Source organism: Rattus rattus, chromosome 1 (assembly GCF_011064425.1).
Source record: "Rattus rattus isolate New Zealand chromosome 1, Rrattus_CSIRO_v1, whole genome shotgun sequence".
Lineage (NCBI taxonomy): Eukaryota > Metazoa > Chordata > Mammalia > Rodentia > Muridae > Rattus > Rattus rattus.
Window position 1 is genome coordinate 2,540,554 of NC_046154.1, and position 144,179 is coordinate 2,684,732.

At 46.8% G+C, this 144,179-nt stretch overlaps 5 protein-coding genes across 5 annotated transcripts in view; 1 reads left to right on the forward strand and 4 right to left on the reverse strand.

Annotated features, from left to right (window-relative positions):
* Nucleotides 1-1,838, reverse strand: part of Ccin (calicin) — a 1,911-nt gene extending 73 nt beyond the window's left edge. The window contains exon 1 of the mRNA XM_032887087.1: nt 1-1,838. This exon is cut by the window's left edge and continues 73 nt beyond it. Coding sequence (XP_032742978.1) covers nt 1-1,755 — 1,755 coding nt within the window. The 5' untranslated portion in view covers nt 1,756-1,838.
* Nucleotides 1,839-7,173: 5,335 nt separating this feature from the next.
* Nucleotides 7,174-26,247, reverse strand: Glipr2 (GLI pathogenesis related 2). The gene is made up of 5 exons (XM_032887098.1): nt 25,905-26,247; nt 15,626-15,734; nt 15,161-15,264; nt 13,496-13,573; nt 7,174-7,506 (listed from the first exon to the last, which is right to left on the reverse strand). The coding sequence occupies exons 1-5, from the start codon at nt 25,915-25,917 to the stop codon at nt 7,346-7,348; spliced, it is 465 nt and encodes a 154-aa protein (XP_032742989.1). The 5' UTR covers nt 25,918-26,247; the 3' UTR covers nt 7,174-7,345.
* An 11,931-nt stretch (nt 26,248-38,178) lies between these two features.
* Nucleotides 38,179-103,694, reverse strand: Reck (reversion inducing cysteine rich protein with kazal motifs). The gene is made up of 21 exons (XM_032891579.1): nt 103,536-103,694; nt 89,758-89,816; nt 85,233-85,307; nt 84,277-84,313; nt 82,171-82,256; nt 80,153-80,200; nt 69,277-69,310; nt 66,776-66,973; nt 64,863-65,130; nt 60,065-60,244; nt 57,945-58,157; nt 55,643-55,779; nt 53,531-53,671; nt 50,753-50,941; nt 48,949-49,071; nt 47,951-48,122; nt 44,734-44,926; nt 43,458-43,668; nt 41,940-42,013; nt 40,471-40,626; nt 38,179-39,722 (listed from the first exon to the last, which is right to left on the reverse strand). The coding sequence occupies exons 1-21, from the start codon at nt 103,633-103,635 to the stop codon at nt 39,498-39,500; spliced, it is 2,919 nt and encodes a 972-aa protein (XP_032747470.1). The 5' UTR covers nt 103,636-103,694; the 3' UTR covers nt 38,179-39,497.
* A 20,741-nt stretch (nt 103,695-124,435) lies between these two features.
* On the reverse strand, nt 124,436-125,395 carry LOC116885780 (olfactory receptor 13C7-like). Its single transcript, XM_032887112.1, has one exon. The coding sequence runs from the start codon at nt 125,393-125,395 to the stop codon at nt 124,436-124,438; it is 960 nt and encodes a 319-aa protein (XP_032743003.1).
* A 13,817-nt stretch (nt 125,396-139,212) lies between these two features.
* On the forward strand, nt 139,213-140,169 carry LOC116885789 (olfactory receptor 13C7-like). The gene has a single exon (XM_032887125.1). It carries the CDS (start codon nt 139,213-139,215, stop codon nt 140,167-140,169), a length of 957 nt encoding a protein of 318 aa, XP_032743016.1.
* Nucleotides 140,170-144,179: the final 4,010 nt, after the last annotated feature.

A 144,179-nucleotide genomic window follows, 5' to 3' on the forward strand; every position in this document is an offset into this window, starting at 1 on the left:
AAGAATCTTGCAAGGCAGCTTGGCTAGACAGCAGGCAGGGCAGTCCAGTGCCTCGGGTGGGCAGGCAAGGGTCTTCCATTCACCTATCTTTTGGTCCAGCAAGTAAGCATTAGGGTTGATGGTGTAGTCCTTTGTCTGAACATCGCTGGCTGTGGTGACACCCCCACATACAAACACCTTGCTGTCTCCGATGGAGCAGATAGCGTGGGATACATCCAAGGGACAACTGTTGGGCAACAGAGGCACTGAGGTGGTTGACTTGTTGGCCTTTATCTTCTGTAAGTTGATTTCCACGCTCTGCCGGTGGCTGTGTACACGGAGGATGTTGTCCTGGTGGAAGGAGAGCAGGGGCCGGTGGTTGAATTCGATGGGGAAAGTGATACACTGGACCACTTCCCCTGTACAGGTGTCGAAGCAGTCCACCACACCAACCCGGGAGATGTAGCCCTTCACCAGGCACCGCCCGGTGACAATGTACAGGTTCCGGTCACCCTTAGTGATCACTGCTGTCCCGTCCATAGGGATGCTCATCTTGCCTGCCAAGCACCAGGCTTCCTTGCGTTCATCGTAGCGATAGATGTTAGAGACGTACCGGCGTGGGGCAATGCTCCCACCCACTGAGTAAACTGTTCCCCCACAGGTCACCATGGTGTGGAAGACAAGCCCAATGGGCAGGTCAGGCAGCTTGGTCCAGGAGTTGTCATCCATATCATACCGCCATGCTGTCTTCAGTCCTGAAATCTGCTCAGTGGTGCCACCGGATATGTAGATGTAACGGCCAGCAGCAGTGGCACTGAGCGCGGCTGCTCGGTATGGCATCTCTGAGAGCTTCAGCCACAGGTTCTCCTGGATGATATACGCAAACACTCCATCGTTGAACTTGCCATGGGCCTTCTGGCCACCCAGGATGACCACTGAATCAAGCAGGGCCCCTTTCCGCTGGTAGCTCAGCAGGCTGCACGGGCGCTCCTGCTTGCGGTCCATCAGGACACTTTCGATTAAGGTCGCGTGGGCCGAGTTGTTCTCCAAGCCAGTCAGCTTGTTGCTGGCAAACATCAGCGTCTTGTTGGAGACAGCATTGAGGTTGATGTAATTGAAGAACTTCTTGAAGTATTTTTCCCGCTCCTCCTTCCGGAAGTACACCCAATTGATGAGTGCGCTGAGAGCCTGGTCCTCGTTGAGCACGTGAAGGTTTTCATCACGGAGCAGGCGGCCGAAGATGACAGGGGGGCAGCGCATGAAGTGCATAGAGCCCTCGGGACTGGCCCAGAAGTGGAAGTTGTCGCGAATGCCAGAGTAGGCCAAGTCTGATACTTCTTTAAGCTCGAACAGCTCAGCCAAGAAGAGGTAGCGCAAGCAGTTGACGCGTCGAATGGACTTAATCAGGAAGTCATTGCAGTGAATCCGAAGGCGTGGGGTATTGAAATACTGAGCGCCACGGAGCAGCTCCTCCACATTCTGTTCTGAGATCACCACTTTGCCGCTGTAGAAGTAGTCCAGGAGCTGGTCCACCGTGGCTGGACTCAGGTAGTTGGGGTCAATGGTGATGTAGAGTTCATCGGTGGTCTTCATGTCGTTGCTGGAGACAAGACTTTTCACCAGTGGAGAGACGGCAGCCAGCACGTTGCGATGTGCGAAGAAGACATGGTGGTCCACAGTCAGGGCCATGTCCCAGTACTCTTTGCGCTTCCTCTGTTTATTCAGGTTTTGCAGCACAAAGCTGTTGTAGTTTTTCTCTGTGAATTCCAGTTTCATGGTGCTTCTTGTTGGCTGAGACAGAAGATCGGTAGCAGGTACTGGAGGGCAGACTTTTTCAGGCCTTTGGGGTTTGTACTGATGGTTGTTTGTAGAGCAGCTGATCAGAGAGGAGTGGGCGTGGGAGAGAGGCTGATGTCATAGAATGGATGAGGTCATCATAATGCAACCCCCTCCCCTCCCCCAGGCGTTTGTCAGAGACCTGGGGGCCTTTCTCTCCTCGGAGCTCTGGAGGAAGCTAAGGAACGGGGCCACGGTGTCCAGAATGTCAGAATGGGTTTGGGTGGGGCAGAGGGCAGCCGCGGGAGAGTGAAAATACTGGGATAGGAGGAGAGGTTACTATTAGAAGCCTCCCTTTTAGCCAGGAGGCTGAAGTCCTGCTGAGAAAGGACTCCCCTGTGTCACCGAGGCAGTTAGAGGCAGAGCAAACATGGAACTCCAGCTGTGTGTATATTACCCGGTTTCCCCTCTAGGAAGCGGAGGAAGTGGGAACCACCCAGTTTTCCATGGTCCTAAGGGCCCTTTTTCTACCAAGATTCATGGACATCTGTGAAGACAAACCCTTTGGCTTCTGACCTCTGTGGTCAGAATACCATTTTTATTAAGAATGGAGAAGTGAGTGACACTGGAGCAGAAATGGAGGGGCCAGCCAGCCCTAGGAAGATGGGAGGACTTGGAAACGCCCCGCTGCAGATTTCCAAGTATCTAGTAAAATGCCAGGGAAAGTGCCTGTTCCCATCTCTCCACTCCGTTACTTAGACCAGTTCACCAAGGCCTCAGATTCCTCTTCCGTGAGATGAGAATAACACTCGCTTCAAAGCGCAGAAGGCACAGTGCTTAGCTTGTAACAAACGTTCAAATAAATGCCAGCTCTTGTTTCTTAGTTAATAGAACCACAGTTTATGGGCGCTGATGGGGGCGCTGATGGGGGGCGCTGGGCATCCCCAAGCTCTTGACGGGTTGTAGAAGCCTGCTTCGGCCGCACGGTGGCGCTACAGGGTCACCGCCGGACCAGGAGCGTGTCCCCTCGCCCCAAGGGCTTAGAGAGGAAACGCGAGAGACGGGGGTGGGGGTTGGGGGGTGTTAGGGGAGTTGGGGGCTTTCTGCCTGCTTTGTCCCGCCTAGGACTCCCTTGTGTAGGAGCGACTCAGAAACGCACACGTCTGGACTCGGGGCTCACAATGTGGCAGCCCCGTGGGCAGACCTGTTCTTATTTTACAGATGTAGACAAGCAATGGTGTGTGACCGGTCGAGAAGAGCCATCCCAGGAACTCTTAAGAAGAGCCGTGCCATGTGGGCCCTTGTACTGGTCAGGAGGACCCGACTCAGCCCCTGCTGTCCACTCTGGGCTCCAAGGCTAACACCAGACCTTCTAGTCGTCTGAATGCCCCTCCCAGAGAGACTGCCAGCTCCATTCTCTCCACTCTCCAGTCACTCCCGAGCCCTCTCGCTGGCTTTGATTCTCATTCATTTTTATTACACACCTAGCCTTTTCCTTATCTGGGAGTTTGTTTGTTTGTTTTCGATACAGGGTTTCTCTGTCCTGGAACCACTCTGTAGACTAGGCTAGCCTTGAACTCAGAGATCTACCTGTCTACCCTCCCAAGTGCTGGGATTCATTGAAGTTTATTTTTAAAACGATTACACTTTAATACTGAAGTTACACATCTTGATACCTGATTCCTGTGACTCATAGTCTCTTCCGATGTGATTGATGCCTGGGAAGGGCTTAGGACTTCTGTCCCCCCATTTGGAGTACTTAGGTTCCAGCCCCATTCAGAGAACTCCCTATGTGACTCAACTCAGTTCTCCACTGCCCAATCTCCCCTCCCCCCTTCCATCACCAGAGAAACAGGAGCCACTTGGCTACAGGAAGCCTCATGAAGCTGATAAGGACGTTTGAATCCAGGGGCCTCCTGACTGTCAGACCCCACTTCCTGGGACATTTACAGGAAGCAGAAGGTCATCAGATCCCAGAGCGCCAGGACAGAAATGAGCTCAGCATCACGTGCTTCCAGCTGGAGATCATGGAGGCCTGATGCGACAGGTCTGACTAAGGCCTGGAGAGAAGAGTCTTGTTCAACTGGAGGTCAGCTGTCACGTTCTCCGGTCTCAACTGCAGAGCTCGCCATCCTCAACAAACCCAAGACTGAAAGCTCCGAATCCCTTACTCAGCAGGCAGAAGCAGGAAGAACTTTGAGCTCAAAAGCTTAAGGTCAGCCTGGGCAACACAGGCCTTAAAACAAAACAAAAAGTGGGGTGCGGTGGTCCACACGTGTAGACATCAAAATTAAACGAAACGTGCGGTGTGGTCGTTCATATGTGTCTGAGCCCTTGGAGACTGAGTTGAGGCCAGCCTGAGCGACACAAAATTAAACAAGGTAAGAGCTCATTAAACTGGGCTGGGGAGAAAGCTCAGTGGGTAGAAGATTTGCCTATCATACACAGAGTGGATCCCTAGAACCACACAAACTTGGAATAGTGGCATGCACCTGTAATCCAGGCACCCGAGAGATAGAAGCAGGAGGATTGGGACTTCACCGTTAGTTATACAGTCTTGAGTTCTAAGCCAGTCTGTACCACTTGAGAGTTAAAATAGCAACAGCAACAACAACAGCAACAACCAGAAGGAGTTTGGACAAAATGCCTGCCCAGCAAGCCTGACCACCCAAATTCAACTCCTGGAACCCACATAAAGGCAAAAGGACACAGTGAGTCCACAAAATTGTCCTCTTACCGGCACATATCATATACGGTTTTGTTTTGGTTGACCTGGATGCATCTGGAAGGGGGGAGCCTTGGTTGAGAAGATACCTCATTCTATTGGCCTGCATGCAAGTCTGGGAGGTACTGCTTGGTTCACGGTCCATGCGGGAGGACCCAGCTCACTGTGGGCTGGTGCTGTCCTTGGGCAAGTGGTCCAGAGAACAGTAAATGGCACTCCTCCATGGACTCTGTTTTAGTTCCTGCCTCTAAATTCCTGCCCTGATCTCCTCAGTGAGGGACTGTGACTGGAAGTGTAAGATTGGTTAACCCTTTTCTTCCCCAAGCTGCTTTCGGTCATGGTGTTTTACCACAGTAATAAAACACCTAAGACACAGGGTCCCTCTATGTAGCTCTGCCTGTCCTAGAACCTGTTAGGTAGCCCAGGTTGGCTTGGATCTCATGGAGAACTGTCTGTGTCTGCCTCTGCCTTGGATGGAACGAAAGGTGTGCACCCCCATGCCTGGTTAATAAAATGTTCTTGACAGTTAAAGAATGAGATGGGGCAGGCTTAGTCTGCATAGTGTGGTCAGGAAAGGGTCTCTCTATTCCACTCACTCTCCTCCTGCCCTGTTCAGCATTTTCCATTTATGGGAATATTAGGGAAGGAGCCCCTAATATTCTAATTTTTATAGATTGGCATCACTGTATTGCAAACCCTTAAAGATAATTGGGGCATTTTCTTTTTACTTCATTTTATTTATTATATGTAAGTGCACTGTAACTGCCTTAAAACACACCAGAGGGCATCAGCTCTCACTACAGATGGTTGTGAGCCACCATGTGGTTGCTGGGATTTGAACTCAGGACCTCTCTGGAAGAGCAGCTAATGCTCTTAACCCCTGAGCCATCTCTCCAGCCCCGGGCAATTTCAGAGACATACAGAATTACAAGCAGGAAGCTCAGGATAGCCTCTTGGTCCTCGGAGCATAAAGCATGGTACTTGCCCCTAGAGCCTCAGGCATGCAATGGACAGTCCTACCTGCAGGGTCTCAGTAAGCTCTTCAGCCTGGCCTTGAACTTCCTATCGGCTTGCCTCAGTTTTCCAAGTAGCTAGGATTCTAGGCTTGTGCCTCCAGAGCAGGCTCACCTGTCTTGACCATTAATAACCGGGCTGCATACACACAGCTTATGTTTGCTGGGCCTCTATTTTAAACTTGCACCATCCCTGTTTTCAGTTCCACCAGTAAATTCTCTCCGTGTGTCTGAGGTCAAATTCCTTGTTCCTGGTCTGGGGATCAGGAAGTTTATTCATCTGTGCTTTCAAAAGCGGCTCCTTAGGCAGTGCGGTTCCCCAGGGGAGGAGGAGTGGCTCAAGATGGATTCAGCGTTCTGAATTACCTCAGCCATAAACTGAGCATGAGTCGCAGTAGAGGAAGAAATTACACAAAAAGGAAAGGATTTTTTTATTGTCTCGTTAGTCGCTATCCCTGGATGAACCAAGTGGCGCAGTGCGGGACTGTTCACAGTGTAACAAAGACCAGCCAGCCTTGCTGTCATTTAGGCCAACCACCCCTTTATCGCCTTGCAGAAGGAGATACCACCAGTTCGGGGATCTGCAGTTGGTCTCTCCCCGGTGGACCTGGTTAATCAGCTCTTCTGAGGGAACTGTGTCTAGTTTGAGGCAAAACACAGGATCAAATTAGCGTTCCTAATCTTGTTTGGGCCTCCTCCCGGGGGCATTTGGGCTTGTAACACATTCCGGGAAGAAGCCAAGGCGCCGCTGCAACAACCACAGCTGCCGCGGGACGGGCCTGGGTGGTCACCGCCTGCAGGGTTGGGGAAGGATACAGGCCATGGGGCTTCCTCCAGGGCCCCCAACTGAAGCTTCTGCTCTACTGACTTCGTGGTCTAAGGCTTTGGCCAAGAGCCCGGGCAGCGGGACGGCCGCCTCGCTGAGAGTGGGGGATGGGCTGCATTCCAGACCCAGCCCCGCCCCCCAGAGGCCAAAGTGGAGCTGTGAGCACTGAAACTTAGAAACAAAAACAAAAACAAAAAACAACAAAACAAAACAAAATAGTGACTGTAGTATTTGCTCTTCAAAGGTTGAAAATTTTCAAGGCTCTAAGGCTCCTTTTTCCTTCATTTGCTTTTTGGCAATTCCATTAGGGAATCCCGGAGGATGCAGGGTGATATCATGTCTTCCGACTGAGAATGAGAAATCTCACTGATCCTGTAAAATGCAGCTGGCCACATATTTCTAATGCAAGCTGCATTATGTCACATCCAAAGGACGTTTTGATAGCTTCAATATCTACCAAAAAGATTACAACACAGGAAGAGCGCATGAAAGGACCTCACTTCTCAGGACGGCAAATATTCAGCACACACAAAGTCCAGGGATGGACATTAGAAGCAAGAACGTTCCAGATGAAGTCTGCTTTAAAAATAACAGAAAAAAAGAATAAGAAAAAAAAAACAAAACCCAAAAAAAAAAAAAAAAAAAAAAAAAAGGCACAGGCAGTTCTCTGAGTTCGAGGCCAGCCTGGTCTGCAGAGCAAATTCCAGGACAGCCAAGGCTACACTGAGAAACTTTGCCTTGAAAAAAAACAAAAAAAAACTAAACTAAACTAAAAACAAACAAAACCAGAAAAAAGATATCAGAATTAATCTTACGTAGTCTGAGTAATGTCTAGCTAACCTTCTGGATAAATGTTTCGGATGCCCCTCCTTTAATCAGAATGAGCTCAAGTGCAGCTGTCACAGGAGATGCTCACAGGTAAACACAGAAGTACATACACCCCAGGGACAGACACTTCCTGGCTTTTTGTGGTTCAACAGGCACTTCGTAAATGCGTCTCCATCTCATTATGTTTGGTGGTGTTAGTTACTTCTTTGGAGGGGGGACATTCTCTTCAAAGAAGCCCTGGTTGACAATATTCCCCGCTGGAAAGTATCTGGCCACCACAAAGGAGGACCCGTCACTCGCAGACGCCTTCCCCACGCCTATCTTCTTGGTATTCTTCCACACCATGGCTGTGAAGTGTCCTGTGGGAAACAAGGGAGGAGCAAGAGCATCAATCAAACCCTGGGAAGATGCTTAAAGGATCCTCAAAGCCCTGTGAGCACCGACGGGCTTAGGCTATTTGGTATTTGCAGATGCCAAACATGAAGAAGATAGAGCAGCACGTTGGATTTGTAAAGCACAGTCTGCCAATCAGCCACACAGACTTCAGCCAACTCAACGCCCGTCTTCCTGAGACCATGATAAAACACAGGGGTCCCGGCCACTGTGACCCGAGCTCACCAGGCACCCACCCCCAACAATGCCCCCAAATGAAACTCACTATCTTTTAGATTTGTAAATTTTAAGCTATGTGTTACAATGTTTTGCCTGAATGTTTATGGTTCCCTAGGTCGTCAGAAGAAGGTGTCAACACCCCCTGGAATTGGAGTTCTGAATGATTGTGAACCACCACATGGGGGCTGGGAATTGAACCTATGTCCTCTGCAACAGCAGCGAATGTTTTTATCTGCCGAACTGTCTCTCTAGACCCCCCCAAAGCTGAACTTCTTAAACATCCCTCTGTTATTTTCTGCTCTTTTTTCTTTAAACCTGTGTCTTGTTTAATCTCTCAGGAACATTGCATCAGTCAATGTCCCTTCCTGTCTAAGCATTCTCTCTCGCTGAGTTCCAGGACACTGGTCTGTTAGCTTTCCCCAGTCTCCGTGTTCGAATCCCCCAGACTCCCTCTTGGCTTTACTCTCTTTGCATCCTTCCCAATCCAAGGCTGCTCTTTTCTCTACACTCTGTTCTTCAGGCAATCTCATCTTTTCCTGGCTCTCGGGTGGATTTCTCCAGCTCAACTCTGTAGTCTCTGTTCCCAAAACAAACACCTCACATTTCCACATTACATCTGTGACTCACAGATGTAATCTATCCGAACCTCACTTTCACTTTTGGTCCCCCAGACCTGCTCCTCTGCTGACCCATCTGTATCAACAGCATCGCTCCTGGGATGAGCCTGCGTTCTCTCCCCTTAGATGTTCCTTCTGACAACCTACCCATAGTTCCCGAGGAATTCAGTCTAAAAGCTAACTCCAACCCATGTCCTTCCAAAACCTTGGCTCCATTCGGCTTCTCTCTGGGAACACTGCAACATCTCCTGACTATTCTTGGAATCCACTTCTGTGCTCTCTAATTCATTGCCACTGGGAAACAAGTGAATCGTCAAGATAATGAATTAGAGAGATCATTCCAAGGCTTAAGTCCTATCTATTTAATTCCCTCAAGTAAAAATTGTGCAGTCATTTCTAGCTGCACCTGAAAGCTGATAATCCTCCAGCCTGGCATTTCCATTCCCTGAGCGGAGCAAGCTGCTTCTCCCCGAAGACCCTGTTGGGAACAATTAGCCCATGTGTGGATACTTTTGTTTATTTGTTTTTCAGTACTGGGAATTGATCCCAAGACTAAGTGTCCCAACTCTGCAGACTTCCCAACCTTGGGAGCTCTTCTATTGACCAACAGATTCTTGTCCCTTAGGTTTCTGACTAAATGTCATTTGTTTAAATAAGTCTTACACAATCACCCTTTTGTTTACCAAACATCTCCCTCTCTATGCTGACCGCACCCCCTCCGAGTTCCTACTGTCCCTTTCACCTATGACGCCCTATACACGCACACACAGACACACACACACATACACGGCAAAGAACAAGTTTCCTTTTTCTTTTCTTTCACAGAGTTGGAGTTTAATAAAGATATTTTAAGTTAGGCTAATGCTTGAATGTTAATCAGAAAAGGGAGGAGCCAAGAAGAAACCAAGGCATCCTCAAGAGCATTCGCTTCTAAAGAGAAAGTCATAGGGAGGAAGACACATATACAGAGCCAAGGTCTCTGTTTGTCAGGGCAACCTCATATTCAATATATAGGGGAGAATGCCCTTAAATCAGCCCACCTCTGCCGCCACAGGTACACCAGCTTTAATGCCATGCTAGGGATTAAACTGAGGACCTCGAGTGCGTGAGTGTGTGAGTGTGTGAGTGTGTGTGTGTGTGTGTGTGTGTGTGTGTGTGTGTGTGTGTGTGTGTGTGTGTTAAACGGGCACCCCTTCCACCATGCCCAGCTCCCATGGTGCTGGGGATAGAACTCGGGACCTCACACATGTTAGGTTTGTACTCTACGAGCTGAGCTGTATCCCTACCCACTGATTTCTGTTCTTACTCTTTGGACCCCACTGGCTTTGAACTCAAAGACTGAGGCTATCTTCCTGCCTGAGTCTCCCAAATACTGGTATTACAGTCCCAAGCCACCATGCCTGGTGCATGCTTAAATGATTTTAAATTTAAAATTACATTTGTTGTTGGGCTTGGTGGCACAAACCTTTAGTTCCAGCACTTGGGAGGCAGAGGCCGGCAGATCTCTGAGTTTGAGGCTAGCCTGGTCTACAGAGCAAGTTACAGGTCAGCCAGGGCTACACAGAGAAAACCCTGTCTTGAAAAACAACAGCAAAAACAAACAAAACAAAAATTACATCTGTCTATGAGCTTGTGTGTGTGTATGCACACGTGGGGGCACATTTGTGCCTTGGCACCCCTGTGAAGGTCAGAGAACAACTTCTGACGTCGTCATTCTCCTACTTAAACTCAGGTTGTCATCTTTGTCACACATGACCTTGAGCCAGCTCACAGGCCCATAATTTTTAAATCTTGAAACTGTAGCTCTAAGGAGGCAGAGGCAAAAAGATCAGGAGCTTCAGGGTAACCTGGGGTACACAGCAACTTCAAACTTCCTTAAGCTACACAAAGAAATCCTATCTCAAAGATTCTTCTTTTTTAACCAAAAGAAAGACTTCTTGGGCTGGAGAGAGGCTCAGTGGTTCAGAGCACTGACTGCTCTTCCAGAGGCCCTGAGTTCAAATCCCAGCAACCACATGGTGGCTCGCAACCACCTGTAATGAGATCTGATGTCCTCTTCTGGTGTCTGAAGACAGCGTCAGTGGGCTCGTACACATAAAATAAGTAAATCAGGAAGGACTGCCTAGGTACAGCTCTACATTTTTACTTTAAACTTGTACTGACCTCGGCTCTGTAAATTGGTTTTCAATCCTGAACGGAGAGGCCCCTCTGGCCTGGTCACTCTTGGTTAGTCTGTTGTGGATCACAGCTCCAGGCACTGGGCAGCCTTGCCAGGCACTCCTGCGTCCCTGCCTGTCTCTTGGCCAGGGCTCAAGCTCCCACAGGCTTCCCTAAAGTGACCATGACCACAGGCTTTGGCCATTAACCATCTTTCTCTTTCCCAGAAGAGAAAGCAGCCGTCATCCACTGGTTGCCAAGCAACTGACTGGACAGAAAGTGCTCACAGTGATGATGTGTACGAAACCTTACTCCGTAGGGGGGGTCATTGAGCAGTCTCTGAGGAGGTTCCCATTTGCACAGGGCAATCCCCTTATGGTAGTTAGAGATGAATTAAGGGACGCAACTTCCTTAGCAACATCAGATACATATTGGTTTCTAACACTAACTTCCAACAACAGTTCCGTTTTCTTTGCTTCTTTATCCGAACCCCTTAAAGGGATCACATCCTCTTTCTGGCTGTGGACCGAACTTCCTAGAAGAGGCCTTTGAAAAGCACACTGAACCAATTACACTACATCCTTGCAAAGAAATAGTGGGCAGAGAGAAGAAAGAACGAGGCAACTTTCTGTACTGATACAGACAATCTCTGACAGTGCCAAAGAGGACAAACAGGCACACACACAAGCACATATACACATGTGCTCACACACATGCACACACATACACATACAAACACAACACACATACACATACAAACACACCACACACATACACAGACACACACACACACACACACACACACATATGAGTGCGCGCACACACAAAACTCAGGATAACTTTAGGATGATACCCAAGAAACCCTGAGTTTACATCACTTTCAGACAGCCTGTCATGTCAGATTGGTCCTCATTTAGAATAAATAAACAAATTTACTCATAGGACAGAACAAAACGAGTGTAAAGAATTGTAGGGGCAGGTCGCTAACTGCAAGGGCTGAGGGAGGGGCTGTCAGTCCAAGTAGATTGTAAGGTATCTCAAAGGCCCTTCACCTACATAAGCTCAAGTTGGGGAACCCCAGGAAGCCAGGAATTGAGAGACTCGTGCAGGATGGGCTTGTCAGTCCTCAAGGTTTGACAGCTCCACAACAGCAAACAAGGCTCTATTCCTGTCTCAAGAGTCGAGCGCCATTTGTGCCCAGCAATGTGCAGGCACCATCCCTTAGCGCAGAGGCCATGGAAGAGACACTGGGTAAGAACAGAAGATTTGACAACAGCCTTTCTCTTTGTAGGTCTCAGTCTTCTCCTTTGCTAAATGGGCAGAATAAAGCCCTGCTTTTGGCTCCATTGGAGGCTGGTGTGGCTGTGAATACAGTCAACTGACAAGCATCGAGCGGTACAGCTCCACAATCCAGCGTGTGTCCAGCTGGTCAAGAACCTCCCTCATGGGGAGAGCAAGCTATGAAGTGAAAGTCTGTCAACACTTGTGTTGAAAGGAGACAAGGCTCTGCCTACACATCCTTAATCAGTGCTGTCTCCTCCTCATTCAGTGGCAAGGTCATGGTCATCTGAAGCTCAGGCAGCTGCTCGCTGCTCCCCAGCCTGGCAACCTGGGGGCGGGGGCGGGGGTGGGGTGCTAACTGGACAAGATCTGCACCCAAGGTTGCAAGAACCCTTCCTGGACAGGGTGAGCAGTAAGCCACAGGAAATAGTGAGAACATGTCATTTCCTGCTTCTGAGGAAACTCCCCAGGGGATGGCTGGCCCCAGATGGCTCTACCTTAGATGGGATGATGGGGATGTGGAGGGGAGTGGGGAGGGAACTCCTCCTTTCAGTTTCACTGGTGTTTTGAGTCAGACACACATTCCTTCCTAGCCTGGGCTCAGGAGGGGTCTGAGTCACTTCTGAAGAAAGACAAGGGGTGGGGGTGGGGTAGCAAACGGGGCAGAAGGACCTCAGAGCCCAGAAAAGCTGCCCAGGCTTTAATAAGATAAATGTTTGCTGCTCAGGGCTGGAGAGAGGGCTCGAAAAACCCTTGCCCAGAAGCACTGTAACCTTCCTAGTCCCATCAAGGGTGGAGTGGGAGTGGGAGTGGGGTGCGGGGCTCACTGGCTGGCCAGTCTAGTTAAATTGTTGAGCACTAGATACAGTGAGAAACCCCGTCTCAAAAAATAAGGTGGGAAGAAACTGAGGAGGACATTAGACATCTACCTCTGATCTCCTTAGGCACATTCATGTACCTACACACGATTGCACACACGTGTATACACATGCACACACATACACACAGATGCACACACAGATACACGTGTATCTGTATGAGAATACACATGTATCTGCATGCACAAAGTCATGTATCTGCATGTGCGTGCGCGTGTGCATGCACACACACACACACACACACACACACACACACACAGAGCCTAGAAGAAAGGTGATCTTCCCTGCTTCTGAATCACCAACTCCCAGAAGCACCAGAGAGGCCACCACCATGTCCTAGAGTTCCCTCGACAAACGGCAGAGCCACGAAGAGCCTGAGTTTCTCTGAATCTTAGACTCACCTGAGCCTACAATGTAAGGGAAACCCCAGTCCTGTGAAACGAGGAGAAGCTCTCTCTGTGTGTGTGTGTGTGTGTGTGTGTGTGTGTGTGTGTGTGTGTGTGTGTGTGTAGGTGAAGACAAGATCAGAGAGGGTCATAGGCGCTCAGATGTCAGTTCAAGAAACACTGCAGGAACACGTCCAGCGTTGAGCTGGCTGAAGGTATGGTGTCGGGGGTCAGGATCAGCATCCTTGGTGCCCTCAGATGAGGAAAGGGTAGAGGTCTGGGATGGTGGTGGGAAAGGAAAGCTTTGTGTTCTGGGCAAAGTTAAAGTGGAGAAGTGTAGCTGGACCAAAGCAGAGGGTAAGAGCGGACTTTTGAAGACCATGTACGCCGACACTCAGCCCAGGCCCCTCCACTCACCGGTCCCTGAGGTGAAACCGGGCTGCTGGAAGTTGTAGCTCTTGATTTCACTGTACCACCTGTCAGCCACTTCCTTTCCTGCACAGAAAAGACACTTCTTGAGAGTTCAGCAATAAAATCTATACACCCTCTCCATCTTCTTCCCCAAACCCCAAATCCCCAATTCCACACTGGATATCTGACAAAGCATGGTCATTGAGGTAAAACATCAGGGTTACTCCCTGCGGACTCCTGGGGGCTCAGGAAGAAGACGGTGCCTTCGATGGGTGAGTTGAGTACTGGGGTCGAGGGTCCCCAGATAAGGTAGCCTACATCCTGCCACTGAACCACCATAGCATTGTGGACAAGGTGTCCCCTGCTCTGGACCTCTGCAATGGGAAGGTCACACGGTGCATCCCAAAGGTCTTCTAGCAATGTTTTGAATTTCTGGGAGCCTGTCCCCATGCCACCCGGGGTCTGTTTCTCAAATACCCAAAGGAATAAAGGGAGCTGAGCCAGCAGGCCAAGGGTCCTCACTGCCAATAGAAGGATCTTGAGCATCCACTGTCAGAGTGGTGGAAGGAAGCATTTCCTACGATCTGTTGATCTCAGAGCCACAGCTCCAACCAGGACACAGACGTCAGGATGAGTCACTTTGGGGACCCTTTATAAAAAGCCGAGGCCCAGGTCCTTTTTGAGATCAGCTGTATTGGTGTTTCTAGAGGACAGACCCAGGGGTTGGAAAGTATTTTAAGTTTTCCAAAGTCTGTAACTAGGATACGTCAACCCAAACATCCCTGCGTAGGAACGGAAAAGCCAGAGAGAGTACTGGCTTGATCGTGGTGCCCTGGGATCCAGCATAAGGTCGGGCAGAAGAGAGCAGCATCCCTATCAAGTCTGCATCCACACTTCTCCCTTCTCCCGGTCAGGAGAGGCCAGAACCTGGCCCAGAGTCTGCAGCCTGAGGAAGAGACTCAGAGGCCCCACCATCTGCTGCTTTCCAGGCCCATAGCTTTTGGGGTGGGGACAACTGGTGTGGGGGTGGGGGTGGAGTGGGGAGATGATGCTAGGGAAACCAGGCACTCGGGGAATGCCTTTGGGAGCTCCCAGGAATGTGAGGCCCGGGAAGGAGAGGAGTCATTCACTTGTGGGACTTAAAGCTCCAGAGATAGTGACATCTCTCACTATTTTGCTAAAAAGCTACCTCAGGGCTGTAGGAGTTAGAGACTCAAGAACATTTGCTCAGTGAGGGTGGGGTCATTCCCTTCCAAGCCCTGGGTGGGAAAATCATCTTTTTCATTTCCTTTTTTTCCCAAAGAAAAGAAAAATGCTCAATTCTTTTTTTTTTCCCTTTCTGACGGTGAAAGCAAGACAGCTACAGTGTGAAAATTAATAATTTAAGAAAGCACAGGAAGCCCCAGTGTCTGCGTGAAATGCCCATGCCTCGGACTTGGGCTTCTGCACCGGAGCTGTCTGACTCATCTCTATTTAGGCTCCCAGCCTATTGGCTGTGGGCCAGCTACTGAGGTCAGTCCAGGAGCAGATGCAGAGAATTCCTGGGTTTTCTTTCCCTTCCTGGGCCTGTGGCTCCACCATCACTAAACCATGAAGGGCAGTGTCAGGAGGAGTGCCCAGAGGCCTCATCCTGAAGTCTGAGCAGAGATGAGATACCTGAGAGTGTCCTACCTGTCTGATCGTAGGATGCCCATGCAAGGTTCTCCCCACACTGGCCACGACTGGACTCTGGGCTGTGTTTGAGAATTCTTGTGCTGGCCAGGGCTTCCGAATACCTGCAAAAATGTGTTTCCTTAGAGCAGGCCCAACCCCGGGACACCTTCACCTCCACCCCTGACACACTCACACCCCATCCAACGTCTGAGGTTTGTATGGCTGAGCTTCCTTCCCTGTCTGGGCTCAGAGGATAGCAGAAAGACTGGTGCTGTCCAGCTGGGGCCTCCCCACAACCCCATTTTCAGAAGACTGAACTGACTCTCAGGAACTAAGGGACTTTGCCTGGGCCAGCCAGAGAGTGGGTCTTTAAGCCTGGCTCTATCTGGACCCCAATTACATCCCTTCAGCCACCCAAGGCCCTCCATGGCTGCAGAAGCATCTCCATGAACAGCCAGGGCCCAATGGCTGCTGGGGACTCACTGCTGAGCTTCCTGGTTGAGCTTCTTACAGAGCTTCAGTGGCGGGACACCGTGCTGAGCTCGGTACTCGTTGTGGGCCTTCAGGACCTCGTTATTAAACTGTTTGGAAGCTGGAATGATAGAAGAACAGACAGAGCTCAGTGCAGAGGGGAGACCCACCAAAGGCACATTGGCACCCTTCGGCCATGGAGACTGCCGGCCCCTTCCTTGTCATCCGCTCACACCAGCCCTGTTCCACACCAGCGTCCATTCTGCCTCTGTCACCACCATCGCCCTCTGCAGATCAGAACTCTGTAGATTAGACATGGGCCATGTTGGGGACTTGAATCTTTATCTGAGGCAATGGGAGACTGCTGGGCCAAAGCAGGGGACTACATGGATTCAGAAAGCTGCTGCTGGCTGCTGTTGGGTACTGAGGGAGGTACTGAGCTGGTCAGACATTGCTAGAAGAAAATGTCTGAAGGTGACTGGATACCTCAGACTAGACTAATGGAGTCTGGGAAGAGCTGGGGTTGGGAGCTGGGGAGAAGTAGCTAAGCTAGGGTGGGTGGTACCATATTGGACCAGTGAATATAAGAGGCACGGTGGATGGAGAAAGGGAGGAGGGAGACACACACACACACACACACAGAGGATTGAGAGAGATAGAGATAGAAATAGATAGATAGATAGATAGATAGATAGATAGATAGATGATAGATAAATGACAGATGATAAATGAGAGATAGATAGATAGATGATATATAGATGATAGATGATATATGGATGATAGATGACAGAGAGATGATAGATAGGTGATAGATGACAGATGATAGATGAGAGATAGATAGATAGATGATAGATGATAGATAAATGATTGATTGATTGATAGACAGACAGACAGGTAGATGAATAGATAGAATCAGATGGGGCCAAGTAAAGAAAGAAAATCAATGGCAGCAGCTTGAGGGATGGACTGAGAGCATAGAGGAGAGGGAAGACGACACCATGGTGATGGGAAGGGAGGAAAGGACCAGCTGGGTGGGCCTGTGGTGAGGGAAGAGCCTGTCGCACCTGAATTATGAATTCAGCAAAGTTAGGATCAAGAGGCCTGGGGTTAGGGGATGGAGGACAGGAAGGCAAGAATGCTTCCCATCTGAGACAACCCCATCTTTCTCGCCTCTTTCCCCTCTTCAGTGCTTGTCCCAAAGCCTCCAACTTTCCCTCTGACATTCCACCACGCACCAAGCATCCCTCTGCTTCCTGGCTATCCAGAACAGCATCTGTGCAGTCCTCCACTGCCAGCACCGACCCGTCCGCTAACTCCTCACAGCCATGCAACCCACTCGGGTACGGACCACCCATCCTGTCCGATGCTAATCTGCTCACCTGCTCCCTGAGCACAGTCCCACATGATGAGGACAGAGCGGGGATGGCCTTGTAAAGCAGACTAACAATGGCGTGAGAGGAGCCTAAAGCCAGTGGCCAGGATAAGATCTCACACCATGAACAGGGAATCTAGGAGTCCATCCCCCTCTGGAGACAGGGCAGGTCTACGAGTGAACACCAGACTGGCCCGTCCGCTAGGAACCTGCCTCGGTCAGGGTAGGAAGCGTGTAGCTACAGTCATGAAGGAAGTGTTTAGGGCTAGCTGCAGGCAGGAGGAAGAAACAGAGGTCGTGGTTGGTGATCACAGTGTCCTAGGACTTTCTGACAAATTACAGAGGAGGCAGGATCGCCCTGGGGGGCTGTAAGGCCCAGCAAGGCTGTGTAGGAGATCCAATCTCAGGGACATGTGGTGGGGGAAGGTTGAAAGGGGCTACAAATCTATTTCTGAGGTTTGGGGTAACAGGTGGGGACATGAACAGAAGGCAACATGGTAACACTGCAGACGGTGGAGCCATGACCAGAAATCCTCAGGTCCTGGTGGCCAGAGAAGGTCCACGCCCTTGTGAGACAAAGGACAGGGGTCAGGTATCCTGAGGTGGGAGGAAACAGGCGGTGTTTAATAAGTATAGAGTTTGCAAAGTGAAAAGATCCCGGGGATGCCTCACGGGCAGCTCGACGCCATCTGACATGAGGCAGGTACACGTAGAGCATCTGAGCGTGGGTTTCCGGTCTGGCATGCTGATGTGGACGGGGAACATCAAATCACGGTCTTTGAAAAACCATGGGGAGCAGGGGGCAATGGGAACAAGGGCCACTCCTGCACGCAAGTCGCAAGTCTGGGTCGCTCAGAGTGAGCTAAGGAGCCAGCAGGATGATGTGGTAACCAGAGCCGCAGGCCCCTAGGCCAAGGGTGCTCCACCCTGCCTTGCACAAGAGGCAGAGAGGAGAGAGTCAGAGTGCTGCAGGAAGTTAGACGTGGGGTCCTGTGAGAGAGCGCACGCACTCGGCTCTTTATCCTGGAGATGAGACTGGGGGACACACTCGGGTGGGGGTGCTCTGGTGAATGCTGGGATCCTACAGGACAAAGCTGCAGCCAGCGGGTGGAAAGGGTCCAGTGACAGTTTAGTTACTGGAGCCCTGAGGGAACAGGCTGGGGCCGTGGCAGCCCTGAGAAGTGAGGGTCCACCCCATCTTCAGGACTCCATGATGGCCATCCCTGTCCCCAGAACACCAAGACGATAATGGGAGAGCAGAGAAAGGTGACAGCGTGGCCACACTGAGGTCTGGGTTTAAATGACAGGCAAGGTGTGTATCAGGAAGCGGTTCTGCCCAAGGTTGGCCCACATGTCAGCTTTTTTCAAGTTGTCAGGACTATGAAGCCTCTTCCTGGAAGGCAAGTCACTCCCCCTGGCTGGCACGGGGCCTGCAACCCGTTCTTTCCCCCAGCATGAGACCCCTGGAACGTTCTAGTTCCGTGGGTCCACTGTCCCAGTAGTCTGATGTCTGAAGTCTGTGTCTCTCTTTAAGAAATAACATGCTTTGGCCACCGGGGCCTGCAAGGAAGGGGGTCTCCATCCCTTGTAAAGAACCTAACACTTCCAGGGGTTTCCCCACCCTTCAGTAAATAGGCAGGGTAATAAAACAAGGGCTCGAGTGAGCCACAGGGTCACAATGAGGAAGGCACCCTGTCTCAGTGATAATCACAGTCAGGGTCATCCAGAACTTTCACTTGCCATGTCTCAGGCAGACCAGGGAAGGTCTGATGGGACACTGTGAGAGACACGGTGACATGCACATTGTCATGAGATCTTCCTGGATCAGAGGCAAGGGGAGGAGACGGCCAGGGGTGCAGAAAGGGCCAAGCTATTAGGGACCCAGGAGAAAGGGAGCCACTTTAAAGTGGCTCGGGTGTTGGGGTCAGTCTGTACTGGACCAGTCGTGCTGTGGGTCCTGCAGGCTCTTCCGCAGAGACATATAAGGTCTTTAAAAACTAGGGCAGTGTACTCCCAGATTGGGGGGTGTTCCAAGGGACAAAAGTGAAAGTTCCTGAACTAACACAAGATCAGTGCCAAGAGTTCCCTCATCTAGGGCCTCTTCGGGGCATCATGAAGTCTCTCCAGAGAGGAGGGCTCTCTTGAGTCCCTTAGCTGAAAGCCAGAGGCTCCTCCAGCCACTGAGGGTTCTCTGAGGAGTCCCCTCCCAGTCTGAGCAGGAGAAGAGCCGTAAGAGACAAATTATCACTGGTGACCACACCCAGCCAGGGGCACACCCTGCTTCAATAGAAAAACCCAAGAACACAGATAGAGTCAAAGTAAAACCTCCCGCCCACAGGCAGAGAGGGCCCTCAGCTGTCCCACAGTGGGGGAAGGGCAGGGATCCACATTTAATTTTGCTGAGGAGCCCAAAGGAAGGAGAGGCAAACCCATCCTCCCCGGGGTTTATGCTTTCTCCGGCTTGTCTCCCACTGAGCCTTGGAGATCTCACCAAGAGCTCACCACCTCTTGGAGCATCCTTCCACTGCCCACCTCCATGACTAGACTAGAAAGAATGTGTTTTGCGAGGGAGGGAACCTGCCCGGATTTCCACGGCTGGTCCATGGGTACCATCAGGAGGGATCTGAAGCAAGGCCCTGTTCTGCAGTTCGGCCATAGCCCATGGGTCACCAAATGGAGTGGTGGGGATGTTACCTAGGTAACACTCAGGCTTCAGGGGGACAACTGAAGCCATCAATAGGAGAAAGGATGGCACACTGACAACTGTCTCCAGTCTCTCACAGGGGAGACGAGGAAGGAAGGGGAGAAACAAATACATTTCTCAAGAGTCCCCTGCTTGAGAGGCCTCCACCATCCTGGGGTGGCAGGAGACTGTGGAGGCTGCATAGAACCAAGGGAGACGACAGGACAGCTGCAAAACCAGATATTCTGGGTGGGGCCACTCCGGGTCCCGTAAGATCTTTTAGGGGCCAGAGGAAAGTGAAGGAATTCTGAGGTCTGTCCTCAGCCCCCACACCCACGCTTTTAGCAAACACATCTTCCCTCAGCAACTCCTCCCAAAAGATGTGAACACGTCCCTCTATCCTCTGGACAAGAGGCTGAAAAGCAAATTGCTCTGGAAAGAACTGGTTTTGCATCTTCATGAAGAGTAGGAAGCGGATAACTGGAGGGAAAACAATTTTTTAAGGTACCTTTGAGTTCTTCCAAGCCTGGAAATTCACTAAGTGAGTGAATGGGCAAATAAGTTCTTCACACCAGGTACAGAGACAGTACCAGGAGTAGATCCTTGTCCTTGTTTCCCATGGAGAAGTCGCATCTGGGGCAGCGTATGAATTGCGTCAGGTCGCTCAGACCCAGCGGGCTGGGTTAAAGCCAGAGGCAAGCACATCCCTCCCCTCCCCGTCTCTTGCCCTCACTCTGTCCCCTTGCTACTTCACATCCAACATCCTGATGTGGAGAACAAGCAACCACGAATTTCTTAGTGGCCTGTGGGCCAGGAATCCATTTCTCAGAGTGATGGCCTTCTCCAAGCAGACCAGTTTGAAAGGTGACGGCATTCACACAGTCCTTGAATGACTGAAGCTGCCATACAGCAGTGCCTGTTCAGGTGCCAGTCCTGCCCATGGCATAAAGACAGTCTACAGTCATGGCTCGCAACCTTCCTAATGCCGTGATCTTTAATCCAGTTCCTCATGCTGCGGTGACCCCCAACCATAAAACTATTCTCGTTGTTACTCCGTAACTGTAATTTTGCTACTGTTATGAACTGCAATGTACTGTGCTTTCCAATAATCTCAGACACCCCTGTGAAAAGACTGCTCCACCCCAAAGGGGTTGAGACCCACAGGTTGATAAGCACTGGTCTAGAGACAAGTCTCTGCCCCTGTGGGCCCCAGATGCTCCTCTGTGCTCATGACAGCTGCAGTCTCAAGATGGCCTCAAAGCAGGGAAACCCTTCGAATGGTGGGAGGGTGGGGGGAAGAAAAACAACGAATGTTTGAACTGGAGTTGCTGGGGTTGCCCTGGTCTATGTGGCCTCCCCCTGCATAGGTCCCAAGCGCCCACCTGGTAGAATATTCCTGGCCATCTGCTCTCATAGTCTCTGGTATTAAGAGTCCAGTGTCTGGAACACCAAGATTCTTAGAGACGATTAGAGGTAGGGGTGTGTGTGTGTGTGTGTGTGTGTGTGTGTGTGTGTGTGTGTGTGTGTGTGTGTGTGTGTATCCCCACCAGCCAGAGTCCATTTGGGAAGGAGACTGGGGTGAGGGCATGTGGTTAGTGTGCTGTGGAAGCATAGGGTTTGGAAGTAAAAAAGCTAGGCTCTGTGCACGCGCGCGTGCGCGCACACACACACACACACACACACACTTACTGGTCCAGACATTATATAATGACCTGACAGTAATGGCCTTGTGTGCTATTAAAAAAGGTTAGTAATGCAAGATACCTCACTCTCTGCCTTTCATACAGCAGGAGGCTACATATTTGAGGCAAAAAGCTACCTCATTCTTAGGTCCCAGCACACCTGCTGCACTGAAGCCCAGGGCTGTGAGCAGGACCTTGAGATCTTCCAACACTGGCCCAAGTTCTCTGTTTGAGCCTCGGCAATTGTATGAGGGCATCACGGGGTCACTCATGGCCACCATGAAGGTCTAGGAGTATAACTGAGGTTAGGATGTAAAAACTTAGTGACATCTGTTCTGTGAGGCTAAACTCCTAGGGACTGATTCCCTAGGTTTGTCTTTAGGGGGCCACATAGAACTCCTGTGTCAATGAGTCTATCTCTGACATCCACCTCCCTGAAGCTTCCATTGGTTGCCTGGGTTTTCAGGGTTGGGTTTGTATACAAGGTTTACTGGGTCTGAGTTATCCAGCAAAGTCACTTTCTCTTTTGAGAACTTAGAAGAGGCAGGCATGTGTGGCTGTACTAGCAAGTGAGTGTGGGGGTCGTTAGGGGTGACACTGGACTCTGCCAGCTAGAACCTGCTTCTTGCCATCAGCTCCCTCTTTCCTTCCCAGGAACCCGCATCAGCACCATTTGCAGCAGATTCACGCCTCTGACCTCCCCTTTCATTTCTTGCAAATTGTCACCATGTGCAAATCCATCCCTCTTCCCCGATGGTCCCATCCTTGTCCTAGAGCCCAGCTTCCTAAACTGAGGGGAAAGACCCTCTGTGGACACATCACTGAATAAGGAGGTGGTGAAAATTTTGCCAACATTAAAAGATTTCTGAGTGCACAACTCCCAGAACTTGATCTGCAAGCAAGCGTGAGCACGGAGCTGAGGTACTTCTGAGAGCGCGAGGCCAGGCTGTGTGGGCGTCTCTCTGCAGCCTTAGCTCTGAATGAGGTTCAGATGAGGGCTGCCCACCGCACGGTCTTCACACCAGACACCCTCTCGAAGTAGCTCGTTTGTTATGCATGTCCATGTTTTACTGCACACATGAAGGGCTACGCTCTTATCGAAACACAATGGTTTAACACTGTGAAAACACTGAAAACACTTTTGTCATTTTACAGTCAAATTAGTGTAGCTTTGGATTCTGTCTTATTAGAACGCTGTTTCTTCTCCTTTCTCTTCCTCCTCCTCTTCTCCCTCCTCCTCCTCCTCTTCTCCCTCCTCCTCCTCTTCTTCTTCCTCTTCTTCCTCCTCCTCTTCCCCCTCCTCATCTTCCTCTCCCCTCCTCCTCTTCCTCTCCCTCCTCCTCCTCTTCTCCCTCCTCCTCCTCTTCTCCCTCCTCCTCTTCCTCCTCCTCTTCCTCTTTCTCATCTTCCTCCTTCTCTTCCTCCTCCTCTTCTTCTTTACATTTTTTTCAGGATGTATATGAGCACCCTGATCTATGTTCAGAGGTCAGAGGACAGCTTGTGGGAGTTGATTCTCTCCCTCTACCAAGCAGGTCAATTTCAAGCCTTCAGTCTTGGCCGCAAGCACCTTTACCCACTGACCCATCTTGCTGGCCCTAGAATGCTTGATTTTAAAAATTGCTGTTGAGTTACTCACTGGAGAGCAATAAAAGGCCACCGAAGACCTAGGGATGTAGGTCAGTGGCAGAACACTTCCTTGTTCAATCCACAGCACCACAGACAAACAGTGACTGGCTTTTGGCTCGAGTTAGGACAGAAATTCCAACGAGAGCCTCCCTATGGTAGCACACGCCTTTAATACCAGCACGTGGGAGGCTGAGGCAGATGGATCTCTGTGAGTTTGTTGAGACCAGCCTAGCCTATACAGCCAAGGCTACATAGTAAGAGTCTCAAATGTGTGTGTGTGTGTGTGTGTGTGTGTCTGTCTGTCTGTCTGTCTGTCTTTTAAAATAAATTTCTTAGAGAAGGGGAAATGCCTTTTGATAAATACTTGACATACAAGCATAAAGATTTACATTTGGATCCCTGCATTCCTATTTAAGAACAACATCCGAAAAACCCAAAACCAAACTCTAAAACTGGGCACAGCCACCATGCCTGTAATCCCAGAGCTAGGAAGGCAGAGAGGAAGATCCTGGGCCTCGGGGGGCTGGATGTCCAGTCAGTCCACCTGAATCAGCCAGCCCCAGGTTCAGAGAGTCCCTGTCTGAGAAGATAAGGAGCGTTTGAGGAAGACACCCAGCGTCTGCCTCTGGCCTTCACTCCCAGGAGCACACAGAACACAATAAAGAAACGAATTCCCGTATGAATTGTTATCAGTCAATATTTGATTTGTAGGCCTGTGTGAAGCCCGCACACCTGGAGTTGTATAACGATCCGTTGGGCGGGGCTACTACAAACGGACAAGGTTAAGAAGCAAGGCCCTAGGTATTTGCAGTGCAGTCATCTGTGGGGAGGCAGTCTCTCCACTCTCTCGCTCTAGTCTCTCCCTGCTGATCTCCTCTCTGCCACACACTGGTCCTACCGTGTTCCGCGGCACCCTCTGTCTCAGGACTTCCCCAAACCCTCTAGACCTGATCAGGCTCCTTTGATGAGCCTCAGATGAGGCCTCTCCTGTGCTTCCTGCTTCCTGCGCCCTCCTTCACTTGCTCACCTTGGGTCATTTCCTACCTCCTCCTGGGTCTCTTCCCCCATTCAGTTTCATTTACTCATTTCACAACTCAAATGAACATTCCTAAAGGTCAGGCTGTCCCTCCACCTCACCAGGTCCACAGCTTGGAAGAGAGGACAGACGGCAAGAGGGAGGGGACAGAGAGATGGGGGAGAGCAGCAGCAGGAAGACAGCCCATGTGCGGTTCTAGCAAATTGTGTCTTAGAGCAGGAGCTGTGAACAATCAATGGAAACGATCAATATGTATCTTTAGAGTGGGGCGGGGCAGGGAGGGGCCTGCTTTTAATCCTAGCACCAGAGAGGCAGAGACAAGTGATTCCTTCTGTGAGTTTGAGACGGGTTTGTTCTGTCTAGGGAGTTTCAGGGTAGACAGAGGTATATAGTGAGAACATGTCTTAAAGTGATAACAGTAACAATAAATATTAATCAAATGAAAAGCAGCTCTAGAGAAAACCTGTGCTGACTCATGGGTCTGGAGACAAAGGAGTTAAGTTTCAAGTAGAAAAAAAAAAGTTTCAAATAGAGATCGCATGGGACACTATCTTTGTACAGGTGGGTAAACTGAGGCATGAAGGAAGAAAAAAAATACTTAGTATCACATAGCAAATGATCAATAGGTCCAGGCAGGCATGTCACTAAAGTTGGAAGAAAAACAGTTTAGGACCAGGTCGGGGAAGACCACATTTGCCGTGCATCTAGGGCAGGACAGCGGACAGCCCATTGACTCCCTAATGTGGTTGTCAACTTGTGGGCCGCTTGGGTTGCACACCACATACATTTATATTATGATTCGTAACTATTGAAATTACAGTTATGAAGTAGCGACTATGTGACTTTATGGTGGGGGCGGGGGGTCACCAGAACATGAGGAACTGAATTAAAGGGTTGCAGCATTAGCAGAGTTGAGAACCACTGCTTTAGAGACTCCCACGAGGCAGGAATGATGTCCTAATAAATAGGAAACCTTGATGCCCACAAGGGAGAGGTCTGAAATATGAAGATCTATTGCCCAACTGTCCCTAGTCTATGCAGGAGTGACAACAAATGTTACAGGGTGTGGGCTGTCCCTCAGAAGGAGGAGGGAGAGATTGGGGATGGAATCCCCTTCACAGGAGTTGTGCACAGAAGGATGGGGACGGTTTTAGGCTGGATGGTGGGAGTGGTGAAGACTGGCCCGGGACACTGAGGGGAAGGGACCTGAGTGCCTGCCAGCCAGCGCAGCTGTGTGGCAGAAGGGGGTGCTGCCAGTAGCCAGAGGGACTCACAGTGGGGTGGAAGGTGGCAAGCAGGGAGCGACAGGAAAACTGCTCTTCAGAAACTTAAACTTTACAGTCACAGTAGTGAGGACGGGCGGCAGCAGGGCAGAGATCACAGCGGGAGCGGATTTGCACAGCACCCAACCTGGCACAGAGGGGACTCAGGAGCCAGAAGGATTCTCAGAGCTGCCTGTAGTTGGGTAGAACCAGACTAGTCACGGTTTGGTGACTTTTTCCCACTGTAACTTTGTCCTCCTCTGGAACAAAGCATAGCCACGCCTTGGCAGACTCAGCCATCCCCACCAGCCCTTGAAAACCCTCACTGACGCAATCCCTGGCTCGCAGCCAGCGGGACCCCCCATTTCATCCCCTACTTTCTTTCTCTCCTAGCTGGTGTTCTTACCGCTACCTCCACCCCCAGGCTGAGCCAGCAACAGCCCGGCTGCTCCTTGGAGCGCTTTGCAAAGCACGCGGAGTCTCCATCCCGCACCAAGGGGTCCCGCATTGCAGCGAGAGTGACAAGGACCTTCCAGGGGCTCCCAGGGGCTCATGCCCCAGGTGGGGCAGGGTGACGGCGAGGGTCCAGGCGCCATCCCCGCACCCCGGCGGGCCGTACCGGTGGTTTACCTGATTTGCCCATGGCCTGCTGTGTGCGCTCCTCCGCTCCGCTGTGGCTCCGCTGCGCTGCGCTGGGTAGCGGGTCTCAGCAGCTGGCCGGGGCCAGGAGGGGCAGGGGCAGCCACAGCCACTCCCCTGGCGCCGCCCGGCCCCGCCTTATAAGGCAAAGGCTGCTGCAGGCGGAGGCGCGCGGAGTCACCCCTAGAATTCATTTGGCCCGGTGGGATTCCGCCTCTGGCTAGGGAGGTCCAGATGTGAACACGAACTCTGGTTCTGAGCCGCTTCTCCCAGAGCTGAAAGTGCGCGCGCAAGACCTAGGGAAGTCCGCGCCTTCCCCGTAGTTCCCCACGGTTCCTGCGCGACAGACGGGTCAACAAGACCGCTGTGCTCACTTGGCCTGGTGAGGTACGGTTCCCTCTGGCGCCACCAGGGGTCGGTACCCTCCCAGACTCAGTCTTCGGCAACCCCCCCCCACACACACACAACCCCCCACCCCGTTTCACAGCTCCCCAGTGTTCTGTTTCCCTTTCCGAGTGACACCACACTCCAAACGCAGCTTCTTTTGGACCCCCTCCCGCTATGCGCCCCCAGGTTGTAATTGAACACTCCCCAGCCCTCCAGCTCCAGCCGTCCCAGGGTGGTGCCCACTGCCCAACTTGGATCTATCCTCTTGACCCCCACTGCCTTTGAGACCAACCCAAATTCCCCACCCGAGTTTGGATTCAGCACCCCTACACGTTGGCATCGTCTAAACCGAGTCCCCCTGGCTAATTCAAAACACATTTTTCTCACCATAAAAAGTTTAATGGGGGGCTGGAGAGATGGCTCAGTGGTTAAGAGCACCGACTGCTCTTCCAGAGGTCCTGAGTTCAAGTCCCAGCAACCACATGGTGGCTCACAACCATCTGTAAAGAGATCCGATGCCCTCTTCTGGTGTGTCTGAAGACAGCAACAGTGTACTTATATATAATAAATGAATACATCTTTAAAAAAAAAGTTTAATGGATCACAGGTTACGAGGACACTTTGCCCCCCTCACCCCGAGTATTATAAATATATTAAAAATACATTTACTTGGGCCAGACATGGTGGCACATGCCTTTATTCTTAGCGCTTGGGAAACAGAAGCAAACAGATTTTTGTGAGCTAAGATTAGCGTGGTCTACATAGTGAGGTTTATCTTTACACTTGGGGGGGTGTGTGTGTGTGTGTGTGTGTGTGTGTGTGTGTGTGTGTGTTCTCAGTGTGGGGTGTGTGTGGGCATGTCTGGGTGTTTGATTACCATATCGTTTTACACTTGGGGTGTGTGTGTGTGTGTGTGTGTGTGTGTGTGTGTGTGTGTGTGTGTGTTCTCAGTGTGGGTGTGTGTGGGCATGTCTGGGTGTTTGATTACCATGTCGTTTTAGAGGGCAATTTGTGGGAATCTGTTCTTTCTTCCAGCCAATGTGAATCTTGGCCTTTATCTGATAAGCTGACTCTCTTATCACTTTTATTTTATTTTATTTCTTTACTTTACTTTTTGAGACGGCTGGTCTGGGGCTCCCTAGATCTAGAGGATGATTTTAAAGTTCTGATCTTCCTGCTTCTCCCTCCGTAGTGTCGTGACGCAGATGTCCCCAGCTGTACATAGTCTATGACTCTCAATGTATTTTGTTTCCAGGTTGTTTGTCAGACAAGTGTCCACGTTCAGCCCATTCTAGGTGAGGTCTGTACCACCACACCTGGCCGGAACCTGCAGTATGGAGTGCAGATGTATCCAGGAAGTTAGCACAGAGCTAAAGGCTGCCCCACCCCCCACTATTCCTATCCACCCCCATCTGACTTAAAGGAACTTTTAGTGCTGGGTAGGGATTCTGCCTCCCTGCGTTCAATTCTCTGCTCCATTTTGCAGAGATCAAACGACCCGGGAGGGGTCCCTATCACACCTAGAATCTCTAGAAAGCTATTTCAGAGGAACCAGAACTGCAGGGCCATAAGGAAACAGCTGAGCTCAGAGAAGTCACCTACTGCGTGGGGAGGACAAGCATCAGTCGCACGTACACTGTGTTCAGCCGGAGACCCGGAAGGCTAAACAGCCTCTGGTCAGCACAGGCTATGGCGGTGCGCCCTGAGCTGTGAACCCGCCTTGCCGAGTAGACTTCAGTGCTGGTAAACCTGATTCCTACTAAGGGCAACTGGGTAACTGGAACCTAGGGAACTCATGCCTTAGCCAGCAGAGACAAGAGACAAGTCCTATCAAACATTAGACACCAAGAAGAGAGGTTAACCCAATTTCTGTTTTGTTACCTAGCCTGGGCTCACTTCAAACTAGCCATGTAGACGAGGATGGCTTTGGATTCCTTATTCTCCTGACTCCAGCTCCTAATCAATTTAATCAATTTTAATCAATTTTTGTCTCATTTAAGGACTTTGAGCCGGGCTGGAGAGATGGCTCAGTGGTTAAGAGCACTGACTGCTCTTCCAGAGGTCCTGAGTTCAAATCCCGCCAACCACATGGTGGCTCACAACCATCTGTAATGGGATCTGATGCTCTCTTCTGGTGTGTCTGAACAGCTACAGTGTACTTACATATAATAAATATTTAAAAAAAAAAGAACTTTGAGCCTTGGGGTGTAACTCAGCCTCACTGTCACTTGGGGTGACTATACTCAGCCTAGGGATGTTTTGCCCCCACCATCACTAAGCAAACAGGACTTGCCATTGTCTGGTGAAGCTTGCCCATTCTGCCTCTTGTACTGGAGCCTGTGGTTCTCTCTGCCTCTCCCTCGTTGTTTGATTAGTGTGGTTATCCTGTTACTCCAGTTATGTCATTTTTGCTCTACATCTTCTTCTCTGTGAACGGAGGCTGCAATGACCTCCCTGCCAGCACAGGCTTGCTGTGAGGCTCTCCCGGACTCTCCAGAAGAGAAGAGCAAACAGCAGAAGCACTGGTGAGCTGTACCCATTCCTCTTGTGGGTGCAATGCCCAGGATGCTAGAACAATGGCAGGTGTCTGATGTTTGATAGGACTTGTCTCTTGTCTCTTGTCTCTTGTCAGCCTTGTGTGTTGGCTGCTCCACTGTGTCCCCTGTCCACAGGCAGGAAAGCAAGGCTGACAGATCGATGGAGCACACGGACCAAGATGAAGGGGAGATAGCCCCACCCACAGTACAAGAAAAGGGAGATGGAATCAACGGGTCACACCGGGAAGAAGGAAGTGGTCTATGATGGTCCCCATCTTAGGGTCCTTACGTGAGGTTTAGGTTTGAATAGAGGCAAAGGTGTGTTTAACTAAGCACCCAGTACCAACATCTCGGTCCCAGGCCCTTGCGGGATCTTCTGACAAGCTCTAAGTCTTCCCCCAACCCCAGACAAGTTGCCCCGCTCTGGTTCAGCATCGGAATTGGCTGCTGTTCTATTGTTGTGAGATTACACGTGATCACGGTGGCCTCTAAGAGAAAACATTTAACTGAGTTTACAGTGCCAGAGGTTTAGAGTCCATGAGGGCAGAGCCAAGGTATGGCAGCGGGACAGCTGAGACCTCATATATCAAACTGTAAGTGGGGGACAGAGATTCTCTCTGTCCGCTTCATATACTTTGAACCTTTTTATTTGAACATAAACATTTATGACTTTTATCATCCTGATAAACTGACGACACCCACCCAAATCTCCCCCCCCCTCTGTATTTCTTCCTGTGAATTATACTTTTTGACATCGGTACAGTCATTCTAGCTTGGTTTGTTTGTTTGTTGTAGTTCTGAGATGAGCCTGGGTCCTTGCAAGGCTAGGCAAGCTACCTCTGAGCTGAACTGTCTGTCCCCAGACCAAGTCATCTATTTTTTGATCTTTTAACTTTTTCCCTCTTCTAATAAGTTCAGAAGACTATTACTGTATAAGCAAAACAAACAAAAACAAAACAAAACAAAAAGCCCCAAAAGTTACTTTTATGGTTTGTAACAAAAGAGGGCATCGGATCCCATTACAGATGGTTGTGAGCCACCATGAGGTTGCTGGGAATTGAACTCAGGACCTCTGGAAGAGCAGTCAGTGCTCTTAACCACTGAGCCATCTCTCCAGCCCACCCCAACCCACCCCTTTAAAGATAGAATACTCGATAAGAAACAACTTGGGTCTTTGAAGAAGGGCTTGTCCTTTTAAGTTTGAGGGTTGCAGACTCCTAGGAAGATGTGGATCAAGCACAGTAGAAGAGGCAGAGTGTGCAGGGCGTGGGACATGACATACACCTTAAGGCACACCCATAGGGACCCACTTCCTCCAGCAAGGATCTACAGCCCTCCCGAAGAGCACCACCACGGGAGACCGCGTGTTCAGATTCCTATACAGGACAGTCCACGCTCAAACCATTGCAACGGTTAAGGTATGTTGAGTTAGTTATGAAGCATGTAAGAAAAAAAATCCACACAGAGGCAAAAGGATTGCTACTTGCTTTACTGGGAAATTATTTGTACTACGGCTGGATGGTGGAGGGGTTCTGCCTTTAATCCCAGCAGAGGTGGAGGCCAGCCTTGCTTAAAAAGTGAGTTCCAGGATAGCCAGAGCTATACAAAGAAACCCTGTCTAAAAAAATAACCAAACCAACCAACCAACCAAAAACAAAACAAAACAAAACAAAACATACATACATACATACATACATAAATACATCATACTAAGTCCCCTATCCCCTGTAACTTAATGTTTTGCAAAATGAACTCTGTGCCGGTCATAGCTAGGTGTAATGCCAAACGTCTTTAATTCCCAGCCTACCGAGGTAGAGGTGTGCTGATCTCTGTGAGTTAAAGGCCAGCCTGGTCTACGTAAGTGAATTTCAGGACAATTAGGACAACATAGCAAAGCCCTGTCTCAAAAACAAACGAAATACAAACAAAAAAAAAACCCAGAAAAACAACACAAAACAACAAACAAGAGGACTCTGGAACAATCTAAGAACTGAGAGGAGTGAGTTGACTGAGTTTCCTCCTCTGTGAAGAGATGGTCATGTTCCTCTGTAACCAAAATTCCTGAGAAGCAGTGTACAGAGAGGAACTATTTATTATGGTTGCAGTTTCAAAGGTTCCAGTTCACTGTGGGTGGAGAGGTCATGCAGGGCAGTGGACAGGAGCAGGAAGGGGCTGGGAAGTTCCAAAGGTCACGTGCCCAGTGCCCTTCTCTACTCAGTGCAGGTACCCAGTGGCCTGCCTGCCTTCTCTACTCAGGTTCCACTTTCTGGTTGTCCACTCAAATGAAAACTTCGTGTGTGCACGTGTGTGCCTGCGCCTGTGCGTGCGTGAGTGTGCCTGCATGCCATCATTTTTTTAAAAAGATTTATTTATTTATTATGTATGTGAGTACACTGTAGCTGTCTTCAGACACACCAGAAGAGGGCATCAGATCTCATTATAGATGGTTGTGAGCCACCATGTGGTTGCTGGGAATTGAACTCAGGTCCTTTGGAAGAGTAGTCAGTGATCTTAACCACTGAGCCATCTCTCCAGCCCAGCCATCATTTTTAATTGAAAGTTTTAAATCACACTGGAAAAAAAAATCCTCTTAGAACACTGAAATGCAAAATTAGAAGATATTTACAAATGGATAATGACTGGACAGTGGGTATTTTTGAGTGTGGGTTGAAGTTGGTTTTGCTGTGACCGAATTGGAGCTCGGATCTACTGTGACTCGGAATCACTGCCTACTATGACTCTGACCCACGTGCTGGGGCCTCGCCGTGTTCTTTACCTTCACCTCTTCTGTAGAAGGGATATAGTGATACTTGGAGCTCTCTCTCTCTCTCTCTCTCTCTCTCTCTCTCTCTCTCTCTCTCTCCTTCCCTCCCTTCCTTTTTTTAAAGACAGGGTTTCTCTGTGTAGCCCTGGCTGTCCTGGAACTCACTCTGTAGACCGGGCTGGCCTCACACTCAGACTCACCTGCCTCCACCTCCTGAGGGCTGCAATCAAAGGTGTGTGGCACCACCAGGCCTGGATACTTGGAGCCATTTCTTAACATTCCATAAAGTACAGTTGCAGAGTTCTTACCACACCTGCAACCTCACATCCCCAAGGCTGAGGCAGGAAAATTCAAGTTCAAACCTGCCTGATGGACACGGGGTGATTCTGTCTCAAAACCAAAGAAACAGAACCAACCATCCAACCAAACAACCATCCAACCAACCATCCATCCAACCAACCATCCAACCAACCAACCAACCAACCAACCAACCAACCAACCATCCAACCAACCAACCAACCAACCAACCAACCATCCAACCAACCAAATCCAACCATCCATCCAACCAATCAACCAACCAACCAACCAACCAACCAACCAACCATCCAACCAACCAACCAACCAACCAACCATCCAGCAAGCAACCATCCATCCAACCAACCAACCAACCAACCAACCAACCAACCAACCATCCAACCATCCATCCAACCACCACCATCCAACCAACCAACCAACCATCCAACCAACCAACCAACCAACCATCCAACCAACCATCCAACCATCCAACCAACCATCCAACCATCCATCCAACCAACCAATCATCCAACCATCCATCCAACCAATCAACCATCCAACCATCCATCCAACCAATCAACCATCCAACCATCCAACCAACCATCCCACCAACCAACCACCCAACCAACCAACCATCCAACCATCCATCCAACCAATCAACCATCCAACCATCCATCCAACCAATCAACCATCCATCCAACCAACCAACCAACCACCAACCAACCATCCAACCAACCAACCACCAACCAACCATCCAACCAACCAACCATCCAACCAACCAACCAACCAACCAACCAACCAACCATCCAACCAACCAACCAACCATCCATCCATCCATCCATCCATCCATCCATCCAACCATCCAACCATCCATCCATCCAACCAACCAACCAACCAACCAACCAACCAACCACATCCAACCAACCAACCAACCAACCAACCAACCAACCAACCAATCATCCACCACCATCCAACCAATCAACCATCCAACCATCCATCCAACCCAACCATCCATCCATCCAACCAACCAACCAACCAACCAACCAACCATCCAACCAACCATCCAACCAACCAATCATCCAACCATCCATCCAACCAATCAACCATCCAACCATCCATCCAACCATCCATCCAACCAACCTTATCCAATCAACCATCCAACCATCCAACCATCCATCCAATCAATCAACCATCCATCCATCCATCCATCCATCCATCCATCCATCCATCCAACCAGCCAACCATCCATCCATCCAACCAACCAACCATCCAACCAACCATCCATCCAACCAACCAACCAACCAACCAACCATCCAACCAACCAACACGACGACAGAGCTCCTGAGCCGGACATTCTCAGGGGTGTCCATCAAGTCAAGGCTTTGCTTCTTGAGGCTCAAATGTCTTTGTAGGGAGGAAACCTGAATCTTCTGCTTATATTGGCATTGCGGATGACATTCAAGGAAATGCGGTCACGTCTACTTCAGTTCCTTTGGGGAAAACGTTCCAGCAACTCAGAATCTCTCCTTGACATTGCGTCAGCTCCTCCAGACCCAAGTTCTTGAGTAGGAGCCTGAGTTGATGGAGCCTGGGTCCTGCCCCCAAATCAGAACTGGAAAGAGGACAGGACACACCTCCCTTCCGTTACTGTCATGTCAGACTTCAACTGTGGTTACACGGACTCTCCCACTTGCTAGGCAGTCTAATCCATTGACAGCCACCACCCCCTTCTTGTCTTTTTCTTTGTATTTCTTCCATTGTGATTTTGGCTTTTAAGAGACACATACCTCACACACATCACACATATACATACAGAACACACACATCTATACACACATCCCATACACATACACAAAGCACACATACCATACACATAGAACACACACATACATCATACACACATAACCCATGCATATCACACACACACAAATCACACTTACTACACACACATACACACACCATGCACCCCATACACACCATGCATACAGAAAACACACAACACACACACATACCACATACACACCCTACACACACCACGCACATTCACACATACAACCTCTCACACTACACACCCCATGCACATCACACACGCACAAAATACACACATACCCCACACACATACAGAACACACAGCACATACAAACCCTACAAATATCCCATGTGTGAGTGCGAGCACGACACACACACACACATACAATCCTGCACCACATATACATATGCAAAATATGCACATCACATATGTACATATAAAACACATACCCTACACACATTACACACACACATACCACAATACATCACGTACACAACACCTTCATCCCTACCACCAACCTCAACACACACACACACACACACACACACACACACACACACACCAATATTCACTGTAACAGACAAAAGGGTTGAAGGTGATGCTATTATGAAAATGGCAGAAAATTTCATTACCTTGCCACATTTCGTCACTGTTATTACTCTGATCGTACTTGACAGATGAGGCCTTCATCATGCTGGGCAGGCTTGATATCACTCTTTATTATTGCTGGAAACCTGGGCTGTAACAAAAGCTGCACCTGGGGGGAAACATATGGAACAACTAATATGAGCGTAAGCTTTGAGTGGACTCGAAAGGTCTTTGCTCTGCTTTTAACCAGCTGTGTAACCTCAGAGTCACAGCTTCCAACACCTGCCCGACAGGAAGTGGAGTTCAATTCCCGACTCTCTGTACTGGCTGGTTTTGTGTGTCAACTAGAGTTGTCACAGAGAAAGGAGCCTCAGTTGAGGAAATGCCTCTATGAGATCCAGCTGTAAGACATTTTCTCAATTAGTGATCAAGTGGGGAGGACCCAGCCCCTTGTGTGTGGTGCTGTCCATGGGCTGGTGGTCCTGGGTTCTATAAGAGAGCAAACTGAGGAAGCTAGGGGAAGCAAGCCAGTAAGTAACATCCCTCCATGGCCTCTGCATCAGCTCCTGCTTCCTGTCCTGCTTGAGTTCCAGTCCTGACCTCCTTTGGTGATGAACAGCAATGTGGAAGTGTGAGCTGAATAAACCCTTTCCTCCCCAATTTGCTTCTTGGTCATGATGTTTGTGCAGGAGTAGAAACCCTGACTGAGACACCTACTTAGTACAGTTAAGGTCAAGTCTTCTTTTTAAAGGACATTGGTTTATATATTAAACTGGTATGTTAAATTTCTCAGGTTTTTAAACATCATTTGATTCGTACTTTTTGAAGGATAAGATAATGGATTAATTCCTTCCTTTCCCATTTTATATCATAACTTGTTACTAGTTTAAAACTTTATTTTTTTATTTTTGAGAGTATTATCACATCATTTCTCCCTCCAAACCCTTCCACATACCTCTCCTTGCTCCTTGTCCTTTCAAATTCATGACATTTAAAAATAAACGTTTTATCAATTCTTTGTGAATCTCACTTTGGGAACCCCAATCCCACTCATCTCCCTGTCCCTGGATATCCACCCTTGCAATCTCCCTGCCAAAAGAAAACAAACAAACAAGCAAACAAACAAAACCCATTCTTGCCATGGAAGCTGCAGAGTGACACAGTAGAGCTTTTTGTCCACGCATCTTTACTTGAGTTATTGGTCTGCTTCAGGTCTCTGGCCTCTGCTACACCTTCAACACTGGGTCCTCACTGAGACTCCTCTCAGATGCCCTGTTGTTGCCCTGTGTTGTGGAGATCCTGCAGCTTTGGATCTGGAGGCCCGGCCCCTTCACACACTCCGGCAGATCAGAGATGGGGTAGATGTGGGGTGGGCCAACTCAAAGCCCTGGCTCTGAGCCCGGAGGGTAGCTGAATTAGTCAGCCCACCAGCTCTCCCATGCTGCCCAGGCAAGCGTTAGGGCCACCTCTCCTGAGCCCATGGCCTCTTTTATTTCAGTGCTGTTATTATATGCAATTCAATGTATGTTATTATTCAATGCATGTTATTACACGCATATATTTGTGTATACACATATATTCCAAAATATGACCTGCTCAGTCTGTATAATGTTACATGTATGTATGTTTTCAAGGCTGATGATTTGGTTTGGGATAACCAATTGGTGTGCATCTCCCTGGGGAGGACCATTTTTCCTACTCTAAGCACTCCTTAGGTACCTAAGGTCAAGTTTTCTTGGAAAAAAAAATTTCTTTCTCTCTCTCTCTCTCTCTCTCTCTCTCTCTCTCTCTCTCTCTCTCTGTGTGTGTGTGTGTGTGTGTGTGTGTGTGTGTGTGTGTGTGTGTGTGTGTGTGTGAGTGTACCACATGTGTGCAGGAGTTCACAGAGGTTAGAAGAGGGGGTTTTCGATCCGGGACCTGAAGTTACAGATGGTTGTGAACTACTCTTTTGGTTCTGGGACCTAGACCTGGGCCTTCTGCGAGAGCTGAAAGTGCTCTAAACCTCCAAGCCATCTCTCTATGCCCCTAACATAAAATCTTAATTTTATCAATTGTGTGGTATTAGAAATGCTGAGTACGAGAATCCCACGAGAGAATGAATTCATTTAGAATGTTCAGTGCTGTGCTTAGATGACAAGAATCCTTGGATAGCCTTGAGGAAATGGGTCAGGTCAGGAATCTTGATTCCTCTTCATCATCTGTCATGTGACAGTTCTCCCATTGGAAGGTGAGACACAAAACACAAGCTGTCCCATCTCAGGGGACAACCATACAGGGCCTCTGAGTGTCTTCCAGCTGGGGCAGAGTCTGGAGGGAAAAAGTGAGGCTGCTTAAATAGCCATGCTGTTGAATGCATTTCCGTGGGAGGCGTGTGGAGTCTCCTACTTGGCCGGAGACAGACGTGCACACAGCAAAGCCAGAATGGAAAAAGAAATAGTGTTTTCATATTAAGACTCTAGTAAGCGGAAACTGCAGAGACAAACAAACAGAACCAGGTCCTGTAGTGAAGTAAGCGAGGTTTGTAGGCAAGGCACCGGCTCTGACATCTAACTTACCACACTGCAGAGTCTGTATTGCTTTTAACAGCAGCAGTACAGCTCCGGGACTAAGCCAGTTATGGCCCCTGCTCCCCTCGGCCAGTAACTAGTGTGGGAGCTTGGTCCTGCCGGCCAGAGAAACCAGGATGGATGTAGAGATGGTTCTGAGAAACAGTTCTTCCCCCTAGAAGCCTCTGCTGAGGGAAGGGGCTCCCTGTGGCTCTTGAGGCCTACCCCCATGCTAGAACACTGAAGGTTTGTGGACATGACTGCATTGTCCAAGCCATAGACGGAAGGCAGGTCCTTCTCATACCTCAGCCTGTCTTCCTCCTGCAGAAGGCCTTTCCCCTGCATTCTCAGGTGTTCCCTGCTTGGGTAGGCTCCAGGGCACAGCAGTGCCCACTCAGCTTACGTCTCTGCCTGTGGATCTCAAGATCACTGCTGGGGTAGAGGTGTGGTGTTCCAGCAAGAGCTCCACTAGCTTGGTTGCTGGGAAGCCATTATGATCTGTGCTTGAGGTAGCTGGATGTCCACTTCAGCACCGGGGCCTTTGGGGACATTATCCCAAGCTACCCTGATTTGGGGGTTGTGATGATATTCTCAGGACGGGATCAACTTTAGATCTCTCCATTCTTGTATTCCCTCACCCAAACCCCACTGGACTTCCAGGTCATAACATACCATACCCACCTTCCCAACAGAAACCCAGTCAGTCCTGGCTCGTCTGTCCTCAGGAGAACTGCATCGTTTAAAATACTCATCACCTCTTCCCAAGACACGGAACCACCACCACGGGGTACTTTATATTCTGCCAGAACTTGGGCTTAGGGACAGTCACGTGACTTTCACTGGCCACTAAAATGTAGCAGAAATGACTGGCACTTGGGTGGAGACTCATGGGGCAGCTGTGGGTCTGGGTCTTTCTCCCTTCTGTAAGGACACAGCAATGAGACAGCATTGAAAAGAGCTGCGGCTCTGGGTGGGGGCCAGGGACATGATAGAGTTGTCCCATGCTTATCTGAAGTAAGGGATGGAATTAGGCAGGTCTTCATCAAGAGACCGCACACCCCCACACTGTAAAGTCCTCTGTCCCCAGATGTACTCTGGAGCTGGAATATGAGGCCAAGGAAATAAACCTGTCTGTCTGTTCCTGTCTTGGAAGCTGCAGTCTGCACTGGATTCTGCTTCCTGGCCATGCCTGGGTGTTTGATACACTGCGTCCCTCTCCTAGAGGCCTTGGCTTGGGATGATGTCACCCCAGGACCTCTCACTGTACAGTAGAGACACAACTCACTTAAGGGCGAGGAACGGTTTCATTCAGAATGTCTACATTGCATGGAAGTACACATGATCATATAAAATTACTTTTATTAAAATAGAAAAGCTTTCTAGTATATTGCTGTATATATAGAATATATATAGTATATTCTGTAATACTATATATAGAATATACATATAATATAGTCTAGTATGTTGAGGACACTTAGACAGAAACAGGCAACTGCCAGAGGTACAGAACATCAGCACTGAGCTCCTCTGAAAGCACTAAGTGCCCACTGCTCAACAACATTTGGTATGACAAGCATATTGAGTATCTCAGAGGGTACATACAACACTGAAAAATACTTCATATAAAATCTAAGGTCAGGTGCATACAAACAGCAAGTATTACATTAATAGCTTATTTCAAACTGTAAAACATTCAAAGTATTCAATTTCTTAGACAACATGCAAACATTCTAATATTTAGCCTGACACTTTAAATATATAAACCACATTCTTTATAGTTCTATATAAAAGGAAAGTCAGACACACACATATCCACACTGCGCACATTATAAGAGCAGATTTGTCTTCATGAACGGAAGCATGGCTAACACATGATTGTCATTTACACATATGGCTATTCACCTTCAGAATAAAATTATCATGTACTACCTACACGGACGACTAGTTACCTTACTTTTGGCAATTACATAGTAGCAGCAAGTGGTTTAAAGTCTGACCTCTGACCCTGTGAACGTGGTGAGTACTGACGAGTGTCTCTGCTAATCCAAGGCTGCATGACACAGGTGCTTGGCCGCTCGCTTGGGGCCACTCCCATCACAGGCACAGAAGGGCAGCTGCTGAGAGGGCCAGTTGTGAGACAGGCACATGAGTGCTTTTGTGAGACAGTAGAGCCTGCCTTACATTTCTACGGAGTCAGCCCTGATGAACTAGTGATACTTCAACCGTGTTTCTCTCCTCCCACTCCGTCACGGCTGCGGCTTCTCCTGAGCCCTCAGCTTCCGGACAGAAACAAGCACACGGCAGCCTCAGCACTCACAGGGACTCTGAGGGGACTAGGGCACAAAGCAGGGCCTCCTCCTGTAAGTGGCCATGTATTGATCAGCGACGGTAAGCTGGCTTTGGGCCAGGGGAGTCCTCTACTGAGCAATCGTAAACTGCCCAGTGATCCACCAGTGAGCGTCGTCGTCTTCCGTTACATTGGGGCAGTCTAGTTTACCATTTAAAAATCAAGGCAAAACCCCTAATATTGGCAGATTAAAAAATACTGTGTGGTGCTAAGAGGTGACCCGCACGTGCTTTCGCTTGGTCACCAGCTAGCAGTCCTGAATGTCTTTCACAGGGTGGGACGGCTGGGTGGAGGAAGGCTTTGCAGGGTGGTCAGGGACAGGTCTGGAGCAGGTGCACAGTGAGGCCCAGGCTGAGGAAGAGGGGCAAGGAGTGGACGGGAGGAAGCCTGGCCCCAGCAGCGGATGACGGGAGGCTGCTGGCCACCTGCACCTGGGAGATGATGAGGGCGGAGAGCGGGACGTGGGATGCCAGCGTGGGGCTGTCGGAGTTGATGAGGGACTCGATTTTCTCTGCCTCCTTATTGCAGGCCTCAATCTGAAAGGAAAACCCTTTCTCAGAGCCTTGAACAGGCCCAGGCAAGCACATTCCTGGCACATGTCAGAAAGAGAACAGTCACAGAGACAGCCTGCTTTCCTCTGTCCTTACCACCCTAGCCGGAGTCTCTGTAACTCTGGCCTTAACTTACCACACACACATAGGAGCATTGATGGAAGTTAGACACTGCACTGTCACTGCCCTCGCAGTCGGCCATTTTTGGTTCTGCACTAGAGCACACCCCACACTGCCCTCACTAGACACAGCCACAGGAGACACCTTTACTCCTGCTTTCAGTGTGAGGACACAAAACAGGCGTGGACTGAGGCGCTGGAACTGCATCCGGTCATCCACTTCTTTGCGTTCTCGAACTCTCTGATGAAACCTGGCCCTACCCGAGTGAGGTTCCATGGCCTCCTAATCGGTGAGGAGGAAGAACGGAGGGCCCTGGAGACTGCCTGTGATGAACCCTCTTCCAGAGGGGCTGGAGGCTTTGCTTGGTCAGGCATGGCCCCTGCCAGTGTCCTACTCCCCAGGCCTTGGTGGCCTCGTCTGCACAATGGTGAGGTGGACTTAGTGCCAGCCTCAGCCGTGCACAGACTCAGTCATTCAGAGGCTGTTGTGCTCTTTCCCCCTGCCCTCTCCAACTTCCGAGGTGCACCCGATTCCTCACCCTGAGGCCCCCTCTGCCGCTGTAAGTCCACCGAACTCTACCCTGACAAGATGGCCGCAGCGTGCTGAGCCTCACCTGCAAAGCTTTGGGATAATGGTCCACAGGAATAATCAGGATCACAATTTCCGACTCGATGCTCAAGTACCCGAACACATCGCACTGCGGCACAGACACGTGCATGCGGATCTTCTGGAGAATCTCCAGAACGGTTATCGGCTTCTTGTTTGTCACCTGGAAGACATTTCAGGGCCTGGAGAGGGTCCCTGCTTGCTGCCTAGGCTCCCTGGCTCTTTGACCGTATGCTCGGCACCAGGCTTGGCTCTGCTGGACACAGTCCTTCCTGTCTCTCGGGGTCTGGGCTGCCCACAGAGGCGTGCGGCCGCAATCAGCACCAGACAGAAGTGCCTTTTCCTTTCTTTTTCGAGCAGGGCCTTGCTACACAGACTAGGCTAACCTTACACCCATGATCCCGCTCAGAAGTGCTAGGTATCGATTTAGGTTCTTCTGTGTTTGAAACAGGGTCAGGTAACCAGGGATGGTCTTGAACTTCTTATCCTCCTGCCTCTACCTCTCAAGAGCTAGGATATAGGTCTGCATGCGCTCTGTCTGTCTGTCCATCTGTGTGTGTGTGAGACAGAAAGGGAGAGGGAGGGAGGGAAGGAGGGAAAGAGAGCAGACAGACAGACACACAGACACACACCCATGAGCCAGAGGTCCATCCAGGATGCCACTCTTCAGGAGCTACTTACACCCCCTTCCAAAAGCTATTTTCATTCTATTTTAACTATGCGAGTGTGTATTTTGCAAGGCTACTGTATGTATGGACAGGTACCAGGGAGGTGGGGTGCCTATGGCTGTGAGCAGCCTGGTGTGAGCTCTGGGAAGCACATCTGAGTCTTCTGAAAGGGCAGTGGGTGCAGGAGCACCTAGAGACTGACACTGCTTTTGAGACAGGGTCTCTCATTGGCCAGGAGCTTGCTGAGGGCCTGAGCTGGAATCACAGACCTCACATCAAAATGTAAAACTTCTGTGTGTGGTGGGACATAGTTGTAATCTTAGCACTAAGGCAGAGAGAGGATCCAGGCAGTCCAGCTGATGGGGGTGGGGGAAGTGAGTGCTTGGGATGGAAGGGCACAGGGAAACAGACAGGAAGGATGCTCTGGTATTTGGCATCATAGAGTTCTGGCTCCCAAAGAGAGCAACAGGAAATGAAAAGATGAATGGACAGGAAGTGGCTCCTGGGGGGATGGGTACTGGGATGAGGTGGGGTGCAGACCGTCTAGATTTCTACTCATGCTGGCTGAGCAGCCCTGAGCATGTTCTGAGCTGGCAGGTGCTTTCCTAAGAAAGGAGGCAGGAGGGAGCACAGGGCGGGAGTCAGCCACCCTGGGTATCAACCCATTATTGATTGTGAGGTACGGCCTTGAGCGAGTCTAGGGACCTGGTTTTTTTTTATCTCTACACAGAGAGTACATTCTGCTCTTGAGGATTCCTGAGAAGTTCAGCAGTATGCTACAACAGCTCTGGCTTATGAAGCAACTTACCTTAGCAATAGTGTCCAGCTTTTCTTTGTCAAATAAAACCCGTAACATCCCAGCACATAATGGGCAGCAAGCCCCTGTAACAGAAACCATTTTTGTGCATTCAGAACTAGAACAAAGAGAATCCACAATTACTGGTGAGGTGGCCAGCTTCCACGTGGCCATCACCACTCCTCCTTCCTGGTGATTGTATTTTCAGTTGTGCTCAACAACCATCGAAGTCATCCCCCCTCTGAGGACAGGATAACAGCACACCAGGCCTGCCTGCCTCTCCTCTCCTGCTCTGCTCCTCACCAACAGCTTGTGCTGGGCCTCTCTCTGTTTCTCTGTCTGCACAAGGGAATTTCAGGGCTTCTGAGTGTTCACTTCACATGTAATTTTTCAAACTGCCTTAATCTGATTAAAAACTATGGCAAGGGATGGGACAGTCAAATCTTATGCCATAATTAACAGTTCGTCACCCAGTTCCCACCAGGCCCTCCCATCCCTTCACTCAGTTTCATCAGACAGTTCTGACTTGACAGTCGGGTCTCGGGGAGCCTTATGTCCCCTCCCTTGGAGCATGGTCCAGGAGGGAAGAGGCTTTATTCGCTGCTGGGTCCCTGGGGCTTAGAACATTATCCTGCACAGTGGCGGCGTGGTGAGTCCTTGATGAGTGCACAGACGGAGACTCTGGAGACCCAGAACAACCTGTACTGAGCAGGCTTAGGGTAAGGGTTCCTCTGCTCCCGTCTCCCTGGTGCAGGCACTGAGGGGAAATGGACCCTGAAACCCGACGGTCACGGCCAGTGTGAACAGAGCCCTCTGTTCCAACTACACAGCTGAGATAAGGTAACTCCCCCAGCCCCACCCCGCTTCTCCCAATTAGACATGCTGTATTCATCCAAACACGTCAACTATCATTTAATTAATAACTAGTTGTCTAGGCATTTCAAAATAAGTAAATGCTACGTGTTTAATCCATAATCTTAATTTTTTAATTTAAATGCTACTTTACCTGCTCATGTGTTGGCCCAATGGGAAAAAGTTGCTGTACTGTTGTTTTTCTTTTTAATTTTATATTAGAGTTATCCATTTTATGTGAGTGTTTTCCTGTATGTATGTATGTATGTTGATATGTATGTGTACATGTGTGCACTTGGTGCCAGAGGAGGTCAGAAAAGGGCATAGGATCCTCCAGAACTAGAATTATAGACGGTGTGAGCCAACTTATTAGTGCTAGAAACTGAACCCAGGTCTTCTACAAAACAAGTGTTCTTAGCCTGGGCCAGCTCTCTAGTAACTGCCGAGCTGCTCTGACGTCAGCAGAGCACTGCTACCTAAGGTCACCCGTGGCTTTGAGTCAGCTCACAATAATGAGCACACAGCACTGCTGTCCGTTATATCCCAGGATGCCTGCACCATGGGCAATCTCCCTGTCTCAGCTGAGCCTACAAGCACAACCTCTCAGGGTTACAGACCAGTGAGCTCTGTCTTCTCAAAGGCTCATTTTCCAGGCTGGCCCCGAAGACCTCAGCTCACCTGGTGGAATGATGGGTTTGCAACCTAGAGCTGAGAGGGAAGGACACTTCACAGCAGCACACTCGGTCACAGCACTGTGTTCCGAGAGGACCCCGACAGCCTGGCAGCGCCCAGAGTAATCCACTGCCACACGATCCGAGTAGGCAACGCACACACTGCTGTACGTCTCACCGTTGTGCCCACAAACAGGCTCCGTGGTTCTGCAGAAAGGCTGAGGAAAGACAACGATGTTTAGCCTGGAAGCTTCCACGGTACAACTTTCTAATTGTGAGCACAGAGCTGATCTCCCTGTTTTCAGGAAGTGAAAAGACAGGTTTAAGTTTTGGGGACCCTCTAAAGTCCTGGGGTGGACTAAGTAATAGGTTGTCACAAGATAAACTGAAAAGCCTTTGGGACACTGTCAGCTTATTCCACTGAGATTGACACAAGATAAAAATAGCCCTCACCCACACTTCTCCTGGTGATCATGAAGGTCTAAACAAAAAGATGGCTCTTCATGAAAAGGTGGGCCTTACCACTCTATGCTGGGTGTGGGAAAGGCGGGGAGGGAGGGCTGAGGGATGAGCAGAGAAGACATACTCTAGACTTACTGGGGAGTTCAGGATATACCCGAGAAACATCCTAGCTGAGAAGACGGAGCACGGATGAAGAGGTGTGTGTGTGTGTGTGTGTGTGTGTGTGATGGGTGGTGTCTTGGAGCTGGGAGCCACCAGCTCCAAGAGAAAACAGTAGCCAGGCAAGCTGAAGGGATTTTCTTGTCACTTCAGCCCAGTGGGAGAGGGTGGGTAAGCAGGAAGTGGGGGAAGAAGGGGAGACTGCTTATCTTCCTGATTTGTGTTCTCTCTCTCTCTCTCTCTCTCTCTCTCTCTCTCTCTCTCTCTCTCTGTAGCTGTCCTGAAACTCCCTCTATAGGCCAGGCTGGCTTCACACCATACATCTCCTCCTGCCTTTGCCTCCCAAGTGCTGGCATCAATGGTGTGCGCCCCCACCGCCCCCACCGCCCCCACCGCCCCACTGCCCGACCTGATTTGTTTTCTATGGCAGCCCACAGAACTACAAAAGATGGATAGCAGTGACCATACCTGGTGTGAAATCTTACGTCTTTTCTTCGGAGTAGGTTCTACAAAGCCAGTGTCTGCTACCCTCTACAGTCCTCCTTAGCGCTAATGCCCAGTGTTAGCCACAGTACCCCTTTCTCAGTGGGGCTGCGTTCTGCTTGTCTGAAAAGGTCATAAACTCACTGGGTACCCTTGGGTTTGGTAGCCAAACTACACACCTGGCACGGGCCTCTGTAGGACAGGCTTTTTCCTCTTTGGTACAAAGTGCAGAGGTTGCTGTGCTCCATGTGATCTGTGTCACACACAGGATCTCGGGCCTGGTCACAGGTGAGCTGTCTGGGCACGCACTCATACTGGCTACATCCAAATTTATCAAAAGTAGTCAGGCAGACTTGCGGTTTGGGCACACATCTGAAAAATGATGAAAACAGCAGGTGACCAGAAGCAGGGAGGAATAGGGTTGGGGGTTGGGGGCAGCAAAGCCCTGGGTGAGGCCTAGACAGTGATTTTGTGGTTTTGGTGCAGAGTCTGCCTGAGGCTAAGGTGAACAGCCCCAGATGAACTGCACTGATAAAGGAAGTCTCAGACATCCCAGCAGAGACTGTGCCCTCTGGTTAGGTCTCATGAAGAGCATTTGAACACGCACAGCAAGCTTAGAGAGAAAAAATATAAAATACATGATTCCAATATTAAAATATAAAATACAGGATTCCAATAATAAAGGGGCACCAGGAAGTGAAATGGAGCTGAATCCTGTGTTCTAGGAGATGGCAGATTAAGGGAGTGGGGCAAGATCCTACCCAGCCAATTTAGATCCAGGCATGGTGGTACACACCTTTAATCCAGCATTCAGGAGACAGAGCCATGCAGATCTCTGAGTTCAGGTCAATCTAACAGAGCAAGTTACAGAAAAGCCAAGCTTAGGCAGAGGGAGTCGGAAAACAGAAAGCTGGTGATAAAATGGGGGAGGGGGTGTTCCAGCTCCAGCAAGCAGCAGAACATGGCAGCTTCGGCCATGTGGCTCTGGCTTTACAGTGTAGAACAGAAGGGACTATGGGACAATTACTGCTGCTCAGCTGGAGCTAAGAAATTAGCGGTGATTAAGAAGAGACCAGCATCACTGAGGTGAAATCTTCTGGGAAGTGTTTTCTGAGAGCACAGAGAAGCTGTGGTCCAGAGATAGCCAAGGTTGTACCCCGTGCTGCAGCTGTACTTGGTAATGTGTAAGAGTCACCCAGGTGGTACTGGTTTTGAAGGCTTGAAGGGGTCATGAAGAGCAGCTGAGGCTGGGCATCATGAGTGGCTACTGGTGAAGCAGAGGACCCCAGGGCATTGGAGATGCCAGTACCATGGGATGATCACCAAGAAGAGCAGCAGCAGTGGAGTGGATCAACCTGAACTTAGAGTGCTACAGAGGGCAGAGCAGGAGAAGTGACACCAGCCCTTTGAGGAGCACAGAAGATCATGTGTGCATCCCAACATTGAAACAAGAAGCTGTAACATTGAAGTTGCCGTAGAGACCCCAAGATATTCAAGATGCCAGAGCCATGGGCTCTCTGCTGAGGAAAGCTGCTAATAGGGAGTGGAACCAGCCCAGGAGAAAGACGTTTGCAGTCAACAAAGATGAAAAAGACATGGAGATCTGAAGACCGCTTTGACAACAAACAAGGAGTGCACAGTTTGGAGTTGCCCAGATGGTTTCCTGACTTGCTTTGGGGATACAGTTAACTGACTGGATGAATCTCAGAAGGGACTTTAAACTTTTAAGATTGTTGATACTGCTCTAGACTATGGGGACTTTGGAATTTGGACTAAATGTACTTTTAAAAATTATGTTATGGCTAGATATGACCCCCCATAGAGTCATGTGTTGAACAAGCCTATGGGGGGCCAGGGAGTGGAATGTGATGGTTTGTATAGGCTTGGCCCAGGGGGTGGCACTATTAGGAGGTGTGGCCTTGTAGGAGTAGGTGTGTCACTGTGGGTGTGGGCTTAAGACCCACATCCTAGCTGCCTGAAAGTCAGTCTTCCACTAGCAGCCTTCAGATGAAGATGTAGAACTCAGCTCCTCCTGCACCATGCCTGCCTGGATGCTGCCATGCTCCTGCCTTGATGATAATGGACTGAACCTCTGACCCTGTGAGCCAGCCCCAGTTAAATGTTGTTCTTACAAGACTTGCCTTGGTCATGGTGTCTGCTCACAGCAGTGAAGCCCTGACTAAGACAGAGAGGTAAAAGCAAGTCAGTCCTATTCACGGTACCTGCCAATGACTGTTCTGCCTCTGCTGTATGGGTGTGCTGGTTGGTTTTCACATCAGCCTGACACAACCAAGAATCACCTTGGAAGAGAGATCATGTGTGTCGTGCTGGTCTGTGATCAAGTCTGTGGAGACTATCTTGACTGCCCTGTGAGGACAGCAACACTTTAAGAACTGGGCCCTGAACTGTGTAATCAGAGCGAGTGTGGACACAGCTGTCCCTCTGCTCCTGCTTGTGGGCAGGTGCTGTGGGCTCCCGTGCTGGCTTCCCTGCTGTCACCTAGACCAAGCCCTTCCCTTCTTCATGCGCAGGGCACTTTATTACAGCAGAGGTGAACCTGGAACCATGAACTCTGACAGACAGTGGCTGACCCTTGGCCACTTTGTTACATTAGAAAACCTCCCTCACTCTGTGCCAGGGTTTCCAAGACAAAGGCAATTTCTGCACAAAGTCCTTTGTCAGGATAGAGCTGCGAGTCTGGGTGGGGGCCTGCTCAAGTCTCAGATGTGAAGACCCCAGGTCAGCCACACCTGCCTGTGGTCCCCACATGCAGAAGTCCCCAGGGCTAGGCTACTGTCATCTGGTTTGTGAGAGGACAGGGAAGGGAGTGCAAAGCCGAATGACCTCAGCTAACTAAAGCTGCAGTCTGAGAGTCCTCAGGTCCAATTCCTACAGGGCGCTCTCATAGAACATGGGTGGCTAATAAGAGCGCACCCACTTCTCGCAGCTCCTGTGCTCCCTGCCCTTTCCTTACCCGATGATTCAGCCTCCTGAACCCTGGCACACGCTCTCCTGTCCGCTCCTGTAGCTGCTTGCTTTCGCCTATGCCAGCTTTCCTCTCCGACCAGACCCAGCTGAGTGTCACATCTGAGACCCTCCCCAGCTGTACTGACTGCCCTAACTGCACTCCTCAGTGCTCTGTGCAGCTCTTTCTCTCCAGACTCCACACTCTTCAGGACTGGGATCGCTTTTCCCCTTGAGACAACTGGACATGTGGCACAGAAAGACCTTGAACTCACAATTCCAGTGTTCCAAGTGCTGGGATTACACACGTGAGCTACCAAGACCAACCAGACTTTCAATCCACTGCTGGGCTTTCATCCTGCGGGACACACACAGGGGATGCCCTGCAAGCACTGGTCTTTAGCTAAAAAAGAGAAGTTGCCCTTGGCCTACCTTTGGCTTTTGGGGCAGAGGTTAGGATTACAGGGATCCTTGGAGATACAAGGTCCAAACTCAAACTGATGGTCCTGGAGACCCACACAGCGAGCGATGCAGGCACTGGGGTAAGTGCGTCCATTCTGTGCACACACTGGGACAAACTGATCTGCGCAGTTACAGGGCAGACCTGAGGAGAGAAACAGCCTTACATGAGCACATCTGCTCCTTCCTTCTGTGCTGGTGAAGGCAAACCCTAACAAATTAAAATGGAATTATATGTTAATTAGCTCAGGAAGAAAACCAAAACAAGACAAACCTCTCCAGCAACCCTGGACATGGATTAATTAATTAATTAATTAATTAATTTATAAGACAGGTCTCACTATGCAGCCTTGGCTGACCTGGAACTTGCTATGTAGACCAGGCTGGACACAAACTCAGATATCTGCCTGCCTCCCCCTCCCAAGTGCTGGAATCTAAGGTGTGTGGCCCCACATCAGGTTCTAACGGAGGTTTTAAGGAGAGTAAAGCTCTGAGAAGCTGACTTCCTGCAACATGGCACTCCTCTGTTCCTTTCACTGCTATTTAGCAGGTGTCTGCAGAGTCAGGCAGAAATCAGTGAAGGGCTGTAGGCAGGATTAATAAAGCTCACATCTCCTGACCTAGCAAATCGAACTTACAAGTCAGATCAGTGAAATCTAGCTTGGGGGGTTCCCTGAGTCTCGGGTGTGGGAGCCTGCGAATCAGTGGAAGGGAGAGCGGGCTGGGAGAACATGCTGAGAAGCAAAGAGAGAAAGCCTGGACACCTAGACTACCTCGCAAGGCTGTCCCCTGGCTCCTTTGCAAACAGGAAGAAGCGGAGGCCAGGAGGAAGGCGCCGTGCTCTCAGATGGGAGACTGAGGTATCGTGTGCATCTGCAGGTAAGGCAAGGCCACCCTGCCTAGGAGAGAACCAGTGCACACAGCCATGCCCTTAGGGAGGGAGGGAGGGCAGCTCCTGGTGTCATGGCTACCTGTGAAGGCGCGGCGGTCATCGTCTGAACTGTGCTCACTGAGGCACAGACGGGTGGAACACACTAAATTGCCGGCAAAACAAGAACAGACGTTGCAGTCAATGGTAAAGGATGTTCCATGGCCTGAAAGAAGGAAAACACGCTAAGAAACAGACCACGGGACTGTGAGGTGGCCCAGTGGGCGATGTGTGCAGCTGCGCCTGCCCACCTGAATCCAATCCCCAAGACCCACTTGGAGGAAGGAGAGAACGCATCAAGTCCTCCAAGTTTTCTCTGATAGCCACAGATGTGCTGTGGCACAGACACACTGACACAGACACACAGATACACACACACACAATTTTGAAAATTAAAAAAAATCTACTATTACTATTGTGTGCACAAGTGTGGGTACACATGTGTGTCACAGTGTGAATGTGCAGGTCAGAGGACAACTTTTCAGAGCTGGTTCTCACCTTCCATGGTAGGGTCTGGGACCAAACTCAGAATGTCAGGCTTGTGCAGCGGGCCAGCCTCAGGGTCCTACTGTCTGCCTCACCAGGGCTGGGACTATAAGTGTGCCACCACGCCCAGCGTCTTCACATGGGCTATGAGGAATCAAACTCAGGTTGTCTCACAATGCTTTGCCAAATGAACCATCCCCCAGGACCCTCAAAAAGTTTTACAATGTCAATTCTTGAAAGACAACTTGTGACTACATAAACTAGGGGCTTAAATCTAAGACATTTATTTTGCGACAAAGCCTCATTGTGTAGGGCTGCCTGTCCTAGAGTTTGCTATGTAGACCAGGCTGGTCTCAAATGACAGAGCCCTCATGTCTAAAACGCAGTAGTACACTCTCAGGAGCTTGTTTCACTGTCCTTAGACCACACCACCCCCATCTATGTCTCCCTGTATGTCTCAGGCTAGCCTGGAGCTCACTGTGTCACCCAGGCTGGCCTGACACTCAGAGCAAGCCCCTCAGTCTCCCAAGTGTAGGATCACAGGCATGAGCTCTAGGGCCTGGCAGAGTGACTCTAGGAGAACCAGCTGTGGTGTCAGGAGAGTGTGACGGTTTGTATCTGCTCTGGCACTATTAGGTGTGGCCTTGTTGGAGTAGGTGTGTCACTGTGGGTGTGGGCTTTAATACCCTCCCTAGTTGCCTGGAAGTCAGTCTTCTCCTAGAGACCTGCAGAAGAAGATGTAGAACTCCCAGCTCCTCCTGCACCATGCCTGCCTGGATGCTGCCATGCTCCTGCTTTGATGATAACGGACTGAATCTCTGAACCTATAAGCCAGCTCCAATTAAATGTTGTCCATATAAGACTTGCCTTGGTCATGGTGCCTGTTCACAGCAGTGAGGCCCTCACTAAGAGAGGTAGTAATAATAACAATACCTACAGAAGGAGGACCTCAGATGATTAAAAGGGATAACGTGAGGTAAGACCTGGCTTCACGCTTGGCACACCCAGAGTTCAAGGAGATTAACAGGCAGGCCCTTCCTGTTACAAGAGGGCGCTCTAGAATCCTAGTACTTGCTGGATGTGGTAGTGCCTCATTGTAATTCTACCACTCAGGAGACAGAGGCTGGAGGATTATTGCACATTCAAAGTCAACCTGGGCTATGTTCTGAGCTCCAGGCTAGCCTAGGGTACGTCACAAGATCCTATGTTAAATCAAACATACCCCGCCCCCATCAGTATTCTGTAAAGATTGACAAGCATTGTTCTGGAATATATGATATGTAGATTGTAATCTTCAGAAGAACTTATCTAATATTCTTTGTGCAGAGTAAAAACAACAGAACAGAGTGTGCTCGACTCACTCTTTCTTTTCCCTCCAACAATGCAAGACTTCTGGAGGTCGATACAGTGCATTTCCATGCAGTTTTCCAAGAGGCCACTTTGTCCACAGGAACAGATCTTGTAACAACCAACTTCCCCTGCAGAGGATGGCACCTGGATCAGTGTCCCTTGGCGGACAATGAAGTCAGACGCTTCTCCCAATTTGCAGCCTGTACAAAAATACAGACAAGAGCGGGATGATGAACTGATATTGTCCTATGACAATGTTTCATACTTTACAGACGTGTTCCAGGACTGTGCAGCTGTTAAACATTGTAAGATTATGTTATAGCCTGGAGAGATGGCTCAGAGCACGGCTGCTCTCTGCCAGAGGACCAGTCTACATGGTGGCTCATAACCGTCTACCTGACACTCTCTTGTGGCCTCTGTGGGTACTGCACTCACATGGTATGCATATATAGATGCAGGTAAAAAACTCAAACACATAAAAATAAATACATATTTGTTAAAAAGATTATGTTATATAACCTTTACCAAAATAAGAAATTGCTTACTGGACAAAAATAAAAACCCTCAGATGAAAATTTCATGTCTTATGGGTGATTAAGGACACGTACCTCAAATAATTTAGTACAAAAATACTATGAAGATACATAGCTTTGGCCAAGTACAGTAATATTTACCTGCCAGAACTGAAAAGCTGAGGCAGGAGGATGGCTTGGGCTATTGGGTAGTGAGATCTTATCAAAAAATAAATGAGCAGGGGCTGGAGAGATGGCTCAGCTGTTAAGAGCACTGACTGCTCTTCTGGAGGTCCTGAGTTCAATTCCCAGGAACCACATGGTGGCTCACAACCATCTGTAATGAGATCTGACGCCCTCTGCTGGTGTGTGTGAAGACAGCTACAGCGTACTCACAGAAAACAAACAATTCTTTAAAAAACAAATAAGCAAGCAACAAAAGCATAGCTTTCTATTTCTGTGGGCTAAACATATTTGAAGAAATGACAACATGTTTTAAATAACATGTAAACTGACTATTTTTAGACTAATCTTGGCCAGGACAATTTTTAGTGATGGATTATAAGCATACTACTGTAAATTCAAAGAAAACCTGGGTATTTAGATGGGTTTAAGGGAACCATTCTAGGTAATAATATTTTCAATTTATCATAAAATGGGCTTCTGAGTTTAACAAATGGTTTTGGAACGGTTGCACATTCCACACTGTAGAATAGAGATCTTACCGTTTTCTTGGTACAGAAACTACGGTCTGAACTCCAGCACAGTGACAGTGGACATAGAACAGCAGCCTGAGGTGGAGGGCAGCCACTCTCCATCAGCTAGGCTCACTGCTACAAGGTAGCTGACACTCTATCATGTCACTTGAGCAGAGAGTCCTTTAGATACCATGCTAACTTAATCCTTTGTTCCTTTTTACTTCTTAGATTTTAAATGTTGATTCTAACATGATAGGTATCCTCAACAGAGACAGATTAAAAATCATGCTACTACAACTATATTCTGAACAACTGACAGAGACAGACTATCAAAATTCATTCTTTTATATATCCCCCCCCCTCTGTTCCTAGAGACAAAGTCTCCTCATGTAGCCCTGGCTGTCCAGGAACTCATTATGTAGACCAGGCTGGCCTTGAATTCACAGATCCACTGGCCTCCTGAGTACTGGGATTAAAAGGGTGAACCACCACGTCCAGCTATCTCTATCTTTCGACGGGACATTACTCTTTTTATTTTTATTATTGAAATAGGGTGTTATGGTGCCTAAGCTGGCATGCTCGGATGCTTTGTGTAGCTGGGATAACCCTGACCTCCTGCTGACACCAGCGTTCTGTGCAGCTGAGGACTGAATGCAGGCTTTCTGCATTAGCCAAGCATAGAGCTACATTTGCAGCCCTCATCATCAGCCTTATGGAGATGATGAAGGATCGCAGTGAGCGTTTTCTCCAAGTGCTATGGAGGAGAGGAGAAGGCCGTGAATAGTGCTTTTCAGACATTACAGCACGGAAGAGCAGGCACAAACAGCTGGCTGCAGCTTTGCTTGTGTGCTGTAGTCAAGAACCCTAACGCATTAGGACTCACCTTTGTACTGACAGCGCTAGCTTACAGTTTACATGACAACTGAAATTCTATGTGTGCTGTGGGAATTATTTAATCTCAACTGTGGGTTTCTACCCCGCCTTTGATCATTCAGTTCCCAGATAAAAGACACACAAACTTCATATTTATGATAAGTCTTTAAAGCCCTAGAGCTGGGCAGACATCGACCCTTACGCTATTATGTCTACTTCCCTGCCAATAACCCTGAGATATGGCCTGCTGTGTTCAGCCTTACTCTGTCCAGTTCCCACGATCCCTTATCCCATGGCATCTTCTCCTCTCTCCACCTTTTCTTCTTCCTCATGGTCTCTGCCTCAGACCTCAAGCCCAGGAACCGAAGCCTTGCCTACCTCTCTTCTGCCCGGCTATAGGCTGTCAGCCTCTTTATTCAACCAATAGTTTTAAACTAAGGAGCCAGGTTACACAGCATCACTTGGTGTACACGAGGATTTAGGGTGCCAGTATTTAGCATTACAATACATAGCAGCAGAACAAACCTCAACAGATGTGTCTTTGTTTGCATAAATACATTTTTTTTTGTGGGACACCCTTAAACGTTACAGAAAAAGAGAGTAAAGAAAACGTCCCTATAGCCGGGGTGTAAGACAACTGCTCTAAGGAAATGCCAGCAGCATTGTCCCTGCTCATGTCACACTCACCGCAGCCCCCACCTCTTACCTTGAACACAGGAGTACGGAAGGCAGGGATCTCCAGACGGACACCCCTTTCGGTTTACTTCACAGAGCTCATTGGCTGGGCAAGGATTTGGATTACAGGGATGAGTCACTTCCTCTATGATGTTGCCTAAAGCACTTGGCCCTGAAAGACACAAAATTGTTCAGTGTAACCGATCTAAAAGGACATCACATCCTCAAGTTATCTGCTTCATCATGGTGGAGTAGTCGGAGAGCTCACAGGCAGAGAGCAAGGCCTAAGTCTAACCAGCCTGACTGAACATTTGGATTTGTTCCTTTGTCACTTTATCACAATGCACCCAACCATTCGCGTAGTACTGGGGACCTGCAATACAGCTGGCAGGTCCTGGGTGCTGGGCACACTAGTGAACAAACATGGCGTCACTCTCTGGAAGAGACCAAGGTAAGCTCGGAGAACTTCAGTGGTCAGCAGTTCAGAGATGGGGCATCTGGGGCATGGTGATCACACACGTGTTCATGTGTAAGAGGGGTGAGTCTGCACCTCAAAACAGCAGGTGGCAATCCATTATGGAGACATGAGCCCGCAGCACAGTCATGCCTACTCTCCGCCATGCGGCCGAGGCAGAGCAGCTCTTCGAGCCCATGTGGTATTTCAGGACAGTGCTGCTATGCATGTTGGAGCGTTCTCCAGTTTCCCTCCTGCTGAGATCATTTCTCCCCGACACACGCTGGAAGTTTCCAGCACCATGAATACCCTGATCATGAATATACTGATGTGCTCACTTGACTCTCAACCTCGCTCGGCTCAGCAGAGACAGGCTGCGGGAGCCTTCTCACTCAGCCCACCACTCCGGGCAGCTTTACCTGGAACTTGGGAAGGGGGTCTTCCCAAGGTCACAGGGGCAAAAGCATGTACCAACCACGGTCTCTTTACCCGGAGAGCCTGCCAGTTAGACACTCACCACCCTCTCTTCTCTGTTTGTTTAGTGGATCCTTATTTTTATTCAAGGTGGGCATAGGCCCAAAGCTAAAAAGATCACCCATCCAAGTTTTTCATACACTTATAAGTGCCCCCTGAGATTAAGGAGACGTCTCTCTGCCTCCTTCCCTTTTGCCAACTAGAGTCAATTGGATAAAGCGCCAGCAGCCACAGTAGGGCAGTAAAGTGCAGGGAGTGACTGAGCAGAGTGGAGAACGGCTGAGAAGCCTGCGTTCCTGATGTTGCACCACCATAAACATCCTGGCCTACTTCTGAGCTTTCCTGTGCTATTGGCAGTTGGGCTTACTCCTAACTGGGAAAGAAGCCACTAGGCTTCTCTAGTGGTCAGCCAGCTTATGGCTCTGGTGCCCCCTGGTGGCAGCCCAAACACTAAGGGCTTGACCTCAGACACTGGTTTCACTGCTGCTAAGGAGCTCTTACTGGAATTCCTCCCTCAAGGAGGTACCAACTTACTGCCGGGTAGCTCTTGGCAGAAGTGTCTGGCAGGGTGAAACTAAAGCAGTGAGACAAGTTCCACTTCCCCACGTGAGCCCAGGGGAGAGCTCTTTCTTCTCTCCTCTATTGAGTAAGGCCAAGGTAGGCCTGGCTCAGGTCCCGATAGACAGTGACAAACCTGACCGCTTTCTAGGGGGAAATTCTACTTTCTGGTCACATGATGACTTCTGGTGATGCTGTCCTCTGCTTCGATCTTTACAATTCCTGACTGGTAAAAAGTTCATATCTCCTCCGAAAGATAAAATACAACTTATGCTTACACATTTTAAGATGACAATGACAACTTGACAGGATCTAATCACTTAGGAGACAAAACTCCGGACCCCTGGATGAGAGATTAGGTCTGCCCTACTGGACGGCACCATTCCATTAGCTGGGGACCTGGGCTGAAGAAGTGAGCTGAGCACAGTCTCTTGCTTCCAAACGTCAGATGCTCCTGCTTCTCACCCCTGTCGCCATGGTTGCCCCTGTATCCTTGAACTGTGAGCCAAGTACACTCTTCCTCCCTTAAAATGTTCTTGTTGGGTATTTTTGTCACAGCAACAAGGAAGTGGCTAATGCAGATAGTAGAATCAAGCAATAGTTCCCCATCCAAGGGAAAGAACAGGGGCAGAGGCACCAGACCCACGCAGCACTTACTGAGGTATGTGTCCAGAGGTATACAGTTCTCCACATCATCTGCAGGGGACAGGAACTCACAGATACTTTCAGCTGTGTGGGCTTCAGGGAATTTATTCTGGTCTCCACATTTCTTGAGAATCTCTACACAATCTGATCTTAAAAGAAAAAAGAACATTTTGGATTCATGGCTCTGCCTGATGTTGTCTGATCAAAACTATGTTTCTGAAACTTCTTAGAAGCGTTCATTACCTGCCAAGCTCCCCTGGCTGGTTAGGACTACGTGTGGACAAAGGACAGTGACAGGAACGTCCAGCTAAACTTAGCTAACGCCCTGTACTCTGAGGCTGGAGGCCTTGCTCCAGGCTTACATCCACTGCTCCAAGCATGGTGCAGCGTCTACCACAGGAAAGTGAGCTGGGCTAGTCTGCCCTGCAAATGGTGTGCCACTTTCAAGGCCTTGTGCTGTTGCTTCCATTCCCCTTCCGTTCCTCCCTTTCTCATTTTTTAAGATCTTTGTAGTTATCACTGCTAAGGTGTTTGGCTTATAACAACCAGGGAGTTGGCAGCTTAATTTTCAGGGCTGGAAAGAGGGCTCCATAGTTAAAAGCACTTGTTGCTCTTGCAGAGGACATGGGGTTGGTTTTTAGTACCTATATGGGGGCTGAAAACCATCTGTAACCCCAGTACTAAGAGTCTTCCAACCTCCGTGGCTACCAGGTACGCATGTAGTGCAAATACATACATGTAGACAAAACACTTATACATACAAGACACATATATCTCTAATAGTTTTCTTTAGTCTTGAGTAAAGGCTGATCCTTAGGTGAAGGTTTCCTGCGAGCACGTCCTTCCCATGTTTGACCTTGACTTCTTACCACAGAGTTAGACCTCAACCCCTCCCTTATGCTGCTCATTCTTGAGCCACGTTGGAAAATAGATTAGAAGCCGGGCACGACAGCTCATACCTGTAATCTCTGCTCAGGAGGCTGAGGCAGGAGGATTGTTATGAGGTCAAGGCCAGTCTGACTGTAGAGTGAGACAGGAAGACTCCAAAATCAAAACTAAACCAAATAAGAAAAAATAAAAGTGATCTGGATGGTTAATAACCTGAAGTGAGCGGCGCTGAGCCACACGCCAGTGGTTTAGGGCCCGGTGTGGACTTGGTCTTGGAAAAGCCTTTGAAAAACAGAGGCCTGAAGAGCAGCCGTGGCTGTGGAGTGAGGGCTGCTTCTCCCATCAGGCAGCTGTCATCTTGGCCTGGCCTTAGGTCTCCTAAGTAACCTGCCGTTCAGAACTGTTTCCTAGAACAGGACCTGATGGCTGGCCACTGACTCCCACTGCGTAATAGCAGAACAGTAGCTGCAGAGGAGGACCAGCAGAGAGGAGAAGGGCAAAGCAGGGAAAGAGGATACCTAAGTCAAGGGGAATGTAAGTCGGGAACACAACTAAAGCCAGAGGGGCAGCGAGATTTAGTGTGCCCACCAAGCCTGAGTCTGACGCCTGAGGGACCCACTCACTGAGGTGGTGTGCCCTCACCCACATCCTCCCTTTCTAAATGTATGAGGATAGGGCCAGCAAGATGGCTTGTTGGAAAAGGTGCCTGCTGCAAAGGCTGATGACCTGAATTCAACCTGGGATGCACTGAACCCCCCACCCCCACACACACATACACACACACGCATCACACACACCACACACATCTCTCCCTCACACACACACACACACACACACACATACACACACTATACACACACACACACACACACAACACACTCTTACACAGACACATACACGCACACACTCACACACACAAACACACACACTCACACACACAAACACATGCACATGCACACACAAACACACACATACACACACGTACGCACTCTGGTCCAAGTTGTGCTTTGACGTCCACATGTATACACATGGAGGCATTTGTACACCAGCTGTACAAAAGAACACTCGTTCCATGAATAAATGAATGTAATAAACAATCTTAAAGTATAAAACCATAACTGTGCACTGAAGGTGTTTAGAAACTTCTTCTTGAACGAGATTCCATAATAAAGCATACATGAAGTTTGATGGGAATGTGTACTAAGGATAAGTTAGTATCAGCCAGAGGAACGTGGGAAGACTGTAAGAACGTCTGGTATTTCACAGGTGAAGAAGGGCAGGCTTCAGAGAGGAAGATGAGGGGCATCTGTCAGGCAGAGGAGGAGAAAGTGTGAAAGCACCGTGTGGGGGAAGGCACAGGCAAAGGGCAGAGAGCTGTGCAGAGAGGCTGAGGTAGAGGACTCCCGTGCCGGCTGGCGTGACTTACTTGCAGATGATGCTCCCGCGGGACTTCCTGTGGCACGGCTTGATCTGCAGGGAGCAGGCGACGGCCTTCCACAGGTCTGGCTGGCAGGTTCTAATGTCCAGCACGGGGATGCTGATGAAGGGCATCTTTATGCTGCCCTTCTCCCACAGCCTCATGTCACTCATGGCGCCCTGGTCAGACTGCGCCGTGCAGCTCCTGAAAAGTTCTGTTGGCCTTAAAAAGATCCAGACGGAATGGAGACAAATTATTTCCTGGGTAGAGACAATGAGTAAACTCTTCATACATCTACATCAGGAAAATCTGGTTTTCTTAAAGGGAGAGATCGTGAGACCCACAAGAGGCTTTCCGCTTCAGGTGGTTGGAGACAACATGGCACTAGCCTCAGGGACGCTGACTGCGTGTCTTAGCTAACATAGCTTCTCATGAAGCCGTTAAAACCTCAAGGTTCTGAGGACAGCCCAACATGCCCAGACCATTTCGCTTTACTTCACAAAAGGAAACAGGTTTGACCAGGGGGTGGTGCCACACGCCTTTAATCCCAGCACTTGCGTGGGGTGGGGGTGCAGCAGGGGGGATGTGGCATTGATCTGTGCTGCCATCCTGGCTACAGAATTGGTTCCAGGACAGCCACGGTTATACAAAGAAACCCTGTCTTGAAAAACCAAAAAACCAAAACCAAAACCAAACCAAACAAAGGACAAAAAAGGCAAGCAAACAAAACTGAGGTATAACTAAGAAACAAAATGTCAAGAGTATAAGTTGGATGTGATTTGACACGTGCTTAGCTCATAGAAAGGCATGTAAATCAATAAATCAATAAATCAATAAATCAATAATGGAACATTTCCACCACACCAGATAGTGCCCTTGTGCCCTGTTGGACCTCCATATGATCAGTCTCCATACACAACACATCACAAATTATTCTAGCCTGTTCTAGAATTTCACGTAAATGAAATCATACTCTACTTGGGAGACCTGGAATAGTCACTAAAACATGATTTTTTTCTTTGATATTTACCCATGTTGTTATAGAACATGGAATGCAAGGAATAAATGCGAGCATTTTATTCCTTCTTTGCTGGGAGTCAGCCATGTCAGGATCAGGTACTGAGGTGGAACGAGCGACAACTGAAGTCTGATGACCTCTGGCCTTGTAACTCTCTCATACTGTTCTGGGGCCAGATGCTGATGGCTTCTGGCAATTTAACTCTTACTGTTCTAGGGCCAAAAGCTGACTTTTGGCAATTTCACAGAGAAAAGAAAGGAAAAAAAAAGAAAAGGAAAAGAAGAAAGTCAGGTATACACACACACACATACACACACACACACACACACACACACACACACACTGCTGGCTGGGCCTGACCACCTATTTCATCAATTTCACAAGTGCACATGCATACTTATACACATGCACACATACCTACATATGTATGCATGTACACACATATAGATAGACATATATTCCTGATACCAACATCGTGTGTTTGGTGAATGGAACAGAGCCCAACAGCCATGCTTTATATTTTTCCTCAGCTTTGTTATGCCTTCTTAGATAAAAGTTCTTCATAAAATAACTTTGTAGATAGAATGTTACACAAAAGGGCTTACAGAAGGATGCTGGTAGTAAGTTCAGAACAGTGTTTCACTGTAAGCTCATTAGAAGTTCAAAGCAGCAGTCTTACACGGCCCTGTTTTATCACGCTGCCCAGCTGTGGCTTCATCCGTGGATATCCGCAGGAATCACTAGGCTATGTGATAGTGGCAGGAAAGGCGTATCAGCAGCGAGAAGCAACCGTGGGCTGAAGCCTCTGGGGCTGTGCCTCTCCACTGCACAACCACTGCAACCAAGCTATACCATGGGCCGTCCAGGAAGTCACTTTCTTGCCACAGTCTCTCCTAGATGGCCTCTGTCACTTTTTGTTGTTAGGCATTATCTACTAATAAATGTTATCTCTTACGAAGTGCTCCATTCTGCCCCTCTTTTCAAAGCTGAGGGCTGGACAGAGCTCAGTGTTTATGAGAACTGGCTGATCTTACGAGATCCGGAAGGCATTCCAGAAAGAAGGAAGTTAATGACAGTGCATTTCTACTTCCAGGTGTAATAATTTTCCTACCTGTTGTTAAAGTTGGTACAGTAAGTAAGGTTTGTACAACCCAACTGGCAAGGCTCCCGGACATCAGCCAGACAGGCCAGCATGGACACTTCCCCGGGGTTATATTCACAGATGCGGTCAAACTCCTGCCAGCTCTGTGTGTTTCCCCAGCTCATGCTGTAGAGTTTCGTGCACAATTCCCTGAAACAAAGGATAAATGCAGCCTAGTGAATATTTGCTTTATGAAAAACTAAAATTGTATCGACTATTTTTAAGAACATAAAGAAAAAAGGTACACATTAACTAGCTCCTGGTATTCGGAGCCAGATGAAGTCATCTTCTCCATGAAAAATGGTGTTTTAAAAGCCAGTGAGGCTGGAGAGGTAGCTCGTCAATTAAGAGCTCTTTCGGAGGCCTCAGATTTGATCCCCAGCACCCACATGGCAGCAGCTCCTAACTCTGTGGCTCCGATTCCAGGGGACCCCACACACTTTCCTGGCCTCTGAGGGCATCAGGCTTGCATGCGGTGCACAGATACACATGCAGGAAAACACTCATACAAATAAAATAAAAATACAACACAATGTACATATTTTAAAAAAGTCATCCACAGGACAGAGTGGGACTGAGTCATGGCTAAGCGGGAGAAAGAGCTCACCATGCAAGCCTGGTGATCTGAGCCTGACCCCCCAGAACCCACATAGTGGCAGAAGGAAAGAATGGAGTACAGTTTCCTCTGATCTCCACACACATTCCATGGCATGCATGCCCATCCCACCCCACCCCAGGAATAAATAAATAAATTCAGTAATACATCAGTAAATAATTTCCCAAAAATTAAAGAAAAAAATCACCCAACCCCTTTGCTATGATTGATAGAAAGGTGGATACATCCTTTTCTGGTCCCTTAGGGTGTTTTGTTCATCCTCAGTCCTGGACAACTATTTTTCCCATAGCTTTCTTACTCCCTTCTTTTCTCAATATGTACTTAAAGTAAAACACAAGGTTTTACCCACAAAGGTACAATCTCCTCTAATTATGCTAACCATACAAGGCAGAGTGCTTTGCTAAAGAAGCATTTTAAGAGTAACTGTGTGAGTTATGTGCCTGGGCTGCTGGGTTTAGTACCTAGAACCAGGAAAGATGAGGGGTGGGGTTTATAGATTAAAGTTTGTTTAAGTCACTTATATTCCTTAAGACCCTCAAAACTTCTCCATACTATTGTAGTTGATCCACCGCATCCTGGGGCTTTTATACGCTGGATTCATTAGTCTATTTTTATAAAAGTATACATGTTCACTATAAAAATTTGATATCATTGAAATATACAAAACTATAAGTAAATATTTTCCACCATTCTCACAGTTATTTGACTCTCAAAATACCCCATGAAGAGGGGTTGGCTTTAACTTTTTAACGTGAATGAATGTTTGCCTGCATGTACATCTGTGCACTGTGTGTGTGTCAGGCGCCAATGGAGGTCATCGGATCTGCTGGACCTGAGTCACAGACAGCTGTGAGCTGCTGTGTGGTTGTGGGAAATGAACCTGGGTTGGCTAGAGAGCAGCCAGTGCTCTAGACACTGACCTAAAGAAGTCCCTTTACTCTGCAGTATGTCTGCCCGCTCTCCCTGGAGTCAGGAGCGCCCGCCGTTCTATGTGCCTGCTTCTTCAAGGCACTGGTGACACAGTATCATTACACAGATCAGACCCTGGCTCTCATGGGAGTGTGCACATTTGAGGAAGAGGAAGTCAGTATTTTTTCTAGCTATTAATTTTCTATATTTACCCTGAATAGATTATTCAACGTCTCGAGTTAGTTTCTAACATTTAAAACAGAAATTATATAAATTTCCCCAATTATCTCATGAGGTTTCAGAAAGGTCAGTCTGATGAAACTGAAAGCATTCAGCAAACCATAAACCTGTTGTTAAGGTAGCAGCAGCAGGTAGCAGGGCCTGCTGCCAACCTAACAATCCCTGGGCCCATATGGTAAAGGAGAGAACCAACGCTCAACTGTCCTTTTATCTCCACCTGCACCAGAGCAGATACCCTCCTAAATACATGCTAGAAACAACAGTAACACTCTTCAAAACCAACACCACGCTAGCCTGTTCATCAGGCCAGCACCTTTAATCCCAGCACTTGGGAGGCAGAGGCAGGTGGAGCCAGTGAGTTTGAGGCCAGCCTGGTCTAAACAGTGAGTTTCAGGACGGCCAGGGTTACTTAGAGAGGAGTTGTCTCATAAACCAAAACAAACAGCAAGAACCATCCCAGGCTCCGGTCAATCAATACAGACAGAAATTTACTTTTGTGAGTGCTGAAACATTCCTCAGCACCCCTCTCATCAATACTTTATTAACTTCTATACAGAATCCACCTCTGTAACTATAGGGCCAGGTTACTTACAGTTCGTCCTTTCAATTGGTTTTGTTTAGAGTTTTTTGTATCTTTGGTAAAGTTGGATGGATTACCCTAAGCATAATTTGTTTTTGTAACGGTCCACCAATTTTATGAGAATAGAATAAAATGTTTCTACTTTTCCTTCAGGATATCCTAGTAATGTTTGGCTCCTTTTTGTGCAAAATACCTCTAATAAGGCAAACTTCTGTTACATCTTTGTTGTAATCTGAATGAGAATGCCCCCATGGGCTCATGTACTTGAATACTTGGTCTTTAGTTGGTGGAACTGTTTGGGAAGGATTAGAAGGTGTGGCCTTGTTGGAGAAAGTATGTCATTGGGGAGAGGGGCTTTGAGGTTTCAAAAGATTTGTGCCACCCCACCCCTAAATCTGCTTCGTGATTGTGCCTCAAGATATGAGCTCTCAACTACTGCTCTGGCACCCACCATGCCTGCCTGCTGCCATGCTCCCTGCCATGATGGTCCTGGACTCTTAACCCTCTAAACTCAAAGCCCAATTAACCAATTCTTCTCTAGTTGCCCTGGTCATGGTGTCCCATCACAGCAACAGAAAGGGACTACCCACCATGCTCTCAGCTACCTCCACTGACTGTCAGCGCTACACTGTTTGCTCAGTTCACGTTTGCACTATTTTTCATCTCTGGGTGCCACACCCAATTGATGATTTGGATGTGAAATAATTCCTTGGAGGCTCAGGTGCTGAAGGCTTGGTCCCTAGCTGGCAACCCTATACGGAGAGTTGGCAGAAACTTTAGGAGGTTGAGTTTAGCTGGAAAGTCTGACTGGAGAGAGTAGGTGACTGGGTGAGCAGCTCTGATCTACCAAACTCCCTCCACTGGAATATTCTGCTTCTCCTCAGAATAAGCCAATGGAGCCGGGATTCTGGACTGAAACCTTTGAAACAGTGAACTGAAATAAAACTTTCCTCATTTGTTTATGACAGATTTTTTGTTCTAGAACCACCACACAATAATTCTCCAACTAACATAGATGCCTATATCACTAAGGTTGTTATAACAAGACTGTTTAAATTCAAAGTTTGTCCTTTCTTCCTTTTAACAGTGGGAATCATGGGGCTCAGGCTGGCCTTGAACTCAGTATATAGCTGAGGCTGACACTGATCCTCCTGTCTCCACCTCCTGAGTGCTGGGACACATGGGATATGTGTCTCCATGACTAGTTTATGCGGCATTAGAGGGCTTTATGCATGCTAGGCAAGCACTCTACCAACTGAATTACAATCCCTATCCTAAAATTCCATAATTTAATAGACTATCTCTTAAATAGTAGATCAAAACATATTCTTCTAAATAACTTTTTGCATGTGTAAGTATGTGCCTGCACATGTGAGTAAAGGGGCTTACGGTGCCAGCAGAGAGTATTAATCCCCCACAGTTGGGGCTATAGGTAACTGTGGGCCACCCAGTGGTTGCTGGGACCAAGCTCAGGTCTTCTGCAAGAACAGTAAGAACTCCTAACCACTGAGCCCGCTCTCCAGGCCCAGCACACTAAAGCTTAATGACATCACATCAGCCTTAAATAGTTAGCCCTGTTAATAGTTAATCCTTCATACCTCTACTCAATGTATAAAACAAAATTTTAAAGGGCTGAACTCAAGTTCTATGCGATCCTATGACCTCCTCTTCTGACGCCCATGGGCACCAGGCATATATGTCGTACACATGTACACATGCAAGGAAAATATTCATATGTTTTTTAAGTTAAATTGTATTTACTTTTTTGTGTGTGTGCATGTGCATTCACAATGTGTAGCAGTGTGAGAACAACTTGAGGGAGTCTGTTTTCCTCTTTTACCATGTGGATCCCAAGAATTACACTTAGATCATTTAATTATTTAATCAGGCCTGGTGGCACGTGTCTCTACCTGCTAAGTAGTGACCTTGCTGGCCCTAAAATATTGTACTTAAACAGTCTTCAGTTAACATTTGCTGAACAAAATAATTAGAGACTCTGGGCTGGTGAGATGGCTTAGTGGGGAAGAGTGTTTTCTGCTCTTGCAGGACCCAGGTTCAGCTCCTAGCATGTGCATGGCAACTTACAGCGGCCTGTAACGCCAACTCCAGGGGATCTGACGCCCTCTCGGGCCTCTGGGGGTACCACCCATCCACACAAGTATAGAAAGAACACTCATATACATAAAATACATAATCTTTTAAAAATTTTAAAAAGTGAGAGATTTTCTATTCTTCTATATCGTTTGCACTAGGACTGAATCTGTACATGCTAAGCAGTCTACCACTGAGCTATACACCCCAGGGCAGACTTTTTATTTTCCAAATGCTAAGCCTACACAACACAAAAATAAGACATTTGTTAAAAGCCACCAATTAAAATGCTGTTTTCTGTTGATCTTGATAAAGGTAAATGAGATACTAACCTACACACTGAGGTGTTTGCTTTAGAGCAACAATGCAATTTGGCCCCATCAAGGCCGGTTGAGGGAGGAGGGTGCACGGTGACTCCAGGGTGAACTGACTGTGAGCTTTCGAGAAAACACTGCCAAAGAGGATCTTGAGGCAAGGGCTGGGTCTTGCAACCCTCAATGAGACCATCCACAATCTCCATTTCTGTCTTCTTAGACGTTAGAATCCTCCTGCAGGCGCTCTGGCAAGCATGGTCTTCAGCTCTGTCACAGCAGTACAAACCTGCATTCAGGGCGGAAGGCCACTGTTAGACGCTTCATAACCACTGCTCTGCAGAGAGCAGCACGGTAGCAGGCAGGAAACACGTCGCCCCTGTGCAAGTCTCTGCAGCAAACAGGGCCTGTTCTCTCCATTCTGCAAAAGTTTCCCAGAATCCACCACAGTTCCCAGCCGTGAGCTTTCTAGAACTGTCCTTATAAAATATAAGTCATCCCACACCTAAGAAAACCTCACATAAAACATATTATTATGCTCTTGGAAAAATATTGCAAATCAGAGTGGGCTTAATTCCTGCTTGTGTCTAGTCTACATAAGATTGGTGACTAACTTCTGTGGCATTAAAATCATTCCACTTAATCATACCCTGAGATACCACAGACGTTTTTAAGTCTGTAGAAGCTAATTAATATACATTGTAATTTAGATACTATGAACTCTGTCAATATCTTAGTTTATTTCTGCCTTTAATTTTCTTTTCTTTTCTTTTATGATGACAGGGATTGAACCAGGGCCTCCAACATGCTAATGGGCCATGGTTTGCCTGTGAATGTCCGTCCCCACTCACCCAGCCTTTAATTTTCTACAAAGAACTAGAAACCAAAAGAATACTTTCAGGCAGGCTACAGACTTCAGAAGGGTTCTCTCAAGTAGCTTCTCAGGCGTCTGCCTTTGAGGAAGCACACTTAATCTGAAGCTGCCTTTTCTAGCTTCCTCTGGCTTGGGACAGACACTGGAGCTTATTGCTCTACCCTTAAAACCTCTTTCTGCCTTAGCTTTCTTAGAGCTTCTACCCCTCACTGCTGGCAACATTCCAGTGTGTCTAAATGTCAGGAAACACAGATCCGCTTTAGAATAAACGAAGGCCACGTGTCTTGTTTTCACCACACCACCACATCACAGGGCGTCAGAAGCCTCAGATTCTGATTTCAATTATGGCCACACAATGCACACCACTTTCAAGATAATAAAAGAAGCCTTAGAATATTCCAGTATAAACACAAGCATCTGCCTTATAAGCTAGTCTTTCGTCAGTCTGGTTGACCTGTCGGTTCTTTAAACTCTCTCAGTGAGCGGAACGGATTCTAGGAAATCTAAAGTAGGTGTTTGAAGATTCCCGCAAGGACTGCTTCATCAGAGCCTTGATTTTTCAAAAATATCATTCTCTTATTTTTATGATTTTTTTTATTTTGAAAGTAAAAGCTTCTATTAAAAAAAGTTTCAGCATTACAGAAATATACGGTGTAGAACAGCTAAATAGAACGCACTATGCTTTCAGTTCTGAAACTTGCTTTGTTTTCTAAATACACCTTGGACTTCCGGAATAAATTTACCCCCTTTTGTTAGTTGTAAAGTGTGGTTATTGCATAGAAATATCATTTAGTCAATATCCTGATGCATTTTTGGGTTATTTCTATCTTTTTTCTCATATACTACTACGCATTTATATGTAATATACATACATATATATAAATTTATGTTTTCTTGTGTAAATGACAACATGGAATTTCCTGGTGTAAAGGTATAGTCTGATGTGCATCAGAGATCTGGATGTCTCTCAAGGGAACCCGACCAGACACCTACATGAACACATGAGTTTGTAAATGAATTATTCATCGAAGACGGAGAAGAACACAACCCCTTCACTTACTGTCAGTTGGGTTTCTCATTGGATACGACTGGGTGTAATTGTTCACACAGTGTATCAACTGTGGACTAATAGACGCACAATAATTTTCCACTGCTTTGATCTGAGATGGTCCAGGAGAGGAGTCTGTTCGAAAAATGGCTTGACAGAACTCTCGGCAGTTGGTGTGATGCCCCGCGTAACTGCAGCACACCGAGCCCACTGTGGAGAAAGAGATGACACTGAGATGCAACGGCTTTTTGTTAATGTTAGCCAGCGATCACCAGCACAGCCCTGAATATGAGAAGTAAAACATGCGTGGAGGATAATAATCACGTGACTCAGCAGGACTACAGACAGCCATGGGCCATCCAATGCTCACTGACACACGACAGCCACACTCTCTAGTCAACTCTATCCTACCTGAGTACCACAACCCCAGAAGTGTGCACAAGCACATGCAAGAATTTCTGGTTGTAATGACAATTTGGGAGCATAACCTGGTGTTTAATGCAGGTCAGGACTGCTATGTACAACAAAGCACCTAACACTGTCCCTTTACCACGCGGCCTTCCCAGTGTCCGAAGTGCCCATGCTGAGAAAACAGACACGGCCTCTTTCCACACTGCCCTTGTGCAGACTTACACACAAACCAAACCAAACCAAAGAGAACACAGTGACAGTGCCTTAAACTTATTATATGGATCTGTAAAAACCAAGAGAGAGCACAGCAACTTAATAAATTTAACAAATATGTACTTTGAAACTGAACTCTCAAATTTTCTACACAGTTGACACATCTGTAAGAATCTTCCTATACTGTAGAAGTCTTTGTTTTAACTAATACAGTCTGTCTCAAGGAAAAGTCAAAGCTAAGTCATTTGAAGGGGAGGGGCTGCTTTTGTATATGTAAAATAGCCAAAGCCAGGCGTGCAGCACACACCTGCCATCCTGCAGCACTTGGCGGACGAGGCAGAATGATCACAACGGAGGCCACCCACCACCATGACTCCAAGAGATGAAAGTAAAATGAAGCAAATCACAGCAGCCACGCCCCCCAGTGGCCAGGAGTGGTGGTGCACACCTGCAATCCAGGCTGGGCTACATACATAGTGAGGCAAACGAGCACACAGAGAAACGCACAGCGATGCCATTCACCATGGGAAGGGACGTGCGTGGCTGGCAGTACGGTGAGGGATCATAATGGCGAAGATCGGGAGACCCTCCAGCATCTAAAGGTGTGCATGCAGGGGCTGCTAAAGGAGCTAGAGTGGCAGGAACAGGTTTATAGAGAGAGGCTAAGAACTCCTACATGATGTCAGAAATGACTACAGAACAGCCAGAAACGGGGCATCGTTTCTGTCTGTTTCTGAAGTCATTCAGGTGACTTCAAGAAATAATGAATCGTGTGTAAATTCATCGACCGGGGGCAGAGTTTGACCTTATGGAACGTACCTCGGTTTCCTGGACCACATTATTCCATACCTATCTGTACTAGGTTTGACTTTTAACTACCCCCAAGTTTATGTCTACTGCCAAAGAACACACGCTCACTTTGGGCAACAGCTGCTTTTCAGTACTGCTATGTGTGTGGTGCTAGAGGTGACAAGGACCTTAGATGTCTAAGCATACACTCTACCTCTGTGCTACATCTCCAGCCACAGAAAGAAGTTCTGGCCGCATTTATTAGTGTACACTGCAGTGGTGGTTTTCTGGGAGCCCCCGTGCGTGAAGTGAAATAGGATCAAGTGTCTGTCTCCTGATTCCTCCATTGGCTTAGCTTCCTTGCCAGTGTGGGAGGATCCGAGATCACCTGCCAAAGTGTACTATAGGGTACACTCTGAACGAGGCCCCAGTTTACAACCAACTGCTTGTTCTTCAGCTGTCCTTTCCCACCTCCAACCGCTGCTCTCGACATTCCCTTCACATGGGATGCTGCTCCTCCACACTTCATGTACACATCGTCTGCTTCTCTCTCATCCCCTACAAATGCCTTATTTAATTTCAAGGCCCAGTTAACCGATGAACTCCACGAGGTCTCCTCTAAGCAACCTTGCAATAAGATCCCTGTTTCCTCTAAACCTCTTCCTTTTATCAGTGCTACCTCATACTCTACACCACTTCCAAGTGCTTTGTGTTCTGGGCTCCCACAGATAAGTGTCTGCTCCACGCCAGGCAAGTACTCAATAAATACCTGTGTACTGGACCGAGAGGCAGCCCTTAGCAAGGACTACGTCACATACTGTAGATACATGTTTCCTCAGAAGAGACCTTATTATCGGTGTTCTCTTTCTCTAGTGATCTATCTATAGTGTTGGTTTATAAATATGCAATTGGGACACAGGAATTGTCAGACTACACAGATGATTTGAACAGGCAGTGGCCTAGCAGAATCCTGTGTGCCTGCTTCTTCAGATGGCTTCGCAGGCGTAGTGCTAAGAGTACTGCCGATCATTTACTGTTAACTAAGTCTGTAAATGTCTTACTCTCTGGACTGCTCACATAATCACTGACAACATACTTACTTTCATTTCTGCTAATGCAACTGAAAAGAGCGTTCTGTAAATTAAAGAAAAACAAACAAATTAACAAGCAGAATCTCTAATTTTATTCTGTTTTAGAATCACATGGAAATCAGGATATCATATTCTTTAATTATTTTCTAAATTCGAGGCTGAAAACATAGAGGTTAAGAGTAACCATCATATGACCATGGCAGAGATCTCTCTGCGCTGTATACTGACGTGTAAGGAGCGAAGCTCTGGTGAGCTGGAGTAGTGTGAAGGCGCATGTGTGGAGGGGATCACCCTGTACTGATTTCTACTTTTCCTTGTAGAATATAAAATGCCTTTTAGAAAATAACATAATAAAAATCACTCAGATATACATTATTTCCTGTAATTACTGCATTTTAGAGTAGATGTGACCTCAGAGGTTACCTCTAATTGTTCTCAAACATGACTGTGCAGTGGAACCTCCCAAACTTCCCAGGCCTACCCTTCCCACGTGACAGAAATCTACACTTTACACAACGTTTCAGAGATAGCTTTCATTTAGTCTTCTTGTGGTCAGAGTTTGGGAAACTCCCTAGCATTTTACAGAGGGAAGCCTTCTGCAGGCAGAGGACACCTGCTTGCACTAGACCCCAGAAGTTGCTAAAAGCAGAGTCTGAGATCAGAGTCGATTGTTCTAGAAGCCTTAGATTATTGTTCAGAATGCCCTACCCTGCTTAAGTCATTGCCCGAAAAGTAAGGGAAAAAAGGAAAGAAAACAAGAAAAAGACAAAAGAAAAACAAAACAAAACAAAACAACAAAACCGTTCTTGTCCAAAACCATTAGCATATGCAAGGCGCATCACCTGTGAGTCAGTATCATTCATGACTGGAGGAGGACGACTTACTAAAATAGACGTGCTAACATAAAGCATGGAAGGAAATCAGATGTACCGGACCGTCCATCAAACCCAGCTAAGGGACTGCGCTTAAAAGTCCATCTTTAGTTGGGCGTGGTGGCACATGCTCACAATCTCAGCACTTGGGAGACTGAGGCAGGAGGAGGTTGATGCCAGCCTGAGCCACACAACACAGTGACCTTTTAGAATTTGTCTCAAAAAAAAAAATCAAAAAATACAAGAGAGAAAATATAAACAAGTAAAAAAGACCAGCATTACCAACCTTGGAAGTCCAGCTTCCAAGGTTTCCAGGCATGGTGGCTACCACCCATGGCCCATCACTAGAGGGTCAGGTGGGAGGTCTGTCACTGGTGTGAAGCCAGCCTGAACTACATCGTGCATGTCAGGCTAGCCTGGGCTACAGTGGAAGACTGTTCAAACAGCCAAGAAACGTCTATCTGTACTGTTGACAAAGCTGCACTGCACTCCCTCTCCCTCCCTAACCATACTCCACTGTAGGAGTGGCCCACACTGGGGTTCCTCACTTAAACGAAAGTGAGTTAACTAACCAACGGACCCAGGTCCGCAGGAAGGGACAACAAATTCCTCCAGTGTGCACGCTTCTGCCAGAGCTGCTAGATCAGAATAAACAGTGAGAAATCAGGAGCCTCTCAGTGTCCTTCAGCAGTGAACTGTTTTGCTTGTCTCCTCACACATGCTCCTTTGTCTTACTGTGGCGTTTCAGTTACCATTATCAGACAACTCTCCACTGGTGCTCATCAGCCCCAGGAACATTTATAAAACAAAATAAAATCAATATTAAAACTAGCCTGCAGAGAAATAGCTTCCATCAGGATTAGCCTCCTAGGGGACGGCTGATGCCTGCAGTCATTTCCTGTCATTGAAAGTGCGGTGGAGTGGGCATTAATTAGCATCTTGTGAGTAGAAGCCATAAAGGTTGCTGAGAACAGGCCAGATGTCCCTGGTCTCTAAGGATCCAAATGGCAATGTCAATCAACAAATCTCCAAAACCCTGCAGTAACGTTTATGAATTTGTTCAAGCTAGATTTTTAAAATCGGACTTTACTTTTTAAAAAAAGATTTATTATTATATGTAAGTACACTGTAGCTGTCTTCAGACACCAGAAGAGGGCATCAGATTCCATTACAGATGGTTGTGAGCCACCATGTGGTTGCTGGGAATTGAACTCAGGACCTCTGGAAGAGCAGTCAGTGCTCTTAACCGCTGAGCCATCTCTCCAGCCCCCACCAAATCTGACTTTATGAGCAAGAGAAACATCCCTTGTTCAATCTTACGGTAGCTTAGCTTAAGAGGACGGCACTAAAGGAAATAAAGGCTCAGGTATCAGAGACCATCTAAGTCACCATCCTGTGACTTAGGTCACAGGAGCGAGCGGGAAACAGCCGCAGAAGCCAGTCTGCCCACATGGCAAACAATACAGAGAGTCTGCCAGCTGCTGAAGGAAAAGGAGGACAAACCTGTCTTCCTTGATGTCCCCTGAGAGTAAACATTCCCCAAGCAACTATATTACTTCTTTACTGTTTTCCTGGATGTGTTGAATGAAAACTTGATTTTCTACACAGGAGCACCATTAATGTTAATACATTACTTCTACATCTTTACTCAGTCTATGGTTTAAAAATATGTTTTGTCTGGGGCTAGAGAGATGGCTCAGTGGTCAAGAGCACTGGCTGCTCTTTCAGAGGACCAGAGTTCAGTCCTCAGAACTCACATGGCAGCTCACAATGGTCTCTAACTTCAGGTTTGCGGACCTGACACCCTCACACATGCAAGCGAGGCACCATTGTGTGTAGAACAGCTAAATAGATAAACTATTTAAGATATAAAAATATGTTCTGTCCCTCTATCGATGTGATAGTCATTAATCTGCTACACCCATTTTGAGTTGATAGACTGACCATATCCAGCTTTGATAAGAGTCCTATGTTTGTTATAAGTAATTCTTCATCCTTTTTAAAGTCAGCTGTCCTTATACTTGCATTCCTCCTGCCTCAAATTTCCAAGTGCAGGGGTCCCAGGGTGTCACCATGCCTGATCATCAGCGACTCTTTTCCACGCCTGAGCTACTGTTGATTATTAATAGGCCAAAGGCGTATGTATGAATTGTGGCATTAGCTTAGAATTACTTTCTGGTGTCTTAGCTAGTTAAGTCTTTCAAATGTCTGACTGCCATCTGCTGGCAAGAACAGAAGCAAGCGTTCATGTTCTCCAGTGGAGTCTTTCCAGACCTGCTTCCCACAGCTGCACCCACGGGACGCCACAGAATAGCTCTCCTTCTTGTTTAACAGATAAAATCTACAGTGGCACTGAGGTGAGGTATACCACACCAGAAACCCAAGAGCACCCCAGTGTACCGAGGCTGACAGGATCCTAAGATCAACGCGGGCAACAGGGCAATGATTTCACAACTAAAATCTACCTAAGAAAGCACTCATCCCATTTCAGGCCACAGCTCTGACTCCAGGTCCCAATGTGGCTGCTGCAGGTTTCTAGCAGTGTGCGTGCTCACTGTTTCTAAGTCTCTGTGGACTCCTCTTCCCAAGGACTAGACTGCAAGCTCTTGGCAGACAGTGGCTCGTCACTGAGAAAGTTCCTCCACACGCTGGTGTATCAGCTCACTGTGCATCATCGGCTCAATGAATGCTAAGTAATGAGTGGAGACAGATACAAAACGACTGCAGAGCTCTGCTCGGGGACTCAGCGGCCAGTATTAACTAAGATGTACTGAGGAGAAACATACATACATACATACATACATACATACATACATACATACATACATACTACATGTTTAATGACCTCCAAAGGGAAGCAATACTTTAAATCTATCTATCTATATGTCTGTCTGTCTGTCTGTCTATCTATCTATCTATTTTTTTTTTTTTGGTTCTTTTTTTTCTGGAGCTGGGGACCGAACCCAGGGCCTTGCGCTTCCTAGGCAAGCGCTCTACCACTGAGCTAAATCCCCAACCCCATATCTATTTTTTTTTAAAGATTTATTTATTTATTATATATGAGTACACTGTAACTGTCTTCAGACACACCAGGAGAGGGCATCAGATCCCATTACAGATGGTTGTGAGCCACCATGTGGTTGCTGGGATTTGAACTCAGGACTTCTGGAAGAGCAGTCAGTGCTCTTAACCACTGAACCATCTCTCCAGCCCCTATCTATTTTTGAGACAAGGTCTATCTACAGAGCCCTGGCTGCCTTGGAACCCACTATATAGATAAGGCTAGTCTCAAACTCACAGAGATCTATCTGCCATTGCCTCCTGAGTCCTGGGATAAGGGTATGCACAGCCATAGCTGGTAAATCTTTAGGGTTTAATAGCTAGTGATCCATGGGAGATGATTCAAAAGAGGGAAGGGTGGACAATATGTGCTGGCTTTTATTTGGTTACATCTGGGAAGACTGTACTCAGCATCTCAGGGAGAAGTGCAAGAAAGAAGACAATTGTCTGTTTTGGTGTATGTGTGTGTGTGTGTTGCATGCCTTTAATGAATCTGTTAGTTGGAGGCAAGCCTGATCTACATAGCAAGTTCAAGACCAGCCAGGGCTACACAGTGAAATCTTATCTCAAAAAGAAAGTTAGCAGAGAGGATTCTGGACTGTCATTAAATAGGGGTAATTAAAGGTATGGGGTCTGCGCTAGGGAAGTGGGTTCGTGGCAGAGCATGATACCCTGGCTTCAACTCCTAGTACCACAAAAACAAACCACAAGGTATGAGAAGATAAGGCATCCAGTAGAGACCAGTTTAGATGAGGCACGATCATAGCTAGTCTGACAGGACCAAGACCGTAGGCATACTCTTACTCAGCTAAGGTATGACCGGGAAAGGAAATGAACCAGCACCAAGGACAGTAAACAGGAGCTTCTCCTCTCCTAGGATAATACAGTGCAATCCCAGCACTTAAGTCTTACTATCTTAAGCCAGTACTGCAGGACCTAACAGGTTTCGCTCTTTTTGGAGCTCATCAGCTGCAGGTAACGGCTCATACCTCTGTAGAGATTTACCATTCCTAAAGTCTTTCCTCACAGCCTGCTATGTACTATGCTCCAACAACTCTTGGCATTCCCTCAGTGTGAACTAATACATACTTTATATTTAGATCCTTAAGACTTTACGAAGGCGAAGTCCCACTTCGTGTATGTGTAAGAGCAAGTGTGTACCCACTAGGGACTGAGCCAAGGGCTTCTAAGCCACAGCTCCAGCCTGTGCGCTTTGTTAAAATAGCCAAAAGCTGACTGGGAGGGACAGACAGCACAGCTGTCCAAAGCCTATGTTGTTCCCTGCCACACCAGAACCCCTGCAGCAGGCTGACATCACACTACAGCTTAGGGGACCTCCAGCTGACAGTGACATGGCTAGCCCTGCTCTTTCTGGTCCCTTAGACTGCTCCCCATCTCCCTTCTTTTATGCTTCCAACACAAAGTAAACCTGGAACCAAGGTTAACTTGAGAAAAAGGAACTAAATATTGATGCAAACATATCTTCAAGCATACGTTTACTGGAACACTCGCTGAGGGCATGGCACAGTCCCAGCAGGCCTATACAAACACGCACTCCACACTGGCATCCGGGGCAGAGCCAAGTGCATGCTAACGGTGGTAAAGGTGGGTGGAGGACTAAACATTACTAGTAACTGCAGGAACCTAGTGGCTGTAGTTCATGACATGGGAAGAAGACTAAATTACATGCTATTCTCAATTGTGAACCACGTGAATAATCAAAGAATGCAGGTTTACATGAACCCGCAAGTGCTGGCAGTGGTGCAGACAGCTGCGTCTGGGACTTGCCTTTGGCTCTGTGGTCTGAGGGCCACTGTGCTGCCTTTATCTTCGCATTCTCACAGAACCAGCGGTCATCAGCAAAACAATCTAGTTGTGTTAGCAATTACTTAATCCAAAACTTTAATCCTAAAACTTTTAAAAAAATTATTGTTTTATTACTTTATATGTACGAGTGTTTTGGCTGCATATAGATCCCATGCATGCCTCATGATCTAGAGGTCAACAGAGGGTGTCAGGTCCTGTAGGGCTGGAGTTACAGATGGTTGTAAGCAGCCATATGGGTGCTGGGAATTGAATCTAGGTCTTTGTATAAACAAGAAGTGGTCAGAACCACTGCTTCAACTCTCCAGCTTCTTAAACTGTTAAAAAAAGGCTAATCTACTGGATTTTCTTTACTATCTGTCACCTTCTTTAAAGAAACCATCAGAGAACTAGACTGAGGAAAAGAGGTAAGAGGCAGGAAAGCTACAGTTCTGTGGACTGTACGGAAAGCCCAGGGCAGGAGCAGGGAGAGGAAGAGACAGGCAGGAGCATGGAGGTCTGATGCAGCTGCAGCACTCACTTCAGTGGCTTGAGCAGCAAATGGGACGGCCATATTAGGACAGTGTCAGGGAAGTTTGACATTAAGGTTTGACATGAATTTACAGATCCTGAACTAAAATTTAAGCTCACAATTTTATCACCATCACCATGTCTCTGGATACTTCATTACCCTCACATCCCTCACAGAATTTATCAATGTTTACTCTGATAATCAAGGAAAAAATAAACAATAATAAAAAATTCCAAAAATTACCACACTGGTATCTAGAAGAAAAGGTTCACAGATAAACTGTGGACAGAGATGGTGTGAAAACCCACCTCAGGTAATGTCTTATATCTCACAGAAAGCAATTCCTTAGCTACCTAGTTCTAATCAAATGAGCCAGCACACTCAGTGCTGGTTGTGCTAAGCTTACAGCCTCTGCTCTGGCTGCTGGTGCCAACGCCGTTCCAGGCTTTGAGTGTTCTGAGTAGGATTGGGTTCTAGCACTGAACAGCCACAAGCCTCATCATGACCTAGCCCATATTTCTGGGTGTCTCAAGGATTATGCTTGTGGGAAAATTCAGGAAAACCTAGAACCGAGACTGCCCATAGTATATGAATGCGATTCTGTGGGAATCATCAAGTTAAAGGTTGGTTTTGGTAGCTCCTAGATCAAAGCTTGGTGATCTCACTCAAATATATGTAATTCTCAAAATGTATTATCTACACTTTTTACAATTATTTATTTTCATGTGTTTGTGTGTATACATGTAAGTGTGTGGATGGGTATATACCTTAGCACGAGTCAGAGGTCAGAGGTCAACTTACAGAAGTAGCTTTTTCTCCCTCCAACATTTGAGGAATGACACTGTGGGTGGCACTTGGGTAGTGAGGCTTAGCAGCAAGTACCTATCCCCACTGAGTCACCTTGTCAACTCAGAAGTACTTAATGCTAAAGGAGGTACTCTTTTGGGGTGGGCGGTAGTGATCAAATGAGAAAAGTAGAGTTGAAAGAAAGATTATCAGTCAGATCTCTCATTTTTAGATGAAATTCCCTATGTAAGAACTTCCTATAGGACCTGGAGGTGCACACCTTTAATCCCAGCACTTGGAGGCAGAGGCAGGCAGATCTCTGCAAGTTTGAGGCCAGCCTGGTCTACATACTAGATTTGAAACCAGCCAGCTACATAGTAAGACCTTGTCTCAAAAGACAAACAAAAAAATCTTTAAAGAATTCCCTAGTTTTCGTGTGCATATGATGTGCATGTATGGCGGAACAGTGCACAGTAGGACAACCTCTGGTGTTGACTCTCAATTTCCACCTTGTTTGAGACGGAGCCTCTGGAGTTCCTCAGCTGCACACCTCAGGCTGGCTCGCTGCGGCATCTGTCAGGTTCCAGAGAGCCTTCTGTTTCTGTCTCCCATCTGCCATTGTAGGACTGGAATTACAGACAGGCCGGCTCCTATGCTGGCTTCATCTGTGTACATACTCAGATCCTCCTGTTCTCACAACGTGTATGAAGCAGTCTCCCCAGCCCCAGTGCATTTTTAGTTAACATAAACGTAATAGGTGTCACAGTGACAGTGTCACACACATGCCCACACGCACACGCACACACGCAGATCATTACATTTTGTTCTTACTTGCCCCCTACTCTCACTCAATCCCACTCTCTCCTCTCCAACCATCTTAATGATGCATTATTTCCTGAAATCTTTTTGGATACAATGTCTAGGTTAATAGCTACTTTCTTTAAGAACTATGTAAATACTGTCTTCTGGCTTTTTTTGTTGCTTCTGAGAAATCAGCTATTGGTCATTTTGAAAGAATGTTTTAAAAAAATTCTTATTGTAAGTTGTTGTTGTTGCTGTTGTTGTTGTTATTATTATTCCTATAATATGTAGATACCATCTCTTACAGCCTGGGCTGACTTGACTCACTATCCAGCTGAGTATGAACCCGAATTCATAGACCTTCTACCTCTACCTGGGCTCACAGGACAGAAACACTACCTCAGCTTCTACTATGTTTTCATTTCTTCAATTAAAATTTTATTTTATGAATTCTTCCCACCTACACTTGCTCTGTGTATTTTTAGGATCTTGTTTCCTACCCATGTTAAATATTTTGCAGTCTGCATGTGAGAATTTCTACGGCACAGGCTCCTGAGGTCTATTCTGTTCACTACTGTTCCTGCCGGCTCTTGTCTCATGGCCTTGTTCAGTAGTGAGTTTTGTGATTTTTTTTTTTTTTAAATGTGAGTTGCTCACTTTCCCTAGAATTTTATCTGTGGGAGCTTTAAGTCTGGAATACAAAACCCTTCCTCCAGAGAGAATCTGTGTTATTTGTCTGAGGCATCTAAGAAAGGACTACTGTTTTAGAATTATTTTAGATATAGTCTCAGCTTGAGATTTTCTAAGCACCTACTTTATATGAGTGAGGCTTCAAACTTAACGTAGTAATACCAGTTTTCGAGATAGACATTAAGTTTGAGAAGCAATGTAGTCCTCTACAAAAGGAAATGATTACAACTTTTGTCTTCCATATTGTAACTGCAGTATCTTTGGAAAGATACCACAACTGGGTTTTCCATCTTTTATTGGTACCAAAAATCTCTTCTCTGACTTCCAAGTATGCAAAACTATACAGCTATGAAAACCAGCTCAGTAAATGTCAAAGTCCTCAAAGCTGTCGGCTTCTCAGTGCTCGGTCCCTGCTTGGTGTTTGGCTTGTGCATTCCATCGTTTCTTTCTAGCAAATCAAGCTAGCATTTAAAACTGTTTATCCCTATAACCCAGAACAAGGTAATAAGTATGCCCTAGTGCCAGAAGATGAGGTCCCACACAAGACCTTCAAGCACAGGGCAATAGTAAAAGTCTGCCAGGACACTAGGCATCTTAGTTAGGGTTTCCGCTGACATGAAGAGACACCATGACCAAGGCAACTCTTATTTAAAGAGGTTTCCTAGGAAATCCCCTTAAAGGAACCAGGACCAGCTCTTCGGAATGCAAAATCGCCTAGTCTCTGAATCTCTACTCAAACCCTGTAAGATCTGTCCTTCAGGGTAAATACAATACCTGAAACCACAAACCTAAAGGAATGGCCACCCCAAGGCAAAGAAAAAGATATTAAATGCCCAGTTTGTAAGACTCTGATGTGAACAGAGAACCAGCAAGATAAAAAGACTGTATTATACCAAATTTATCCAATTCACCTTAGAGCTGCTCACAGACAGTTCTAGCTCCAGTCTAGACTTCAGCTGTGATTTGCTTTGGGTCTATAATGCAGAACCAGTTCCCTGAATTAAAGTTATGTTGCCTCTCATTATTTCTAAATAATATGTAAGAACTCAAACTGAATTTTGAGTTATGTTGAGTTACTTGAGCTTTTAATACAAAGATACGCCTTGCGGACCTTTGGAAACTGGTTGTTTAATTAATTCTAGTCCAGACAAAGACAGGCGGTCTGGGAAGCAATCTGTTCTCATCTCTGTTGTAGCACAGTGTTCGTCTCTCTTACCTTTCCTGTCTCGTCCTTCATCAACACACACTGCAGACTTCCTAGGGCAATGCAGAAATCCAAACAAGAGAAGGAAGCACACTAAAGTAATGGAGGACAGGCTACAGGAGATGGACAGTGTCAGACATCATGTGGAAGAAAAGAAGGAATTATCACAGTTAGGCACTTTGTTCAAGAGAAACCCAAAATGGTCATTTCAAAGGTAGAGGTAAGAAAAGACATTAAAGCTCCCTCCTTCTGGACAACAGGCTCTTTCCAGGAGGATCAGAGGGGGGCTGACGTTGACTTGGAAACTCGTCTTCAGAGACCAGATGTAACTTAGCCAACAGAACAAAGGGACAAAGGATAAATAAGACTCTCCAGTCTACAAATGTTAATGAAGAAATATAATTATAGACTTTGAGAAAAGAAAAACCAATTAATCGGAAGTATGACATAGAAGCAGCGGGGAATGACTCTGTTTCTCCCAAATACAGACTGTTAATAGGGTCCTCACTGCTATGCATTTAAGTCTCCCAACTCCATGACCTTAACTCTGAGAGTAACACAAGTGTCACACTTCAAGGGGTTCTAGAAAACAGACACCTAAAGGAGTTTTGTACATTTGTACAAGGTGAACTATCTCCTCTACTTTCACTCTCTTATCTCCATACTAGGGAGTATGGTGCTGGAAACCCATCCCGGAGACGAGGGTTCCCCAGATGCGAGGTGCTGAAGCGTGAGTGCTCATTTTAGCCGTCTGACTTGCTTAGTTTATTTCTTGATATAGGCAGCTTATAAAACAACGGACATCAAGATGGGTCTAGAGGTAGGACAGGGGCTACAGAGGATACAGAACTTATAAAAAACAAGTTCAGAATCTTAAATCAACCAGTGGCTTTGCTATAAAAATATAATAGATGAAATGCTAGAATGAGAGATTTAAAGTATTTCTTTAAAATCAATATTTAATCTCTACAAATCTCAAAGTCAAAACACTTCAGAGAAAGTGACATTTCTATTAAGGCTAAATTTTCTGCTAAGTTAGAACACAATTTGTTTAAAAATGAATTAATTTTTAAAATTTAAGTTATTTTGTGAGAAGACTAGAATAGTCTATCCAAATTTGTTAAATAAGATACGTACCTCATATTCTTTCCTGCAAACTTTGGAAATATCATTCTTTGAAGATGCCTAAAAGCAACCAAAAAAATCTTCATTTACTATGTGTGCTGTTTCTTTCGTATAGGACAAACTCTACAAATTAGTATATATTATTATATATAATTGTTGGCATAATATTCTTTATTTCATCATGGGAAACCTATACTCAAATATTTAGATGTTCCTAAACTACAACAAATGTTCTGTAATGTTTTAAAACAAAGGGCGCTCCAGGAGCTTCAGCCCAACTTTTATGGTTTCAATCTCACATAACAACATGGTTCTTTTGTTATTTTGGAAACTAGAGGACTTTGAAGGAAATGTAAATCAGAGGCCTTTTAAACGCCGAATTCCACTCTAGTGAATTTTCTTGTGAAGTTCTGCCAGGGCGCTTACATTTTGCTTTTTCTTTAACCCTTCATATCCAACATTTCATACTGATTACAATGAGCCAACTTCCTCAGAAAATCAGCATGTAGGATGGAGAGGGCACTACAGAAGAATATGTGGTCAGGTGGTCGATGCCATGTTTCTCTTCCGTCATCCTCTCAATACATGTGCAGGGAGGGCAGTAGCCCTCCACCGTCCAGAAGACTGATCTCAGGAAACATCGGGGCACTCCTCACAGGGAAGTACATGCTTCTGTGCAAAACAATGCGAAACAGCTCTGCTGCCGACGGTTACTTTCTGCACACCACCAGTCTCAGTTTAGAGACGCTGTTCCAGAGTCAAGGGATCTCGCCCGTGGTTTCACTTCCTCCTATTCTGTCATCTAGTCTCAGGCAATTTATAACAAGCTAGCTGATAAGGATGACGGAGACGGGGTTGAGGTCAGGGCAAGGAGATGAATGGGCTGGTAACTGCTTAATGTCCCCAGGATTTGAGTTCAAACCTGTGAAATTCAACTCTACTTCAAGGTTTGGAGAAGAGTAGCAGATCCCTGGATCACGGGCTGCCCAGACACTGCAGTGCAGGCTCTAGTGCAGTGCTGTGTGAAAAGGAGTGAAGGTGAGGCCCGGTGTGGCGGCTCATTCCTATAATCCCAGCACTCATGAGGCAGAGGCAGAAGAATGCTGTACATTGGGACCTGTCTGATCTACATAGGAAGTCACAGGCAGCCAGGGCTACACGAAGACCCTTTCACAAAACACAAACAAAAACTCGACAGCAGAAGTGCAGGGGACATTGGCATCTCACGTATCCCAGAGAACGGTCTCTAGAACAAGCTTCCGGCTACGTTCTGGGTTAGCTCTATACCACTGGGAGTGGCAAACCCAGGAAGCCAGCGTTACTAAAGTGAGGAGCTACTGAAAAACATGTATTGGAGCCTCGGGCCTATCTGAATTGGAGCAGAGTACACCTACTCAAAGAGAAGCCATGGCTTACTAGAGGGAGGGGTCACACGCACCTTCAGAGCAGAGAAAGGACAGGGACACATGCTCAGAGTAAAGCCATGATGCCAAAGAGAAGGGAAGATGAAGACAAAGCAAGCTATACAATGACTCATCATGTTCTGGGAAAGACAAAATGCCCTGATTCTAAAAGTTGTTCTCTGTGTGGCAAAGAGATGGACAGAAGGAAAAGGGGCTGGAGAGAGAACTTAGTGGCTAAGACGCTGGTGCTCTACCAGAGGCCCCAGGTTTAATTCCTAGCACCCCTGTGGTGGCTCACAACCATCTGTAACTCCAGGTCCAGGGAAGCTGATGCCTCCGCTGGCCCCCACAGACACCCGGTGTGCATACGGTGCATGAACATACATGAAAGCAAAACACCCCCACACACAGACTAGACAAGGACATCTAAGAAAAGAAAGGAAAAGAGTAGGAGAAGGTTGAGGATCTTGCATGCAGTGGCTGCAACCAAAGAACAGCAAGCTCCACGCTGAATTCACAGCGTTTTAGGTCACCTCTCCAAAGCTATGAAGCAGACAAGTCCAAAACCACACAGCTACAACTCCTGCGTAGCCCATGACGCTTAGAAACTTGCCTGTCGGGTCTTACCTGCTTGCATGCCTGGCGGCACTCCAAGCCAATGGCTAGCTCACAGCAGCCTAAGCCAACCCAGCCATCGGACTTCTTAAATACACCTGGAAAACAACATGTTCAGATGTTTTGGTCGTAAGCACCAGTGAACACAAATAATAGAAAGGTAACAGATATCATGACAAGTCAGTGAGGAAACTAGTTCACACAGCAGGGCTCCCAATGACCATGTGCCTCCTCTGGCCATCAATCTCACTGACGTCATTTCCTTAGGGCAACACACTACATAAAATAAGGCCCTGTGGTTTTATCCATTTTATCATTTTCTGTTCACCCTGAGCTCTGTCACCCTTCATCTTGGATAAGCAGCATCTCTATGAGAGGATGGGCAAAGTAAGGAGAGTCAGGGACAAAGAACTTTTCCTTATTTCATACTGGGAATCACCTACAAAAATTCTAATATAATTTAATCAAACATGCAAAAAAAGCACATGAATCTTTTGTGTTAAAATACTAAGTATACAGAATAGCATAAAACTCATTACCTTGTTAAAAAACTGATATACAAAAAACATGCAGGAACAACTTCTATGAGTCAATCCTGGCTTTGATGACAATGATACAAAATGACTACGGACTATTTTAGACTAGTGAACAATATCTGTGTGGATCATTCGCTGCACGGGCTCTTATAACACTGCAGCACACTGCTGTCTCCAGACACCTGGTAACCTTAGAAAACATGTTTATTTAACGAGCTCTTCCACTTTCGAATCCCTACTGCCTATAAACTATTCCGTTACATGCTACATGAATACGAAATTATAAAACAGATAAGATGTACAAGGAGTATCTCCTTATGGAAATTATACTTTGGTCTGAACACAAATGCAGCGCTAAATTTGTTTGTAATGCAAGTTTCAGAGAGTACAACATTCCTCACAAGCTATAGAAGCATAAGGCATATTCCTTTTTTCTAAGCATTGGCTTTAACTAGGGCTAGAAAATGAGTTTCAGTTTTAGAAGACCATGCATGCCAGGATACAGAATTTAGACTTTATTACAATGGGAGCAGAAATCCCCTGAGGTATTCTGAAGGAGATAAGAAGTACACATATAATAGACACTTAGACATTAGTTATTAGTTTATTATAATATTCTATCCCAAGAGTGTGGTAACAAAGACTTGAACTGGGAAAAGACAGATACAAGACCTTGTAAAGGGCATGTCACTGGAACTAGTATCTTTCTGCTAATCTGGTTTTGTACTTCAGATGTTCCTCAAACACAGAGATCTGGGCAGTCAGAAATAACAAAGTCCCTTCCTAGAGGTGACTAGTTAACAGCTTACCTGTGCAGCGTGGAGAGAGGCAGGAAGAGTTCTGCATATCAGAACAGCTACGGAAGAGGAGGCAGGGAGAGAGTCTAAGGTCTAAAGCCAAGGTGAGATTATCAGAAGATCATAGGTTATAGGAAACTCAAAGAGCACAAACACTGAGAAAAAAAAATGAAAGGTCTGGGACCTAGAGGTCCTGGTGATCTTCCAAAGACTAGTTTCCGGAGAATGGCAGAAGTGGAGACAAGCATTACAGTCAGGGCTGGGCGTGATAGTTCATGCCTTCAAACCCAGCACTGTTTGCTCTACATGGAGAGTTCCAGGTCAGTCCAGCCAAAATTACTTAATGAGACTTTGCTATTAAAAAAAGAAGAGTTACACAGGACTGACAGAATGAAAATAAACTATACATTTGAAAATGTGGGTGTTAAAGGCCAGAATACTCAGGAGCTGGTGGCAAAGTTCAGCAAGGTAAAAGTGCTCACGCTGCAAGTCTGATAATGTCTGGATGAAGCAAGTCTGCTCACCACAATCCTGGCACTCCCATGCAAGACAGGAGGCTGAAGCTCACAGGCTAGTAAGCAGCAAAGCAAGAGAGAGAGCGAGAGCGAGAGAGCGTGAGAGAGCGAGAGAGATCGATCTGTCTCAACAGGCGGGAGGACAAGCTGTTCCCGTGCGCGCACACATTCACCAATGCAACACTAAATACATCACTTTAAAAGTCCTGTGTAGAAATCAGGTTTAGGACTATGATGCAGAGTTTACATTCAGGAAACAAGTTTGCTTACCTGGCAAAGATGAGTTCATGCAACTCCAAATTTCAACCTGAAATTGTAAGGACCAAAATGCTTTTATGCAAATAACTAGCTTCTCTGCATGAGAAGTTCCACATGATAAATTCCTGGGCACCTCGAAGCCTCCTGTGGAAGCTCCTGCTCACACCGTAGTCTAATCTCAACGCACCAGCAGCCATGGCACACACGTGCACATGCATGCACACACACACAGTCTAAACTATAGGTAAGCTGGGAATGAGAACTACCGCATACATAGTCTTTTCTCATTACCACTTAAAAGCACTGAGCCGGGTGACTCGGGTCACACACTAACATTACTTTTCCCCGTGCACAGAAAGTGTCTGCTGGGCACCTTAAGGAAAGAAGTCACAACTGTTTGACCATCAGGGCCTCTTCTCCTGCCATATGAGAGGCCACTGTACCTAAAGAGTTCTCTCGTGTGCACCCGGGTCTCCAGGCCTGGCCCACACACATTATAAACAATGAAAGCCGCCCAAACTCCGGAGATACGTCAGACTTCCTGACTTGGACTTCAAGCAGTGTATCAATAACAGTATGCCAGAAAGGGAGCGTTCGGAAGAAATAAGCCACAGAGCTCCCCTTATCTCAAACTCAACTTCCCAAATCCAAGTAAGTGTAAAATTTCATAAAGTTAGTCAGATCAGTGAGAAGACTCTAAATTCTAGATTAAATATTACAGTGAAATTTAAAGACTGGAATACATTACATTTAAGACTATTTGTTTACCTAGGCCCTAAAATAGAAGATAAAAGGTAAAAGACACTAACTTATTTACCAATTTATAAAACGATTTCTAAAAAGTTAGGTTTAAGTTTTGATTCTGGTCACACATTCCAACCACACTTAAGAAGTTTGGTAAATCTAAGAGTAACTCATCAGATGCCTCTGTGTGCACAGAGCATCATCCGCGGCTCCGTAAGACTCACCATTGTCTCTGGGCAATAATCCGGGGCTCTCTGCAACAGATGCTTCAGTCGGGATTCACTTTTTGAGGAGAAAATCTATGTGACAAAAAGAAAAGAAGCCAAAAATCTCTGAGACATTTTATTTATACAGGAAGAGGGGTAGAATCCTCGGGGTTGGGGATTTAGCTCAGCGGAAGAGCGCTTACCTAGCGAGCGCAAAACCCTGGGTTCGGTCCCCAGCTCCGAAAAAAAAAAAAAAAAAAAAAAAAAAAAAAGTAGAATCCTCTAGATGTACCAGTTCCCTAGAATGCTTTTCTTTTGTAAGAGGAACCTTTGGAGGGCTCTAGATTGAGCTACGGTTTGCTTTACACACTTGTCTCACTAACAGCCCAGGCTGGTATGAAGTCAGGATCCTCCTGCCTCGGCCTCCAGAATGCCAGCATTATGCGCAGCTTTTGAGGGAACATTTCTTGTAACACTATTTGGGAAACAGTCAATTACACGGAGTTGGTAATCTCTTCCTTTAACTGGAAGTGGAGGACAACATGCTACAATCCACCAGGGTAGGAATAAAAGCCTGAGAGAGAAGGAAAGGGAAAAGGAAGAAGATGACTATTGTTTTTCACTGTGAGGTGAAATCAGTTAACACAGGCAGAAGCTTACAGACAACGTCATCTCTGAACGCATAGCTGGCGAGCTGGCGAGCTGGCTAGGCTCGCTTTCAGGGTACGTGACTAAACGACCCATACTTCACAGGAATGCTGTTAGTACAATTCAGTAAGATATAAATCATTGTTATAGAGAGACCTTCATGGTTTCCTGCAAAGTTAAGACCATAAAATGTATGACTGTAAGGACAGTGAAAAAGACTTATTTCCAGGAGCTACTTTTCTCTATAACTTGCAACTGTAACTAAATAGGAACTAGAAACTCAGCATTTTGGAGTGTCTAGTGAATCAGTGCATTCAGACAGTCACCAGCAATGACTATTAGACATCATAGAAAGGGACAGCTAGATCTGTCATCATCACTCATGGGGAAGACTTGCCAAACAAAACAGTCAAACAATCTTCCAGTCTGATCAAGTGTCTGGCTTTATCTCAAAAAGCAAATGTAGATCAAATCTGCCTATTCAACTTAAATGTATATCGAGTGAAATTAAATAAAAGTAGCCAAGTATGGGGACACATGCCTGTAATCCCAGCACTTGGACCAGGCCACACTGACAGATCCTGAAACACACACACACACACACACACACACACACACACACACACACACACACACACACCCCAAGGGGAAATTACAGTGGATGTGGTGGTACAGGCCTATAATCCCTGGGAAGTGAAAGGGGGCCTTACTTGGTGCATAAAGAGTTTGAGTCAAAAATAAAACTTGAGTTCTAGGCTCCTTGGTGGGCATGTGAAGGTTAACTCTTGCTTTTCAACTTGACTATATTTGGAAGTAACTAAACCCAAGCAAGCATCCAGGAGCACTCATGGGGATTTTTCTAAGCTGTATTATTTGCAGTGGGAGACCCACTCTGAATCAGGACCGTTTGTGGTCAGAAGATCCACCCTAATCTGGGCCATGTCTTCTGGTGGCACTCCACTTAATGGAGGGAGGAAGCTGCTGCTTTCTGTCTGCTTGCCCTCACTCTCACTGGCGAGTTCATCTTCTCTGAGCCGTTCCTTCCTTCACTGGTGTCAGCACCTAATCTTCAGGCCTCTAACGTGGATTGAAAACTGGCAGCTCTCTGACTTCCGTGGAACTCCATACCAGACTGGGACTGTTGAGACCTCCACCCTCATGGACTGAGCAGCTACTGGACCCCTGGCCTTACTGTCAGGAAGCAACAACTGTTGAATTACTCAGACCATAGTCTGCAAGGACCGCATGCATGCGAACACACACGCACATGCATATACACGCAATGCACCCCAACCCCTGTGTGCATCTCTGTGTGTGTTCATCCTTTCAGTTCTACCCCTCAGAGAACCCTGATCAATACAAAATACTAAACAACTCCTAGATGGTTCCGCTCTAAATCAAACTGATTACCAAGAAGCACAGACAAATGACATTAAATGATACCAGAGAGATTTGAACAATGAAGATTAAACTATGGGAAACTCAATAGGATAAATGGCTGAATTTAGTTATCAAAGTAATCCCAACAAAGCTATGAATCAGCCAAGCATGGTGGCTTATACCTGTAATCCCAACATTAAGGAGGCTGAGGCAGGATGACTGTGGAACTCTTGGACAACCTGGGCTACATGGTAAGTTCTAGGTCAGCCTGAGCTATGATGTGAAACCTGTGGTTACTAGCCCTTGATGCTCTTCAGAGGACCTGAGTTTGGTTCCCAACATCCCTAACGTAAGCTCCAGGCGATCTGATGCCTGTTCCCAGAACACAGGCACTTGTGCTCATAAGCATGTACCTATACACACAGACACGTAATTTTAAAATTAAATAAAAAGAGCAGTAAGTGCTCTTACCCATCGAGTCATCACTCCATCCCCAAACGCTGTCAGTTTAAACAAGTGATAACAGAATAATTGTTATCATCATTATTTATGTGTGATATGTCAAGCACATCTACGGCTGAGTTATCCCTCTGTCCAGCTCCTTTTTTGTCTACAATGCTTACAAATGATAGGCTGAGAAATCACATAACAAGTAATGTGACAATTAGCGTTTGCTCCAATTTAAATTTGCTTTAATAGGCTAGGGCAGAGGAAGAAGAGGAAGACTCTGACTTACAATAAGTGAAGCATAATTGACCATGATTAATAATGTTAAAGCTCAATATGGGATCGATTATTCTTTTCTATCTTTGTATTTATTTAAATTCCCCACTATAAAAGGATAAAAGGAAGACTAAGAGTAAGAACAAAGCAGGCAACGGAGGACAGTAAGGAAGGACAAGTAGCACGTGACCACGCTCAGCAGTGCACTGGGAGAAAACACAGCGATCGTTACATTTTTAAAACAATCTCTGGGGCTGGAGAGATGGCTCAGCGGTTAAAAGCACCAGCTGCTCTCCCAGAGAACCTGGGTTCAGTTCCCAGCACCCACATGGCAGCTCACAACCATCTGCAACTCCTGTTCCAGGGAATTCGACACCCTCTTTTGGCCTCTGAGGGAGCTGGGCATGCGAGCGGTACATAAACACACATAAAAGCAAAACTCTCAAACATAAAGTAAAAATAAGAATAAAAAGTATTTTCAAAATCATCTCCTTGTTTTTACTCTATATTTCTCAAAAATAAGAAAGGCAAAGACAAAATAAAATAAAAAGCCCAAGCACCGGCAGGTTAGACCAGTGGTGAGGACATGGACTGAGACGGTAACTAAGGCGCTGTGAGGACGTAGACGCCTGCTTGGCCTTGTGCCAGGGATGCATCTAGGTGGTCAGGAGTGGGCTGCACAGTCAGCAACACTGAGCACACGGTAGCTATCCTTCCAATCACTGGTGTGGGAACTGTGGTAAGCTGTTTAACTCTTTTTTATTTCAATTTATCTATAACATGAAGATGACATCCCTTCCTGTCTGTTTCTAAAAAAATGTGACTGGTGACTGAGAATGTTACTTCTCAAGCTCTGAGGCTAGAAACACGTAAGGCTAAGCTCTAAGGTGAAAAGGAAGTTAGGACTTTACCAAGACATCTTGCTGCAGTAGAACTTACATATTCAACCAGAAAAATTTTAAGACAGTAAGACAATGAACCCACAGTGTCCGACCGGCCTGCCAATTCCTAACGTGTCACGTTCCCTTTAACTTCCTCTGCGCATGCACAGGTTGTTATCCTCAGCATCTTGATTACATTAGGATTCATTAGAGACAGTGAGATGATCTGTTCCTCCTTTATCCTAGCATGGGCTTGGGACGTAGCCCAGTCGGTAGAGTGCTTGTCTAGCAGGCTCCAATCCTGGGTTCGAGTCTCAGCACTGCATCTATTAGGTGTGGTGGTTCAATACTACACCAGGAACACATGAGGCACTGTCAGTAAAACAAACAAACACACACCAACCAAACTAAAAGCGCCCAAAATTAACCCTTAGCTCTTTAGAATAAAGACCCAGTTACCCTGACTACAGTACAGTGACCAAGCTCAGGATCTTGACTCTGACAGGACACTATCCGTTCATGTTCAGGCTATAATCAAGCTTCATCAATCATTTTTGTTATAAAACTTCTTTTTCACTCCAGGATCATTGACTGCATTTGGCTGTCAAGCTGAATCAGTTGATTTTATCTAGAATCATTTCTTAGCCTCCTGGTATTATTATAGTGGTAATTTGATATAACTGAAATGTCTGAAGAGTACGAGCTATTGTTTCAAGGGACAGCCTTCAATCTGGGGCAGCCTGATTGCTTCCATGTTACTTGGGTTATGATACTGTGTCCCTTTTCAGTGCTTCCTATCACTTAACACATTATTTGTGGTGTAAACTGTGTGTAAGCTGTTATACAGCAGACTTTTGCAAAAGCAAATTTAATACTTATCCGATTGTACTCACTAGTATTTCCAAGCTTACCTGCTCACACACATCACGGCACATTTGGTTATCCTTTGAATGGTTACAGCACACAGCACCTGGGGAGGAGCAAACAGGATGTTTCACTGTTAAACTGTCAGAGGATTATACACAAGATTGACTGCTCCATAGATCCTTTTTGTTTTCTGTTTTTGAAACAGGTCCTCCTGACTCGGCCTCCAAAGTGCAGCTATTAGGCTGTTGCTGAGGTATGTACTAGCTGTCACACCAGGCTGTCCCCACTCATCCTAACTGGATCTTCAATGAGCACCTATTACAACTTGGGTGCTAGGCTTGGAGATATGGAGAGACAGTCATATAAGGAAAAGTGTTATAATATAAAAAGTTACTATTGAATATGTACTTTCTATGCACTGCATTTTCTACTAAGCTTGTTATATATTTTCAGTCCTTAAGATTATTCTATAAATAATATTTTTTAACTATAACACAAAACTAACTTGCTTTTAAAGTGGTGTATTTTGTCTAGGACTTGTTGAATTTGAGGTTTCTATAGGACATTCAGATGGAAACTCTGGTAAAATTCAAAGCCAAAACTTGGAATACAGTTAAGAGCCTGGCCTAATGATCCAAATGTGCAAGTCACGAGCATGAAGAGTGTAGAGAGATATGATGTCACCTAGGGGGTTTCTACTGAGAAGCAGACGCAGCACCAGATCCCAATGACAGCCGCACCTGAGATTCATAAGGAACAGGAAATGTGGCTGCAATAGAGCAGGTCCACCACTAAGTGACATACAAGACAAGGAATGGCAGTGCCTACAGATAGAAGGCAGGAGGTTGCTGGCTGGGTGTTGTAGCTTTGTCTGTGATCTAGCATTTGGGATGAAAAAAGCAGGAAAATTAGAAGTTCAAGGCCAGCCTAGGCTACATGAGATCCTGTCTCAGAAAAAAAAAAAAAAAAAAAGAAAGAAAAGCCAACTTCTGAACATCTCAGGTAATATCTTTTTACTTATTCATTTGCTTGATTGTTTATTTTGAATGCGTTAAGTGAAGAGTAGCCAGCACATAGGAAGAAAACTAAGAGAAAGAACAGTGAACAGAAGTTCCCTGAGCAAGCCTCTTCAGTTGAAGATTCTACAGACTGACTATCACTTCCTGATTGTGGTAAACCCAATTATCCTAGGCTATCTTCAGTTCCTTTAAGAGTCATTATCACCCGCCTCTGTGTGAGACATGATTTCCTTCTGACTATCAAGTAAAATCTCTGGAATGTATCAACCTAGCAGAGCATTAACCAGCTTCCACTAACCCCCAAATTAAGAGTATAATAAAATAGTATCTCAGAGTAGAGATCTCCCCACTTTGCTACAACCCACCTGCCCGATGTCCTCATCCACATATCTAGTAACTATAAAAACTATTATTTTATTGCTCTCGTCTGTTGTCTAACTACAGAAGATTTTCCACAGTGGACCATGTCATCTAGGGGAACTGGAACCCATTTTGCCTTGCCATAGTCACTCATATTTAGCTTGGTATAAAATATTTCTTATTCCCTTTGGAGCAAGAGCATGCTCTGCCAGATCAGCAACCAAGAAGCCAAGTAAGTAAAATGTTTCAAGAAGGTGGCATGTACTAGAAGCTGATGTGGAACTCACATTGATCACAATATTTAGGAACTTAAAAAAGAACTGTTATCAGTGTGTACCAGCGAAGGCAAAGCTGAGTTCAAGAAGGTACACACATCCTCTTTCCAGAATTAGGTTGCACAATGAAGAATCTGGGAGGCTTTGTTCTAGCTCATGAGAGGGAAGACTCCAGGTCCATGGAATTTCCTTAACAACAAGAGTGCCTTTGCTCCAATATGAAATAACGCAATGGGATGGCTTCAGAATGGGGACAAGCCAGGCCTGAAAGACGAGCGGGGAGTTAGGGACTGAGTCATTTATCAACTCTCAATCTTTGGTGGTGAGGAGGGGAATGTGGATTGATTCCACCATTGGACCAAAGATTCAGTTAATCCTAGACAATGAAACCAGATATAAACTCTGACACAGAAGCTCAGTGAAGCTTCCCTGCTGATGACTACACTGATGTTCTGGGGATATTTTACATATGTAAGTGTACATTGATTCTGCTGGATCTGGTGGCATATGTCTTGAATCCCAACAGAAGCATATAGATCTCTGAATACAAGGCCAGCTAGGGCTACACACACACACACACACACACACACACACACACACACACACACACACACACACACACACACTTTCTCTGAGACGAAGGGACAGACCTGGCCCTGTGAGTCTTTCTTTGGCTAGTCCTCCTGGCTCACATCCTGTAAGACAGCAGTTGTGCACGAAGTTTACATTCTCTCTACCTTGGAGCTACTCCTTAAGAGTGATTTGAAGTATGCTACTTCCCTGAGCTCGGACTTGTTCTAGGGAGCTACTGAATCCAGTCATGGGAATGTTAGATCTGTACCCGGATCAAAGTATGTGAGTTGGCTCAGTGGTTAAGAGCGTTTGCTACTCTTCCAGAGGATAGGAGCTCAATTCTTAGCACCTATATTATGCAGGCTCAAAACTACTTACAACTCTAGCTCCAGGGGACCCAACACCCTCTTCTGGCCTCTACAGCCACCTATGTACATGGCATACATTCATTAGAACAAACAAACAAACAACCAAAGTCTTTAAACCGTGTGTTAACCTGGATAGACGAGGAGCAGTAAGGAGGCTCATGGTGGAGCAAGAGCACACAGCATGTGACTCCTTGCCTTGAGTGAGTAACTCTGGTTGGGCCTGTGGACTCCTAAATGCCACTGTACCCATGTTGTTTTCCTGTGCCTCCTGAAGGAAATGACTAATAAAGATTACCTCAGTTTCCACTGATCAATCCCTACCATAGATCTCACCAAAGATCACCAGGCCTGGCAGGATGCCAGCACTCCTCCAGCAGGGCCCTTCCCACTCCTGAGAGTTCTTTCTTATGGTTCTTTCAGAAATCTATTTACTCTGGTTAATCCTTGTCAATATTCTTATTCTTGGGCTTGAGACAACATACTCAAAAGCTACTGGCTTGGGGGACTTTGGTGACTGACTCTCCGGTGTTCTCAATTCTCCAGTTAAGGTCACCATGAGACAAGAAAGGCTCCACTCAAAGAACCTGAAGTAAGGCTGGTGTATGTAGAACGTGGTCTTGGTAGGGCCATGCACTTTGGCAGGCAGGATCTGTGTGTACTATGGGTGGTTATAGCAGAACTAGATTGCGGCATACCCAATTGGAGGTTAAGCAGAAAGAACATGGTGAAATGAGGTGGGGTGTGGGCTCCAGAGGGGGACTGTGCTTAGAGACAGGGACACAGTAGTGAACCAAGAGGTGTGTTCTTTAGCCTCTGGTAAATTACAGTGCTGTGGTAGCATAACTAGAGTTCAGAGACAAAACGCTCAGGCTTTGGCAGCACCCACTGGCTACACGTGGACACCTAGCTTCACACAGCACTTACAGAGACGGGTCATAGTAAAAAGCGGAGACCTAATAAATGTGCTTGAGAGGGAAACAAAGAAGGGTCCAGTGACCCCAAGTCTGTCTTTAGGGTATTGATGGGACTTTCATTTCAAACAGAAAAGGAATTGAAGCAGTGGGCAAGGTTCACATAATTAAGCAGTCCCTTCATCTCAGCATTTTCTTCACAAAGAGGGTCCTAAGACCTTGTTATAGCTGTCATAAGCTCCATCTAGTTCCTACACAGTGATCATTACCTCTGCTTCAGGAGACACAGGAGAAGCAGTCCGCCCTGCAAAGTTTGCTTGCTCCTACAGATTTAGGGCAAAGGCTTATCTCTGTGACTTCAGCCTTAGAGGGAGTGAGACAGACCAAGGAAATAGCTACTCTATGAGTGATTAATGAGTGATTAACAGTCAAGCCGAGGTCTGAGCCAAAGTGCAAGAGATAGGCACAAAACAAAGGGTGAGATGCCAGGCTTCATCTCGTTTTAGGTTACCTTGTGGGCGAAGAGCTCAATGCCTTTTATGAAGAACAGTTTCTATGGCTTTCTGTAGCAGGGTAACATCCTAGTCAAGGAAAGGATTTAAAGATATACCAAAGAGGGAGGTGACAGCATCTCCCCTCTGTGTGAAACAGACAGTATAATAGGATTGAGATGAGTCACTGTGTGGGCTTGAACTGAAACTGTCACCATCTGAACTGGACCCTTTAAGATCTGAGAAAGGTGGCAAATATAGACATGGGTTTTAAACGTGTGTTCAGACAGGCTTCTTTCTTAAAGTTCTGTGTGCATGAGCGTGTGTGTGTGTGTGTGTGTGTGTGTGTGTGTGTGTGTGTGTGTGTGTGTGTGTGTGTGTGTGTGTGTGTGTGTGTGTGATGCGGAATCATCTCGATTGCTCTTCCATTTTGTTTATTGAGGCAGGGTCTTTTGATCAAGCCCCAAGCTTGCTGATAAGATTAGTCTTGCTAGCCAGATTGCTCTGGGGATCCCCTGTCTCTACCAATTGAAACTAGAATTGGCAAACCAATTCACATGGTGTTAGTGGAGAAAAGAATGAATAAACAAGCGAATAAAAAAAGAAATCTTCTTAGATGGCACATCAAAGGCCACTAAGCACAGCACTGGGGACGGTGTTACTGGACAGTTGGTTTCATGAAAGACTAGCTTCTGTGAGTCAGTGTCTGATGAAGAGATTCTATTCAGCCTGGTGGTGTGGTGCAAACTGCAATCCCAGCAATCTGGAGGCTGGTGCAGAAGGAGCAAAAAGGAGTTGAAAGCTAGTCTGGATTACATGGGCAGTTTGAGGGCAAAAAGTTTTTCTAAGTCAAAAAGTGTGTAGAAAGTGTGTCTACATACATACATACATACATACATACATACATACATACATACATACGTACATACGTATGTACAAAACACTTTTCTTATACCACACCCACCCACCCACACCCCCACACACATTTAGAGAGGAAATAACATGCCTTGATTAAGAGGGTAAAAGTGCCTATACAGCCCTCCAACTCCAGGGACTGCCCAATCACTCCTGAGATCCCCTCACAGCAGCTCTGCAACACACACACACATATACATACACATACACACACACAAACACACATATACACACACATACATTCACACACACAAACACACATATACACACATACATACACACAAACACACATATACACACATAAACACACCTATATATACACACTCATGCACACATATATACACATACATATACACACATACACACACTCATACACATGCATATACACAAACACACACATACACACACTCATATACATACACACATATGCACACACTCATACACACATTCACACACAAACACACACTCACACACATATACACACCCATACAAATATACATACACACTCGTACACACACTCATACACACACACACACACACACACACACCTGCAAAGGCCCCGTGTCTGCAGGAGGGGAAGGAAGCCTCTTCTCTGACCTGGTATGCTGTAGAAGCTGGCACTCTCTTCTGCCCTCTAACACAAAGGTCATACAAGGGCAGAAAATCCAGCTGATTTGGCACAGAGATAACTCAGAGTAACATATGGTCCCAATAAACACAGGCTTAACAGAAAGAAAACAACCAGGCAGACAGGAGTCTGATTTGGGGCTAGGAATTTTTAAAAAAAAAAAAAAAAAAAAAAAGTCCCTTGAAGCAAAGGTCAATTTAAAACTGAGTCATGAAGTGCACTCTAATTAAAACTCTCATAGCAACTGGAGGTTTTTATTTAAAATATAAATACAGAAGCCCCTCCCCCACTTTATATTTAATAGTGCAATAGTGAAGGTCCAATTTATTATAAAGTGACTTCCAAATGAGAAGTTTCCAGAAAGAAACTGCATTTTCAACTGACCCTTCTACAAGGCTGAATAACAGTTTCACTTAACAGTAGAGAGGCTGGACTACTGCAGGTCCAGAGCCTAATTACAATTTATCTTGGGCTTTCTCTAGCCCCCAAAATACACCGTGACTTTCTGGAATGTTTTAACAGAATCCTAGTTCCCCCATCAGAAGTCTAAGAATACTAGCACACAGCACTGAGACCTGCAGAAGTTACTCCCTCTGCGTTGCTCAACCCAGGAACTAACGTGTCCACCAACGTGTCTGGAAGTGCCTTGATTCAGGATTTTCTTTGTCACAACGCTGGACCATGGGACTTGGGGTAAGCTAATTCTGTGTTCCTGGGCTATGGCCACTTCTGTTTGGCTTCAGAATAAATGACCGCTTATCCTTTTGAGGTGACAGTTGTATTTTTGTTTTGGCACAAAGCTAAAGTTAAAAAAAATATATACACAAAAAAGAAAGAAACCACAAAATTTGGGAAATAAAGATGAAAGGAAATGATTTCTACTCCGACTGTCCACACAGCCTCTGCTGACACTCCGGCATCTTTCCTCCAGCGTTTCCAAAAGCTTTGTTGGGTTCTTCTGACAAACTGGGATGAAAGAGGGCGGCCTGACGTCCTCCAGTAATAACCCCTGCCCTCTCGACCGAGCATTCCTCTCTAATAGCACATTTCCGCCCTGGGAGGACTGCCACCTCCACCAGCAGGCCCAGGGCTGTGGCCCCATCACGCTGCCCCTGCTGATCTAAACAGCAGACATTACTAGATCAGTGCATATTCTTTCTTACTTTTAAATACTAAAAACTTATTACAATCTTTAGCACTGCATCCTTTTCAAGAAATAAATGTATACACATATTCAATTCATATGCCTCCCCTAAGACTATGAAAAATCTGAATGCAATTAAAGTAATTAAAGGCCTTTATCTTTTTAGAATAATTAAGGTGGATTATTGGGTCATCATTCAGCTATAACTGGGGCATGGGGATGGGGGACGACAAAAACAAAACAAAACAATCAACAACTACAAAAAAACCATGCCCTGCCTAGTGCTTTCTACGGGGAGTTAGTGCAGAAACATTTTGTTTTATACTTTGACTAATTTGCCTATTTGTTCACCTAATTTGTTGCAGTTTAAAACCCTGCACGTTGTCATAAAATGGAACTGGACAAGGAGGGAAGAGTTGAAAATAAAACCTGATATTGACATGAGAATAAAAAGCACCAGTTTAACCCTCTCTGAAGAGATACAGATGTCATCTTGAAGTCTTAGACCGAGACTCTGATTATAAAATTAATGAAAACCAACAGGGAATTGCTAAGAGCCATACTTGCTGGATTTAGGAAGGAACTGGTGTAGCCTAGGAATATTCAAGCAGAATTATCCAATAACTGAAACACTAAGGCCCAGCTGCTGCGGTGGGGGGAGACCGTGTGCAAACCAAGGAGGCAGTGAGCAGCAGGCACACTCTAGCTATGCTAGGAAAACGCAACTGCTCAGGCTAGCTAGCACTTAAGGAAGCAAAGACACACCATAATCTAAAAATAAATACCCCGAGAATTACAGGCTTTTGGAAATTAAAAGGGATTTTGCCACAGAAGCCTCCCAAATGCTAACATTCAATTTTGTCATTGCAAAGCCATTCCTGTTTTCTTTGCTAAAGAAAATAGGTTCTCTAATAAATACACACCAAAGAACTATTAAAACAGAATTTGTATGTAAATAAATATATTCATATCTATCCTACACTACAGACAGGGAAAAACAAAACAAAATCTGGCTAATACTGAAATTCATTATAAATAAAAGAAAAACAATTTAAAAAAAAGTATCTTATTTTTTAGTATATGAAATCTTTTATGATAAAGTTTTAGACAACTAAAAATATTTAAATGACAACTGTAACTTTAACTTACAAAAAGCATATAAGCACCCTGTAATCTTAGCACCCAGGAAGCTCAGGGATAATAGTAATATGAATTGGAGACAAGTCTGGGCTACAATGCCAGGCTGTCTTTTTTTTTTTTTTTAAAGATTTATTATTTTATATTTGAGCACACTGTAGCTGTCTTCAAACACACTGTTTTTTTTTTTTTAAAGATTTATTTATTTTATGTATGTGAGTTAACTGTAGCTGTCTTCAGACACACCAGAAGAGGGCATCAGATTCCATTATAGATGGTTGTGAGCCACCATGTGGTTGCTGGGAATTGAACTCAGGACCTCTGGAAGAGCAGAGAGTGCTCTTAACCTCTGAGCTGTCTCTCCAGACCTGTGAGACTGTCTTAAAATTTTTTTTCCTAGTTTCTCCATAACAAAGACATAAAGATATGAAGTATATGCATTTGTGTATATAGTTTATCAGCCCACACCCAGCACACACTCACTCCTATGGCCACACTGCTGCATCTGTCTGCACACACGTGTAAACAGGTACACATTTTGTTTGTTCGCACACTACAGATTGTCCCCATTGCTGTCAACACTGCAATGATCTCATTGGGTTCTAACATCAATTGGAGTCAATCAAGAACTCAAAAGGTAAGAAGCCACTAGTGATGACTTACAGAGACTTTGAACCTGGGCCGCTGATGAGAGTACAGAAAGCACAGGAACAAAGATGAAGCATTAAGAAACGCACAGTGAGCAGTGCTCTTGCTGCTTGGCAGTTTTCCACTTTCCTTAGCCCTCTGCAGTTCAGAGTGTGCTGAAATGTCCCATCCTTGGTGTATGCAACTTCCACTTAGGGACTACATAACTGTACCCTGATCTCACAGTCAGCCATCTTGTTTCTGGTCCTTGGCATCCAAAGCACCTTAACCCAGATCTTCGTTATTATAAAAAGAAACTGAGGGAGACTGTTATGAAGATTCTTCTAGACACCCGTTGTCAGTATTCTTGGGTAATCCATTCTCCAGGGTTTCCATTATAAACATGGGATATAATGATTTTGTCTCAATATCTTTATATATATATGTGTGTGTGTGTGTATATGTGTGTGTGTGTGTGTGTGTATGCATGTATGTAATTCATATATTTGTTGACACGGCATCACATATACCTCATGCTAACCTCCAATTCACTGTATCGAAAAGAATGACTTTTACCAGTTTAATTTTTTTTTTTTTTTTTTTTTTTGGGTTTGGGGGCCAAACCCAGGGCCTGGCTCTACCACTGAGCTAAATCCCCAACCCCAAGAACGACTTTTAAACTCCTGGTCTTACTGCCTTCACTTGCAAGTGCCAGTATTCAGGTTGGACCATCACATCTGACTTTTTAAAAGTCATTTATATGTTTATGTGCACAAATGGGTGCACATGTTGGTGATTTGGGATCGATGTCTGGGTTTTTTCTCAATCTTTCTTCTCCTCCTCTTCCTCTCTTCTGCCTTCTCCTTCTTTGTTTTGGAGATGGTTTCTCACCAGGTCTGGACCTTATCAGTGAGTTCCAGGGATCCCTCTTCTTCTCACACATACCCAGGGCCCAGTGCTGGAGTTACAGACACTTACTGCTACACAACTTTTTATGGGCGTGCTAGAGATCTGAACTCAGGTGCTTCTTATGCACGACAGGCACTTTACTGAACTACCTCCAGTTGTCTGTCCTGTGTCACCCCAACACCTTTCTTTTGAGACAGGTTCCCCCTACAAAAACCAGGATGGCCTGGAATTTGCTATCTGAGCAGGTGAGCATCAAACTTGCAGTCCCCAATCCCTGCATACTATGTGTTGGAATTACAGGCACGGACTCTTGCCTGACTCCTGGCAGTGCTCATCTTACCTCCAAACTTTGTAGCACTCGCCATATCATAAGCTACATGCTCCATGAACTCAGTTTTTCCTCAAACATATTCTCTAGACTTGGAACAGAAATAGATATGACTAATTAACATGCATTATCAAGGTAGACATTCTGCAATTCTTGGTGATTTGTACGTGTTTTGTTTTAAGACAGAGCTTCATTATGTGGCCCAGGCTGGTCTCAAACTTGAAACCCTCTTGCCTCTCCACCTCCTTCGTGCTGGTATTACCAGCATGTGCCACTATGCTTGGATTCCTGCGAATATCAAAAGTCTGAATTTCAACTAAACTAAGCCCCACAAAAATAGAGGACATGTGTATTTTTGCATGCCACATTGTAACTTGGGCTGCAGTTTCTGGCACTATAAGCAGCTGAACAAATACTAGGGCTGTCAGTCACTCCTAATGTCTCTCTTAAACATTTATGGAGATGGTACTTTTCTTTTTCCGCTGACTCTGCTCCCCTCTTTCCAGTGCTGGGAAGTGAACTCAGGCCTTGTGCATTCTAGATGCTCTACCACTGAGCCACCGCCTCACCTTTCCTAGGGCGAGCACCTTCGCTGGCTTCCATCTTCACTCCAAGTGTCGCTTCTCCAAGAGGCTGTTCCTGTCAGCTCTACATAAGACACACTCTCTCCCTCACACAGTTCTGTTACCATGTTGTTAAGCTTCTTCACACCAGACTTATACCCGAAAATCATTTTCTCCATTTATTACCAACTCTCCTCTCCTAGAACTTAAGCTGCACCAACACTATAACCAGCCAGTTTCCTGAGTAAACAAGCCTCAAGCCAATGTGTCTTTCCTTTTTAACAGTCAGTTTATAACAACAAAGCCTTTCTCCTTGACATCTCTCACTTTCTTCTAGGAGTGTTCAACAATGAAAAGTAGGAGTAATGAAAGACTGCCTAAGCCTGTGGATGCTGGAGAGGAGCTCCTGTATTGTATGCCAGGATAAGCTGTCCGATCTGGGCTGCCACCAGCCCTGACTCTCTCTACATCAGGGGCCAAGAGAGTCAGCGGGAGGAAAATCTGCTTTTTATTACTTTCCTCCAGATAGGCGTTTCCTTCTTCTAACTTAAAATTCATTACATTCTTTTTCTGGATTCTAGGCTATTACATAATCCCTCAAATGTCAACTCCTTGAAATTTGGCCCTTAATGTTACACATCTTTCTCTCCTTTGTATTATTACAAAACATCTTAAATAGAAACAGAGCCACTAAGGTGTCCTAAAACACAGACCCCCAGGCCTGCAACATGGGCTCTTATCCCATCCTCCAGTGAGATAATCACTGAGCAAGCTGCCACACTCTTCTGCCTTCACCCCAAGAACAGCACAGTCAGGGGATACTCAGGAGGGGTCAGCGACCTGGAAGCTGTGTACTAGAGGAGACCGGCTGGGATGGGGCAATAAGAGGATACGTGAGTGCCTGGACAGGACTACAAACCAGGCCTTCACTGAAACACAATTTAATAATTGTACTCTCAATTTCTGCTTTAGACCCTCTACAGATCCACAGTGGAAGCTTTTGTCCATTATATTATCCAAGGCCCTTTACATAAGAAACCAGCACTATACGCTTCCCAGGACTTAGCACAAGGAATGAGGCTCAATTTACAATCAAACTTGTAATTTCTCTTTTTATTGAACAGTGCAAACTCTACGAAGCCACAGATGTCTTAGAGATGGCAGGGCTATTGGAAATAACCGCCCAGTGTGCTCCAAAGTGTTAGAAGGAAAGTTAAAGAGCGAGTCTTTTGTTCTTCTCACAGCTGTTTACTGAGATATAAATCATATCTTACGAAGTCCATCCTTTTAAGGTGTATTAACTCAGTTATTTTCAGCATAGTCAGTTATATAACAATGCTAGTACCCAAAAAGAAACTCTCTAGAGTCACGCTCTAGCTCCTCGGCAAATGAGTGTCTCCATGAAGACTCCTCGGGCCTTTTATTGTGAACTAATTAGATATGCTACAACTGTAGTGTGCTGCATTCACCCACATTCACACACATCATCCATCTATCCATCCATCCACCCACCCACCCACCCATCCATCCATCCACCCACCCACCCATCATCCATCCATCCATCCACCCACCCACCCACCCACCCATCCATCCATCCATCCATCCATCCATCCATCCATCCATCCATCCATCCATCTATCTATCTATCTATCTATCTTTTTCAAGACAGGGTTTCTTTGTGTAGCCCTGGATGTCCTCCTTTCTGGAGCCTATACTGGCCTTGAATTCAGAGATCCTCCTGCCTCTGCCTCCCAAGTGCTGGGATTAAACATGTGTGCACCACCACACCTGGCCTACATTGTTTTATTTATTTATTTAGTCTTTCTTTTTCTGCTTCTCGTTTTTTTTTTTTTGTTTGTTTGTTTGTTTTTCTTGTTTGAGACAGGGTGTCACTCTGTAACAGGCTGGCCTGGGTCTTTGTGGCAATCCTCCTGCCTTAGTCTTCCAGGAATTACCAGTGTAAACCACACCTGGCCTGCCCATTAAGAGCTAACATTTTGGCGTGTGCTATGCTAAATGCTATACATGGATACCTTAGTTAATCCTCTTAGTAAAATCTACAGCAGTGGTTCCCAACTTTCCTAATGCTGTGACCCTTTAATGCAATTCCTCATGTTGTGACCCCACCCCTCAACCATAAAACTGTTTGCGTTGCTACTTCATAATTTTAATTTTACTACTGTTATGAATCATAATAATATCTGTGTTTTTGATGTCTTAGGTGACACCTGTGAAAGGATCACTGGACCCCCAAAAGGGGTCTCGTCCCACACACTGAGAACCACTGATCTAGAAGGTACTATATATAAGAATGTGACTATTAAAGTAAAAAATGATTAAGGCTAAGTAACTTACTCAAGTTTTCCTAAAACCCTACGCTACAACAGTGGGATAAGAGGGGGCAACTAGTATTCTGTAGATAACTTTGGGCTAACTAGGGCACAGAGAGATAAGCTGAATTAGTCACGAATTCACGGTACTCTTTCTTTCCTTTTTTATTGGTTTCCTTATTAGTTAATAGTTAAATTTAGAATTCGATTAATTAACTAATGCCAGGTTCCTGACACAATTTTCTTCAAATGTCTGCTTTAAAAAAATAATAAAAAAGCAACCAAAACTCCTCAATTTTAATTTTACAGGCTTTCCTAAAAACCTCGTTGAGACTGAGTATGTTTTTCTCTTAGTGCCTCTCCCTGTGAGCAACACACTCCTCCGTTACTTTTGTCATACAAATCCCAGTCATCTTTCGATGGCTAGTGTAGGTAGACACTTGGTTTTTCTAATCTTCTAGGTGAATGTCAACCCTCTGTGCACAGGCGGCAGCCCCGCCCGCATCTCTCCTCTGAACATGTGTGCCTGAATTCAAACTGCTTACAGCTCCTGTCGTATGCCACCTATCCTCAGCTTGGGTGTCCCGGGAAGCACAAGCTAGTGTCAAATCCAAAAGTTGAGCAAGCGCAGGAAGGACAACCGTAAGTGGTCAAGCTCTCCATCCATCTCTGGTGTAATTGCTTTAAAGAGCCCAAGAACACACCTCTCTCCTGAAGCCCGCCCGCCACCGGGTGATTTATCGATTTGTAGTTGTCCCCCACCCCACCCCCAGCCCCCAGCCCCAGCCTGATCTCAGACCGACTGTGCGCCGGAGCCTTGTGGAGCCTATCAAAGTTCACCGCCACTCAGGCCAAGTCAGTCAAATTAACAAGTGACATCAACTGACTGGGCAGCAGTAGGGGAGCTGCACCTACGTATCCCTTCCGCCCAGCGGGGCTATCCGGAGCCCAGGCACCTTCCTGCTTTCTGACAGGGACCGGGGTCCAGCAGGGCAAGGGGCCCCTGTCTGGGAGGTGACAGAGCAAGGCCTCGAACCCAAGTCATCACCCCGGGGTTCGGAAGATCTTCAGGGCGAAGAAGGCGAGGGCGGGGAGCGGCCTCCGGGTCCGGCTCCAGCACGACGCTCCTGACCGCCGCCCGCGGGTCTGGGGGCACGCGCACCCCGCCCCCGGCTCCGCGCCATCTTGGAGCGCTGAGACACTCGCTCAGGAACGCCCCGACCGGGGCTCCAGCGACTACTCACCCGCGCTGCCCGGGGCCAGGCCCCCGGTCACCTTCGCGACCCCCGCCGCGGACAGCAGAAGTAGCAGCGCGCCTCGCGCAGAGGCCCGGACGCTCGCCATGTCCGGGCCGGGCGGGTCCGAAGCCGCGGGATGCTCGGACCCAGCCTGGCCGCAGCAGCCGCTGGCATCAGGCTCCGCCCTCGGCGCCTTGAACTTCTGGTGATTGGCTGCGGTGCTCTGAAGCCCCGCCCTGGCCGCTAAGAGTTTCCAAAACCTCCCGGGGGGCCGCAGCGCGCCCTGGACCCTGGCTCTTTGTTATGGGCCAGCTGTGTGTCGCCTTCGGCCTTCGGGCTCCCGGGCTGCGGTCTTCAAACGGGAAGTCAGCGGCTGGAGACCCCTTTGGAACGCCTCTGTCCTGTGCTGGGACACATGGGGGGCTCCCCGCAGCTCAGAGGCGACTGGCCTGCCAAGGTCACTCTGCAGGTCAGTCTGATATCCAAGGGCTAAGTCAAAGCTGAACTGCAGGGGGTGCACCCCAAGTTGCGTCCTCCTGAACACTTTCAATATCCTGTCCAAAGACAGCCTCAACCTAAAGAAGGCGTGTCACCTGGCTTCCCCTCAAAGCTGAAGGGCTCTGCTGAGGGCACAGGCTCACAGGCTGGCCTCACTATTCTGTTTGCACACTGTTAATACCTATTTCACTCAGAGAAAAGGTCAGGGCAGCTTGTATGAGACTTGGAGAGCCTTGAAATTCAGAAGTGGTTCGAGAGGATTTGGAGGTGAATCTTCCCACGACACTCTAGCAGCCACTCCGGAGAATGTTGCAGAGACCCTACTAATCAAAGCCAATTCTTGTGGAGAAATGCTTCCCCTTTTCCTGGCTGCCTGGCCCTTGAACAGATAGCTCATCTAGTTTAGAGCCTTGCTGTTCAGAAGTGGGGCCAATTGCGTATTTCCAGATTCCTCTATTCAGGTCACTAGAAGCAGCTTTCCTCTGCGTCAGATGGCAGCCATGACTGTAATGGAAAGAGCGACGTCTTGACGCACTTGAGTCCAGATTGTACACTACTCCCAACCAGCCCTGTCTCTATGGTGAGGACATTTTACTTCTGAGTCTCCTCCCAACCCTCACGCTGGCCTTCTTGATAAGATTAATGAATGTATTGTGTTTATTTACTTATTTTGAAGACAGGATCTCATGTAGCCCAGGCTGACCTTGAACTTACAATGAAGCCAAGGCTGGCTCTGATTTCCTGATCAAGTGCTGAAGTTACAGGAACCCAGTTTCATATTGTTTTTAGAATGTCTAAGACAATGCTTGACCCAGTGAATAATTGAGAGATCTGAACTTGGGCCACGGGGCTGGCTGGGTGAACTTACTTCCCACTCTGCCCTGACCACTTTGTGCTTCTTCAAAAACAATAGGCTTTCTTTTTGAAAAACATTTTTTTGAGAATTTTTTACACGAGTACTGTATTGCATCGTTTCTACCCCACCCTCTTCCCCTTTCAAGGAAGGCTTTACATTTTGGAATAGTTTTAGGCTCACAGCACAGCTGAATGGAAGGCAGAAACATGAAGTGCCCCTCACACGGCTTCACCTACATCCAATGTCCACCACCTGGTACATTTGTACTGAGCATGCCTGTGCTGACACATCAGCAGAAGTCACGATTGGGAATGTGCAGTCTGTGTGCTGTGACAAATGTATAGTGTTTATTTACCACTCTTCCTTTTAACTCTTTAACGTGTAGTCGTCAGGAAAATTGTGTGGCTCACTTTGGAGTCACGCTGTATTTCTGTCCTACCATGCGGGTGTAATCACGTCTCACTTAAAATGATTGACGGTTAGAGATCAATATGTGCTCTGAAGCAAAGAGCCATCTGTAACTTTAAGTCTTTCAAATTCTACTTTTAATGATGGCTCTTAAGCTCTTTAACCTTCCTTGGAACCACCCACCCACCAGAGGTAGTAGGAAAGCAAAGATAAAGAGGAAGTGGCCCTGTTTAGAAAGGTTCTTTGGAGCAACTCCCATCGGTGCTGTTTGGAAACCAGCAGTTCGGTTCACAGGGAAACAGACAGCAGCATCTCGATCCACTCACAAACAGGTACGGATACACTAGCAGGACAGTTCAGTAGAGTCGGATTAGCAGCAGTGACACGACCTAGCAGAGACAGCCAGGCCTCAGCCTTGGCTTGAGTAGCAGGACCCAACAGGAACACCAGGAGAAGTTCTAGGTTGTACCTCTCTCAGGGAAGTGAAGATTACGGGAGACTAGAGATCCACAAGCATTGCACAGCTAGCTGTACCGGTTATGTCTCCATCACTCCATGGAGTCCTATTAATAACCTCCAAGCATCATGTGTCCTCCATGGGCCTTGCCTCAGCACCTGCATCCAATCAGCCCGAGCCTTCGGAAGCTGCAACAAACTGCACTACACCACCAGAAGTTTTTGGTGCATTTCTCTCTATGGCATCCTGACAAATGCAGCTTAACTATGCAATGTGAGGTGAACCAATGCATGCATGTCATTAGCAAAGAATCTTTCATCACATGTCCTTTCACACCCTTGCTTTAGCAGAACATTCCCTCTCCGGTCTGTTCACAAGTCTGCCTTCGCCTTTCACACCTGCGTCCACCTTAAGGAAACGTTCCTTCATGTGTTTGCCTTAGCCAAACACCATCCAACTGACTTTCCCTAAGAACCCTTAAGTTTCCACTTCAGCCATCTCTCTGTATTTTAGTTAAAGAAAACTCATTCTTTCCTCTACTTCTTCCTTCTCCTCTCCTGTGCTTGGCATTGAACCAGGGACCTCACCTGGTTCCCTCTGTGGTGAGCAGGTGCTGTACCACTGAACTGTGTCCCCAGCCCCCTCCACAAATCTTTTGGTTAATGATTTTGTGGTATACTTTCCCATGATTCCATCCCTCCTTTTTATTTCCTTTGAGATAGGGTCTCCCTATGTAGCTCCAGCTGGCATCAAACTTGAAATCCTGTCAGTGCCCCACCACCTTATACTTTTTAAGTATCAAATCTCCCTTTGCGTTTTTCCATGTCTATAACCCTCCTCATAATGTGTTTGCTTTCCCTTTTTAATATTCTTCATATATTTATATATAAATATAACCCTATTTTATATTCTTCATATTATATATCATATATTATATATAAATAACATTTGTTATTTTATAACTATTTTAATGTTCTTGTTTAATAACTGTCATCTCTACATTTATTTGTATCAATTTTTCCAGTTATAATAATATTTCTCCTTTATATGCTGGATAACTTTGGATTGTATGACATACACATGAATTTTGTGTTTGAAATGCTAAATTTGTGTGTGTGTCTGTGTGTTTGTGTGTATGTGTGTATATGTGTATATGTTTGTGTGTATGTGTGTATATTTGTGTTTGTGTATGTATGTTTGTATGTGTGTATGTGTGTGTATATGTGTGTGTATGTATTTGTGTATGTGTGTGTATGTGTGTGTGTGCGTATGTGTGTATGTTTGTGTTTGTGTGCTTGTGTGTGTATGTGTGTGTGTTTGTATGTATGTGTGTATTTGTGTATATTTGTGTGTGTTTGTATGTGTATGTATGTGTGTATGTGTGTATATGTGTGTATGTGTATTTGTATATTGTGTATATGTGTGTGTATATGTGTGTGTATATGTGTGTGTATGTGTGTATGTCTGTGTGTGTTTGTGTTTGTGTGTGTATTGTATGTGTGTGTATGTGTGTGTATGTATGTGTGTGTATGTGTGTATGTTTGTGTGTGTTTGTGTTTGTGTGTGTACATGTGTGTGTATGTGTGTATGTGTGTGTGTACTATAAGGACTGTTGCTCTGGTTTTTCTGGCATGCAGTTAAGTCACTTGAGGATTTCCTGAGATCACACATCTGTTCTGGCAATGTCACATTTTCTTTTATATGATTAAATGTATGTATGACAAGTGCTTTAAAGTCCTAGTCTACTAATTCCAACATCTGGGCAATCCTGGCAAGGATTTCCAGCGACTGCTTTTAATCTTGATAATTGATTGTGCTTGATAATCTCTTCGTGACTAATACATTTTTACTTTACAGTAGACCCAGGACAACTCCACATAAGCCTTGCCCCCACCCACCCCTAGGACGTGGCTTGTCACTGCAGCAGGAACACTGGAAACTGTAGAAACAGAACCAAATAGGGAGCCAAAACCTGTAAGTAAAGTATAATTCCTGAATTTAACATTCTGCACATTGGCAATGATAATATAACTTGAGGCCAAATCAATAAAAGTGATTCCTAAGAACAGGGGATGGAGAGGAGATGAGCAGGAAGGAAGTGGGCTGTTCAGTGTTTGACGTACACAGTCTGATGTGTGCATAGCTGGGTTCTGAGAGAGAGGAGAGAATCGGGGCTGAAAATGATGAACAGACCAGCACCTGACAACTTCTCAAATGGGTGGAAAGGACCCAGAAAGCAGAGTCTACCCTAAGAAGAGAAAGTTCAAAGAAATTTCACCATAGACATCACAATCAAACAAATAGACAAGGATAAAATGACTTATACGAAGATAATAATACAAAGATAGCTGATAATTCTTCAGAAACAGCAGAGGCCACTCAACCACCCCCATTGCCGTCACCCTAGTCCGTCGTTCTGCCTTGCCTTGCCTATTGAGGTAACTTCCTAGTTGACATGTCTTTCACCCATTAGGCCCTATAGTCTTCTCAATAAAGCCGCTATAGCGACCCTTTTAAGCAGCTCTGTTTATTATGCTGTAGAACTTTCTAAAGGCTTCCCATCCCACCCAGGAAACAAGGGTCATATATATTATAGTCTCTCTCTGAGGTTCACTTCTGTAGCCTCTCTGACTCATTTCTCACTGCTCCGTGGATGCAGTCGCACACTCCGGCCACATCTCGCTCTTTCCCTTTGCTTAATTCCCCCGTGCAGCTCTGGCTTGGGTTCTTTGCTCAGTTCTCCCTCCCCTTTTTGGTGAAAGGAAATGGATTTATTTACAGTTTTGGCCAGAACTAGGGGACAGGAAAGGTCTTGGCTCTTCTCTACCATTCGAAGAACTCCTGATGCCCCTCTGGCCCTTGTGTACACGCATGCACGCACGCACGCATGCACGCACGCACGCATGCACGCACTGCTTTCTTTCAGAAAGAAGAGCTGGAACGAAAGCTTTGGGATGTGCACATGTAGATTTAGACTTAGCTGTGAGGCAATTAGAAAAGCAACTTCAAGTGAGAAATATTCCTTGGAGTAGCCGTCCCTCCGGCTCTCCTCACTCCTGGCTTAGGAGTCCTTAGGTCAACTTTAATTCTTCAGGGTGCAGGTTATACTGTTACAGACCGAGGGGGATGATTTATGTGTATACCAAAGGACACAGCATGGAAGAATTCTGTGGTCAGTCAGAAACAGCACTTCACATCCTCATCAGAGCCCAGTGGTGCGATTCCTCTCATGTGGGAGAAGTTAGAGGAGAAAAAGGGGTTGCTGGTGTGGGAGGCACTTGTGGGACACAGGCCTTACTTCCTATGTAGACCCCAAGGAGGTGACAGAGCTTATGACATTTCTTTACACACCCGCATGTGAGGGTGTTGAGTAGATGCAGCCTCTAGTGTACGTCTTTTCTTACTCCCCAGACAAGATGGGTATTTTCTATGCCCTTCACAAAAGGTAACCTAAAAAGTCTAGCAAGCCAAGGTCCTGGAGAGACCTCAAGTTCAGAAGGAGGGGCAGCCTAAAGCTGTTGTGCTCATGGCCTGTACAACTGGAAGCCAGATGGGAATATAGGTGTCAACAGGGGCTGACAACAGCAGCTGAGGACCAGGTGTCCTCCCTTCTCCCAGGCCCAACTTCTGGCTTTGGATCTATAAATTTCTTTCCAAACTGGGAAGGCTATTGCGAATGGGCTTGCCTAAATTAAGATTTTCCTGAACTAAGGTCAAGTTTTGATCAATCGGTGGGAACGGGATGTGCAGAGGCAGTTGTTTACCCAGTAAAGATCAGAGCACACTGTCTAGAACTTGTTGCTAGGAAGCAACCTCCCAGCCAGAGACAATATTTTCCAGTTACGCATCATGCTTACTATTAGCTTAATAGCTGGGAGCGTGGCCTTGGAGAACAAGGCCTGCCTGTTGCCTTGAAGCAGAACCAACATAACTGAGGCCTGTTGACACTTCTGGTGAACTCTCAGGCAAGAGCCTTTCCCCACAGTATCCAACACCAACATGTTACAAAATTCATCCTTGTACCCTCCAACCTGAGATGCCCTCAACCTGAGATGCCTGGCCGCCATTCTGCCTGCCTCGGAGGAGCTCTACAAAGTCACGAGCCTGTACACCTGGGACTGAGCTTGTCCTCTCCTCCCTTTGCTTATTCATCTTTATAACGTTCAAACTTAAATTATTCCAGGGGTTGGGGAAAGGGCTCAGTGGTTATGAGTGCTCTCGGAGATGACCCACGTTCATACCTGACACTCATACCAGACTGTAACTCCAGCTCCAGGCAATTCCAACATCTGGGTAATCCAGGCAGGGATCTCCAGTGACTGCTTTTAATCTTGATAGTTAATAGTATTTTCCAATCCCTTCACGACGAATACAATGCCCTCTTCTAGCACTTTCTGGCACCTGCACTCACAGCTCTCCTCTCCACACCCCTCCACATGCACATACATGTAATTAAAAATGTTTTGTTGTTCTTACTATTTGTTCTGTTTTTGTTTTTGAGACAGAGTCTCACTATATGGTCCTGTCCGTCCTATAATTCATTCTGTAGACCAGGCTGGCCTCAGACTCAGAGACCTGCCTGCCTCTGCCTCCTGAGCACTGGGATTAAAGGTGTGAGGCACCACACTCTGTAGCTGGACTCTGAGAGTTCTTCTTTGTCCACCCTTCTCCAAACCTTTTCTTCCACTCTTTCAATTGCCTAACACTAGAAAAGACTAAAAGAGAAAAATGATAGAGAGAAAAGGAAAGAGATTACCTGAATAAATTCAAGGATTGGAAAGGGGGAGACATTACCGTCTGACTATTTCTTACTGATGAGGGCCATCAAGTTTCTTGGGGCAAGCTTGATCTCCATATCATGATATCTAATTTCTTCTTCTTATTTCCTCTTTGTGCATGACTCCTTAACAAACCATGACCAACAACAATCAACACCATTGAACAACCCACCAACAAGCCACCACATCTCTCCAGGTTCTATCCTTTATACCCCCTCTCAAAAGTCCCCAGTATTCCAATGTCACACAATTGCAGAAACAATCTACAGCTGGTAAAACCACACCTTTGCTAGAGCACGAGGCAAATCACAGTCAGCTGCTGCAGATAGTCTGAAGTTGCCCCACATCCCATACCTGGGATTAAAATTAAAACATAAATATAATATTTAAAGAGAATGAAATCCTATAATTTTCACTACAACACCCAGCCTTTTGAAACATTTAACATAAAAACTTTAAAAGTTTTTTAAAAAAGTTTATTTTGGGACGGAGGATGTAGCTCAGTCATAGAGAATTAGCCTAGCACGCAACCCTATGTCCATCTCCAATAGTGGAAAATAAAAGCTATTTTATTTACGAGCAATAGAATCCAGACAGAGGTGAGGGTTTGAGGCAGGATCTCACCGGGAAAGCCCAAGCTGGCCTGGGACTTATCCTTCTCCCTTAGCTTCCTGAGTCCTGAGAGTCCAGGCATGTGCCACCATGCCAGGCTGGATTTATGTTATAATTTCAGACCTTGGGATGGAGCGATGGATTGGCAGTTAAGAGCACCCACTGCTCTTCCAGAGGATCAGGGTTTGACTCCCAGCATCCACGTGGTGGATCACAACCGACTGTAACTCCAGTTCCAGGGGATCTGACACCTTTCCCTGGCCTCCTCTGGGACCGGGCACACACATGGTGCACAGATCATACATGTGGGCAAAACGCCCCTAGAAATTCAAGTGTACAACAGTCTCTTAGTTGCACAAAGGAGAATTCCAAGGCGGTAAGTTTTGGGTGAGCGGAAAAACTTGACATTTGAAATTACAGATGACAAGAGCAGCCACACAGGTTGAGCTTCCAGTGTGTTCCTGTGATTTGACTTTGTTTTGGTTGATTCACACACACAGGAATACTTTGCAGAGGGTCACGCTTTGTTCTCAATAGCTTATTTTGCAACCTCACACAACTATTTAATTAAGACGGCATGGCAAAAACAAAGTGAGCAAACACACTGAGAAATTATTGTCCCAAGATTGATTCATGCCCATGATGCCGATGCGTGGGAAGTTGAGTTTGAGGACACCCTGGACTACAAAGTAAGTTCTAGGCCAGCCTGGACTAGGGTGAGAGCCTATTTCGAAAAACAGCATCAAAGACTGGTTTACGAAAATGTATGTGCACACAAGTCCCTGCATGCAAAGAGGCATATGGCCATCTTATTCATAATCGCAAAGCTTGGTACCAAAAGAGATGTCATGTGACAAGTGAGCATGTATATAAATGCTGGCTGGCCTCAGGTATGGAATATGAATGCAGCACTGAAAAGGAGTGAGCTACCAAGCCATGAAAGATAAATATACAGTGCTAATATAAGAAGCCAGCCTGAAAGGGACGCACACTGCAAGACTCTGATGATCTGCCATTCTATCGAAGGTAAACTTTAGCGACAATAAAAAGATCACTCGTTTCCAGACTGAGGAAAGAAGGGATAAATAGCCCCAGCATAGAGGAAGTTCACCGTGGTGGAACTGTTCTGTAATATACTCAAGACATTATTATACCTTTGTGGAAGCCCTCAGAACGTATGGCACCAGGAGTGAGCCCTTCGTGAGCCTTGGACTCTGTAAGAATGTGCCAGTGCAGCCTAACAGCTGTAATAGATGTACCATCCTGGAACAGGTTGTGGGAGCATCATATGTATGGGGGAATATCTATCCTTTCTGCCCAGTTTTATTGTAAACACAAAACTTTCCTATTAATCAAAAGGTCAGTTAAACAAAAATTATCAAACATACACTGATATTTGACAACCGCCCAAACTCTTTAGTATAGACGTAAACCAGAGGAGTAGTGATTAATACTTAGGGTTTGAGTGGGATGGTTTTTATGTCAATTTGACACGAGCTGGAGTCGCCTGAGGGGAAGGAACCTCAGCTGAGTAAAAGGCTCCATAAGGTCTGGGTGCAGGCAGTCGGTAGGGTATTTTCTTAATTAGTGATTGATGAGGCAGGGCCCAGACCATTATGGGTGGTCCTATTTGGGGCTGGTGATTCTGGGTTCTATAAGAAAGCAGGGTGAGCAAGCCATGAGGAGCAAGCCAGTGTAAGCAGCACCCCTCCACGGCCTCTGCATTAGTTCCTGCCTCAGGGTTCCTGCCCTGCTTGAGTTCCCATCCTGTTTTCCTTTGATGATGATCAGTGATATAGAAGCGTGGGCCAAATAAACCCTTTCCTCCCTCCCCAAACTTGCCTTTGGTGGTGGCGTTTCACTGGAGCAGTGGAACCTAAGTCAGGGTTTATCCTGGGGCCACCCATAGCACAAGGAGTTATGGCTTCTTTGTTATTTTGCAGTCGGCCTGACACCAGGAGGGAATATCGGCACAGAGCAGATGGGCCAAGCACGTAATTGAAAGCAGCGCTTGGCTGTGCTGCCTTGAGTACTTTGTACATGAGCGATGTGCTAAGGTTTGGCTTTCCCAATCAAAGGCTCGGCAGGATGAAATGAATGGCCAGAGATGACAGGAAAGGATCCATCCCAAGGTCTCTACAGAAGCGAATCAACTTGACAACAGGATCGCTCGTCCTTCGGAGACTCTCTGTCTCTGTGTGTAGTTATACTTACAAGGAAGCAAACGATAGGCAAGCACTCGACCACACCCCCAGTATTTGGCACTTTAAACTGTCCCAAAGGATACCGAGCTGTATGCGGTGCTGGCGAAAAGTAACTACAAGGACCTTTGGAAGATAACATTAGATTCTTCCTATCAGATCTGACTTTATTTGCAAAAGGACTAATTCCTCAGTCACCACTGATGTTCAAAAACTAGTCAGGCCGGGAGGGGTGATGCACAACTTTAATCCCAGCACCCGGGGGTCAGAGGCAGGGGAACCTCTGTGAATGGAAGGACAGGTGATTGACAGGCATGTCCTAGGCCAACTAGGGCTATGTAGTGACCATGGCCAATAAATAAATAAGTAAATATGGGAGTAAATAAACAAAATAATATTTTAGAAGTCAGACACAAATGGGACTATACAAACCCCCCTTTAATAAAAATGTCTCTCTTGTTATTTAATGATTTGCTTGCCTACCTGTTTTACCTCTGAGAGCCGGCAGTGAGCCACTCTGTCCGCCACAGCTGGCACAAATATGCCATCCCGCCCTTTTTGAGCCTTCCGTAATCATGATGTGTTTATGTTCAGCTGTAATCCATTTGAGTTTTATGGCGGCATATGGTATGACAAATGGTTCAAAGCAAACCGTCCCATCGAATATTGTTGCTGTTCTACTATATTAAGAAGTGATTCATCTTTATGCTGTTATTTTTTATCTGTCATATGTGCGTTACATCATTACATTTCGAGTTCATTTCTTGATTGATAGCGCCGATTTCACAAAAGAATCTTTTTCTAGTTCTCTCTCTCTCTCTCTCTCTCTCTCTCTCTCTCTCTCTCTCTCTCTCTCTGTCTCTCCTCTCCCTCTCTCTCTTCCTCCCTCCCTCCCCACTCCCATGGTATCTTTCATAGCCCAGACTGCTCTCCAGCTGAGCAGGAGGCTAAGGTTGACCTTGAACTCCTGACCCCTCCTGCCTCCATATCCTTGGTACTAGGATTACAGACTTGAGCCTCCAAATTGAGCTGTGGTTTTATACAACCTTTAAACAGGAATTGTTTTTAGTGAGTTCAGTAATCGATACAGACTATCACACACTTAACCTTCTAAAGATGTGGAGCATTCCGGGTTCCTCACTGGTTAACTAGTAGTACTAATAGTTCAGTAGTCCCAGGAGAGAAGTAAAAGCCCTGAGCACCTAGGACTGGGTTGTAGCTGGACAGTAGAATGCCCGCCTAGTGTGCTTGTGGAACCCAGGCTCTGCTCCCAGCACCACAAAAACAAACGAATGAATGAACACCAGGGAAATGCTTACCAAGCCAGACTAATCTTTCCTTCTACAAATCATGGGATTCAACTTTTTGAGGGATAGAGCCTAGGATCTGAACAGTTATCAGTTTCTCTGGGTGGGGGGTCTGGAGAAATAGCTCAGTGGTTAAGAGGGGTTCCTCTTTATTCAAGTGGCTTTTTATGTCAACTTGACAAAAGCTAGAGTCCGAAGAAGAAGCCTCAGTTGGGGAAATGCCTCTATAAAACTGGGCTGTCGGCAAACCCGTAGGGCATTTTCTTATACGTGATTGATGCCGGAGGGTCCAGCCCACTGCGGGTGGTGCCACCCTGAGTCTGGTGGTCCTCAGTATTATCTCTCCAGCACCTCCCCAAAAATAAGAAAACAGACTGAGCAAGCCGGTAAGCAGCACTCCTCTGTGGCCTCTGAACCAGCTCCTGCCTCCAGGTCCCTACCTGCTTGAGTTCCTGTCCTGACTTCCCTCAGTGATGAACAGGTGTATGGAAACATAACACAAATGACCCTCTCCCCTCCAACTTTAGGTCGCGGTGCTTCTTCACAGCAATAGAAACCCTGACCAAGAGAGCACACAAGGACCGTGTTTTCTGCAGTGGTGGCCATGTGCACCTCTCTTTGCTGGATCCATGTCTCTTACTTGGTGCTTGACTATGTTTTATACCTTGTTGCCTCTGGCTGCATTTTAGAAGTCCTTGAGGTAAGAATTAGTGTAGCCAGAATAGTCTTAAAGGAATTTACTCGGAGGAGGATTGTATAGGGCCCAGGGATGTGGCTGGGTTGGTAGGGGGCTGCCCCTAGCATGCATGAAGTCTCGGTTTTAATCCCTAACACTGCATAAACTGGGCACAGTGGTGCCACCCTGCAATCTCAGCCTTCAGGAGGTGGCAACAGGTATCTCTCTCTCTCTCTCTCTCTCTCTCTCTCTCTCTCTCTCTCTCTCTCTCTCTCACACACACACACACACACTTGTACATAACCACTGAGATAAGTTAGAATCAAAAAGTGAAGTCGCTTATTGTATTTGGAAATCAATCTTTGACATATAATTTGCACGAAAAACAATTCTGGAGCTGGTGAGGTGCTCAGAGACTAAGAGCCCTGCTGCTCTGCAGAGGACCCAGGTTCAATTCTCAGCACCTACACGGTGGCTCACAACTGTAACTCCATTTCCAGGGGATCTGACCCCCGAATCTTCTGGTGTCTGAGGGCCGCAGGCACACATGTGCTGCACAGACGACTCACAGGCAAGCAAAACACCCTTGCATGTTTTAATTTAAAAAAATATTTTTAGATTTATTGATTTTACGTGTGAATGTTTCACTTTCATAAATGTATGTGCGCCATATGTGTGCCTGGTGCCTGCAGAGGTCAGCAAAGGGCACAGAATCCCCTGGAACTGGAGTTCCAGACTCTTGTGATGGACTCTGGGTATCTAACCCTGGTCTTCTGCAAGTACACTTATCTACTGAGGTATTTCTACAGCCTTCTATACACAATTTAAAAAAAATAAAAGTAAACAGATTATTTTAAGATGCAAGCCTATGGGCCTTAAGAAATTATTATAGAAAACCAAGAAATGAAGCATTCCTGCTACTCCGCAAAGCACCCTTGTGCTCGTGCAGTCAGTCAGCCCTGGCTTCAGACAACGGTTGTGTTTTTGGCTGCTACCCCTTAGTTTTGACTACTCTAGGATTCCCAGTCATACACTAGACTTCTTCCTCTTAGTGTACTATTTTTTTGAGAGACTCTCATTTTACAGCCTGTTTCGATAGTTTCACTGATTGTTTTGCTAGGTGGCATTCCACTGCATGAATGCATGAACATTCAACTTTAAAAAATTAGTCTGTGTGTGTGTGTGTGTACATGCATGTGTGCATGTGTGTATGTTCATGTATTTGTATATATGTGTATGTGTGTATGTGTGCATATGTATATGTGTGCATATGTGTATATGTGTATGTGTGTATGTGTGCATATGTGTATATGTGTATATGTGTATGTGTGTATGTGTGCATATGTGTATATGTGTATGTGTGTATGTGTGCATATGTGTGTGTGCATATGTGTATAAGTATATATGTGTATGTGTGCATATGTGTGTATGTGCGTGTATTTGTATATATGTGTATGTGTGTATGCGTGCATATGTGTATGTGTGCATATGTGTATAAGTGTATATGTGTATGTTCATGTATTTGTATATATGTGTATGTGTGTATGTGTGCATATGTGTATGTGTGCATATGTGTATGTGTGCATATGTGTATGTAAATGTATTTGTATATATGTGTATGTGTGTATGTGTGCATATGTGTATATATGTATGTGTGAGTGTATATATGTACGTGTGTGTCATGGGAAGCTCATATGAAAGTATGACAGCAATAACAACTTGTAGGTATTGGTTTTCCTTTTCTTCCATGTTGGTTCCAGGGATTGAACTCAGGTTGTCAGGCTTGGCAGCAAACACCCTACCCACTGAGCCATCTTATCAGTCCCCAGTTTGTTTTTTGAGAAGGAATCTCACACTAGTCTAGGCTGGCTTCAGACTCATGATCCTCCTAAATCACGAGTTCAGCCTCCCAGATGCTAGCCTTACAGAGCGCACAGCCATGCCCACCCTCTTTGGACAAACCTATAGGTATTGGGTTATTTTCAGCTATGGCTGTAACGACCATAGGCTCTCTGTGCCTTTGTTCCCTGGTCCATGGGAGGACACGCACTGTTTTATGTTGAGTGAGGACTCGTGTCCCAAAGTGCACCTGGGGTATTTTAACTTATGGAAGTGGCTGGGCAATGACACGCGGGGGCCAATGCTATTGAAAGATAATTTTATTACTTAATTTTCCAAGAGGAGAGAGCAAGTGCACTTATCTACTGAGTCTTTTCTACAGCCTTCTATTTCTACGTGCTATACACTACCAGCGGTGTGGGAAGGAGCAGGGAAGCACGGAGGCTGGGTCATGACTCAGAGGCAGGAGTAGGGGGAAATCACAAGACTATATTTGCTTTTGTGGTCCACACAACGCAAAGCAGAACAGGACAACGGCTTGGGACTGACTCGTGGACTAACATCTGGGAAGCTGTGTTTGGAAGCTCAGTAGTTCAAGGCCAGCCTCGCTACACAGCAAATGTGAAGGCAGCCTAGATCCATATGAGACCCTGTCTCAAAAACCCATAAACAAAAGACAAACTTCAACAGCTAAACCCCCTGCGCTCCCAGAAAGTCTGTGGTGTAGTGTGTCTTAAGACACCTAAGGGGAAAACAAAGACTTGATTTGGGGCAGAATCTGCCCACCCTCATAAACTAACGGGACACACTGAGCAGGGGACATCGTGATTTGAGAAAGATAAACCAGACTGATCAGAGCGTTATTTTCTGGCATTGTGGACATCAACATTCATGTAGTCCTGGTGAGTGCTGAGAGATAACACTTAATAAATATAAGATATCTTCCCAAAATGTAAGTAAGGAACCCCAGGAGACCCCGAGCACAGTAAAGTCTGCATCTAGCCATTCCAAGGCTTTGGGGCTTGACACTTGGTAGGGAACGTCCACCAAGGAGTGTCATTCCTGCCTCCCACCCTGAGCGCTGCGGGCCGAGCAGGATAGAAACAGACAGGACACTTACTAGAGATGTGGAATCTTAGATTTCACCCACTTCAGATTCACTGAGACCAAATCTGTGCTTTCACGAAGTCCCCAACGTTTGAGGTGCTGATAAAAAGAGCTTGCTGGATTCACGACCAGCAACTTTCAAAATGTCCACCAGATGGCAGGTTTGCAGCAGCCAAACCATAGCTAGAGCCGCCAGCGACCCATGGCTCCTTGTAACAGTCCGGGGCTTGGTGTTGGAAGGTGTGAACTTGCTCTTGAACTTCTGGGAAATGAATGTAGGTGCGAATGAACAGGAAATCCTAACCAAAGACTGGCAGGTGGCCCTCATCAATTCTTCCCGTATGGTCATTCTCCGTATTTTTCCCATGCACTGTGTAGTGGGAGGAATGGGCACACTTTGCATTTGACAAAGAAATCGTTAAGAGGAGACTCAGCCAAGTGCAGTAACAAATGCTGCCCTCCACGGAGGGCAGGAGTCTGGCTGCAGGCCTGACCAAAAGTATATGTACCGGGGCAGGCAGCCTGCCCGCCTCTCAGCTCCCAACCCACGCGATAGGGAACGCTCCCTACTCAGGGCCCTGGGCTGAGCCTCTAAGGGAAGCAAGTATCAGCCTTAACAGGGAACACACAAGACCAACTCCGGTTGCTAAGGAGTACTGTGGGCTCCCTGTTAGCCTCTGACTTTGTGGCCAGCAGGGTTGAGGCTCCCTGACTGCAAGTTCCCTTCAGGCGGTTTTGTTTTCTTCTTTCAGCTCTCAAAACAAGAAGTCGTCCCCCCCCCCCAGCACATTTGGGTTATATAGATCTCATTAGAGGCTGTTGGAGTCCGAACAATATGTGCTCAGACTAGGAGAATTTAAGGACGTTTTGGGGAGGGAAGCGACAGTTACATTTCTCATCCCGTTGTTAGCCATTAGCAGGGGTGCTAAATTAGAGTCGCCAACATGCAAACCTTGTGACAGTTCCTCAGATCAGAAAGATCATACAGTGCAGCAAGGCTGAGGAGATTGCCAAGGAACACAAAATCAGCTTTATTCACAACGGTGATGTGTTAAAGAAAAGATATATACCTATCCACCCAGCGGAACATTGGAACGCTTTCATTCGGGACAAAATGGATGAACTTAGAGGCCAGATGGGCTGTAAGTCTAGGGCTGCCTGGAGAAGATGCCTGCACGGAAGTTAGCCGGGTGCTCGGGTGCCATACGATACAGAGGAGAGCCATCTTGCTGGTCCCCGAGCACGCAGTTCCAGGAGCAGATCATCAGACCCAAGTCTTCAACACCAGAAAAGGGATGGCTGTGCTGTGCAGTAGCTGCATCCCAGGAGCCTGCTGTGCCTGAGATGGTAGCAGAGGTCCCGTTCTTGCAGAATGCTGACAGTTCCACTTGGAAGGCAGAGGCAGGGGTTTCTGAGTGCAAGGACAGTGTGGTGGTTTGAATATGGCTGGCCTAGGGAGTAGCACTATTAGGAGGTGTGGCCTTGTTGGAGTAAGTGTGTCACTGTGGGCGTGGGCTTTAATACCTTCATCCTAGCTGCCTGGAAGCCAGTATTCTCCCAGCACCCTTCAGATGCAGATGTAGAATTCTCAGCTCCTCCTGAACCATGCCTGCCTGGATGCTGCCATGTTCCCTCCTTGGTGATAATGGACTGAATTTCTGCGCCTGTAAACCAGCCCCAATTAAATGTTGTCCTTTATAAGAGTTGCCTTGGTCATGGTGTCTGTTCATAGCAGTAAAACCCTAACTAAGATAGCCAGCCTGGTCCACAGAGCAAGTTCCAGCATAGCCAGAGCTACACAAAGAAACCCTGTCTTAAAAAACAGAGGGAGGGAGGGAGGGAGGGAGGGAGGGAGGGAGGGAGAGAGAGAGAGAGAAAGAGAGAGAGAGAGAGGCACACTCACAGTGCATTAATGTTTCTTCTGTGTAGTTCTCCAAGGAAAACAAAATAAACAAACAAAAAGAGAAGTAAGGAAGCCCAAATCACCAAAGGGTTTAAAGGCATATTTAGGCTCCCACCAGTATCCAAAAGTAAAGGTCAGAAGAGAAGAAAAGAGGAATATTCTCGCTTGAGTCAGGACTCAGAGCAGGCAGAACCAGCCAGTAGTGCTCCTAGGGCCTGCACTAGGAGGTGGTGTGGACTTAGGAGAAAGTCCACTGCTAGGGGCGAACTTGCCTTCCTAGGACACACTCCCCACTCCTGGCTGTGTTTACTCTTAAGGAAGGAGGCAAGTGTATGTCTCCACCTAGAGGTGAACTCCATTCTTTACTCTAACACATTTAACAAACACAATTTCTACTACTCAATTAAGCCAGGAGAAAGGAGCTATTTTCAAGACGTTGTCTTAACACAGCAAGTCCGTTTCTACTGCAAAAGTGGTAGGAGCAAGACAGAGCAAAGAACTGCAGATCCACCAGCAAAGAACCCCAGGCCTTCCCACCTTCCTCAACCTCTCTTCTGAATTATGACCACTTTCCTCACCTTGGAGAGGTTGTAGCCCACCTCTCAGTGGTGGAGTGGCTAGGACTATGCTATTTCAAGGGACTCTAACAGCAGGGTCCTCATTTTACAGATTACCCTGTGCAGGCTGGGCATGGTTGCACACCCTTGGGAGGCAGAAACAGATGGATCTCTGTGAGTTCAAGGCCAGCCTGGTCTACACAGAGAGTTCTAAGATAGCCAGGGCGATTTAGGAGAACCCTGACACACACAAAAATTGTTTTCTCTGAACCCCAATGTGGCTTCCTCCAGGAATCTTAACAGTTGGGAAACTGAGGCAGGGGGATGGTGCCTGCTTGAACTGCACAGTGAGGTCCAGGTCAGGAAGGAAGCTCTGGTAGGTCCCCTGTCCAAAGACAATGACAATTTCAGTACAGCTTAGCTTTCTCTTTCCTGTGTCCCCCTGGAAAGTCCACACAAACCCCTCAACTATTTTAGTGTCTTATGAACAACTCCTTACGAGCAGAACCTCTGCTACGGTCTGGATCGGGCACAGCGGACTCCTGAGGATCTGGCATAAGATTTAGGTGTCCGTGACATGGGTCTGGAGGTTTGCTCGCAGACATGTGTCCCATGCTCAGGGACAGCAAATTATCTCCGTGGGTGAAGGTGCTTGCCACGAAAGCCTAACCCTGGAGACCCAAGTTGGATCCACAGACCCCACTTAAAGATGCAAGAAGAGAACCAAGTCCACAAAGATGTTCTCAGACCTCTACAGGTTTCTCATGGTAATGCGTGCACACTCAATAATAATAATGTGGAAATGAAAGAGAAGTTCGTACTTGGATATGATCGCTGCCTCCTGTATGTGACACAGAATACACGTGATAAATCCATGGGGTGAGAATTTGTGCAGGCAACTCAGGTCATGGGTGCTTTAGGGACTGTCATACTGGAAGATGGCTGCCCTGGGTTCACACCCAGCGTCTCCGTCATTTTCTATCGCCATGAGGAAACACACAAGGCTGAGAACTTTATAGAGAGGTTTACTGAGCTCATGGCTTTAGATCCCTTCTCCTCCCTTTTCTTCTCTTTTCTCTTTTCTCTTTTGGGAAAAAGGATCTCACACTGTAGCCCAGGATAGCCTAACACTGACTATGTAGTCCAGGCTAGCCTCACATTTATGGCCATCTTCTAGCCTCTGTCCTTCCAGGGCTTGGCTCACAGGCATGAGCCATCCTCTCTGCCTCTCCTTGCTTCTTTATGGGTTTGGCTCCTTTCGGTTCTTTGATCTCTAACTTGCTATGCAGCTGGCAGTGGCCTTCCATTCCAGATCCTCCTGCTTCTCCCTCCTGAGTACTGGGCTTGTAGCTGTGTTCCACCACACCCTGCCTTTCAAACTGAATTTTCAGTTTAGTATACAAAATGATGGGTTCCATCGTGGTCTCTTCTGTCCTATGTGTATGTCATTATACTTTGTTCTCGTGTGTTCCTTTCCCCCATCCCTCGGGAGCCTCCGTTCTCTGTCTCCCCACCCCCCACCCCCCAACCCCCCTCTCTCCCATGCTTTCCAGTCATCCGTGTTCCTCTGCTTTCTCTCTCCCCATTCATGTCCTTGTTTCTTATCTGGGTCTGTTTGCTTATTTCCATGTATTCCATAATTCACTCACAAAGGATTAAAACATTTGATACGTCCCCACCCCCTCACAAAGTAAGAGCAGACTGGGGAGGAAATGTGGTAAGGGGGAAGCTGAAAAGAAGACAATGATTACAAGACCAGGCTGGGTGTGCTGGTACACAACTCTGATTTCAGACTCAGAGGCAAGTGGATCTCTGAGAGTTCAAGGCCAGCCTGGTCTATATAGTGAGTTCTAGGACATCCAGAGCTATGTGGTGGGAAAAAAAGGGGAAAAAAAACTCAGTTATACAAAAAAAAATCATTCATTTCTTTCCTTTAATATAATTACCTGTGAGAAGGCTCTATCAGACCAGGCAGATGGGAATCATGATCTCAGTCAAGAATAGTTTGTCTTTCCTGGGATCTCCACAAATTAGAAAGATTTACCCAGACCTTTTTATGGACCCTGCACTGCTCTCTCAGAGTCCTCTGTCCTCTTCACTGTGGTCCCCAACTCTAAGTTCCCCTAAGTCATGTCTAAGTCATGACAGCCTCTAGAGGACTTAGAGGACACTGGCCCATTCTTCAGCCTCAGGGATAAGCTTGGCTGGGCTGTCAGGCTTTCACTACTCTTGGTTTGTGGCTCGAATGAGTCCCTTCAGGTCAGCCCCTGCTCCCTAGACACTTACCCCACCAGTGAATCTGTAAACGAAACCCCCAGATGACGACAAACATGAACCAGCCTGAGAAAAACTAACACGGAAGTGTGAGGGGACTGTGCTTCAGCCAGAGCTGTGGCTAACTGCACAGGCCAGCCTCTGACCCGGTTTCGAATGAAGACATTTTATTTTTGAGTCAGTTTGAGCAGAGTTCTCTCTTTTTCCGTACAAATGTCATGGTACCAATCTTTAGTGTTGTTGAGGCCGCTGCTGACAGGGCAAGTGTCTGAACCTACAGACCACAGCCTACCACTCCTGTGCTCGAGTCAGTGGGGGAGAGTGTGAGACAGATGGCCACTGACCTGAGGATTAGTATAGCCATTTGCTTTCTCCTCCTTTGTACCCATGTGCTATATGTAGCTGTTATGTATATACACTTTAAAAAAACTCTTATCATCTGGGCTGACCTCGGGGACTGCTGGGGATGCTATGGCTATGAGTGTTGTAGGTTATGTGGAAAGAAAGCAGTTAGAGCTGCTAGCCGGAGACATGCTAGCTTGTGCCACTGAAATGGCTGGAGCTGGACCGGGGAGAGAGAGGACACACAGTCCCCGTGTTCCCTCACAGAGGAGTCCCATCATTGAGGGTAACAGCCTTCTTTTTCTGGTGCTAAGACTCAAGAAACACTCTCCAGAATGGAGCCATTGGCCATTGTAGTGGAATGAGTATTTTGCAAGCTTCTCTTAAACAAAATTAATTACTTAGTGTGTGTGCATGTGAGTGAGTGTGTGTGTGTGTGTGTGTGTGTGTGTGTGTGCATGTGTGTGCAGGTACACACAAATCACAGCATGCCCAAGGAGGTCAGAGGACAACTTCTGGGAGTTGGTTTTCTGTAACCTTGTGGGGCCCAAGCTCCCATTGTCAGGCATGTGCCTCTACCCACTGAGCCATCTCCCCACTTGCACACACACGCGCCTCTACCCACTGAGCCATCTTGCTGGTCCCTTTCATGTTTTTCTTGTCAAACACAAGCATTGGCTAATACTAAAAGCACATGCCACAGTCAGCAGGTCCACACAGGGCAAACCATGAACAGCAAGAACCAGGCTCTGCTTCTGTCTCCTAATCGTGCATGGCAGCCTCTTTCCAGAGACCTGCACCAGCCTCTGGTCATGAAAGAGTAGTTCTATGATGCCATCATGGTTGAGCACAAAGCCGCTAGCCAGCCATTCTCTCCAGAGATGCCAAGGCTTTCCCTTCTAGCCTGCTAGTCAGAAGCATCGGTGGCTTAAGGAACATTGGTAGAAAACTAGGTTTGTTTGTAGTCTTGGTGCAGAGGTCGTGGCCTAGCCCTTGGGGAAGTCCCTCCTCTTCCTTGCATCAGTCTTTCTTCACAAACACAGTGAAGAGTTTGGAAGTCCTGCACTGTGACAGTCTGGATTCAGTGACAGTCACTCAGTTAGGTGTTTCTGATGTAGAAGGTTCCTCACAGCGGCCCTCACATCCTTGTTCCTCAGGCTGTAGATGATGGGGTTCAACATGGGGGTCACCACCCCATAGAAGAGGGAGATGAGCTTGTCTGCAAGGTCCTGCTTGTCTGCCCCCAGTGGGTCCTTGGACTTGGGCTTCCCGTACATGAAGAGGATGGTCCCATAGAAGACAATCACCACGGTGAGGTGGGCAGAGCAGGTGGAGAAGGCCTTCTTCCTCCCCTCAGCAGAGGGAATCCTCAGGATGGTGGAGAGGATGAAGATGTAGGAGACAAAGATGAACAGGACTGGGACCCCCAGGAAGATCACGTTGGCCACTCCCATGCTGATGACATTGATGGAGATGTCCGCGCAGGCCAATTTCAGGACAGCCAGGATCTCACAGGTGAAGTGGTTGATGACGTTGTCCCCACAGAACGGCAGCCTCATTGCCAAAGATGTCTGAACTACAGAATTGGTGATACCACCTGCCCAGGAGCCAGCGGCCATGGGCACATAGGCAGCCTTGCTCATGACCACTGGGTACCTAAGGGGGTTGCAGATGGCCACATATCGATCAAACGCCATCATGCTCAGAAGCACACACTCCGTGGCTCCCATGGCAAAAGACAGAAACATCTGCACGGCACAGCCTGAGAGGGAGATGGTCTTCCTGGGGGTCAGGAAGCTGTCCAGAATGAGGGGGACCGAGGAGGTGGTGTAGCAGATGTCCAGGAAGGAGAGGTTCCCCAGGAAGAAGTACATGGGCGTGTGCAGGTGAGAGTCAACGATGGTCACCAGGATGAGGACCCCATTGCCCAGCAGGATCACCAGGTACATCAGCAGGATGAGCACGAAGAAGGTTTTCTCCAGCTTTGGGTGGGCGGAGAGGCCCAGGAGAATGAAGTGGGATACAGGAGAGGTCTCATTGGATCTGTCCATGGTACATCTGTTCTGAAACCTGCAGGAATTCAACAATCAGCTCCAACATTGTCTTACTCCCCAGTGCTCTTGGGTAGCCAAGAAAAGGCTTGTCCTACCAAGCAGCTGGAGACACCGTGACAGTCTTGGAGTCTCTGTGGAATTGTTCAGTTCTAGGAAATACACACTAGGGGATATTTAACTTTCTAACCTAGTACCAAGTTAAGCTGAATTATCCTCCCTGCAGAGGACAATTGAGAAAAATGGCAAAGTGTATAAAACATCTCTGTAAAGCATCCGAGAGAAATAAGAGATGGATACGATTCTGGGTAAAACAAGGGTCAAAGGAGTTAGCCCAACTGTTGAGGCTTTTGCAGCCTGGGGAGGTCGCTAAGGGACCTTGGTACTCCGCTGGCAGCCTTGTGGGGAGAAAGAACAGGTCTTGAAGCCCAAGGACCAGTGTGCAGAGCACCCATCCGAAGTAAACCTCCTCCCCTTTGCAATGGGACCCCAGGCAGCACCGTAGCACTGAGGCAAATCAGGAGGGTACAGGCATTTGCGAGTGCTGCTTTCAAATGGGGTGCCTAGGAGTTTAGTGCTTTCAAATCCACCACAGAAGCAGAAGACCCCTCTGAAGGAAGGTAGCATCACTTCTGTCTGAAATCGTTTCTGTGAATAGCTTTTCAAATACAACTGCTGACACATATTTTAAAAGAATAAAGTGTGTGTGAGAGAGAGGGGGCGTTAGGGTGATGTATGAGAGAGAGGGGGCGTTAGGGTGATGTGTGTGAGAGAGGGGGCCTTCAGGGATGACCCAGTGGATGGGGCTCTGGCTGAGCTACCATGAGGACCAAAGTTCAGATACTCATCACCTTAATAGAAAACCAGATTCCCATAATGGCCTGTCTGTCTTCCCAGTGCTTGGGAGGTAAATCTCAGGGATTCCTGTGGCAAACTGACCAGTTAGGCAAGTCAAATCATCATGTCCCAGTTCACTATGGGAGCCTGACTCAGCAAATAAGTGAGTGAGGAAGACACCAGGGTCCACTGCTGGCCTCCACACAGATGTGCATATGTGCATGCACACACATGCACATGCACATGTGAACACACATGCATAACACAGACACATGAGAGAGATTAGAGACACAGACAGACAGACACAGAAAAAGAGAGAGAGGGAGAGAGAATAAAGTCTATGAGTAGCCAATACACATGAAAACAGCAGAAACCCCCCTCAGGAAATACAAGGGCACTTTCTTGGAGAGGACGGCAGTCAAGACAACAGCTCCATGACATGGACATTGCTTTGGGAGTTAGCGCAGACCATACTGATACCACAGTGCCAAGGCCGTGAATCTTGTTGACACTTCTTCTATCCTCTGGTCCGTGAGGCTGGGAGAGCCCTTGGACCAAGAGCTCTGAGGGAAGTTTCCCTCACCTTCCTTCCGTTTCACTTCGTCTACACCGTAATCCCCGGCTGTGCCCCTAACAACCCACTGGCCTGCCCTGCTTACTCTAGGGAAGCTTGATGCACACCTCAGAATTTTAAGTTCCTCTCAACACTACGATTTGTTCTGGGCCAGCATAAAACAAAACCAAACACTACCACAAGAACCCTCAAAACAGTACTGGACACTTGTTTGCAGCCTTGAGCACATGGACTCATTGCCACAGTCACTGAAATGACCTGACCTTCCCAGGCAGTCATCCTTCCTAGGCTTCCTTGGTTCTTACTTCGAAGCTGACAGCACTGTTCTGTTGTGCATAGACTCAGTAACTGTCACCAAGTTAGGGCCGCAGTAACTCAGTCTGGGTCAAGAGACACTGGACATCGCCTATGAGCTAGATATAATTCCAGGTTTAGGGGACATTGCAATGAAAAAAAGGCACAGTACTTGACCCTAACAGGTTGAAAATTCTAGCAGGGAACTAGTTATGAAATTAAACAATTACTGGACAACAATGTCATTGCCATCAGCATAAAACATTGCGTCACCACGGCAACCATAACAGGTCTTAGATATACTTAGTAACCTGTTGCTGTGCTGACAGTGGTTTCTCCTTCCTCCATTCCTGAGAAGGCTGTCAGAGTGCTAGCGACCTGAGCTGTGCTTCTTGTAGCCTCACCTGAAACCCCATCCCCACGGCAGTCAGTCCTTCTCCCACACAGCACCCCTCCAAATAGCCACGAGTAGTTGGGTGTCAACATGAAGACAAGCAAGAACCTATCTGTTTCTTCTGAGGTTTTAAAAATGTAAAGTATCCCTTAGAGGTGATATATCATTCAATATATCATTCAGGAGTCGATTACAGGGCTGATAGTGAGGATAGGCCCCAAGCTTGAAGACATCCTGGTGCACAGACCACACTGCCTGTGTGATATATGGGTTGGGCAGGACAGTAGACAGCTGGGTTTTCCATTCTCTTTTGGCCAGCCTTTGTGTCTCCCCCAGAAATTTGGGTTTTGTAAAGGAAACGTTTCCTTTCATGTCACCAGCACCAAGTCCAGAAGTCCAGCTCATGGGTACCGTCAGAATGTGGGCTGTACCACTGAGAAAGTGCCCAATGGTTTCAGGTGCGTGAGGGGGAACCGCTTGCTGGGTTCTGAGCCTAAGGACTCCTCCACTCTGTGATTCTAGGAGAACCCCGCCACCCTGCCGCAGGCCCCTCCATCGAAGCTGGGCTGATCTGAAGTGTTGCCTCTGCTTCTGAAAGTCTGCCTTTGCCTCGATCAAAGCTTGCACTTACCTTGCTTGGAAACATGTTTACCAAAAATAGCTGATTTCTCAAAGAGTGGAAAGTGCTTGTGTCAGAAACGGGGGCAGTGGGCCTGAAGAACCAGGGGGAGAGCTCACTCAGAATCTATATCCCCCAAAGGGTCAGGGCTGGACCTCTCTCTCCCCAACCAGCTGTCTCCTGGATTCAGGGCACAACCTCCAAAGGCTGGGACATTGCCCTTAGAAGTCAATTTAAATTCCACTTAGTTCTTTGGGACCGATTTAGTTCCCCAAAGTCATTTAAAGCTCGAAAGTATACTGTCCTCAGCTTAGAAACTTTGGTCCTTCTGGGACAGCGTCCCTAAGATCCAATTATAAGGGAAGTTTGCTGACTGCGACTTTTCATGTCTCCTTCTCTCGCTCTCTCTTTCTCGGAACACATAATTAGATCAACAGTGTCCACAGATGTTCAGTGACTACACGATTCTTCAGGCCCCCTCCCCAGCTACTTTTTTCAGTGCTGTGGTCAAGCCCCATCACTGTTACCTAGTCTGTGCTTGTGCAGTGGTTTGGAGGGGAGGTCTGAGGGAAACATTTACAGTCTTTACATTTTGTCTCGTTGAGCACTGTAGAGCACCTGGCTGTGACCTCCCTCAGTCCCTACTGGGCATCCGGTGAAATGACTGCATCTGGCTTCCTCTCTTCTATGCACATCTCCTTTGACCTCTTGGGACTCACAGTGTGTGACCAGGACAGAATGAGCTTGTTCTTTTATTCTGCAAGAATTTTTATTTTTATCTATCAATTAATTAAAATTTGAGACAGTCTCATGTAGCTCAGGCTCCCGGCTGGCCTTAAACTCCAGACCCTCCTGCCTCTACCTCACAAGGGCAGGAACTCGACCCTGGATCACTGAGGTAGGGCTTGGCCTTCAGGGAGTGCACCCTCTAGTGTCATGGAAACAGGCACATACAGGATGGCTCAGGGGTAGGGAGAGAAGGGAGAAGACAAGAAAGATTGAGCTGGGTGACTATGGTGGTTTGAATAGGTATAGACCCCATATACTCTTGTGTTTGAATGCTTGGCCCATAGGAAGTGGCACTATTAGGAGGTGTGGCCTTGTTGGAGGAAGCCATGGAGGCTGGCTTCAAGGTCTCCTATGATGAGGCTAAGCCTAGTGTAGCACACAGTCTCTTCTTGCTGCCTGTCGATCAAGATGTAGAACTCTCCAGCACCATGTCTGCCTGCACTCTGCTGAGTTTCCTGCCATGATGATAATGGACTGAACCTCTGAAACTGTAAGCCAGCCCCAGTTAAATGTTGTCTTACTTAGGGTTTTACTGCTGTGAACAGACATCACGGCCAAAGGCAACTCTTATAAAGGACAACATTTAATTGGGGCTGGCTTACGGTTTCAGAGGTTCGGTCCATTATCATCACGGGAAGCATGGCGGCATCCAGGCAGGCACAGTGGTGGAGAAGGAGCTGAGAGGTCTACATCTTGATCCAAAGGCAGGCAGGAGAAGACTACTGTGTCTCACACTGGGCAGAACTTGAGCATATACATTACCTCAGAGTCCTGCCCCACAGCGACACACCCCTCCAACAAGGCCACACCTCCCAATAGTTGCTACTCCCTGAGTCAAGCATTCACGCTACCTCAAATGCTTTTCTTTATAAGAATTATGGTCATGGTGTCTCTTCATAGCAATACAAACCCTAAGTCAATGGCACGTGTCTTCAATCCGGGGATTCTGGAGGAAGAAGCCAGTGAATCTCTGAGTCCAAGGCGAGCTTGGTCTAGCTGCCTGGCTACTATGAAATTTGGGAGGAGGCAGTGCCACCCCTCCCAGTATAAAGCCTGTACTAACCTGCTTAGCAGAGATACACATCTCCTGCCTTCACTCTGCTGGAGGGAAGCCCTGCAGCCAGGGCAGCCGGGAGATCCTTGGGTTTTGACTTATCAAGACAAAATTTCATGTGTGGAATCTCCTTGTTCCACATGTGTGCTTGCATGTGTGTAAAAGTGATTCATCAAAGATGAGTAGTGTGGGCCCCAGACCCTTAGCATTTCCCAGAGAGAGGGCTGCATTTGCCGTGTTTTCCTGAAGATAAATGTGGACACGATACCCCTTGGCGGTCACATACCTTCCCAAGGCTCCCGAGACAGATTCAATGCAGTTCGAAGGATTTACAGATTCTGCCTGTAATCATGAGAAACAGTATACACCGTCCCACAAGGGAAAGAACCAACAACGGCAGGAACGATGTGTTGTAAGGTCACCAGAGCTCTGAAGACAGGGAGAAGAAGGCTGCCTCCAGATGAGGTGAGGAGACAAAGCCTCTTCACCAGAGAGACCGCACATATAGTCATATGCTGTGCGGAGGAGTGAGGATCCCAAGTGAGTCTGGATGTCTAAATGCTGGGCTCTCCAACCATCCTTGCCTGACCGGCTGCTTCATCCCAGGTAGCCTAGCCCACCTGGTCTTGAGAGGCTCCTTGTGAAGTTTCTGCGCATTGTGCCAGGAAGAACTTCAGCCACAGAGACCCACCTGACCCAGGGGCAGAGAGCATACAGGCTGTCCAGCAGCAAAGACCCCCTAAATCTGTCTCTCAGGGGTCTTGAACTGCAAACACAGGCATTGAGCTAAGGAAGAGAGGGAAAATGAGGAAAGCAAGGTAATGCAGGAAGCCTGACTTAGGATAGCTGAGACTTGGGCACAAGGAGGAGAGCAGAGGGGATCAGTCCACATCAGAAGCTGAAAACCGAGGCTGGGAGGTAGGAGTGGGTCTGGGAAAGAGCAAGCACCTGGAACCACGGGTCACAACGCTCTCTACAGAAGGGCAAGCAGCAACTGCTCAGACTCTGACCGACATAGCCGTCTACCTGTGAGGCCTGACTGGATACCATGCCTCCGGGAACCACAGAATTGTCCTTGAAAGCAAGTGTGAGAAAGTGGAGGCTGCTGGAATCCAGAGGGCAGAAGACAAAGACACTAGATGTCACAAACGTCTCATGTAGGAGGGTTCCTCCCTGCTCACAAGCCAAGTTCCCATCCACCACTATTCTAGTTTCCAGAACTCCTGACAGCAAGTGCGTGTGTGTGTGTGTGTGTGTGTGTGTGTGTGTGTGTGTGTTGCGTGTGTGCACATGCGCATGCACATGGCTCACAGAAAATTAAGGGATAACTTGCAGAAGTAGGGTTTCTCCTTCAACCATGTAGGTCCCTGAGAATGAACTCATTACTTTTACTCACATAGCCATCATTTTGGTCCCCACTTCTGTTTTAATTCTTTTTCTGAGACAAAGTCTCATTATGTAGTCCATGCTAGCTTTGAAATATGATCCTCCTGCCTCATCCCCTTACGTTGAGGGACAGTAGATATGTGCCATAGCAGGAAGAGTAAGAGGAGGTCAGAGATGCCTTTCTTGCCATTCTTCTGTGTTAACCAACTTTTATTAACTCAGTAGTGCAAATGTAACTTGCATTTGCCTGAATGCAATTGTCATCTTGGAGGCTGGCTGCTGAGTAAGCTCACCCTTTCTAGCTCTTTCTGAACTCTGGCTGGTTGGTTCAACTCAGCTGTTCTGGCTCAGGCTCCTCTCCAAGCTGACTGATTCGATCTGGTTTCTCTCAGCTTCTCACTGAATTGCTCTGCTTGGCCTCACACTACTTCTGACAGTTTGTTCTAATCTTCTGGCTCCTTATTCTCTGGCTGCAACCGCCTCTCCTGGCCTGCAGTGAGCAGCACAAACTCACACATGAACTCAACTCTACTGCACCACACGGCACTGACTGCACTGACTCTCAACTGACTGGCTCTCTCCCTCTCCTGCTCTTGAATAGCTTCTCTTTCCTGTGCTCTTCTCAGAAAAGTTGGGCGTATCCTATCTCTGACTCATTCCATCCAATCTTCCTCTGATTTGTCACTTTGTCTGACCCTCAATTAGACGTCACTTTCAAACATGGCTGCTTCCTTCTACAAACTAATTTTACCTTAAAGGTGTGTACTAAGGGTGTGCCTGTATGCCAGCTAGCTCACATAGACCTGGGTCTTTGGATCCCTTTCCAGAGCAGTTATGATGTTCCTGTATTAAAATTCCTCTACGGGAACACTCCTCCATTGTTGGTGGGGTTGCAGACTGGTACAACCATTCTGGAAATCAGTCTGGAGGTTTCTCAGAAAATTGGACATTGAACTGCCTGAGGATCCAGCTATACCTCTCTTGGGCATATACCCAAAAGATGCCCCAACATACAAAAAAGACACGTGCTCCACTATGTTCATCGCAGCCTTATTTATAATAGCCAGAAGCTGGAAAGAACCCAGATGCCCTTCAACAGAGGAATGGGTACAGAAAATGTGGTACATCTACACAATGGAATATTACTCAGCTATCAAAAACAACGACTTTAGGAAATTCGTAGGCAAATGGTTGGACCTGGAAAATATCATCCTGAGTGAGCTAACCCAATCACAGAAAGACATACATGGTATGCACTCACTGATAAGTGGCTATTAGCCCAAATGCTTGAATTACCCTAGTTGCCTAGAACAAATGAAACTCAAGACGGATGATCAAAATGTGAAGGCTTCACTCCTTCTTTAAAAGAGGAACAAGAATACCCTTTGGCAGGGAAGAGAGAGGCAAAGATTAAAACAGAGACTGAAGGAACACCCATTCAGAGCCTGCCCCACATGTGGCCCATACATATAGAGCCACCCAATTAGACAAGATGGATGAAGCAAAGAAGTGCAGACCGACAGGAGCCGGATGTAGATCGATCCTGAGCGACACAGCCAGAATACAGCAAATACATAGGCGAATGCCAGCAGCAAACCACTGAACTGAGAACGGGACCCCCGTTGAAGGAATCAGAGAATGAACTGGAAGAGCTTGAAGGGGCTTGAGACCCCATATGTACAACAATGCCAAGCAACCAGAGCTTCCAGGGACTAAGCCACTACCTAAAGACTATACATGGACTGACCCTGGACTCTGACCTCATAGGTAGCAATGAATATCCTAGTAAGAGCACCAGTGGAAGGGGAAGCCCTGGGTCCTGCTAAGACTGAACCCCCAGTGAACTAGACTGTCGGGGAGGGCGGCAATGGGGGAGGGTGGGGAGGGGAACACCCATAAGGAAGGGGGAGGGAAGGGGATGTTTGCCCGGAAACCGGGAAAGGGAATAACACTCGAAATGTACATAAGAAATACTCAAGTTAATAAAAAAAAAAAAATTCCTCTACGGAACAATATGCCCGGAAAGATTAATTTATAAAGAGAAACTGTTTTTTTTTTTTTTGGTTCTTTTTTTTTTTCGGAGCTGGGGACCGAACCCAGGGCCTTGCGCTTCCTAGGTAAGCGCTCTACCACTGAGCTAAATCCCAGCCCGAGAAAACTGTTTTTGAGATGGGGTCTCATGGAGCCAAGTCCAATCTTGAACTCGTTATGTGGCCAAGCATGACTTTGAACTTCTAATCCTCCTGTCTCCAGCTTCCGAATGCTGAGATTGCAGACACGAGCCATCACACACAGCTCAGGTGATGCTGGAGCATGAAGTCATGGACTCCAGCATGTTAGGCTCTCTGTCAGCTGAGCTACATCCCTGGACCCTGAGAAAACATAGATTTTAGCTCATAGATTTCAGTCCATGGTAACGGTTTCTGGGCTTGTGGTTATCCAGCATGCCATGGTGGGGAGGATGTGTGGGAGGACAGACGTCCACCCCATGGTGGGTGAGGAGGGAAGGAGAAAGGACTCTGCTGTCTCCTGCAGGTGCATGCCTGTGACCAGCACACCTCCCACTAGACTTCTGCCTCTTCAGGTTTCTCTCCTCTCTTAATAGCACCAAGCTGGGCCCAAGCTAACAACAATGTCTTCTGGGAGACTTCAGATCCGAACTGTAAGTGCTATCTATCCTCAGTTTAAAATACTAAGGAGGCCAAGATGGGACATGTCCTGAACCTAGTAGGGGTATTTCAGCCTTCTCTGACTCACTTCTCCCCTGTAGCTGCTATCCAGACAGCTCTCCAATTCTTGCCTTTCCTCACATCTAAGTGTTTCCCAAGGCTACTCTGGCTTCTATCCCTATTAGCCTTCAACCTAGGTCCACACAACCCACAGTGTTCAGCCTCCCAGTCATATCTGTCTGCCGATAGCTCCACTGTTGGTCCTTCTCCGAAGACAGTGACCTATTTCTGGTCCCTGTGTCTCTCATCCCCCCAAATGTGTTTGTTGCTGTTGTGAAATCTATTAATTAACTCTATTGCTTCTTAATATAACCCAGCCAGCCTTCTAATAATCAAGGCCGGATTTGTTTGATTTTAATCAGTTTAGCACAATTACCGGGTGATTATCCCTAATCTGTTTTTCTACTTCCAGCCATGCTCTCCAATTACTTGGTGTTCGAGTCTCCCTCTGCTGTTTTTGCTCCGTCAGTCTGTCCTCAATATGCATTTCTCTTAGCCATGTGCTCCTGGTCCATCCCATCTGAGGGAGACTTCCTGTCCTGTCTTCTTTCTCCTCCTGTTCTCTTTCCCTCCTGGTCCCTACCTTTGAAGCCCAACCTACACCCAGCCTGGTAACCCGCCTACCTCTGTTCTCCCCAGCAATTGGCTGTAGCCACTTTTATTTAACCAGTCAGAGAAGACTGTCGAACAAAGTTTATATGACATCATCCCGGGTATGTGAGAATGTGCTCAAGGGACTGCAACCAGATTTGGGGGAGGCAGAATTGACCATTTGATTACACAGCACCAGATCAACCCTCAACAGCTTATTGCATAGGGGGTGTCTGTGGTACTGGGAAGGCTGACGGGGATCCTGGAGGTTGTTGATGGTGGAGAGAGTCAGTGGGTCAGTGGATGGAGGGAGGAGACATCCGGGAGGCTGGGAAATCTTGATCAAGATGTCAGTTTTTTCTTACCTGTAGATTCTTGGGGGTCACAGCCACCTTGACTCAATCCTTGTGATCAAATCCCAGGAGAATTCTGAGAACCCAGCACCCGAGAACTTTCTGAGTGAACTTTGTATGGTGAGAGGAAGCTCCGGGTAGATTCCCGAATGCTGTTTAATTGGGCCTATAGGGTAGAGTCTCATCTCTGAGCCTCTCGCCAAACTTTAAATTGCTTCTGGGATAGGTCCTAGCCCCACAGCAACCTCACCCTAAGCTCTGGAGAATCTGGAGCCCTGGAGAGCAGTGTGGAGCGCAGAGGAGAGCTAGGTGGCTGGGTGTGGCTCACCGGTCTGGTCCAGGCTCAGCGCCTCTGGGGTAGGGATCCCAGGATCCTTATGCTTGAGAACCAGTCCCCCTTTTCAGGTCGCTGAGCCCTAAACTCAGGCGTGAGAGGGGAGAGCTAAGATTGCATCTTGGAGCCCCTTACTTTCAGAGTCATTTAGCAAGAAGGGAGACAATAATTTATGCCATGGCAAGACTGCACATCCCTCTGGCGCTGGGACCCCACTGAGAGGTGAGCCTTGCCTGGCCCACTTGGCTATGGCTAGGCAACACCCAGATGGGCAAGTGACCCAAAGCTAGTCACACGTTCTGACTTGGTAAACTGGCCATCTTGCTATTCCACTAGTCTGCTCCCGGAAGCAATGGGCACAACCTGGATTGGCTCTCATACTGGGTAAGTGCTGGGTTCTCCCTGGGTCAGCTTGCCTCTAGCTGAAGGGAGGCCGTGAGCAAAGGGTCCCAGTGTGTGTTGGGATAGGACTGGGCAGACAGGGAAGCGGTTTTCTCAGCTCTGAAGGCTGCAGCTTGTACAGGAACTGATGGGTATGCTTGAATGAACCCAGGAGGCTGACTTAGCACCAGTGGAGAAAGAAGGAAGTTAGACCAGGGCAGATCTCATGTCCCAGAAGAAATCAACATTCCAGACTTCCTGACCACCTGACCCACCCACTTTTCTAAACATTTGAGCCAAGTGGCAAATCCACTCAGTGAGAAGAAGACCCCCAGGAAGGAGCTTCAGTGCCTAGACTGACCCAGTCTGAGGAAGTTTTGCCTTCTGATACTAAAAGGAGCATTTCCTTAAATGTTGATTCTTCTCCCCAAATCACTGAGATAACCCATTCTGGACACTCTCATGACCAGCTAGGAAAACAAACAAAACCCCCACACAATCCTCAGGGCCTCGAACCTCTCCTGACCTCTGAACTGCTTCAAGAGGGGATGAATCAGGTTAGTGACATTCCTAAAACCATCAGTATGTGGATTTTTTGTTTGTTTGTTTGTTTTGTTTTGTTTGCTTTTGTTGTTGTTGCTGTTTTTTGCTTTTTAGACTTTTCTTTTAGAGACATAGTTTCTCTGTGTAGCCTTGGCTGTCCTGTAGACCTGGCTGGCCTCAAACTCAGAGATCCACCTGGCTCTGTCTCCCAACTGCTGGGACTAAAGGCATGCGCACCACATCTGGCCCTGTGTGTGCTTCTTAAAGATGCCCTCACTACGCTACTATGTGTGTATTTCAGTCAGACTGAATACTCTTGATCCTCTCTCAGCCTTCTGAGTGGTGAGGTTACGGGCGTGCACTCCCGGCTTGGCTCCGAACTTCTATTTTTAAGAATGAAACAAGGCAACAAAATAGACACAAATTGCCAAAGGAGACCTGTAAAGGAAACAAAGGTGGGAAGCTAGGGGATCCCTGCTTGTTTGATCTGGGGGAGGGGGCTTTCTTGTCTTCTTTGCTTTCCCCATGTGGTTTTGTTTGGTGGTGGTGGTGGTGCTTTTTTGTTTTGTTTTGTGTTTTGTGGTTTTTTGTTTGCTTGTTTGGTGGGTTGGAGGTTTTTTGTTTGTTTGTTTTGTTTTGTTTTGTTTTGAGACCGGGTCTCTACATAGCCCTGGCTGTCCTGGGACTCACTACATAGACCAAGCTGGCTTCAAACTAACAGAAATCCACCTGCCTCTGCCTGCCAAGTGCTGGGAGTGTGGGCGTGCATCACCACTGCTTGGCTGGTTCTGGTTCGTTGAGACCATGCTTCATTCTGTAGCCTGGCCTGACGTTGAACTCATGACCCTTCTGCCTCCTCAGTCCCCTGAGTACTAGGATTATAGGTTTGTGCCACCAAAGCCTCCTGCAATTGGGCGGGTTTTTGTTTGTTTGTCTGTTTGTGCTAAGCTTTTCAGTTTTCTTCTAATTTCTTATTTGGCTTTAAAATTAGCTGATGAAGTAATAGACTTCCACATGAGTTCTTTTTTTTTTAATCAATTAATTTATTATATATAAGTACACTGTAGCTGTCTTCAGACACACCAGAACAGGGCATCAGATCCCATTACAGATGGTTGTGAGCCACCATGTGGTTGCTGGGATTTGAACTCAGGACCTCTGGAAGAGCAGTCAGTGCTCTTAACCACTGAGCTACCTCTCCAGCTCCCATGTGGGTTTTTAAATTCATGTTCCGCTTCTGTTGTTTGTGCTCTGTCTTCCACCTATTCCTTGCCCTCCCCTCCATGCCGTGCCTCCCATTCCGCTCTCCCACTGCAGTCTGTCATTATCCCCAGGCCTCTCCCCTTAACGCATGTCCTATCCCCAGTCACATAGGTCCTTTCTGGTTGCCTGGCTTTTCCCCAGGCTCACGCTCAGCTGGACATGCATATGTGAGTCAAGGCTGGTATTCAAATATGAGAAAGTACAGACAGCATTCGTCTTTCTAAGCCCAGGCTATCAACTCATCTATTTTCCCAAAATTTTCATACTTCCTTTTGGCTGAATAAAATTCTACTGTATGTATGTACTGCATTGAAATCAGTTTTCAGAAATTTAGTTAGTTAGTTAGTTGTTTGGTAATCTTTTATGAGACAGGGTCTTACCAGCCTTGCCTGGCCTGGAAACCCTCTGTGTAGGCCAAGCTGCCTTTGAACTTGTAGTTTTTCTGTTCCTGTGAAGAGCTGTTTACAGGCGTGTGACATGCTTGAAATCAGTGTGTACGGCAGTGCCAGGTGCCCCCAGCAGCCAGCTCACAGGGCACTTTCTCTATCCTTGGCAGGAACTCCTTGGAAGCCAGACTTATGACCGTCTGGGGTGCAGCTGCTGGCTCCGGGAAGCAGAATCGATTTGCCCATGGATGTCTCTGAAAACCCTCTGACCAGAGTCAAAGGCCTTTCTTCTTGAATTCTTTTTTCTTCCCAATTTTGATGTGGTGTGTGACTCAGGGCCCCATTCTGAAGCTGGAAATGTGAACGTTGAAGCTCCAGCCATCGGGTAAATTTCTCCATCAGACAAACTAATCAAACTGACAAAACACAGATCGAAGCCAGGCACCAACTAAGAGGCAAAGCCAGGAGCTGGAGAGAGGGCTCAAGGCTGTACCAATTGCTTTCCTAGAGGAGCCGGGTCTGGTTCTCAGCACCCACAACTGCGTATCACTTCACTCCAGGAGATCCAAGGCACTCTCCTGGTCCCTGTGGCACATGGTATACATACATAGAATATATATATATACATATATATATATACACATATATATGGTTTTTTATATATATGGTTTTATATATGTATGGTTATATATTTACACATACATATATATATATATAGTTTTAAACAAATACATTCTCTATGTAGGAAGAAAACGTAATTAAACATGGTGGGTGAGAAGAAATCGGGTTCAGAAGAATAGACAGTAAGCTATGGAACTGCCAGGCTTACTGAGCTGTAATAGTAACAGCCCAAGGTCACCAACTACAATGTAGCATTGCTCACAGAGTCCTGGCTTCTCATAAGCTCAGGGGACAGCATATATCGACATAGGACATTACCTTAGCTGTAGTAATATTACTGACTAGGTAGATGTACTTTAAGTTTACATCATTAAACTCAATTCTATTCTTTCCAGGTTCGCCACCCAGATTGGCCTTTAGACAATTTGGTTTTACAGTCGAATCGCAGATGGTAAGTTTTTGTTTTGCACTGGGACAAGGCCTGACTATGTAGCCCATGCTGGCTTCAAACTCACAGTGCTGGGGTTAAAGGTCTACTCCCTCACTACCTGCCTCAGAGGCTAGTCTTTGGGGGACATTAAAGGCATCGTGTGGGACTCCATCAAGGCAAATAAATAGTATGTATTTTTCTGCCGTCAGTGTTCCTAGGGATGGAAGACAGAGTTTGAAATGGAAGTGTCCAACCAGTCCACTGTAACAGAATTTGTCCTATTGGGCCTCTCCGCCCACCCAACGCTGGAGAAAACCTTCTTCGTGCTCATCCTGCTGATGTACCTGGTGATCCTGCTGGGCAATGGGGTCCTGATCCTGGTGACCATCGTCGACTCCCACCTGCACACGCCCATGTACTTCTTCCTGGGGAACCTCTCCTTCCTGGACATCTGCTACACCACCTCCTCGGTCCCCTTGGTCCTGGATGGTTTTCTCACCCCCAGGAAGACCATCTCCTTCTCAGGCTGTGCCGTGCAGATGTTTCTGTCCTTCGCCATGGGAGCCACGGAGTGTGTGCTCCTGGGCATGATGGCGTTTGATCGCTATGTGGCCATCTGCAACCCCCTTAGGTACCCAGTTGTCATGAGCAAGGCTGCCTATGTGCCCATGGCCATCAGCTCCTGGGTGGCTGGAGGTGCCAACTCCATGGTGCAGATCTCCCTTGCTGTGCAGTTGCCTTTCTGTGGGGACAATGTTATCAATCATTTCATTTGTGAGATTTTGGCAGTCTTAAAGCTGGCCTGCGCGGACATCTCCATCAATATCATCAGCATGGGGGTGGCCAACGTGATCTTCCTGGGGGTCCCAGTTCTGTTCATCTTTGTCTCCTACATCTTCATCCTCTCCACCATCCTGAGGATCCCCTCTGCTGAGGGGAGGAAGAAGGCCTTCTCCACCTGCTCTGCCCACCTCACTGTGGTAATCATTTTTTATGGTACCATCCTCTTCATGTACGGGAAGCCCAAGTCCAAGGACCCACTGGGGGCAGACAAGCAGGACCTTGCAGATAAGCTCATCTCCCTCTTCTATGGACTTCTGACTCCCATGTTGAACCCCATCATCTACAGCCTGAGGAACAAGGACGTGAAGACTGCTGTAAGGGACCTGGCAAGTCACAGATGCCTCACCCAGTAATGGAGGGATACAGCCCGTGACCCACATATTCTGATGGCTGTCACTTGAGAATCTTAATACAAAGCGATGCCAGGTGAGGGACAAGTTGTCTTAGAGCCATTCACAGTGCGGTCCACAGACGGGAAATGTCAACATCACCAGGGAGCTTTTTGTCATAGAGAGTTTGCTGGCCCACAGCAGATCTTCTGACTGGGAATCTTCATTTTGACAAGACCCTCCCAGGCATTTATATGCATGCTGAACCTGGAGAAGTATCCATTAAAAGTTAGAATGGATGCCGAGATGTGTTTGTTGTCTGGGTCCTCAGAAATGCTTGTCACCTCAGCCACTGCGCCTGCCAGTGACTGACATCTAGGGGATTTCTCTGCCCCACTGCTCCTTAGTAAGGAGAGCAACCTCACCGAGTGCCACACTCTCTCCTCAGGTCCACCCATGTCCTGTAACCATCACCAGTTCTATAAAGGCTGGGTTATCTCTGAAAGCCACGCCACAAGCACCTCTCTGTGGCAGTCCATGTTGTGCCTCTGTTCAGGCCTGATCCCTTTCACAGCTTCCACAGCAAACATTCTGTGTCAAAATCTCTCCCTGAGGGTCAGCTTCAGGGGAAGCCAGCCCTTGACAGAAAACAACCGTGTCAGCACAGGTGTGTGAATAGTGTGAATCGTGTGAATCGTGTCACCTGGCTGCCCTTTACAGCCATTGACTTTGCTGGCTTCCAAAGAGTAAAAAATGTTATGACTTCCTTTTGCTTGAAGAGAAAACTTGATCACTAGAAAGCATTGGCTGAATTAAATCCTTTTAATTTTTTTTAAAGGCAGGGCCTTGTGATATGGTCCTGGTTAGCCTGTCTACTTGCCTCTGTCCCCTCAGTGGCTTACGTCTGCCAACACTCCCAGAACATATAGGCACCTTAAGACCCACAGGTGACTTTGCCCAACACTGCCTTTTAACTTCCTTGCCTTCCCCTTTGCTTGAAGACATGTGTTACCCGTGGTGAACCTCCTTGTTATATTGGGCTTAAGTGTGAGATCAGATGGGTGAAATGTTGACCCCCGACAGAGTAGAAGCTGTCTCTGGCTCAAGACCTGACCCGTCCCTGGTCAGTGTGCTACAGGGCTTTGCGTAGCCTTGCTGTAGAGAAATGGTAACACTTTGGTCAAGCTGAACCAACACACTGTTGTGAGAGCCCTTGCATCTCTCCTGCGGCATTGTGGGTAATGGTGCTTGAAAATCTCTGATGCCAACTTCTTTTTCCTCTTCAAGCAATTAATAGTTCCATGGTCTTTTTAAAGACTTATTTTTTTTAAGTTTTGTGTGTGTGTGTGTGTGTGTGTGTGTGTGTGTGTGTGTGTGTGTGTGTGTGTGTGTGTGTGGTGTACATGAATGCAGTTGCTGGGGGGGACCAAAGGAGTTCAGGAAGTAGCAGGGAATCACTGGAGCTGAAGCTATAGGCCGCCCTGAGGTTGTGAACTACCTGACTTGGGTGCTAGGGTCATAGCTTAGGACTTGCTCTTAAGCACTGAGCCATCTCTCCAACCTTATTGTTTTAATTTTTTAGGGAAGGGTTTCACGTAATACAGGGTGGCCTCCAGCTCCCCCTGTGGCTCCTTCAACTTCTATCTCACAAGGGATTTCGGAGTGCCAGGATTTTTTTTTTTTTAAATTAGCAAAGCACTGCCTTCCTTTAAGACCAGTGTTTATTGGTTGCTCCGACAGAGCTAAAACTCCGGGTCAGAGCTCACCATGCTGCCTCCCTGCCTCCCTGTCTCCTTTCTCATTCACTCTGAGAAAACTCCCAAGGCCTGGCCCTCTGTAAAGAGGCACATGCTTACTCCACATTCACTGATGCTCAGCTCTCTGGCCTCAGACGAGGAAATTCTATGCTCAAGTGTTTTGACTTAGCAGGGCATGAAATTCCAGTTGCTTTTCTGGACTTCTGATCTCAGAGCTACTTCTCAGGCTTTCTGTCCTCCTGTTCTCCTCTTGGATATAAAACCTTTTTCTACGCTACACTGTAGCAGCAGGGAAAATGTGTCCTGCATCTGTGGTGAGAGAGTCTCTTCCTTACTGAGATCCAAGTTGCAGGCAGATTCCCTGTTGAGTGAAAGAATGTATTCCTACTGTGTTCTTTCTGGCACCCGGCCTGCTCAGGTTGGATGAACTGAATTAGTTAATAATGTCTACTTATAAATGGTAGGAACCCAAAGTTGAACCAATTTATTATTTGCATTTTTACATTTTTATATATCCATTGTGTGGGTGTGTGGATGTGTGTGCATTTGTGTGTGTGTGTGTGTGTGTGTGTGTGTGTGTGTTTGTATCATAGGTGCCATGGTGCATGTGTGGAGGTCACAGAGTCAGCCTATAGGACTTGATTCTCTCTGCCACACAGGACCCAGTGGGATCGAGCTCAGGTCGTCAGGTTTATTTACCCACGGAGTCATCATGCCAGTCCCTAGTCGTGATTTTATTTTATTAGAGATAAGTCTTGTTACACAGGCCGGATTGGCCTGGACTGTTCACCTTCCTGCCTCACATCCTGAGAGCTTGGCTTTCAGGCATGCACCGTGATGTCCAACTATAACTTATATAACTAAACAGTGAGGTTAGAGATACAGCTGGCCTACTATAGGCATGGGATGGATGCTGTCTAGGCATTCTCTGCCTTCTTCTCCTAGGAGAAGTGACTCACCTAAGTTCTCCTCAGGAAATGTAACAAGAAGTAATCCTATTTAAAAATCGACAAGTTCTTATGCACACTCACATCATCAACATAATATTTCTATGCATTATAGAGTGGCTACTTCGAGCTGTTTAACAACTTTTAGGTATACAATATTTCGTCATTAACTATGGTCACCAAAATGTGCTGTAGAGAAACTCACTTGTCTCACCTAACTGAAAGTGTGTATCTTTTAATCAACATTTCCTCAGTCCCTGGTCACATACTCTGCTGCTGTTTGAATATGAAGGTCTCCTACAGGTCCATGGGTCTCAACAGTTAACGCCCAGCTGGTGGCGCTGTTTGGGAAGTTGTGAAAGCTTTGAGGCTGTCACCTAACTATCAAGAGTGGATCCTGGGAAGGGGACTTGAGGGCCATGGCTGCCTGCTTCTGGTTCTCGTGCCATCTCAGCTTCTATTAAGGTGTGAGAACCGCTCCTGCTGCCATGGACCTAGCTAGTCCGAATGCACGCCTTTCCCAACATGATGACCTTGTGAATCGTGAGCTAAAGTACATCCCTCTCCCTCGGAACCTTTCTGTCACAGATTTGCCACTGCACAGGAGCAAATGCACTGCTCCTATAGACTTGACCTCCATAGGTTCCACATGGAAGAAGATCGAGTAGCATTGGTAACCTTACAGTGTGGCCTCCAGGCCCACCCTTGCAGCAAATCCAATACTTCATCTTAGGTCTTCATCTCCACTTCATTATTTCAAATAGTCCTTATCTATAAGGCTGGCTAAAGGGACTAAATATTACTCCAGCCTTTATTTATAACTAAAACCCAAGGATACAGAGGCTTCCTAAGTACCAAATCCCAGAGGAGGCACCTGATTGGCTTTTCCCCCCTTTATGATGGTTTCCCTTTCATAGCAAATTGGAACCCAGAAGGGGACTTTGGAAGCAGTGGTACCATTTTGGAAGTTACCACCCGTTAGGACCATGTAGTTTAAGGGGAAGTAGGCTTCGCTCAAAGCAGTGCATGTTTCAAAGTGCTGGCGTATCCTTGAGGAAAAGCCTATCTTTATTTTACACCCATTTGTGTGGTCACTTGGAGCAATGGCTCAAATCTTGCCTCATGCACACAGCTCACTATGTAACTGCACTGACGTTGACATTGGCATTGGCTCAGCTGAGAGTTTTGCCTCAGTCCAGTGGGATCTCATCGTGTGTGACAAAATCAGAATATAAATAAATGGTGGTTGCTGGGGACTAGGGGTGAGGAAGGGGATGCTTGCAATGTGACCTGTGTTTGGAGCAGATGGAAATGTCTTAGATCTGGACTC

Excerpts from the sequence above, each read along its gene's own strand:
- Glipr2 (XM_032887098.1), bottom strand. Across the intron at positions 15,265-15,625 it reads CTCAACCAGGAAGCTCAGCA|GTATTCGGAAGCCCTGGCCA; the intron begins GTGAGTCCCCAG and ends ACATTTTTGCAG. Across the intron at positions 13,574-15,160 it reads GGCATCCTACGATCAGACAG|GAAAGGAAGTGGCTGACAGG; the intron begins GTAGGACACTCT and ends TTTTCTGTGCAG.
- Reck (XM_032891579.1), bottom strand. The coding sequence starts at position 103,635 with ATGGCGAGCGTCCGGGCCTCTGCGCGAGGCGCGCTGCTACTTCTGCTG. Across the intron at positions 58,158-60,064 it reads TGTACCAACTTTAACAACAG|GCCAACAGAACTTTTCAGGA; the intron begins GTAGGAAAATTA and ends GATCTTTTTAAG. Across the intron at positions 55,780-57,944 it reads CGCGGGAGCATCATCTGCAA|ATCAGATTGTGTAGAGATTC; the intron begins GTAAGTCACGCC and ends TTTTCTTTTAAG.
- LOC116885780 (XM_032887112.1), bottom strand. The coding sequence starts at position 125,395 with ATGGACAGATCCAATGAGACCTCTCCTGTATCCCACTTCATTCTCCTG.
- LOC116885789 (XM_032887125.1), top strand. The coding sequence starts at position 139,213 with ATGGAAGTGTCCAACCAGTCCACTGTAACAGAATTTGTCCTATTGGGC.